Source organism: Uloborus diversus, chromosome 9 (genome assembly GCF_026930045.1).
Source record: "Uloborus diversus isolate 005 chromosome 9, Udiv.v.3.1, whole genome shotgun sequence".
Lineage (NCBI taxonomy): Eukaryota > Metazoa > Arthropoda > Arachnida > Araneae > Uloboridae > Uloborus > Uloborus diversus.
In genome coordinates, this window is record NC_072739.1 from 59,094,531 (window position 1) to 59,198,893 (window position 104,363).

A 104,363-nucleotide genomic window follows, 5' to 3' on the forward strand; every position below is an offset into this window, starting at 1 on the left:
AATCATGAGTTTATTCGAAAATATTTGAGTGTACGAAGACTTTTGTGGCGTATTATTTCTCTGTCTCTTTGTTTTTTGATCCATTTCAAAAAGAAGATCCGACAATATTTTTAAAAAAAACGACAGGGTTTTATTTAGAATGACACAGGAATGATTTGAAAAAATATTGGACTTCATATTCGAATTGAGTTTTGCTTTATTTCGATTTTACTAAAAAATTTCAAAGTTTACGAACACTTTTGGAAGCCACTGTACGTGTCTAAAACTTTAAGCAGTTGGCATTAAAATTTGATCCTTGTTCCTCTAAAGGATTTATGCTTGCTAATTTCATGCTTGCTTCGGAGAAGCCTTGATTCAAAATTTTCATTATGATTGCTTTTAACATTACTCTTGCAAGGCAACAAAATTTGTAACAATGGGTTTTATATTTAAACATTTAATAAGGAAATTACATAAAATTTGCTGTTTTTCATCCTAACTGAAATAATTATTTTATTTTAGAATTTTAATTTTTCAGCGCTAAGTTGTACCTTAACATTAATCAAATCATTTAGTGAAATCCTGAAGTCTCTAAGTGGACTAGTTGCAGAGATATAAGCAAAACCAGGCCTCATATTTCTCCGTGACAATCAGGCCTAGTATAATAAAAGTGCTTAGTAAAAATGCCATTTTCTGCGTTAAAATAAAGCCATGTCTCCAACAGAGGAACTATCAACATATCACACCAGAGGAAAAGGGGCAAGGCCCCAGGTGCCTCAAGCAACGAACTTATATTTCTTTGGCATTTTATGAAATGGAATTTTTTATGTAGGGCGTTAAACATTATTTAAGGCTCCGTTAAAATATAAAATGAGCCGCGAACTCTTTTGTTTACCGTGTCTCTCACCAATTTTACATGATCATAAGAATTCTAACTGGAGCAACGCAAACTAAATTGCACTCCATCCAGCTCTCGACGAAAGGTTTCAAGTCATCAAACATCACCAGGGAAGAGAACAATTTGTAATAATCCATCTTCGTCTTGGTCATATGAGATTCACCCACAAACATCTCTTTTGCCGCGAATCTACTCCAATATGCAACAGGTGCAATGTCAATCAAACAGTGTTGCATATCCTCTCCGTTTGTCAGATTTTCTTTTTCGTTTTAAATTTTTCAGTCGGCTCCATCCATCTCTGAAGGAACTTCTAGAGGACATCCCCCATCCCAATTTGTTCCCCCTTCCTTCAGGAGATTGCCTTTTTTTCTTTGATTTAGTGTTGTTTCTTATGTCCTTGTTTATCTCTTATTTTTGTTTTGTTGACGTTTTTTATCTTACTCTAAATTATTCCTCAGTTATTCTTTTCCTCTCGTCACTCAAAATTTAAAACTTCGTTTATGTGTTTATTTTGACTAATTTTTCAAAATTCTTGAAGTTTATGTCCTTTGCTCCATAATAATAATTACTTTTTTGGCTCCTTTTTCCACTGCTCAACAATCGTTCGGCGCAGTATAGCCTACTAAGGCTCTTGTGCCAAAAAAAAAACTCAATCAAATCAACCAAACAACTGGAAAAAATTTCAACATGAGTAGCGAAAAGTTGACCATTTTCGAAATCGTGCCAAAACACTGATTAGATAAGTTTTCGTCTTATTTTATTTAGTTATCAAATGATTTTTTTACATATGCTATTAAATGTTTTCAGTTTGTTCTGTTGCGACTTACAAAATTGTTGAAACGGGGGTAAAAATCTTAACCAAAATTTTTCCAAAGTGTGTTTAGCAAGTTTGGGAAGTTTGAGAGTCTGGCAGTCTGCAAACTTTGGACAATTATTTTGATTACATCATCAAAACCGTATAATTTAGTACATGGTTTTAGGTGTCAAAAGCTTGGCGACAGTTGGAAAAATGGCCAATTATCTTTGTAATCGAAATCTTCCCACAAGCTTGGCGAAGTTCAGGGTTAATTGAGTAATACACGTGAGGGCCAAGAATTAAAAAGTGTTTATGTGTAAAATGGCTCCGACTAAATTCCAAAAAATATTGCATCGATTGCACGCAGAGTAATAAATTATGTTAAAGTCTAAAAACCCAAAACAAAACAATTTGTATCATACTCATGGCTTCGATTCTAAAATAGTATTTATGCATTTGTTTTCAGCAAAATATATTTTTTGGCGCCGAAATGAGTACTTCTTTTGGCGAAAACACATAAACCTTTGAAAATCAAGAAAAGCCTCGTATTATACTCGTGATATGAAAATACTATTTCCTTTCTTGTCTAAAACGCTTCGCAATATAAGTCTAAAAATCAAGATAACCCTCGTTTCAGACTATGAAATCAACTTAAAATGACGAATTAGGGGTGTTCCAATCATCTCTCGAACTTCGAGAAAAGTTCCCTTGTGCAGCTTTCTGATGGCTTTAACATGACGCAAAAATCGAACAACGACGAACAATCAAACAACTTTTGACGATGAGAAATTTGCAATTTTATGATTTTCTTTAAAACTGGAATAAAAATAATGGAATACTTTCTTTTCTAAACGAAAGATACCCTATGTTCCCCCCGCCACCTCTGAGAACGTGTATACAAAATTTCAGGGTGATCGGTTGGGTAGTTAAGGCGTGAAAAGGTAACAAACAAATAAACAAACAATCAAACAAGGTCACTTTCACATTTGTGAAAATTGTAAGGATTTATTTCAAAATTTTCTCAGCAAAAATATTTGCGAAAGCTTATAAATATTATTCGATTATCCGAGAAAAATATTCGATTAAGCGGGGCCTCTAACATGGCGTCTATGGGAAAATATTCGGGTCCGGAAGGTTTCATTCGTATAAGCGGGATATTCGTTTATTCCGTTAGCCGATTGAGCCGGGCTGACATATTGGAGTTTTAGTCTTGTTTAACGGATTATATTTTGTTCAAGAAGTTAAATTTTAAGTAACAGCGGTTCTGATTTTGGCAGATCAGAAGTAAATACGTGATTTGTTTTCATTAGTTTGGAGGAAAATTTTGAAAATGCGCCAAGTGCTTTATGATTGGTAATTCTAGTGACATATTTAATGATTTGTTACTGTTGAAAATATAATCTAAGTTTATCTACACTAAGAAAATGTCGAGCGTTTACGGATTATTTCCTTGCACTCCATGATTTCGAGTGAAAAATATGGAGTTAGGGGTGAGAAATTTTTTTGACAATGTTTGGTTGTCAAAAAAAAGTACCAAATCGGCGAGGAATAAGGTGCCTAGTCTGGCACAAACTTTTTAAATTAACATCAGAAGAAATTAAAGGAAGCTTTATTTAAAATACTGACTTAAACAAATAATTAATAAATTAAAAAGATTACGAAAAACACTTATTTTTTATTTTCGAGTATTTAAACAAAATGTGTAATAATATATTTCCATGATATTCTACATTTATTCATCCATCTCCATCTCCATCTCATTATCAATTTTTACTTTCTTCGATATCTAATATATAGAAGAAAGTATTATATTCGCGCAATTTTTGAATTTTGACAGAATGGAACGTTTTCAGGTGTGCTGAGTCCATTTCGACCATTTTTGGAAAATATATGTTTGTCTGTGTGTGTGTGTGCTTATGTGTAAGTGTGTCACACATGTGTGTGACCCGTTTTTTGTGGCCGCTCTACAGCAAAAACTACCGTATGAAATCCAACGAAATTTGGTACACATATGTGCCCCTATGTGAACTTGTGCCCATTTGTTTTTGGCGCGAATTCCTCCAAGGGGGGTGGAGCAATGGGACGTGTTATGAGTTATGCTTGCCTGCTATTCCCCATGAAGTAACTGCCGGAATCAAACAAAATTTGATCCATATGTTGCCCTTAACAGGTAAAGGTACTGATTCAATTTTGGTGTCATTAGCTCAAACGGGGGTTGAGCTATTGAACTTTTTTGTCGTCAATTGTGACTGTTGTATCTCAAGAAATAATGAGCGGAATCAAACAAAAATTAATTGACAAGTAGCAGTTAGAGGGCACAAGAGCTGATTCTATTTTGGCGTCAATAGCTTAAAAGGGGGTGGCGCAATCGAACGTTCTTTGTTTTCCATTGTGAGTGCCATATCTCAAGAAGTAATGCTACGTTCTGGATGAAATTTGGAATAAATGTCAATCCATATGTAAACAGGCATTGGTTCAATTTTGGCGCCAATCGCTAAATGGGGAGCTGATTTTTTTGTGTGAATAAAAATAGTTTTATAATTGCACGCGATGATTTAGACTTTTTAACTGTTGCCATCTTGTGTTTGTTAACAAATAAATGTTTGTAATTATTTTAAGCAAGGCTTTTAAAACAATTATTAATTTTCATTCTTTGCTTTACTTTTGAGATAAATCGGAAATTGGGATGATCGTTAAGTTTTGTCGTGTGTAATTTTGTTTTTGCTGAGAATATTGCTACCTTGTCAAGAATGGGGAGGGATCATACTTATACGAAAGATATAGAGGAAAGTTTCGTAATGACCACAACATACTAGTTTATTAAATTATGATCACAAACAATAATGACTGATGGATAATATTGTCCACGGTTTAGAGGGGGGTTCATGACCCCCATAACCTTCCCACTGTACCCACCCCTGGTTCAGATTCTGTAAGTTTTAAGTACCTTTCGTGCATGCGAAATGGTGAAATTTTCAAGAATCAATCTTTATACGTTCAAGGTAAATCACAATACACTTTGAAAAAAAAAAAAATGATAGAATCACCTGTCCCTTTTAGAATGTGGGAATAGTTTTCTGGCAGCTATAATACTGTTATATCAATATTGAAATGATCACATTGACTCTTATTGTTACATGAGTGAGTAAAACAGATAAGACCATTACAATTAACAATTTCTTTTATTGTGTACCAAAACAATCAATTAACAACTTAGGTAAATTCCATTCAAATGCGGATCAAATCCTTTATAAAATCTTCCTTTTAGTTTGGAATTCATTCAATACTTTATACCATCAGTATTTTTCCCTCAACTACAAGCAAGATTGTTTTTGTATTCAATTCTATCCTTTTTTTTTAAATATCAAATTATCATGATCAAATTACGATTATTTCAGGTGCTCAGAACAGCTTTTTAAATCTCGTTTCCATGCAACTCATGGACTTCTACAACGTGCTGGTTGTTCAAAACTAATTCGAATAGTATTGTCATTCGATAGTTACAGAACAGGAACATAATGTCTTCTTAAAGCTAAGGGCATGAGTTAAAAGCGGAAAAGCGACCTTTTTAATCAAATAAAACAACATGATTAGATACACTAAATAAAATACATATTCTAATGTCATTCATTTAGAATTGCGGACCTAATTAAATCTAAAGACAAAATCGGGTTCTGTTTGGCAAACAATATCCATTGGTCTGTCTTTAAAATTTCTTTCATATCTTTACATAAAATGGATTTCACTTCATCCATAAGTAACTGGTCATTGTGCAAATCGGCAACAGTAGATACTTCGAAAAGATTGTCAATAGACAACGAGTTGAGTATAATCTTACGGCAATGGAGCACCAACTCTTGCAAATCGTACCGATCTGCTGCTATATACAAGTTGAGAGATTCTTCGGGAGACAGTTCACGAACTTTGCCGCAGTAGATATAACGAAGCATGTCTTTGACTGTGTCAGGCTCCATATCGAGAAGATCCACAGTGTGTTGTCGATTCTCCAGCATGTCGTGTTCGAACATTGCTTCGAACACCTTGGATCGACTTGCCAGAATCGCCTTATGCGCAGGAAATTCGTGCTTTCCTAGTTTCAGAATGACATCTGCAAATCTCTGGTTACTGTGCAATTCTTCGAAATCTTTCAATATTAAACGTAGATTGTTTTCTTTCTCTGTGGGTGGATCTTTACGCAAAAACACGTTACCGAAGTCTTTGGATGATGTATTCGTACCAGCGTCTTTTTTCTCTGTTGCTTTCTCACCTAAAACAAGTATAACAAAATATTAGTAACAATTAGGACTCGGCCGATGCATCGGCCTGGCCAATGCATCGGTGCAGATGGTTCAACAATTTAGCCATCGGCATCTTCGGCCGATGCTAACTTGCAGGAAACATCGGCTCATCGGCCTTAAAAACATCGAAAAACCGATGGAATTGGCCGATGTTTTCGAAAAAAAAAAGACCTTTGCTGTTTTACTTTTTTATGCACAGTAAAGGGAGTTGTTGTTTTTATATAAAATTGTTTACTTAAACTTCAGTATGAATTTCTATTTTAGTCACCTCTGAAAGAGTTTTTAGTACTGCATTCAGGTACCAAATAAATTAATTATTGCGTTGTTTCTTGCGGCTGGATGTACGTATGTATCTCTCATAAGCCATAACTCAAAAATGGTAAGCTGTAGAAGGTTAAAATTTCGCATGTGGGGTGTGCGTACGTTCCAGTTGTGCACTTCCCTTTTTGTTTTCGATCGGGTGTTCTAAAAAGCCTATTTACTCGTTTTGTTTGTGGCTATTAATTACTTATTTCAATACAAAACTAATATAGTCTCTCAGACTGACGATCATTTGGTGATACACTCTATACAAAAAAAATCGACGCACGAAGAAGGAGTGATCCGATTGAGACGTAAATTGGTTGATAGGAAGATAATGCACAGAATAGTAAGTGATTAAATACTTAGAACAATTGAATAATTTATGCCAGAGTTACAGTAACAAGTTCAATAAGGTATTGACCCGCCTCTAGCCTAGATACAAGCTGAAGCACGACGTGGGAAACACCGATAAAGCTCCCGGAAGTTGCCCTGCGGTATTTCCGGCCAAATTCGCTCCAATTGTCGGACGAGATTATCAACATTCCTTGCCAGATGCAATCGCCATCCCATCATATCCCAGACATGCTCGATGGGAGAGAGATCTGACGATCTGGCAGGCTACGGAAGAGTTTGACAAGCTTGCAGAGAGTTCATAGCAACACATGCTGTGTGTTATCTGGCATTGTCCTGCTGAAAACCAGCCGAGGGTACTGCAAAGGAACGGTAGTAAAATATGTCCTTGGATGTCGTCGACGTTCCGCTATGCAGTAAGTGTACCTCTAGTTACGACCAAAGGGGTCTGGCTATCAAAAGAAATGGCATCTCTGACTATAATGCCTTGTTGAGGGCCTGCGTGGTGTGCAGTAGTGAAAGCAGAATCCCTCCTCTCCCCAGGGTGTCTCCAAACACGTCTTCGATGATCATCAGGACAGAGTTGGAAGCGGGATTCGTCGCTAAAGACTATACGTTCCCAGTCAGCATCATTCCAACCTGATCGAGCTATGCACCACTGTAATCTGGCTCGGCAGTGTGTAGGCGTCAGTGGCAGGTAGCGTAACGGTCGGCGCGAGTGTAGATTTCGTTGTTCCAACCGTCTGTAAATGGTCAGGATGGACACTGGTGTTTAGGTTGAACGTCTGATGGTTCATAGAAATGAAGAAAGCGTTGTGACAGCTGATCGGACAACCACTCTGTCATCACGATTTGTTGTGACCCTAGGTATCACTCTGCCATTTTCCACCCATCCTTGCCAACATCTTCGAATCGCCGCATCGCTTCGACTCAAATTACGAACGATTCTCCGATTTGACCAACCGGCCTCTTTCAATCCAATTATATGACCTCGTTTAAACTCTGACAGTTGCTCGTAATGAGCACGAACCATGCGGCGAGGCATTTTTAAGTTGTTGAAAGGTAATCTGAATCGCAATCAAACCAAAAGTTTTAATAACTGTTGAAGAACTGCTCTTTTTATACATCTGCTGGATGCGCCGTTTCGATGCGCTGGAGATCAAACTATTCATTCATTGGATTGGACACCAAATTTTAATCATTTGCACATCTGGTCAAAACAATCATGCATAAAAAATTTCAAAGCAATCGGATTATTACTTCTTGATGCATCGATTTTTTTGTTACAGAGTGTATATTGCCGAATTGCAGACCATGGAAACAAATATGAGATGACGAAACCGGTTTTTGTGTCATTTTGATAGGTTCCCGTTGAACCGAAGGTAATTTTTAGAACACTTACGTGCATCCCCTCTCCCTGCCTGTTGTTTGAAACTAACACCATTCATAAAATTGGAGTATTATTATTTTTTTTTTCAAACTTAATCTATTGTTTAGGAAGAATTTAGAGCATTAATGTAAGAAATTGATTAAAGACGTTTTGAATGGTGACATAATTCGGAAATCAAAGGGTCTTTTGAATTTTTTCTTCAGAAGTGCTGAGGTCGACTCAGAAACTCTTCTGAGGCGTTGGTGGTAGTGGTTCTGTACTAAACAAATGAGGCCGAAGTTGGAAACGAAGTTTAATGTTGTGAGTTACTCCAAAATCAGCGAGTGACACACGCCCGCCGCCCCTCCCTCGTCGTTTTAAGCATTTCTTAAATATTTAGCAATTATTTATTTTACTCAAGAAATGTCATTTTGCGTATTTCTCATTCTTGTTTTATCTTTATTTCGTAATGCTCCATTTTTACTTCCTTTAAAAAAAAAAAAAAAGAAGTATTCGCGAAAAAATTTTCACTCAAAAATCGGCCTTAATTTCTATTTTTCTCGCCCCCGGATGAATGTTGAGTTTTTTTTTTTTTTCGACCCGACCACACGTGGATATATGCCTAGCAACCTACAGACACCCGAAATATCCAATTTGACGACCCCCGGGTTAATTACACTGAATTTTCTCGTGACGTCCGTATGTATGTGCGTATGTGTGTATGTATCTCGCATAACTCAAAAACGGTATGTCCTAGAAAGTTGAAATTTGGTACATAGACTCCTAATGGGGTTTACTTGTGCACCTTCTCTTTTGGTTGCATTCGGATGTTCCCAATTGGGTCTTCTGCCCCCTTTTGGGGGGAAATCATTGTTAATTTCGATGTAAACTCAAGTGGTGTAATAATTTGTCGGACACTGGGCTGGGCAATATATTTCCTGCCTTTTGGTCGTCAAGTTTTGTCACCAACTTGGCGACAGATTTTTTTTTTTTTTTTTAATTTGGTTTCAATTTGGCTACTGTTGGTGATATTTAGAGAGTAAACAATTGAATCACATTAAAATTGCCAATCATGAGGAAATGACATTAAATTGGAGTAAAAGGAAGTCATGTGATGCACACATTAGCTCGTTTTTGCATCATTTATAGCGATCGATTTTTACTTCCTTTTACAAAAAAGGAAGTATTCTATTCGCAAAAACATTTTCACTCAAATATCGGCCTTAATTTCCATTTTGCTCACCCCCGAATAAATGTTGAGGTTTTTTTTTTTTTTTCGATCCGACCACACTTACATATGTACCTAAGAACGTATACACGCCCGAAATATCCATTTTGAAGTTTCCCGAGTTAATTACAACGAGTTTTCTCGTGACATCTGTATGTACGTATGTATGTGCGTATGTGTGCATGTATGTCGCACAGCTCAAGAACGGCATGTCCTAGAAAGTTGAAATTTGGTACGTAGACTCCTAGTGGGGTCTAGTTGTGCACCTCCCTTTTTTGGTTGCATTCGGGTGTTTCTAAAGGGGTCTTTTGCCCCTTTTTGGATGGAATTCATTGTTAATTTCGATGCAAACTCAAGTGGTGTTATAATTTGGCGGACACTTGGCGATATATCGCCAGTCTTTTGGTCACCAAGTTTTTTCGCCAACTTGGCGACAAATTTGGCGATTTTTTTAGTATTTTTTTTATTCTGGTTTTAATGTGGCGATTGTTGGTGATATTTAGAGAGTTAGAGAGAGAATCACATTAAAATTGCAATAATAGGGAAATAACATTAAATTGGTGTAAAAGGAAGTGATGTGATGCACACATCATCTCGTTTTCTATTGTAAGTAACTATTTTCATGCATTTTTATAAAATCAATGAACGAGTTATTTTCGTTTTCATCATATTTTTAATAGTATGTTATAGAAAAATATCAAGGATTTTCTATTAAGCATTTTTTTTTAATTTCAGCAAATTATTGTCAAATTGAAAAATTTTATTTGAACTTGTTTGTAGTGCTTCATAAAAGATTTTAAACAATCAAATTGTTCAATATTATGTGTACAAACATCAGATCAAGAAGTATGTGTATTCAGTTATTATTAACTTGGAGTAAATATCGAGTTTGTTTATTGTAGCTGCGTTTTAAGAACCTCACTCTTTTCATAGCTATTTCTTTTTTTTTTCAGAAAAATTTATGTCGCTGTTATAGCTTTTATGAAAAATGCAAATTTTTCTATTCATAAATTTTAAATAAGTATAAAAATATTCCTATTATGATTTAATATTGTAATTTATCTGTTACGCTTTTGGTTTAATTTCATAACTAAAAAATGTCTACGTGCAATCTTTCCACTTTAATTGTGTAATTTGTTGACGGTTTCATATTTTTCTTCTTAAATTTTCTTTTGAGTGATTAAACAACATAATTTAAAGTTTTTTAACTTTATATGGTGCACATAATTCATACATTATTACAATATTGCTGAAATCTTAGTTATATGTTTAATTTAAAAAAAAAAACAGATCAGTTAGTTACTAAACAGTGTCTTTTTTTTTTTTTTTTGACTGTTTTTCTTTTTCTATCATCATGCAACTGTCAAAAAAGAGAACCATAACTACATCCTATATAGATAGTACGTAGTACGATCCAAAATTTCGGGGACAAGCTGTATAAAACTTTACCCAGAATAGTTCACATTACCGAAGCACATAAGCACATCCACCTTCAAAGGGTCACCTTGAAGGACTATGTACTTCTGCCAGTATTCATATAACTTTTGGAAACACTCCTGGAAGCCTTTTTCACAACCTACTATGATGCAGCTTTATCTTCTTCTGACGGAAGAAAGCGGCGTCCATGCGAATGTTTTTTTGCTGGGAACAGGTAAGAGTCACACGGAGCTAAGTCCGAAGAAACGTTATGTTATTTGTTTGTCATATCAGAGCATTGATCAATAAGCCGTGCATCCTTAACGTGAAAGTCGCAGTGCAAGAGATCTTACAGGAGGTTACGAAAAATGGCTGCCAGGAGTGCTTCTAAAAGCTATACGAACGTTGGCAGAAGTGCATAGTCGTTCAAAGTGATTATTTTGTAGATAGATGTGCTGCGGTAATGTGAACTATTCAGGTAAGGTTTTATACTGCGTGTCCTCGAACTTTTAGATCATACTACGTACGTATGAGTTTTCAACTAACTATTTCATAACGTTTCTGAGTGACGCAAGTTTACGCGTATGAAGACATCACAACCACAAGAAAACGTGCGATAGTTAACTGAGGAGGTGTTCAAGACGGATATTTTGGTCATCTATATGTTCTTAGGTACATATGCGTGTACAGATGTGCCGAAAAAACTAGTGAAGTTTAAATTGGGTGATCGTAAAATAGAAATTAGGTCGAAATTTGTTTTGTTTTTTTTTTTTTTTTTGATTACAAGTCCTTATTCGTAGAAAGGAAGTAAAGTGAAATGAATAAATGATCCTTTAAATCCCTGACAATCTTATCAATTTATTTCCGGTTTTTTTTTTTTTTTTTTTTTTTGCCATCGGCCATCGGCCATTTGGAAGAAAACAATCGGCCATCGGTCATCTTTGAACAATCGGCATCGGTCGAGCCCTAGTAACAATACGGTCGAACTCGCTTATAACGAGCGCCAAGAGACGGCGATGTTTGCTAGTTATAACCGAATGCTCGTAAAAAGCGAGTTCGTGAAAAAAATCCTAAAAATTCATCATAGTTGCTTTTTTTTCTTCTTTTTAATCACTGCAGTTCCAAACAAGTTGATTAATTTTCTATGTCATTGTTTTTGAGTAATACACATATGCATACACACATTTATTACTTTTAAATGTTTTCTACTCCGCAAATGAAAAAAGTTCTGTCATCGCTTGTTCTCAGAATTTATGACATATTACTAACCTTGATTGACTTTGGAATGGTAAAGAAAGTTTATCAAAAAAGGATAAGCTGAGCTGGAAGTCAATAGAAATTTGACGAATCACAAAAGTATTTCTTGCTTTAAGCGGGATTTGTTTGTTAAAAGCGAGTTATGTTAATACAGAGGTATTATTAGACCAACCAAGTATTTTTGATTTCCTCGCTAAACCTAGGTTCTCGTAAAACCAGGACTCGTTATAAACCAGTTCGACTGTACTATATGCGTCAAATTCATTTGCAGAAAACTCAAATTTAAAAAGTTCTTTAGCAGTTGTAACTATGCTTCCTGTACATAGCTGTAAATAAATCTCCTGTGTTTTCTCAAGAACTGTCGGCATTCAAAAAAAGTTTGAAGTTGTATCACAAACTCTTAACAATTGGCACCCAACGTGGGGCTTCTTCAGGATTTTCCTGGAATAACTGTGACCTCTAACATTTTTTTCATAAAGACTTTGAATTTGGACTTCATTTTTATGGTGATTACTCGCGCAATGGATAATCAATTAAAACAACTTCTTGACGAAATCAGCTCTGTGAAGAGTAACATAGCGGCTAATCAACAACAATTAAAAAGTGATCTGACTGCAAGTGTGTCGTCAAATCAAGACCAATTGAAAAGTGATTTAACGGTGCTGAAAAAGGACTTAACTTCTAACCAAGAAGAAATTAAAAGCAACCTTATTTCGGTAAAGACTGTGATGAAAAATAAATTTAATGATTTAGAGCATCGAGTTGATGCTATAGAAGAAAAATTTGGTGCCGTTGAAGGCCGATTCAATGCTGTAGAAAATAAATTGGAAGAAGAGGATAGAAAATTTCATCTACTTAAAGAGATCTTTAAAGATCTCGAAAGGAAACTAGCGGTCTCTGGAAACGGTGCTGGTGACTTTGTACCTTCAGCTACATGACTTTCAATTAAGCTTGCCATATTTGACGGCAAATCCTCGTGGCAAGTGTACAAAACACAGTTCCTGATAGTTTCCGAAGCAAATGGATGGGACTCGGTTACCAAGGCCTGTCATCTTGCAGCATCCCTGAGAGGTGACGCAGCGGACATTCTTCAGATCTTTCCGGACAGCCAGCGCCTGGATTTCACCACCCTCACATCTGCGTTGGAGCTTCGCTTCGGTGAGAAGTGCCATAAAGATTTCAGCCGACTCCAGTTGAAGTCCCGTTTCCAGAAAACCGGGGAAACCCTGCAAGAGCTAGTGGCGGGCGGACGTCGAGAGACTGTCTCATGTTTCTTTTGCGACTGTCCTGCAGATGTTCGAGACAACCTGGCGCTCAACGACTACAGCGACATGGTTCGAGATCCAGAAATCGGGAAAGCTCTACGGATGGCGAATGTAAACGACCTGACATCCTCTTTGGTGTATGCGATGAGATACGAGGCCGCCCAAGAAGAAACCCATGTGGATCGCCATCTAATCCGGACTCAGGAAGCTGATGAGTCTGATTCCAGGTCGTCCCACCTCGCTGAACTTGAGAGACAACTCGGTGGCTTAGCAAGGCATCTGAACAGCATAACAGCCCAAAAGAAGCAAGAGCATAAGTGCTGGAAATGTGGTAGTGAAGGGCACCTGCGAAGGAGTTGTCCGACTCGCCAAGCTACGCGAGGGAAGGAAATCACCACCACATGAGCTCTGCAGATTTCCTCTTCTAGAAGTGGCAGTAATGGACTTTTCATTTACGCACATGTAAATGGGAATCCCTGCAAACTGATTGTCAACACTGGAGCCAATGTGACAATCATTAGGACAGATGTGGCTCGTGAATTTGGATGGAAACTTTTGTGGGCATCGCCTCGCGTAAGTCTCCAGACTGTGAAAGATGACAAAATCGAGATTGAAGGTAAAGTGGACTTGGAAATAGTGTTTGGGAGTGCCACTTACCATCATACGGCATTCGTTGCTAATATCACGGACCCCCTCATTCTCGGATTGGACTTTTTAAAGAAATATGACTTCACCTTGGACTTCAATACTAATGAACTGCACTCGATGATGGAAGACATAACCATCTTCAACGCAGAGAGTGATGTAAAATCCGCTCATCAAATAATAGCCTAAACAGATTTATCGATTTCCTCAAGATCAGAATCATTAATACCTGGCTCTATTGAAGAAAGCAATAGTTTTCGATTTGACCTCATCGAATGCCCTAACCTAAGCGATAACCCAAAAGGACGCTTGTTGACATTTCTAAGGATGTAATTCCAGTGAGAGTCGTCAACGTGAATGAAAGGCTGAAGAATATCCGGATAGGTGAAGTGTTGGCAACTTGTATTCCAGTAAATTGCATCATTAGAAGAATCAATTCCCCCGAGACTGTGTGTTCTGAGTCTTTGACATCGAAGTTAATTGGGAGTGCGCCATTATCGAAAGATCAAGGAATTGCTGCGGAGCAACTGCTGGACGACTTCAAGCATCTGTTTTCATCAACATCGGAGGACGTCGGCCGTACAAATTTAACGCAGCATAGGATCGACACTAGAGAACATCCCCCTATTAAGCAGCATCCAAGACGACTACCATTTGCCAAGAAGGAAGAGGTTGAGACCCTCCTGGAAGAGATGCAGGAGAATGACGTCATCGAACCCTCGTCCAGTCCTTGGGCCTCTCCCATCGTCTTGGTTCGAAAGAAAGATGGCTTCACCAGTTTTTGTGTTGATTATCGGCGCTTGAACGACATCACCAAGAAAGACAGTTATCCTCTTCCCCGCATCGATGACACTTTGGACACCCTGTCTGGACACAAGTGGTTTTCGACCCTGGACTTGAAGAGCGGATACTGGCAGGTACCAGTACGTCGAGTATCATCGCTACTCAAGCTTGGGTATACGAATGGTGCAAGATCTATCGAGAAAAGGTCGTCCAGGGAGCATGACAGTCAGAGAAGATTGACATTTGCAGGGGGGTGTTCATCCCTCCAAAAGCCAAAGACCCCTTAATACCACGAAGACCCGTCCGAGATTGAGAGCCCTTCAAAAAAGAGAAAAATGCCCTTGAAAACCACCCTCCGTAAATATTTCAATGGCGCAGTCTGCGATATGACCACTGACATTTGTCTATGATAGCGAGGCGTAGCAGGGGTTCTTGCAGCCTCTCAGCTTTCACGTTTCTAGGCTGTCAGCGTTCTCAGTTCTCACGTTCAACCCAAGTTTGTAGGTCAACCGTTTCCAGAACACGTTATGAGAGATCCAGAAGAGTTTCAGTTTGAATTCCGCTCAATTCTTTTAGCGCTCAACTCTTTTAGAATAGTGCAAAGAGCATAGAGATTGGAGTATGGACACTGGACGACCGTTCTCTTCACAAACGTTTCCTGGTTCTCAGCTTAACCTACGATTCTCGTAGGACTTTCGCGTGGAGAAAACCAAGGACCCACTACCTGTCCTCCAATGTCCCTGAAATCGCAGTTGTGCAGGCGGAGGTTTGATGTTGAAACATTGGCATAAGTTTTCATTTTACCCCAACTCACCCTAAAGGATTTCTTGATAACAAATACTCAAAAGGTGCAGTTAGTCTTAATATCTTAAAACATAGTTTAATTCTAATGCAGCCAGTTTTTTAAAAGTACCTCAATAGTCTTAATTATTTCTCTTAGTTACGTTCGTTTTGTAAAAGGAAGAAAAGGTAATAAAAAGTTACTTTTTAAAGGTACAGCAGTATTTCTCATTCTTGTTTCAGAGAAACTAGAGTTCGTTATGGAGGTTCAACATCAAGAAGTTTCACTTTCCAAGCTGGATTACCCCAGGGGAGTGGCAGTCTCTAGCCGTCCCTTACTCAATATAAATATATTAATGTCCTGATTCTATCATTCAGAACAGCTGGCATAGAGTGTCTTCTTTTTGCGAACGACCTTGTATTTTGGACCTCAGTTTGGAAAAAGAATGCTGCAACAGAAATTGAAAATCTTTAAACAATGCCCTTGAGGTTTTCTCTCATTGCTGTGAAGTTAATGACATGAAGGTGAACATCGGAAAGCCTGCAGTCCAGACTCGTTGATCCGCAAACGAATTGACCACTTTTTCCGTTCTTTATGATCATTTGAAATTTTAGACCCTAGACTTTAATGGAGCCTATCTCCTTCGGAAGACGTTTGGGACCCTTATTTTTGCTATTACATTATTTGTCTTGATGTGTACTATCACCGCTTGAAGTTTTTCACAAGAGTTCAGAAACATTCTGTATAGCGGCTCTAGCTTTATCTGTTGAGATCTCTCGCAGTTAAGAGAGACGTGAACATTTGGCATTTTATGTTTTTATTTATTTATAGGAGTTATGGTGTTTTAAATCCAATTGTAAGTCATAATATAGCGTATAGAGAAAGACAGCAGGGAATAAAAACTAGTATGTTGTGGCCATCACTAAACTTTCTTCTATATTTTTCTTTTTCTTTTTTTCTTTTTGATCCCTACTTGCCGATAATTTTTTCTTTCATTCCGTTCATTTTGAGATACAGCAGTCGCAACTGACGACAAAAAAAAACGTTCTATAGCTCAACCCCCGTTTGAGTTATTGCCACCAAAATTGAATCAGCACCTGTTCCTGTTAATGGCAACATATGGACCAAATTTTGTTTCATTCCGCCAGTTACTTCCTGAGGAATAGCAAGCACGCGTAACTCAAAAAACGTCCCATTGCTCCACCCCCCTTGGAGGAATTCATGCCAAAAACCAATGGGCACAAGTTCGCATAGGGGCACATATGTGTACCAAATTTCGTTCGATGTCATGCGGTAGTTTTTGCTGTAGAGCGGCCATCACACACAGACGTGACACACACACATACACACAGACAGACAGACATTTTCCATAAATAGTCGAAATGGACTCAGCACACCTCAAAACGTTCGAATCCGTCAAAATTCGAAATTCGAAAATTTGCACGAATCCAATACTTTCTTCTATATATTAGATATAGAAGAAAGTAAAAAGGAAATTTTCAACTTACCTTTAGGGTTTTCCGCTATTTCTATGGAAGGGAGTTCGGGAATTTCTTCCCCCATTACAAAAAGATCGCAGATAATAGTTAAAGTATCATTTTTTAAATATACGTTATTTTTTCGCAGCACATTACTTCTTGGCAATATAGTTGGCCAAGTACTGTTGTGGAGTTCATTGAGTGTAATTTGGCCTTTAAAGACAAATGCTCTTGTATTGTCATTCAGTACTATCGAAATTTCAGAAAAAGCGGTGACCTTGCCGGTTGACATTTTCTTTAAAACGATATTGACGTTGCCGACTGAACCGTTCAATTTGTTTCCGTTCGGAAACACATACATTATCCAAGAAGCATCAGGACAATTAAAGCGAGGACTCATTATTGCCTCATCCGCTCTCCATGCTCTTTGCGAAAACTTTCGTATGTCCCACTTAGCGGAAGCAAAATATAACATCCTCCTCCCGACATCTATTTCAGTTGAAGGCTTCACATAAAACCAATCATCACCAGAATCATTCATGCTTCTGCCAAAATAACATCAACAATAGTCAACATTAACTTTCAATAAAATATTCTAAGCAAAAAGCAGGCATACTCCAAAAGCATTTCGTTTGTGAAAACAATAAAAACGATAAATTGAGCGAAATGATGATAACTACTGAATGAAGAATCACGTATCTCTGAAAAGATAAAATATTGATGATAAGAAGAAAGGGGAAATCGCTCAACAAATATAGCACATCAGTTTTATTTACATGTTAAAATGATAATGCGTTCAATAGCAGTAATAAACGAAAAGTCATTTTTTGGTTTGAAATACGATTAATTAATCTGCCATGCTTGTTCGAGATATATAGCAAATTTTGTAACTGTAGAACATCAATGACATGAGATATGAGAAAGGAATGCAGTAGAACATGCCAAATTGGCGAAAATGTTTCCCCCATAGCTTAGAGCTGTTGCCTCTTTCCCTCGTCATGCTTTAGCTTTAGCATCTCTACATAGTATAAAATGAAGTCTCCAAAAACCGTCTGTTTGTGTGAACGCGCAAAACTCGAGAACTATCCGGCCGATTTCGCTGTAATTTTCACCGTATCTTTCTTTTGGCACCGGAAAGGTTTGCAGACCGGTTCGAAAAAAATTCGATGAGTAGTTCTTTTTTTATTCCAATTTAGGGCCAATTTTCACATAAATTCCCAAATATGGCGGTTAAAAATTACTTGCACATATTAATATTACATATCGTTGGAAAGGGTAGAATTTTCCGCGTTCTACGCAATTTGTTTCAACGTTCTAACTTAATTTTTTACGCGGCATTGTTCCCAAATGAGAACATCAATTTTAAAAAATAGATAAAAAATAAATTTTTGCTTTTGAGGACTTAATTTCTTTTTCTATTTGTTGCCAAAAATAGACCTGAATTTTTGAAAAAAAAATTAGTTCTATTTTGCAATTACTGATTTCAACAAAAATTAGCAAAAAATTTGCTTTTTTTACCGATTTTCAGGGAGACAGATAAAAAAATTTATAATGTTTTCAAAAAAGTGTTTAACTGTTTTGATATTCTAGAGTAACTATGCATAGGGATCCTTTTGGAGAACAAACATGACAGATAATGATTTCGAAAAAAAATGTAGGGTCATTCCATAGAAATGTCAACCTCATCCTCAGAATTTTTTTTCCACAAAGCGTTAATTGTGACCTATCATTTCATTCAGAATACTTTCTAGTACATAAACCCAGTAGAAGTTTGCAAAAATTTCATTCGGTGTATTTCTTCTGGCTCTAAACGTGTGAGGTTATAGAAAAGGCTTAGTATGTGCAAAAAACATGCGTCTACGTTTTCTTGTCTAATGTAAAAAAATTTGCAAATTTTTAAAAGAACTATGTTTATTCTAAATAATTAGATGTTGGCCCAATATAATTGACTGTACTTTTTGCATACATTATAAGATAAGTATTTTAATTAATTTGGTTATTTCACTGAAAATATTTACGTTACGTTAGTCACGAAAATGTACTATTTTCTGCTTAAAAACTAAACCAGATGATTGAACCAAACAGCACTTTTTATTTTCTCATATCTGTGTCATATCTAATTAAAAAGTGCAAAATATTTGTTTTAGTATCAGTAGATGTAAAATAATTAGTGTGACTAACGTAACATTTGAGCTGTGACTAACGTAACATTTTAAAAATGACTGCTAATATTTAAAACTTATTTAATTTAATGTACATTTTCATGAACAATTTTGAATATGTAGGCATTCTGTATTGATTACAAAACATAAAGGGTGAAAAATACCAGTAATATTACATTGTAGACTTTCTGTTTACTTAGAAAAATCCTTTTCTAAAGGTCTTTATAAAGATACTTCCAATTTAAAGAATTATTAAAAAAAGAAAAAAAGGTGAGTAAAGCAAAATGAGTACTCTGCTGAATGTGCATTCAACACAAGAATCCAAGCTTAAGAATTAAGATAATAGAAATACAGTGTTAACAAAGGACAACATCTCTATTTTTTAGAAAATACATCTCCACCAATTATTAAAATGAAGTAATGGCTGCTCGTTGGAAAACATTTGAAGATGTTACATCATGATACAGTGACAAAAAGCGCTGTGGCCATATATTTCAGAAAATGCAAGAATGATCATTTAGAAATTCAAACATTTGCGGTGATATCTGGAATTAAAATGCATTCTCCAAAAACGTTCGAATATTTTTTTTTTTTTCAATATTACATTTTAATTCAAAAGCATGCGCTACACTATTCGTTCGATGAATCAGTAAACCTTAAAAAATAATATGCCATTGAAAAGTACAACGGAGTTTCTTATAACGATAACTAGTATATCGGCAGAATACTAGAATTCGGTGAAACTATCAACTTGCATAAAGTTAATTTTTTAAAAGAGAGATATTTAGGATTTAATAACCCAAGAATAATGTCATTCAGTTTGTAAAAGCAGATTTTTTTATTTGTTTATTTTTTCTTCGCACATTCAAATTGAGTTAATTAAACTGAATCTTTCCATTAAATTTTTTACACTAATATAGAAAAAAAGTAAGGAAATAACCATAATGCAACGCAAAGAAAGTTCCAAAAAAGTGTAAAAGTAATATCAGTGCAAGATATTAATTATAAAAAGTGTTTTTATATGCATTCCTTGCTTGTTATTCGATGGTTACGTTAGTCACGTTACGTTAGTCACACACAGTTTTTCGTAAAAGTACCATTAACGGCCAAAAAAGATTCATCTGTAACAAATCTGTAGTACATTTTAAAAAATAGATTGTTTACCTCTTACAAATATATCGGCCAATTTTAAATGCCTGCGTAAGTTTCAGAAAAAATTGCCTCTTAACATAAGCATTGTTTCTCATGGTTGCAAAAATGTTACGTTAGTCACGATGCCTTTTTTTGTGAAAAAACACCTGTCAGCGCTTATTTTGCTTCAAATTCTTGGTAGAAATGAAAAATAGTGACCTTGTACATTTTAAATCTGCATATTAAACCAAAACACATTTATTTTTACTCCCGGTGTAAGTAAAAGGAGTTTGAAAATCAGCTGCGAATGTTACGTTAGTCACTATGGAATGACCCTGTAGACCCTATAAGCGAATAAACTTCGTTGTTCCTGATCGGGAACATTGGCGTAATCCAGTATACAAAACTGGGTAATTCACGCCGTAGCGTAAGTTCTGTTATGCAATTAGTGAAAGCCCCAGAATTGAAAACGACGTCTATTGACGCATTCAAAAGCAGGTGGAGGACATTTCAGCCCTTCACTGTTCCCTTTTCCATCCCCTCCTCTCCCCTTCGTCCCCAGTTTTAGGGCGGGAGTGATGTCGAAATTTCGCTTTGTACGTCGAAATGAAGATGTTTACAGCTCATCTCTAGTACTCCGCTTAGACTGCAATCTGTTAGCAAGCCCTAAGTTCCAATCCCGGTCACATGAGACTTTCTAGACATCCGGCCCCTAAATCAATGATTTCATTTTTTGGCCTATTTTCCCAGTAAAAGTCAGATAAAGAAGAAGAAAAAATGTATGAAGGAAGGCTTAATGCATCTTAAAAGTATCGCTAACAACGAAAAAAAGTCAAAAATAAATAAAATAATAAAATACATTTTGAAAAATTAAAAATTGGAAAATAGGGTATTGAGATGCGTAAAATGTGTCTGTCGGTCGTCTGTTTGCCCCCCCCCCCCCAATAACTTTTGTGTTAATAGTTCGATTCAACTCTTTTTTGATGTTCGAAAGATCTCGGCAAGGACACCTTATTACCATGTTTCATTTTTTGATTTTAACAATTTTTCGTTCAATTTGAAACAGTTCAGAAAAAGTTAACATTAGTGACTACGGGAAATTCAAGGTAAATATAGATCCCGAACTTAGAGGCGAATTTCCAGCAAACAAATTTTGTAGAAAAAAGCTATTGAAGAAGAACATGTATAGGAAATATCTTTTTGATTTGAACAATTTTCCGATTAGTTTTAATCAGTTCAAATGCCTTACCATTAGCACCTACGAGGAAACTAAAAACTATCCTAAACTAAAATGTGGATTTACTTCAAATAAGTTTTGTTGAAAATAGCTCTTGTTGACCATTTTTCAGCTCCGATCCCTAGAATTTTAGACAGTTGACTCGAACTCTTGCACTCGAAAATTAGTCGGACACCGACCCCGTAGCTTCGGAAAAAAATTAGACATGGAGAAAAATAATGACTGACTCCGATTTTTGGATTTCATGTAATCAGTATCAAATTTTGAATAAATTTGTTTATAAATTCGTACTGATTTTTTTTTCTATTTTTATATATTTTGAAATGTTTAACATTTGAAATTGAAATGAATGTGACAAATTGTATCATGTATATCAAGCGTTTCTGCATAAATACAAAACTGAAGCTATAGCGAGCGTGAAGCATAATTGATTAAAATCCTTAGTGAAAAAACTTAACGTAACACGCCAATGTTCCCACACGGGAACATGCCCAAAATAGTAGATAAAAAAATTTTCTTCGAAAACTTCTTCTTGCATTGTTTAAAGGGACACCTAAGAGTCCTATTTTTATGAAGCAATTCAATATTTTATACTTGGGACATAGAGCGACGTTTAAAGGGTTAATTACGGCAGGAGTTATTTGTGTTTTTAGCTCGAATTTTTTTAGGCTTAGCTGAAATTTATGCACTACTTTCTTCATTAAATCTATCAATGAAAAGTGAAGGAATTGTCCCAGATTTCTTTTTGACACCATTGTCAAAAGCGGCATTTTTTACTCCAGATCCATCTTGACCTATGGTCGAAAAATTGAGCTTCTATCTCCAAAGAAAAAAAAAAGTTACAACCCTTTTTATATCAAGTTCAAAAATCTTATGTCCATTCAAATTGTTAACCATTTTCTTTCGTATTTTAATTCCTTAAGCTTATTTTATTTTGTGTTTCCATGGTACGCTTTTTGAATCCATCTTTCTCGGTTTTATTTCTTAAAAGTATTTTGATATCTGTCGTCATTGTTTGAGACGGAAATTTTGCATGATGTTTTTTTTTTCTTTTAATTTATTTATTTTAGCCTGATTGTTGAATATACGTCTCTTGACACATTTTTTATTTTCAAGGTGGACCGGGCAAAGCCAGGCAACGCAGCTAATCATATTTAAAATCAACTTCTCATGATAGTAAAAAGCCTTTAACGCGAAAGTTACATCAGAATAACATATAGGCTATAGTGAAAGATATTATGTGAACTGCCCAAAATATATAATGATAAGTGAAAAAAAAAAAATTAATAAGTAAGTAGAAAAAATTCAGCCATCTGCGAGCTATTCCGGCGTGCGCGTTCCTCATCCTTATATATATATAATAGCCAATGATCGAATAACCCACGAGTTTCAACAATGAAACTCGCGCCACGGCATGATAATTTGAAAATATGTTTTGCTAATGTTTAACATGCAGGGCGATGAACAATGGCGTTGGTGGATTATTTGGCATTGTAAAGTAATTGTTAATGTAATTTATTGCTTTTTATTTCTTTGGAGAAATATTTCAAATTGCAAAGGAATTCAAATTTTTTACCTCCTATTACATAGTAAAGGAAGTATTGTATTCTTGAAAAAAATTTCACTCAAAAATCGTCCTTAATTTCCATTTTGCTCGCCCCCGAATGAATATTGATTTTTTTTTTTTTTTTTTTTTTTTTTCCAACCCGGCCACACGTGGCCTAAGAACGTAAAGACACCCGAAATATACATTTTGACGATCCCCGAGTTAGTTACGAGTTTTCTCGTGATGTACGTATGTATCTCGGATAACTCAAGAACGGTATGTCCTAGAAAGTTGAAATTTGTTACGTAGACTTCTAGTGGGGTCTAGTTGTGCACCTCCCATTTTGGTTGCATTCGAATGCTCCAAAGAGGGTCTTGTACACTTTTTTGCGGGGAAATCATTGTTAACTTCAATTCAAACTCAAGTGGTGTTACAAGTTGGCAAACACTTGGCGATATATCGCCAAGCTTATGGTCGCCAAGTTTTGTCGCCGACTACAAATTCGACGGTTTTTTTTTTTTTTTTTTTTTTTTTTTTTTTTTTTTTAATTGGTTTCAATTTGGCCACTATTGGCGATATTTAGAAAGTTAACCATTGACTCACATTGCCAATATTGAGAAAAAGTGTTTCTTTGCTTACTCCAAGTCCAAGGTACTATTATCATTAAATTAGCGTAAAAGAAAGTCATGTGATGCACGCATCAGCTCGTTTAAAATAGTTAGCGTGGGAGGGGGATTTTCATTCATTCAAAGGAAATCCTTTAAATTTTCCGGACGGGCATCGTGGTGCGAGTACGGTACTTGAAGGGATGCATTTTGGTTTTTTTCTCTGGCGATTATAGATGAGCTTAGCCTTGCACCTTGAGCTCAGATCATAAATGAACACAGGCTCTGTAATTTTGAAGTACATTTCGAGCTTGCGAAATTGCTAAATTTTTAAGCTTCGACCTCTATACAATCAACGTAAATCACAATACACTTTGAAAAAAAAAAATCATTGAATCCTCTGTCGCATTCAGAAAATGGGAAAATTTTTCTAGCTGCTATAATACTGTTGTCACATTGATTAAAATTAAATTAACTCTTGAAATAATCAAATTAACTCGGATTGTTTATGAGTGTGAGTAAAACAAATAAGACCAATACAATTAACAACTTCTTTTATTGTGCACCAAAACAATGCGTTTAACAACCTGGGTAAATTCAATTTAAATTCGGTTTAACCCCTTATGAAACCTTCCTATTAATTCGAATTCATTAAATAATTTACCACCAGTATTTGTCAATATACTGCAAGAGATTTCTATCCTTTCAATTCTATCCTTTTTTTTAAATAAATTCAAATGGTATTGTCATTCGATAATTACAGTACTAGAACGTAATGTTTTTTCAAAATCATGGGCATGAGTTAGAAGCTGAAAAGCGTCTTTTTAATCAAATAGAACACCGTGAGTAGATGCACAAAAGAAAGCACTCATTCTATTATCCTTCATTTAGAATTGCGGACCTAATCAAATCTAAAGACAAAATCGGGTTCTGTTTGGCAAACATTATCCATTTTTATGTCTTTAAAATTTCTTTCATATTTTTACATAAAATGGATTTCACTTCATCCATAAGTAACTGGTCATTGTGCAGATCGGCAACAGCAGATACTTCGTAAAGATTGTCAATAGTCAACGAGTTGAGTATAATCTTACGGCAATGGAGTACCAACTCTTGCAAATCGTACCGATCTGCTGCTACGTACAAGTTGAGAGATTCTTCGGGAGACAGTTGACGCACTTTGCCGCACTAGATATATAGTCCAGTCAATGAACACATTGTAGCGTGCATGAAATATGCGATAATTTTTGACTTCAGAATATTGTTAGGGGTTGTTAGTAAGTAAACATACTAAAAGTCCCCGACCCTGGGGGGTGAGCTAAAGGTGAGAGGGAGGGGGGAAGAAAATTTTGGGTTTTTCGAGAAAATGTCGGAAACGGTGGAAAAAATGCGTTTAAAATAAAAACTCAAGCTAAATAAATTTACTATGAAACTGTTTCTACACACATGTGTAAAATTTCCAATAATTTTTCGGGTACACGTTATGAAAAATCGATGATTTTCGGAAAAATTCTCTCTTTTTGTCAAACATTTGCTCCCAGTGCTCCCCAGGATCAGTATTCATGAAAATTGTTAAAAATAAAGTTGTAGAGCTTTAAATTTCCTTCAATTTGATATGCTACTTTATTATACTGTATCCAACCAGTGAAAAGTTACAGAGCTTAAAACACGCACTTTCACGGCAAAAAATGGAACATTTGCCATTTACAAATTTCAAACCGACTCGAAAGGATCGCGCACTTGCTCTTTCTTCAATGAATTCGACAATCCAGATGGACAATAAAGAAGTATTTGTGGATTACTGGAAGACAAATGATGTTTAAGGTGTGAATTGGGGGGGGGGTCGTGAAATTGCGACTTAGTGACAAGGAGGAAGAAAAGAGTAAGAAGTGTGACATCAAGCATTTTGTGATACGAATATGTTTATGAAAATTAAATTGTAAAACGAAACGCCTTGTGGCAGAGGGGGGAGGGGGGGGGGAAATGTTGAAAAAAAGTGTTGGCATTATTTATGGACAGCCCTTTACCAAGGAATCGGACGAAGATTTGCAAGGCAAAATGTTAGGCAAAGAGAGACGACTGTATAAACCATATGGGCTTCAGCATCAGTTAGAAAATTGAAACAACGGTCAAACTGTCCAACTTTCATAATAACATTCAGCTGACAAATCCGCTAATAATGAAGCTGCTGAAAAACGAGACAGATACGCTCCGAGCTTTAGGTGATGTTGACGTTGATATTGCGAGGACGGCTATCATCAGATGGCAAAATTCTTCGGTAGCTCTCATTTGAGAGGAAGTCCTCCTGGTTGTCCTCTTGATAGCCAAATCCTCAACTGATCGCAACATTCTGCCAAAAATCTTAAATCATACAACATGTATCTAAGGAACATATAAATAGTTCTTCTTCCCCTGAATCTATTGAGGCTGCTGGGGCGAGACCCACGTGATAACAGGCCAGACAACTCCCCTCCCCCCCGCTTCGTTACGCCACCAGTAGTCGATCTTTGAACTTGGCGCGAAACTTAAAAACAGTGCAGTTTACCAGTAGTGTTGCTTGCTCTGGTTGATATAGATGAAATAGGAAATATGTAACTTCGGATGCACATTTTTGAATACAATTCTGTTGGATTTATCTCTTCCTTCCCACGTACCGGAATGTAGAGGCAATTAAAAAATATATGTATAATATAAGTCTTAAGTATCTGCTGAGTGAAAAGTGAGTCAGCGAGTTCCGCTGCCGAACAACCTGCATGTAAAGCAAAAAGCTGGACGCCTCATGGAATAAATTTTAAAGTTCGGAGGTAAGTACTCTTTTCTCAGATAAACAAATTTACATTTTATGCAGTTAAGATTTCTTAAGTTTTCCTCCATTACACAAACAATTGTCAGTTTCCTTTCCGATATCTTTGTCTGTAATTTGTAATTTCAGCATACTGCTTTAATATTTGAAACGGTTAACTTGCAACTTTTTATTTCTTTATTTTTTCAACTTTGAACACGCATTTATTCGAAATGGATTTTCCAAACTAACAATATACATATGTCAAAATTTTCTGCGAATATACTTGTTGCTATCAGAAGCGTAACTTGGTGTTGATATTCAGTAAAAATGTAAACAAGTTTATTGAAACAGGCTTTTAACTGAACTAATCTTATATTTTCGGTTTCGATTAAATTGTTTTATACGCTAGCATGTGTTACTTTGATCAAAAAACATTCCTTGATGGGTTTCCGTAGTTCTGAGATAAAAGATTAGATTTGAACGCCGGAGGTCGTGGGTTCGATACTTAAACATTTCCCCCCAACTACGCCCCTGCAATGTTATTCAAACAAGCTGGTTCTGTGCGTAAATTAAAAAATATATATATGGTTTTTTTTTCACTGTTGTCTTTAGGTTTTATGATATTTATGCACACATTGTGGTTAAGTTAACGGTATTCATAATTTCTGGGCTTGCGAAAGATTAATTTTGAGCAGTGGATACACAACGTGTTTTTGCCAAATGCTCTATGCTTGTTTGTTTATGCTTAAAAAGGGCAAAATGTCTTGAACTACATATTTTTTGAACTCCTCGGGTTTTCTGTTAATAAGCTTTCAGGAACTCTGAAACTGTAACATAAATTGAATTAAAGGGCTGTCTATAAAGTATGTTACAAACTTTTGAACAAATCCCCCCCCCTCCTCCTTGTTACATGTAACGCTGTTCAACATGAGCATATTGTTATAAACAACGCGTGATGTCACACTTCTTGTTATCCCCTCCCTTCCCCCTGTCACAAAACTGTCACATTGATTTCCTAAAAGAGCATACTTAGCAAAATGTTGATCTAAATTTAACATATATGAGGTTTTAAGTATTAAAGAAAGTTGTTAAAATGGTCATTCTATGAAAAGTTTTTTGAAAAATATTACTTTGTCATCAATTAATGCTTTTTAAAATAATTTTTCAAAAGCCTAAAATGATGAACAATTAAAGCCCCCCCCCCACACACACAAGAATCATTAGCAGCAGAAAAAGCTAAAAATGGGAAAGTAGCCGAATTCCAAAAAAAGGCTGTTTAGATATTGAATACATTTTTTGATATACAACATACAGTTTTCATGATGTATCATTCATTCTTTAATTAACGTTTTTCAAGTTGAATTCCTGTGTAATTTTTCGAGAGTGCCCACCGAAGGGGGGGGGGGTCGGAATCATAGTCTCATAGTAATGATAGCTTTTCAACGGCTATAGTTATAAATAACTGTGCCCTTGAAATTTTAAGGGAGATGGAGATGTTTTGGTTTTTTTTTTTTTTTTTAAGGTTTCATAATTGAAGGGGGTAGGGCACCGTCTACTTTGGGGATGGCACCCAAGCATTCACGTCTTTTTAAAAGCATAAATTTGCTCAGCTAAGTTAACATTAATAATCTGGTATTATGTACTTTAATTTGATGTTATGTCTTTGAAACATATTGCAGTCCTGTTTCCCGTTTACTTAAGTAAAAATGTTTATTTATTTTTTAAAATTTCATTTAATTCTTATTCAAATACAATAGTAATATTATTTTTTGTTTTGATGTAATTGTAAAATGAAAGTTCATTTATTTATTTGAATACTTCTTAAGACTTAATGTTTCAATACAATATACGAGTACTTAAAATGCGATTAGTTAAAAAACAATTTCTAATGAAAAATAAAACTGTGTTTATTTATCACTTTGTTTTAACATGATTGTAAAATAAAATCGTGTTTAGTTATTTGAATACTTTGTAAGACTATGAATTAAGCTCAGTGTATTTTTTAATGTATGATTATCGGTTCCTTTTTATGTTTTCAAATGAAAAAGTAGAACTTGTAATGCTACTTGAATAACAGAAGACAATAATAAATAAACCAAATAGTTTTATTTAACCAAAATATTAATCGAAGTGCTCCCTTCCCAATATCATTGTGGATCGACAAAACGATGACGTCATTTGCTAGTTGGATGGCCTTTTTATCTCGAAGGCCTCGGCTGGGGTCATATCTATCTCTCATGGTATGGTGCTCTAGCCACAGAAAAGTCCCTCAATGAGTTCCTTTACAGATCATTTATCAAAGTAGCTGCAAACATCAAGACTGATATCTAACTCTGCCATACTAACAAGTTAACCTGTAGCTAGGATCATAATGGTGAAATATCAGATTGTGGGTTTGGGAAAGGAAGAATGACTAACCCGTGCTGAAATTCTCGGAGTCGGATGTTGCTCCTGACGTAATCTTGAAGATGAGTTTGACAGACTGCTTTTCTACAAGTGACCTGGAGGTCACTTGTAGAAAATCATCGTTAGACTACTCTGTCGCAAGCTTACATTGCAAGGGCAGTTGCAACAACGGAATAAATATATTTATCCAGGACGAAGGGGACGACGATGACATCAATACATTACCAATTTCTAAGAACAACTTTTCCACTGCTGGTGACATGACCCTTCCGCCTCAGAATAAGACGAAGTGTCACCTTAAAGATGATTTATTTCATTTTCTAATTACTGTCAGCCCATATTCCATACAAACACTTTCAAAATATGATTAATAATAATGTAATAAAAACTAGAATTACAAAATGGTGCTACGGTCAGCTACATTTACCTAATTTCTATTATTAAAATTTTCATTATCCTGCTACAGCGTCACATTCATTTCAATAAAAGTAACGAAATTGAGTACCGACATTGAGCTAGTACATTGTAGCTAGAACTTTATAGTTTTTTATTGCTTGTCAGCTGGGTGTCGCTGTGATTGGGCATAGGCTTCGTATTTGTTTGGTATCAGGTTTAAATCTGCAGTTCAAGTGTTCAGCCGGTGGATTTTCAAGACACAGAAAACCGTCAGAGTCCTTGTCACATGATTGCTGCACAAGATCCCTTGAGCGCTGGCTTCGCACAGACACTCTGAGACAAAAAGAACGAGATAATTTTTTCCCCCGAAAAATATTGGTTTTCAAGAACGCGCACCTAAAATAACACTGAAAATTTCACACATATATGTATGAAAACAATTGCACAATAAATTTAGTTAATTTTTACTTTTATTCGGAACACATTTTTCCTGTCGATTCCGAGATATAATCGAAAACCACAAAATTTGGCTCCTCCTTTCCCCGGTTAACTCCCCCCCCCCCCCTCCAGCGTCATGGACTTTCAGTCTATTTACTTATTAGTTACTTCTAAGAAATTTCTTACTGAGGAAATGCTGGCTTTCTGCACTTCCTCAGTTCACTTTCGTTAAATAATGCAATCGGTATGGAGCTAATTCATACTGCATAACGTAGTTTCTTTCAAATCTTCTTCTGATTTCTTGGTCGGGGGCCGTTCATAAATGTTTCACTTTTTCTCAACATTTTGACTGGCACCTCATTTGTCAGTTAGTACTTTTCATAACTAATTTTCATAAACATATTCGTATTAAAAAATGCTTGATGTCACAGTTCTCACTGTTTCCCTCCCCCTTGTCACAAAGTCACAATTTTACGACCCCCCCCCCCAAAAAAAAGACCCTTAAACATCATTTGAGTTGTAGTAATCCACAAATACTTCTTTATTGTCCATCTGGATTGTCGAATTCATTGAAGAAAGAGGAAGTGCGCGATCCTTTTGAGTCGGTTTGAAATTTGTGAATGGCAAGTGTTCCATTTTTTGCCATGAAAGTGCGTGTTTGAAACGTTGTAACTTTTTACTGGTTGAATAAAATATAACAAAGTAACATATCAAATTGAAGGAAATTTAAAGTTCTACAACTTTATTGTTGACAATTTTCATGAATACTGATCCTGGGGAGCACTGGGAAAAAATGTTTGAAAAAAAGAGAGAATTTTTCCAAAAATCATTGATTTTTCATAACGTATAACCGAAAAATTATTGGAAATTTGACACATGTGTGTAGAAACAGTTTCATAGTAAATTTATTTGGCTTGAATTTTTATTTTAAACGCATTTTTTTCACTGTTTCCGACATTTTCTCGAAAAACTCAAACTTTTCTTCCCCCCTCCTCCCACCTTTAGCTCACCCCCCCAGAGTTGGGGACTTTTAGTATGTTTACTTACTAACTACCCCCAACAATATTCTGAAGTCAAAAATTATCGCATATTCCATGCACGTTACACCCCTGTTTTGAGCACTCATTGACTGCACTAATAGCGAAGCATGTCTTTGACTGTGTCAGGTTCCATATCGACAAGGTCCACAGTGTGTTGTCGATTCTCCAGCATGTCGTGTTCGAACATTGCTTCGAACATCTTGGATCGACTTCTCAGAATCAACTTGTGTACCGGAAATTCGTGCTTGCCGAGTTTCAGAACGACATCAGCAAATCTTTGAACATTGTACATTGCCTCGAAATCATTTGATATTAAAGTAAGATTGTGATCTTTCTCTGTGGGTGGATCTTTACATAAGAATAAGCTACCGAAGTCTTTGGATGATGTATTCGTACCAGCGTCTTTTTTCCCTGATGCTTTCTCACCTAAAACAAGTAAACAAACATTAGTAACAATACTGTATGTGTCAAATGCTACTACAAAATACATATAAAATATTATTAAGTTTGAATACTCCTTGAGGCTTCTACCAAGGCTAGAATTTTGTCAAAAATTGGAAAAAATGGTCAATTTTCGAAATTTTTATAAAAATGAAAAATGGTTAATATTTTTGTTGTAACACCTTTCACATGCTTCCTTTCAACACTCTTTTCACATATTTTTAGAATTAATTACATTCTTTATAGTTTTTAGTTAGCCAATAAGCTGTAAAGTTTCGCAAAATTAACCAAAAATTGACTTTTCATAGCTTTTTTTTTTTTTTTGCACATTGCATTTTTTTTTTTTTTTTTTTTTTTTTTTTTTTTTTACAGTTCAGTAGTATTTTTTTCAATGAATATGCACAGTGTTGATTTTAGTTGGAAATCCAATTATATTTTATTACAGTAAAAGCCTAGAGCCCACCGCATGGAACTGGCTGCATTTCGTGTTCCTTTCCACCCATCTATCCGTCCACCCAGTCACGTTATTTACATATTTACAATTACTATAAGATTTCTACTTTTGAAACAAGGTTTGAAAGTTATAAATACAAATACAAAAGTGACGACTAGCAACAGGCTCTGGGCCCAGCTAGACTGGTCCTAGTCAATTTACAATCCTCAGTGAAGATCAATGACCCTCTTAAAACTGTCTACTCCTTTGCTCATTACCACCTCTTCCGGTAAGCTGTAGCAAGGTTCCACTACCCTACTAAAATAATAATTTTTCCTAATATCCATGTTAGCCTGAGATTTAAATAGCTTAAAACAATGACCCCTTGTCCTGTTTTCAGTGCTTAACTTCAGCCCCGTAACATCTTTCGTTTTAATAAATTTAAACAGCTGAATCATGTCCCCTCGGTCTCTTCTTTGCTCAAGACTGTACATTTTTAGCCTTCTAAGCCTGGAATCATAATCTAACTACCAAACGGCATGACCTTGAGGGTCACAGATCTCGATGAAATTCTGGATTTAGGTCAGTTCACACTAGATATGAACCTATGTAAAGCGGTTTGACTGCATAGGCCCTAGTACGGCTGCAACGGGGGTCCAAAGTTGCTAGTTGAGTCCAGAAAGTTTTTCCCTTGAAATTAGACTTTCTTTACTCTTTTAATGATTTGCATCGACGTATGAGTCAATTAAATGCATTCACAATATCCCCCCACCCCTCGTTCTACTGACAAGAGACGTTGAATGTCTTCGGAAGGTAAATATTGTCCCAAAGTTTCTTATTCCGTTAAAAACGCCATTGCAATTCTGAAATCCTGCAAATCAGTGTAGTTCAAAAGGCAAAAACATGAGGGTCATGAACTTGGATAAATTTCTGAATTTAGTTCAATTCGTATTAGATATATGAGCCCAGGTAAAATAGTTTGAGTAAATAGCCTTTAGTTCGGCTGCAAGGAGGGTTTAAACTTTGCTGGTTTGGCCTCGGAACTGCAATAGCGTTTTCTTGAAATTTTTGCACAATATTTGCTGTCCTAACATCTGTCGCGTCTCTTGTTAGTACAACGTAGGGGTGGTAGAATTTATTCTATACTGTGAATGCATTCAGATGGGTGATACTGCCATGCAGTATCAAGAAAAAAGTGAAAAAAAAAAGTTAATTTCAATGGAAAAACCATTGCATGCTGGAGCTACACTGGAAATTTTGGACCCCCATTTCGGCCGAACTAAGGCCTATGCAGACAAATCGCTTTACCTAAGCTCATATCTAGTGGGAATAAACCTAAATCCAAAGTTTCGTCCAGATCCGTGACCCTCAAGGTCGTGCCGTTTGGTCGTAAGTGGGAAAGTCCACTTATTAGCCTTGTAGCCCGTCTTTGAACCCTTTCCAATACATTAATGTCTTTCTTAAGATAAGGAGACCAAAACTGAACAGCATACTCCAAATGGGTCTTACCAAACTTCTATATAAGGGCAGAAGAACTTCATTAGATTTATTTGAAATAGATCTATTGATAAACCCAAGCATCTTATTGGCTTTGTTGCTAGCAATGCTGCACTATTGGCTAAACTTTAAATCCTGACTTATTAAGACCCCCAGATCAGTAACTTTGTCTGCCTGACTAATGACTGAACCTCGCAAATAATGACTTGTACACTTGTTTCCATGCCCTAAATGTAGCACTTGACATTTCCCAACATTAACAGCCATACCCCATTTATCAGCCCACTCCGTAATATGATCTAGATCCTCTTGCAGCTGATTTGCTTGTTCATCATTTTCTACAGTCCCCATAACTTTGACATCATCAGCAAAACAATTCATGTTCCCAGAAATATTTTTGTGAATATCGTTCATAAAGACAATGAACAAAACAGGCCCTAACACTGATCCCTGAGGAACCCCGCTTAAGACCTCACTCCAATTAGAATAATTTCCCCTTACAACTACTCTTTGTTTCCTTCCGGTCAGTCAGTTTTTTTCCCAAATGAAAGTTTTCCCTCCTATTCCTATATCAGCTAATTTGCTAAGTAGAGCAACATGCGGTACCTTATCGAAAGCTTTTTGAAAATCAATGTAAACAACATTTACAGGCTTCTTATGGTCCAAAGCCATGGTAACTTTGTCATAGAAATGTAATAAATTAGTTGCACAAGATTTACTTTTCCTGAAACCGTACTGAAAACTAGTCAATAGATTATTAGTCTCTAGAAAATTTACTATCTTAATTTTCATCAATGTTTCAAAAATTTTGCAAACCACCGAAGTTAGACTCACAAGTCTATAATTTCCCGCACTCCCTTTAGACCCTTTCTTGAAGAGCGGTGTAATGTTAGCCAGCTTCCAGTCCTCTGGCACTGTCCCCGAATTATAAGAAGCATTGAAAATGTTTGCGATTACATCTGCTAATTCCCAATAGTTGGACTAAGGATTCAGTTTTGGCATTGATGATCGCGAGTATAAACTTTGATATCAATTCATATCTTGCCTTTTCCCTAAATATTAATGTACCGACTCACTAACCTACCTGATTCATAACCATTTCAACTGCACGCCGTACTGTGGGAGAGGAACATTTAGGTAATTATTGGTAAAGTTTTAACTGTCTTTGAAAAGACAACTGTTATTTACTTTTCCAGAACTCGATCGGAAGATATTGAAATTTTAAAAATTGACTTAAAAAGCGAGAAAAAGTTTTTGATGCATATTGTCAATATCGGAAGGAAAATGTGACCCTGAACTTGCCATTAAAAATTCAAGACCTTTAAGTCATTAGCGTGTGCTAATGGCGTTAAAGAGTTGTAGGTGAAAAGTGGGTACAGTGAGACAGGGAGAATTTATTTTCTGTTTGAATATTTCCAGCTTGAAAAAACTTTTAAAAAGTCAAGTCGACATACTCTGAAGAATATTATTGGAAAAATGCTGCATTCAAATATCTTGTTAGAAAAATAACAATGACATCTTATATTCAGTAAGTTACCGCCCTATAACCAGGGCTAAGGCAGAAATACGTGAAATACGTGGACTGCAGTTTCGTGCTATTTGCACTCATCAGCCCGGCATAGGAGTGACTGAGCTGGAGGTGGAAAACCTCTTAAGGAAGCCCAGGGTGCCAAACAAACTGGTAGTTAATACAGAATTGGCACTGACCAGACGAGTGACCGAAACCATGGTTCGGGAACATACCTGCCTTGCCTTCAGTATTCGAGTTGAACCGATCCATGGTTTCGGTCACTCGTCTGGTCAGTGCTAATTCTGTATTAGCTACCAGTTTGTTTGGCACTCTGGGCTTCCTTAAGAGGTTTTCCACCTCCAGCTCAGTCACTTTCCTATGCCGGGCTGATGAGTGCTAATAAGCACGAAACTGCAATCCTCGGCTGGAATTGACTGAGCTGGCGGTGTATTTCACGAATGACATCTTAGTTTGAACTCATAAAGAAAATGTTCTCCGTTGTTCGTTGCACTACTTCTAAACTGTTGGATAAACTTTACAGACTGATGTTATTAATCTACATTAGCATATTAACTAACATTCATTTCAGCAGTAGAGTGATGATGTTAATTTTCTTCTGAAAATGGCAGCTATTGATTTTATACTTTGCAATGGGGGAACAGTTAGACAAGAATAGTGAGACGCCATTAATTCGTTGCTCACTGCTCCCATGGCACTTTTATACTACAAATGGAGAAATTATACATTGAATTAACAACTAGCCTGTTGATGGAAATAATAAAAAATAAGTTTGAAAGCCCTGCATCAACAAAACAAGGATGCTTGAATGGAATTATGACTTTTATAACTATATAATATCACATAATTATTTGAATTTCGTACTTATTCTGTTTTAGTTATTTTTTATTGTTTCATTGCAATATGCTAAATGCAGTAATATTTTTCCATATTTTAAAATTTCAACATGCAAGAAAAAAGGAACTCAGATAAGCAATTTTGGAGATTTTCTGAAACGTTTTTATTGTTTTTTAGAAGTTGCAATAATACCAGACTGCGCCAGTTTAAAAATATTTCAGGCTGTTCCAATTTTGGTCTCTAGTGAGAAAAAACTGCTATTGCCGTGAGGTTATATAAAGTATTCTAGAATTATTTCTTCGAAAGTTTTGGTGTCTGCTATAGGTAATACGTCGTAAGTAGCACTTATTAATAAAGCAATGTTGCTACATTTTGCGATAAAAATTTAAATATTTGATTTATATTATAATTTGATATTGTCAAAACTGTTTTTTTAGGAATGGGAAAGGTTTCAGATACGTCCCCTAGAAAATGTAGGGAAATCAAAGCATTACTACTCCCCTCTTTACATTACAAGAAAGCTATTGCAAATTTAACACGTGTTTCTAAGTCAGTAGTTGCATGCATCAAAAGCTTAAATTTGACCAAAACAAGTCACTGAAAGCAGATCGCGTAGACAAATGCAACAGAAAGCGCACCACTGCTCCTTGTACCGGCCGTAGAATCAAGGATATATGCTTTTTCGGATATTCAACACCCTCTAAACTAGTATGTTGTGCCGATCACGAAACTTTCTTCTATATCTTTCTTATAATTCTGATCCCTCCCCATGCTTGACGATTAAACAATATTCCCAACAAAAACAAAATTACACGCGCCAAAACTTAACGACCATCCCAATTCGGAACTCCAGCGCTCGAATACGCTACCTTGCGGTGATTTATAAAACTGCGTCTGCACCTAAAACATTGCCACGTTGCGCATCACGTGTGTCTGTTGACGTAAACACAGGCAGTTTGTTCTGAGTATTTATTAACGCAATCGATGTGTCTTAGTTTGCTTTCAGCTGCAGAAATTAATTCGTCCCTTAGTAGTATTCTCGAGCTTCTCAAAATAATGTTAGTTTTCATTATTTCTTTCAAAAAAGTATTAAATAGTGGAAGCGTAAACAAGAAAACTCTGGATTAACAAAATTGGATAACGTTATACCAGGTAAAATTTTTTATTGTTTTGTATGAATTTGTAAGAATATGAGTTTTTTTTAATCTTAAATTAATTTAACTAATCATATTTTACAGCAGCATTTAGTTGGAATGGACAGTATGCAAAATATTTTCTTGAATTTATTATCGTAGAACAAAATGAAAAATGTTTAACCGAGAAAGAATTTACTTTATTCCTTTTATTCTCAGCTGAAAGGTTTCGCCAAATTTGTTTAGGGTTATAGTAGTTTTAGTATTGTGCAAGCAAAGTAGCCTTGGCGAGTTTTCGCGTTTTTAGTTAAACCATTTTTAATTTTTATCATGAGTGGAATAAAATGATAGTAAGATTACAGAATTCGATAAGTAAAAAGAAATGGTCAATCAACTGAAAAGAAAACTACTACCATATATAAACTGTGAGTACACATTTTATTTATTTTGTTCTGAGTGAATTTGAATAAATATCAGTTTTTCAATTCGATGAAAAAAAAAACGAACTTAACAACATTGACTGGACACTTTTCTTTAACCTAATTCCACATAAATGATTTAAATAACCTTTGTTACTAAAGTATCCTACTGAAATAGACAGTATGCAAATAAATTTTCTTGAAAATATTTATCGCAGAACAGATTGAAAAATCCAGAAAGAACGTTAAGAATTTGAACAATAAAAAATAAAAGTTCGCCAAAAATCTGTTTATAGTGTTATGGTTTTAAAATTATGTGAAAGAATAATGTATCTTGACAAGATTTCGCATATCAGGTAAATCATTTCCATGACGAATGAATTAAATGCATGATTTCTTTGGATATCCAATCATATAGTCATAGAAATAAATTATCTAGTGTTAAACGTTACTCTTGACAGTCTGCCACGTATGTGCACTATGTGACAAAAATGTCAACAAATGCTGGAAATGTCACGAAACAACTTAATATGTACTAATGTATAGAAAAAACGGTACAAAATGAAAATGCCGTTCGAAGCGAACCAAAAATTTATGAATTCCGAATTCAACATCGTGAAAATGGCTGCTTCAGAACAACTTACTGTGTGTTCTGCATTAATTGTTTACTTTCGTAATACTTTTTGGTTTCTAATCTCTTTCTATATGGGTCAGAATATCCACAAGACTTTGAAAAATCTTTTCAAACGAATAAAGCGAAAAAATCATACATACGAACAAAAATCACAACACTTTTAGCATTTTCTTCGCTACCACATGCGTTTGTTTTAGTTTTCAATTCCGCCATTAGACAGTGACTGCAGTGCCCCCTATAGTTCGTTGGAGTTGCGAATTCCCGATTTATCTCAAAAGCAAAGCAAAGAATGAAAATTGAAAATTATTTTAAAAGCCTTGCTTAAAATAATTACAAACATTTATTTGTTAACAAACACAAGATGGCAACAGTTAAAAATTTAAATCATCGCGATTTTTTGGTTATTTTCCGACAATTAAAATCACGTGAAATTCGCAGACGACAGTCTATTACGATTTATCTTTGCTATTGTTGCAATGATACAACTATTTTTATTCACAAAAGAAAATTATATTAATTTGAATTTTTGGCATCTTGAATTCAAATTATGTTTTTCGCAATCACGAGCGTGTGTGTGTATGAATGCGCGTGTGTGTTTGTGTAGGAGCATGTGTGTGTGTTTGTGTAGGCGGATGTATGTGAGGGCGTGTGTGTGTATGTATGCATGTGTGTGCGTGTTGTGTATGCAGTACTGTGTGTGTATGCGCGTGTGTGTGTGTAAGTGTTCGTGTGTGTGTGTATGTAGGCATATGTGTTTGTGTCTGTGTGGAGGCATGAGTGTGTATATGTGTGTGTGTGTAGGAGTGTGTGTTTGTGTCTGTGCGCAGGCATGAGTGTGTATGTGTGTGTAGGCGTGTGTGTGTGCGTGTGTGTGTAGGTTATGAACGCAACCTGGAGACGGTTTTCGCAAGAGGAGCAGCATCGTGAAGCCGGTCGACGCGACGGTGGTGCTGGCAGAGGGAGGCGGAGGGAAAATAAAATCATAGGAATTCAAAACCATCAAGTGAAAACAATAAGCAATCGTGATTTCTCAAAAAAAAAAATTAATTTGAATTCTGAAATTTTGAATTCAAATTATGTTTTTCGCAATCACGAACTGCGACAGGACTCTACTCATTGGAGTTATTGTGTCTAGAAACCGCTCCTGTCCCTCCTCCTGGGAGGTTACGTGTGCATAGTTGTTTGTGTGTGTATAACCTTTTTTATTTTACGGTTTTTTTTTTTTTTTTAAATTCAGCAATGGGGTTGTTTCCTTCAGTCAAAAGTACTATTTTTAGTCACTGAAGTTGATATAATAAGCAAAAATAAAATAACATGGACCCAGAAAATACTTTCATTTTCCCAACAGGTATTTTTTAATTAATTTTTTTAAATGTCCGATTTTTCAAACAAGGCGACCTTTATGACGTCACAAATGACTTTGGCACATCTTTCTACCGCGTTTCCACGTTATGATAATCAAGAAGAGAATTAAATATAGCGATCTATGCTTGCCTATCATCCATATCGTTGCCACTATATGTGAGTAAAGATGCGAATTAAATATTGTGGTCTGTGAATGGCAACACTGAATGGCATTTCATCATTTGTGATGTCATCGGCAGAAGCGTAAACAATGAAAGCGAGCCGATTAAAGTATTATTTTAAACAATATTAAACTTACTCAAGATATTTAAAAAAAATGGTCAGATCCTATGTTTTTAAGCATGCTCTTTCAGAAAAAAATTCTTTTAAAATTTTGGATGCGACCCCATTGCGAATTGCTTATTGTTCTCACTTGACCGTTTTAGGCGGCTGTCGGTACTTAGATTTTATTTTTACCATCACCGGTGGATTTGTGGACTCCACCTTGAGCACTCCCTCTCCATGCTGCTCCATCAGCGAGCACCGTCTCCAGGTTGCAATCATATCCCACACACACGCGGATGCCTGCACACACAAACGCCTGCACACACACAGACGCCTGCACACACACAGACGCCTGCACACACATTCACACACCTGCTTACACAAACACACCTGCAGATACTCACACATACACACACAAGCCTTCATACACACATACAAGCCTACACACAATCGTGACTGCGAAATACATAATTGGACTTCAAGTTGTCAAAATTCAAATTATTTTTTATTTATTTATTTTCTAATTTTTAAAAAATTATGTGATTTATTATTTATTCATTTAATTTATCTTAAAGCGACTTCTAAGATGCATTTCTGTTTAATTATTTAGTTTGAAAGTTGAATTTTTCTGATCACCGTATGTTCGCACTTTTGTACTTGCCCTTTGCTTAAAACGCAGTTATTGAACAATCACAATTGCTGGTCGGTGGCGTCCATGTCCTACACACACGCATGCTCATACACGTACACGCTCACACACATACACACCCGCCAACGTCACACACAGGTCTACGCACGCACACATGCCTACACATTCACAACTATACACACGTAATCGCCCAAGAGGAAGGGCAGGCTTAGAGGGAAAGGAGCCGTTTATAGAAACAACTGAGTAGAGTAGTAACCAGTGAGTAGGGTTCTGTCGCAATTCGTGACCTCGAACATATAAACATACAAAAATCCTCTCTCTCTCTTTCTAATATTAGTACTAGCTGCGTCGCCTGGCTTTGCACGGTCCGCCTCGAAAATAAAAGTTATGTCAAGTGACGCAAGTTCAACACTCAGGCTTGAACCAAAAAAAAAAAAGTCAGTGAAATTTTGCGGCAGTTTGCGGAAAACCCCCCAAAAGTAAACATTTTAAATCCCATGATTACAGGAAAAGCCTCAAAACAAAAACAAGAATTTTACCTGTTCATATTCGAGAACAAAAAATAGCAACAAATCTTTTATCTCAATGATTTTCTTCACCGCTATACATTTTAATAAAAGCGTTGTTGCGGAAAGTTGAGATGAAGCACTGAATAATAATTTGAATGGAGGGAAGTCTTCGAAAAATAAGGATTTTATGTCGAAATCTAAGAGTCATAATTAATAGTTTTTGATTGATATCTCCGCTAATTATTATCGGAGGATTATGTTAAATAGGCGAACATGAAGACGGGAAGATTATGAATCCATCGATACCTGGTTCGATGGTCAGTTGACTGTCGTTCGGGAGAAGAAGCTTGGGACATACATAGATACGCTCAGTTTTTAATTATATTAAGAGATGGATTAACCAAAGGACGATTTTATTAATGCAAATTCAGTTTGCGTCAGATTTTTGTCAAATGTGACAGAAAGGTTCCTTGATGCTAAGGAATTCACATAGTGTAGTTTACGTTCGCAATCGGAACAGCCCCGCCCCCTCTCACTGAGAGTTTCCTTTTACGAATCCAGTTTTCGACGGATTTTCGTCAAATTTGGCACAGTGGCTCTTTGATGGTCAGAAATGGGGTCGTTTCCAAAATTTTAAAATTTTTTAAACAGCATGCTTAAAAATATAGGATTTGATCATTTTTTAAATAATTTATTTAAATTTAATATTTTTAAAAAATTACTTTTGTTAGGAAATAAATATGAATTAGAATGTTTCGAAAATTATTTTCTCTTACCTGCTTGTTTGTTGTATTAGTAGAATTCATATGCGGGAAGCCATCTCAATCTTGAAATTTGAAAATCTAATAATTGAAAAGTAAATTGCACTACAATTAGAAAAGACGGCCTCACTCCTTGATATTAGAACTTACACTTTACTTTCTTCTAGAGAGTTACACGCTTGCGCAGCGCCATCTGTGGACTGTATACGAAACATACCGCCCCCCTTGAAACACGGAGGGGTTTCAAAATTAATGAATTAAGTTAAACATACTAAATGAATTTAAATTAACAATAAATCATACTTCTAAATAAATGAAATTAAGTAATTAGCGTTACAGATGAATAGACGACCTTAACCTTCTACAATATTAGAAGAAAAAATTAGGCATAGTTTAAGAATGCTCAAGTGTCTATAGGAAGGGGACACAGTTTTGCAATTGGTCTAACAAGTTCACCAGTGTCAGTTTTTACCTTGACCACACGAACTTTATTGTCTTTACCAGGGAACGTTTCCCTGACCTTCCCTAATTTCCACTGTAGTGGAGGTAAGTTGTCGTGTTTGATTAAAACAAGATCTCCAATGTCAAGGTTCTTTTGAGAATTGCGCCACTTCGCTCTTGATTGTAGCAATGTCAAATACTCGGACGACCATCTATTCCAAAAATGTTGGATCATTCTTATAAGCAATCGCCAACGATCGCAATGACTGATGTCGTCTGGAACCGTAGGTTGAGGAACAGCTGTTAATGCTTTTCCTATTAGAAAATGTCCTGGAGTCAGAACAAACGGATCATCTGGACTGCTAGATAATGCACATAGTGGTCTAGAACTAAGGCATGCCTCAATTTGACTTGATAACGTGGCTAATTCTTCGAATGTGAGGCTGGTGGCTCCAACAACTCTTTTCAAATGAAACTTGAACGATTTCACGGTAGCCTCCCAAATGCTTCCGAAGTGGGGAGCAGATGGAGGATTGAAGTGAAAGGTGATGTTGTCTGTTACCAGAAATTGATGTACGTCGTTTTCCTTCATCAACTGACGAAACTCCTTCCTGAGTTCTCTGCTCGCTCCATAAAAATTACTTCCTTGATCGCAGAAGAGGTCAGATGGCCTACCTCTGCGTGCCACGAATCTTTTTAAACAAGCGATAAAGGCTTTTGATGACAAGTCGCTGACGACTTCAAGATGAACTGCCTTCGTTGCGAGGCAGAAGAAGACGCAGATGTAGCTTTTAGTATTGCGGCTTCCTCTTTCCTTGGAGTTCAGTATTAAGAATGGGCCTGCAAAGTCAATACCAGTTCGTTGGAAGACAGAAGAGGGGCAAACTCTGGACATTGGAAGATCTCCCATGATTTGACCAGCGAGCCTTGGACGATTTCTGAAGCACGGGATACATTTTCTTACAACTCTTCTAACTGCATCACTGGCTGAAAGAATTCAAAAATTTTCTCTGAGAGCTGCTTGGAGAAGTTGTGGACCGGCATGAAGAAGTTTTAGATGATAATCGGCGATAATTAAATTCACAACATGGTCGGTTTTAGGAAGCAAGATGGGATGCTTCTGCGATTCTGAAAGCATTGAATTTTTTAGTCTCCCACCGACAAGAATTATTCCGGAATCATCCTAGAACGGAGTCAAGGGATTAATCTTGTTGTTCGAAGGAAGCTGCTCTCCCGCTGACAGATAGGAGACCTCCGTCAAAAAATGATCCTGCTGGATAAATCTTACAATCCTTTTCTCGGCTTCGTGCAATTCTGTCGTTGTTAAAAAAGACTTATTTCTTTTATCCGCAGCCAGAGAACAGTTCTTCCCAAATCTTAAACAATAGGCTACAACTCTCTTCAACTTGTTCCAAGACGAAAATTTCTGAAAAAACTCTGCCTTGAAAGAAGCATCAACCACTTGCAGCATAACCAGCTTGGATGTTCCTTTAGCTTCTACAGATATGTCTTTTTGCAATTCTGGATTATCCTCAAACCCTCCATTAGGAAAAGTAGAACTCCTTAGCCAATCAGGTCCGTTGAACCACAAGTCGCACTTTTCTAGTTTAGTTGGAGGTATCCCTCTTGTTCCGCAATCAGCAGGATTCTCCAGACCGCTCACATGGTTCCAGTGCACATTAGGAGTCAGCTCTTGAATTTGTGCTACTCGATTAGCTACGAACGGTTGCCATCTTCTTGGTTCAGACTTCAGCCATGCCAGTGTGATCTTGGAATCAGACCACGCAAATGTCTCAGAGATTGGCACAGTTAGCGTTGGCAAGGTAGCTTGCAACAAATTGGCAAGAAGTAAAGCAGAACAGAGTTCCAATCGAGGTAAAGACTGCGGTTTTACTGGAGAGACACGCGTCTTGGATGTTAGCAGTCTGGATGTCACAGCTAGTGTTACATCCTGGGAACGAATGTATATAGCTGCGCAATAGGCCTTCTCTGAAGAGTCGCAGAATCCGTGTACTTGCACGTCTGAAGCCTGGGGAATGAGAATACAGCGTGGAATTTTTATATTTGTAAGTACAGGAAGCTGTTCTTGAAATGTTCTCCACTGCTTTGCCAGAGAATCAGGTAGCTCCTCGTCCCAGCTTAGATGATGACTCCACAGCTCTTGGAGGAAGATTTTGGAAATGATAACTGTAGGTGCCAACCAGCCCAAGGGGTCAAAGATTTTAGCGACTTCAGAAAGTACCTTACGTTTAGTCCATACCTCCATCTCATTGACGGTGATGGTAAAGGTGAACTTGTCAACATCTGGAAGCCAAGCTATTCCCAGAATCTTGACAGGTTGGTCATCGTTGATCGTGTGTTTTGAATCAATTGCCTGTAATTCTTTTGAAATGGTTGCCAGTACGTCGGGATCGTTTGACACCCATTTACGTAAAGAAAAGCCTCCCTTTTTCATCATCTCCTGCAGCGCGGATACCAGTTGAATGGCTTCCTTCTTTGTCGCACTCCCACTCAGCAAATCATCTACATAAAAGTGACAACGGGTAGCTCTTGAAGCGGCTGGAAAATTCTCTTGTTCGTCTATGGCAAGCTGTCGTAAGGTTCTCGTGGGGAGGAATGGTGCTGAGGATGTTCCGTAGGTAACAGTAGTTAGACGATATTCTTTTATTGGTTCGTTTGGAGACTCCCTCCAAGAATTCTTTGCCAGTCTACGTCTTCCTCATGAACTTTAATCTGGCGGAACATCTTTTCCACATCAGCGCAAATGGCTACATTGAAAAGTCGAAACTGAATCAGGATAGGGAAAAGTTCTGGCTGTACTCTTGGTCCAACCATGAGCAAATCGTTTAAAGAAAGTCCAGACGAGGTTTTACTTGAAGCGTCAAAGACGACGCGGAGCTTAGTTGTAGAGCTAGTGTTTCTATTAACTCCGTGATGAGGGAGGTACAAACTATTGATGTTATTAATTTCAGAATCTGGAACCAGCTCCTTGTGCTTTAGATCAAGGTATTCCTTCATGAATTTGCGATAGAGTTCGTATTTTTCTAGATTAGAAATGAGATGGCGTTCCACGCTGATTAGCCTACGAATTGCATTTTGTTTTGAATCACCTAACCGCGTGGGAGGTGTATGAAATGGTAACCTTACTGTATATCTACCATTCTCATCCCTAGAATGTGTCTTTGCGAAATGATCTTCACACGACTTTTCTAAAGAAGTTAACTGTTTAGCACATGGTACAGAATCTAATTCCCAAAATTTATTGATTAGATGATCTAACACTAACTGAATATTATTTACATGAAGAGAATTTTGATCACCAAAATTAGCCTTACCGCCAATTATCCAACCCAGTTCTGAACGAATGGCAAATGGTTTATCCTTACCTAACGATAACGTTTGACCCTTTAGCAATGGCAAAGTAAGGTCAATACCGAGAAGTACATCAATCGGACCACTCTTGTAAAATGTTGGATCAGCCAGAGAAATATCCCCAAATAATTCGCACATTGAGGAATCTAAGTTGTGATGTGGTAGCATACCTACAATTTTGTTAACCACATACACGGGCGCTTCAAACGACTTTTGAGATGGAAAATGTGAGGTGAATTGAATCTCAGCAATCCCATTTGTACGCGTATCAGAAGCACCCAAACACGAAATACGAACATTGGCCTTTTTCCTGTGCAAGCCCAATTTTTCAATACACTCATTTGTAATAAGCGAAGCCTGGCTTCCGCTATCCAAAAGACATCTACAGGTCTGATAGTTACCCCAAATATCTCTTACTTGAATCAGAACCGTGCAGAGGAGAATTTGAACGTCTGGGCCCACATCAGAAAGACAAGATGTAACATCCACCACTCCAGAATTTTCCCTCAATTCATTAGTACCTTGGAACAAGGGCAGGTGAAAACACAGGGGCGTTGATAGAAAGTCCAGTCGAATTTGACACATTTACAGGACCCTGTCTTCCCCTAGCGCTAACATTTTCGATATAAAGTAAACTGTGGTGGGTTTTTTTGCACGTTCTACATCTAAACTTGCTTTTGCAAGTTTTCACACCGTGAAATTGAATTAAGCAGTTAAAACAAACATTATTCGATTTAACGAAATTTGAACGCTCTTGTACTGACAATTTTAAGAATTTATCACACCTCGACAATGCATGCTCTCTATTACAGAGAGGACATTGTGACTGGGCGCTAAACGCGACCAAAGTCACCTTTCTTTGAACGTTTCTCTTGGTAGTTAAACTCGGGATGGATCTCGCTTGTGTTGCAAGAAATTGCAATAGTTCGTCCAACTTTGGAATGACATCAGTTGAAAAGGTTCTCTCAAACCAAGTTCTTGAATTTGTATCAAGCTTGAACAATATCATATGCATCAAAAGGGTATCTGCAGTTGGATCAATCTCATATTCCAAGGACTCTAACATCCTTACAAATTCCTTAGTAGAATCTATCAAATTCAAAATTTGTGTGGAAGATTCTCCACTTAAGGGTGTTATATTGATAAATCTTTTCATTAAGGAGGACACAATTTCTCTTTTATTAAAGTATCTATCCCTTAGCAATCTCCAAGCAATTTCGAAATTATCATTGGTAATCGATAAAGAGTTTACGATTTTTAACGCATCTGACCTTAAACTCCCTTTTAAGTATTGCAATTTTTGTGCTCCCGTCAAATTTTGATTGTTGGAAACTGCAGCTTCAAAAAGATCGGAAAAGGTAAGCCACTCCTCAGTTGCACCGGAAAATACAGGTAGGGATAACGTAGGCAGTTCTACTTCAGCTGACTGAGCTGGGACTGAAGTTTGGCTTGAATCCTGGGTTTTAACCTGAAACTCGGAATTTACCACAGAAGGTACAAGCCGAGTATCTATAGTGACAAGTACTGCCTCTAAAGTGTCTAAAAGATGGTCCTTTTCCGTACAATAAGTTTCCTCATCTTTTTCTTCGCAAATACTTATAATAGGATCCAAAATACCCTTTACCTCAGTTTTAAATTCTATGAATCTTTCCTTCCTAGCTAATAAACCAAACTTATTTAAATTCTCAATTTCCTCTTCTGTTTTCTTTTGGAGTTTTGTAATCGAAGATTTGACGCTCTTTTTTTTCTTTAACAAAGCGTCCATATTCATTTGAATATAGCAAATAAAACAATTTTATTAAAGAAAAACAACGCAGCTGTGCGGGAATGAACGAATGTCTAGTCCAAAGAACGAAAGAAAATGCTACCTTGGCGCGTCACCGAGACGGTGGGGAAGCGAGGGGAGAAATTCGCAACAAGAATTACCAAGGAATAAACAGTCTAAAGGGCAAACCGAAACTGAAACTTTTGTAAATTATTTGAAAAGGAACGACAATGGCAGACTACCAGTAATTTACCAAATAAGAATAATCAACCAATCAAATAAAAAGAAAATAACCACTTATTAAACAGTTTGAAACTTTTTGAATAACCTCTTGAATAATCTCAAATTTGAAATAACGCATTTCGTAAATTTGCATTAAATCCTAGTACGTGCACTTCGTACGCTTTAAAGTTTAACACATTTAAACAATATATACTTTTGAATGTTTCTCGCATTGAATTAAGACAATATAAAGCATTTGTTGAAACAACAAAACAAACAAGAATTTAGAATAGAACGTTTCTCACTGGTCTCCGGTAGCGACCCTTTATACTAAGAGATGCGACACAGGCTGAAATAGCGTTTCTGCGCATACTTCCGAGTCGAAAAAACCGTCCAACTCGAATTGGCGAGGGCATCCGCGCCTGGCGCGTTATCGCTTGTTTGGCGCAGAGCAGCCAGTTTCACGCGGTCAACAATGAATATTCCACGCTTAATTTTGAAGTTTATGTATCATATCGTGTGTTTTTTTTTTTTTTTTTTTTTCAAGGATTGACATATTTGGGACAAATGGTATTTCACAATATTGCTCTTTAGTCCATCGAAATAAATCTTCGGCTGGGCCGGATTTACCTATAAGCTAAACAAGCTATAGCTTAGCCCCCCCCCCCCCTCCATTTTGTTGGGGGCCCCTTACTCCCGACTCCCAATAAATTGCATGATTCGTTCCTTAAAAAATTGAAAAGTACTAGAAAAGCCAGTACTAAGGCATTTAATTACAATAAACAAGCAATCTGCTCAATAAATTTAGTTAAGAGAGTAGTTAAATCTAAAACAGCTGAATTTTGAATTTTTTTTTTTTTTTTTGCCATACATTTTGTTTTGATACAGACTAATGAATGAAATATATTTTAAACACTACGCAAATCAAATCTTGTTAAAGGGTTATAAAAATTTTTAATAATATTGAGGCAAACCTAACACGGCAGCGCTGCGTAGCCTTCACAATGTTGCGAGGTTATGTTTACGACCCCAACCATAGAACTTTTTATACATGTATTAAACACATTTAACATATTAAAAATTCATTAATATCAATGTATGATATTTTAAATAAATTTCAGTGATGAATTAAGTTTCAACTATTTTTTTTTTTTTTTTTTTTTTTTTTTTTACAGGAGCATTTTGAATTCAAGCACATTAGCTTTTAATATCGTATGAGGAAGAAATCCGTAGAACTGAATTACAACGAAAATCGTTTCTTCGCTCAATTAAAATTTCATTCTGTAAAAGAATAATTGAGTGCATTATTTGTGCAAGTCATTTAAAAAATTTTCTATTAAAAAAAAAAAAAAACTCGTCGAACTGAATTACAACGAAAATCGTTTCTTCGCTCAATTAAAATTAAATTCTGTAAAAGAGTAGTTCTGTAAATTGAGTGCATTTTTTGTGCAAGTCATTTCAAAAAATTTCTACTTAAAAAAAAAAAAAAAGATTTTTTTTTATAAATTTATTTTTATTTAGTAAAAAATTATTATAGGATTTTAATTGGTGATAAAACTAATTGTGGCAGTGATAATACTAAAAGTTTAAAATGCGCTGACGAAAACAGTTTGCTTCCACTTATCCACCATGCTACATAGCCTCGAAAACTGAGGAACTAAGTAATGTTCATTTACGATACTGCAAGCATCGTATTTCCAAAAATAAATATCGAAATTACCAGGTATCATGATAATTTTAAAATAAACGTCGGATTTATATGTACTAATATAGCAGCAAACCCTGCGAAAACAGGAGGAAATAAAAAGAACTAAAATGTTTTTAGAATGTAGAAGCCAATTGATTCAAAAGTTCACGCTATCAGATTAAAAAAATTTAAAAAAAAAAGGTCAAACGTACACTTGCTAATGGTTTTAAAACAACAACTTTATTATATAAATCACGTAAAAGAGAATCCTTCAATTATCCAGCTTTGTTTGTTTGAAATACTAACTTTTTAACATTGAGTACAGTAACCTGGTTGGCGCGTGTTTAAATCCCGAATGTCGCCAAAGCATGCTTCTTTCATGAATCGGAAAATCCAGCATTAAAACTAATATTACAGGAAAGAAAACACTATGAATTTAGAAAGAAAGTAAGTTAACACATTAAAGTATATCCTAAATGTATCGGTTTGCCATCAAAGTCGAAAATATCGCTTAGGATACAAGAAACAAAACCTTGAATGTAAGCCTGGCAAAACAAAACAATTTTTCACAAATTCCTGGGGAAATTTTCTCCTTAGTGAAGGCAAGATATAGGTAACCAACACGTCAAAGAATGTAAAACCAAAAATTAAATTGCATAGTTTTCCGTATTTTAAAAGGAATCCACCTTTTTTCTTTAAGCGCGTGTTGCGCGCAATGCAAATCCTATGGACGGGAACTTGAGCGTTGGACGGTTTTTGCCAGTGACCAATCAGCGCGCAGTACGCCTGTGTCGCATCTCTCAGTATAAAGGGTCGCTAGTCTCCGGCGAGCGGACCAAAAATGTTTGGAAATAAATATGAATTAGAATGTTTCGAAAATTATTTTCTCTTACCTGCTTGTTTGTTGTATTAGTAGAATTCATATGCGGGAAGCCATCTTAATCTTGAAATCTGAAAATCTAATAATTGAAAAGTAAATTGCACTACAATTAGAAAAGACAGCCTCACTCCTTGATATTAGAACTTACACTTTACTTTCTTCTAGAGAGTTACACGCTTGCGCAGCGCCATCTGTGGACTGTATACGAAACAACTTTTATCGGTGCGCTTTTATTGTTCACGCTTCTGCCGATGACATCACAAATGATGAAATGCCATTCAGTGTTGCAATTCACAGACCACAATATTTAATTCGCATCTTTACTCATGTGTATTGGCAACGATATGGTTGATAGCAAGCGTAGAGCCGAATATTTAATTCGTTCTTGATTATCATAACGTGGAAACGTGGTAGAAAAATGCGCTAAAGTGCATCATTTGTGGCGTCATAAAGGTCACGCCTTGTTTGAAAAATCGGACATTTAAAAAAAATTATTAAAAAATAACTGTTTTAACTGTTTTAAAAATGAAAGTATCTCTTGGGTCTTTTTTTTTTTTTTACTTATTCTATCAATATCAGTGACTAAACGTAGTATTTTTGACTGAAGGAAACAACTTTATTGTCATAGGGTATTTCACCTACCTATGAGGGACGGGGGGAGGGTTCGAATACACCCCACGGGGGGTTTTCTCAATCAGTTTATTGGCAAATCCAGTTTAGGTCGGATTTTTTTCAAACATGGCACAGCGGTCCTTTGATGCTCAGGAATTCACATAATTTTTTTCGTCCCAATGGAGTGTGGTGATGGACCACCTAGGGGGGTTTCCGCAGACAATCCTTGAAACGGAAGAATTACACAAAAATCCAATTGAATTTTGAGTCATAAAATTGCTCTTTCTACACATTGACGGGAAATGTTTATGCTATTTTTTGAGCAGTCACGATTGCTTTCATTTGACTGTTTTGATCTTTTTATGAGTTTATTTTCCCCCCGCCTCCCTCCGCACCGTCACCGTCGACCTGCTCCTCACGATACTGCTCCTATAGCGAAAGCAGTCTCCAGGTTGCATCCATGTCCTACACGCACGTGCATACATACACAACAACACGCACACATACACAGACACACACAAACACATACACCTACACACACATACACACACGCATACATACTGACACCTACACATACACACACACAAAAACATACACACAACTACCCACACATTCATGCCTGCACACAGACACAAACACATATGCCTACACACACATACACATACCACCCCCACCCCCCCCCCACACACACACACATTCATACACACAACTACCCACTCACTTATGCCAGCACACAGACACAAACACACATGCCTACACACACATACGCATACCCCCTACACACAAACACACATACCCCACACACAAACACACACACGCCTACATACACACACTCGTGATTACGGAAAACATAATTTGAATTCATCAGTACGAGATATAGTTCAAAGTATATTCAAATTAATTAAGACTGCACAAATTAAAAGATTTCAACAAAATATTGAACATAATCCTTAAAACTTTTTCGTTGCGAAACACTTTTGTTATGCATTGAGCAAAATATTTCGTACGCTCCCCCCGCCCTCCATGAAAGTTTTGAATTAGAGAGATAATTGTTTTTATTACACCCAGGAACATTGAAAATAGCACCCCAAGAAGGAAACATTGGATTGAAGTGAAATTGAATATGCCGAATAATATAGGTGAGAGATATACTTGATCCCAAAATCTAGACATGTAAACAAATACAGGTTAAGAAATGAGATTGCTACTTCAATAGCACGTTGGACCCCCTTTTGCTGCAATACAAACAGCAACACCGTCCGGCATTGAGCTAATTATACGTCTGATGTTGTCCTGAGGCAGATGGAACCACAAATTTTAAACTGCCACTTCTAAATCTTGCACAGAGTAGCGCGGCGGCATCCGCCGTTTCAGTTGATCCCATACATGCTCTATAGTGAACAAGTCAGAGTAGCGGACTTTATATGGAAGAGTCTCAAAAGGATCTAAGAAGTCTTAAACAAGTCTAGCTGTATGCGGCCGAGCAATATCTTGTTGGAAAGTTGCCCCTGGGAGACTATTTAGGGACGGTCCTAAATGGGGTTGCAGAATTTCATTAACGTCACGCTGACCCGTTAAAGTTCCACGTACCACAATTAGAGTGGACCGGCTATCATAGGTTATGCCCCCCCCCCCAGACCATTATACCCGCGGTGCAGGAAGTGTGTCGTGCGATAGAATGCAAGGGCGCCCATATGTAAAATTTACGGGAGGTTTAGATATTTTCTCCATGGTTTAGCAGGATATTTCCCCGTAAAAACCGATTTGAGTACAGTTTAGAGTTATTAAAATTTGACATTTTTAATAACTTACTCATTAATTGCTGGAGAAAAAATGTTTTTACATTTTTGCAAAGAAAAAAGTACTAAAAGCAAGAAAGTTCTAATTACAATGGGGGCTTGAGCCCCCCTTGCCCCCCCCCATATGGGCGCCCTTGATAGAATGGCTGGAATGGTACCTTAGGGAGCCTCCACACCCGTGCGCGGTTATCATCTGACCCCAAAACGAACCGGGATTCATCACTGAACCCCACTTTTTGCCAGTCAACGACATCCCACATCGCTCTGGCTTCGCAGCATCGTAGATGGGGTTGCCTATGGTGTTTAAGGGAGTACACGAAAAGGACGCTTGGACTGCAAATTCACTTCCACTAGACGTCTAGAAATATTCGAGGAACTGCTACCCCTACGTCTGCTTGAATGGTGGAACGAGTCACTGTGGGATTCACGAGCGGTTGCCGAACGATCCTTCGATCCTCTCTCCTCGTCGTCTTTCTGGTCGCCCCAGACCCGGTTTTTAGCACGTAAGTACCATTTCGTGTCCACTGCCTCCAACTGTTTCTAACGGAACACTCCGAACGATCCACCTGGGCAGCAACACGGCTCGTTGACCAGCCCACAGTTTTCATGCCGATGATCAAACCTCTCTCAAACTCGCTTAACTGTGGGAAACGTTTTATAACTCGTCTACTGTCTGACCACGGATTGTATAGAAAGACAAACATCCGTTTTACATTACAGCCGGAAATGGACGAATCTATTATTTTTTACCGATGTCAGCTTTTGCAGAAGCAGAGTCTCATTCAAATGAGCGGAATACGAGGATCAAATTTTTACTTTTCCCCCTTATTCACATAGATTCGTCTTATCTGGACATTTGAAAATTCCATGCAATCCGTCGTTGGACAGTACCTGGCATCCTTCACTCATTAAGGTTCTCCAACAATCGGGATGTAATCGTAACATTTAGAAATCTTAAAAGTATGCACTGGTTTATGTAGCACCTTTTTCCCGATTGCACCGATACTGTGGGTAAACCGTCATGAGCATTGACACCAAGCTTGGATCATTTGCATCAGATGTCACTCTTCTTATATGCAAAGTTTCGCGATTGTACTTTTCTTCTTTCTTGGGGCGCTATTTTCAATGTTCCTGAGTGTATATTTGGGTGTATTACTTGACGTTTTATAATATTCACTAGTGATGTGCCGGATCGTTAAAAAAGTAGATCCGCGGATACGGATCCGGATCATTCGTGTCAAGATCTGCGGATACGGATCTCAATTTTTTTTTTTTTTTTTTTTTTTTTGCCCCAATTCAACTATCCAAGTGTAAAATTTATTACGGAAGGTATTCCCATCATAAAAATAACACTGTTTCTTCAAAAAATGTCATCTACGGCGAAAATACTTGTATAATCAAGACTATGGTTCACTCTTTAAAGAAATCTCCGTTTAATTGAGGAAGAGTTGTAAGGAACGGGTCAGAGCTGCATTAATGCTTAAATAGAATTTGAAAAATTATTTGTAGCTTTCTACGTAGATGTAGGATACAGGAGCAAGAGCAAAGCTGCTACTGGATAGGCTAGCAATAATTTTTCGCATTTTATTTCAGCATAAATGCAGCGCTGACCCATTTTCACCCAAATTACTCCGACTGATGGAATAACAGAGCCAGGAACATCTTTACAATCAGTAAAAAGAGAATATTGTCTCACTTTTTTCGAAGGATGCCGAAACAAAAATGAAGAATAGCAGAAACCCCAAATCAATAACAAAAACTAATATTGAACTAAAAATTTAAAAAAAAGCATGTCTCAGAGGGCCGTTGGCTTCTGAAATGATGCCTTATAATTTAAATAGTGAATAAAATCTAATTTAAACGGAATTTAAGTCTTTTATTCAAATACTTAAGAATTTTTAGAATGGAAAAGATCCGTTTAAGATCCGACAAAGAAGTAACGGATGCGGATACAGATCTTTATTTCTCATCGGATATCCGCGGATACGGATATCCGGAACATCACTAATATTCACTAAACTATAACTTTTGCCCACTCCCGCGGAAAATTTTGGTGCATCGAAAACATCGATACCGGTACCCATCGCTCTCCAAGGTCAGTCAAAAAGAATAAGATTCATAGGATTCATAAGAATAAGCATAGGTTTCTCTTTCTGCATCGTCGAGGAAGTCACACATATTTAGATAATTGCCTGTTTTGGGTCCAACAAAATGTCCGGACTTCAAGAAGGGGCCCTTCATACTTGAAATAACTTAAGGCTCTATTAGCTCTAAATCTGGCGCTGCATACCACACTAATAAACTGAAAATCGCAATGTTTGGACCAGTGGCAGCGCTAGGCGTCGGCGACTGCCGACGGCCTCGCGCAGATAGGGCCTCGCAAAATTCTCAGAAGTTTTAAGAAATTTCCATGTTTTCAATTGAAGCTTGTATTAAATACAACAGACACAAAAGTAATCAAAATAGTGCGTGCAGGGGAGACTGCACAGAGCCAGAATTAGCAAATGCAGGGCCCAATGCTGTCGGGACCTGAGTTAAAAATATTCAATAGCTACAGCTTATTGATCAGCCAACTCTATTCCCCACCCCCGTCCTATTTCTTTTCTTTTTTCTATTGTTTCCTACGTTCGTTTAAAAATAAGAAAATAGTCAGAATCCTGCTCTTCCGAACTCCCCCCCCCCCATACACACACACACCGAAAGCATTATGGAGCATCTGAAATTTCGTTTCCAGTTCTTTAATTTCGCGGTATTTCCAGCTTAATGCCCCCAAATACTCAACAACATCGAAATTCGCTTAAAATTGCGTTTTTGTAGCTTGAATTTCAAAAATTACCGAGCCTAATATTACAAAATATGACCTTATAATCGCATTTTGAAGTCTTGAATTTCCGAAAATATTCGAGCAATTGGTCGCCATACCGCCATTTCTTTATATCATAAGCAATTGGGTTTTTTAAACTATATTAACAAAAAGCTTAAGTGGAATGACTCCTAAATATAAAAAATTGCTAAAGTTTTTAAGACCATAATTTTGAAAAATTTTCAAGGGAAGAGCTCCCTTCCTTGTCTAAAATTCTGTTTTTGAAATTTCAATTACGAGAATTTGCAGAGGGTTAATATTTTGACCTTTTTTTTTTTTTTTTTTGTACCTCTTTTCCCCTAACATCAGAAAAGAAAGCTTAAAACGGCGTTTTTAAACTACAAATTTCAAAAATTTTCCCGGGGAGAACCCTCGGACCCTCCTTTCTATCAGGTCATTTTTTAACCTTCAATGTGTTGCCCTTCCCTCCACCACCAAAACAACTTCTTTTTGCGCTACTGGTCATGAAATGTTTTTGTCCTCGCAATTAGTGAATTAGGAGCTCAAGTGTCAATAGTTAGTACAAAAATTAATTCCATGAATTCAATTATTTGTCTGAGAATATTTTATGACTAAAGGGCTTCGCGAAACTGTGCATCGCCGACATCTATTTTTGCTCTCGCGCAGCCACTGATTTGGACGTCAGTTTGGCTCTAAGGTACAGAATTAAACTCATAATTTTTTTTTTTTTTTTTTTTTTTGCAAAAAAATTCTATTTTCTGTTTTCATAGAGATAGCAATCGTGCTAAATTTTTTAGAAAATTGTGCAGAAAATCTCCAATTTCCCGAAAGTTTCCGTTCAACCCCCCCCCCCCCCCCCACCATATTTTTGAGCAATCATGATTGCTTATTGTTTTCATTTGACCATCTTTGATGTCTGTGCCTTTTTCAACCTCCACCTGTAGGTGCGACTCCGTCCCCCGGTAGCCGCTCCAGGTCGGTGGAGTTCATGTCCTACACACACACACGCTCATACACATACGCAATCACACGCGCCTTTACACACATACACACGCCAACGTGCATACACACAGGTATACACACACACACAAGCCTACACATACACATACACAACTGTACACACATAACCGCCCAAGAGGAGGGACAGGAGTCGTTTTTAGAAACAAGTGAGTAGGGTAGTAACCAATAAGTAGGGTCCTGTCTCAACTCGTGATTGCGAAAAACACAATTTGAATTCAAAATTTCAGAATTCAAATTAATTACAAACTTCAAGTTTTTTTTGAGCAATCACGGTTGTTTATTGTTCTCATTTGACTGTTTTGGCGTCCTATCATTTTATTTTCCCACCACCTCCCTCTGCAGCACCACCGTCGCGCGACCGGCCTCCCGATGCTGCTCCTCTTGCGAAAACCGTCTCCAGGTTCCATCCATTACACACACACGCCTATACACACATACACACGCTCATGCCTGCGCACAGACACAAACACAGACTCCTACACACACATGCCTGCATACACCCACGCGAACGCCTACACACACAGCACTGCATACACAACACGCACACACACACATGCATACATACACACACACGCACCCATACACATGCGCCTACACAAACACACACGCTCGTGATTGCGAAAAACATAATTTGAATTCAAGATGCCAAAAATTCAAATTAGTATATATATATATGTATATATCCTTTTCAAAATTTCGTGTTTTTTTTGCGTTTATTTAACGTTACAGCGCAATCTTTTAATATAGACTTGATGTTGGTAGGGACTCTAGTAGATGCTGGCTGTACTGTTGCCATCCCGTGTATTCCTTGTTCAGTGAAAGGGAGTTGAAGTGACGTTAAACGAAAGCAATGGCGGCTTCCATGGATTGTGTCTAAGATTGTTTACTTTGTAATTTTGTATTTACCTGATATAAGTACATTTTATATTTGCTCATAAAATGGAAACCCTTAAGGTTTTAAAAGAAAAATCGCAGAAAAGAAGGCAACTTTTAGCTCAACAGGTATAAATTTGACATTTTATTATTAGAATTTCTTGAAAAGTAGTAGATTAATTCTATTTCTTCAATTTGCTGCAGCTCGGAGCTGGAAGCACGGAGAATTTAAGCTCTATTCTTGGAAGTAAAGATGATCGTATAGCAAGCTCATCTCTTAAAAAGACGAAAACGTAAGTTTTTATGTGATTCAAAAATGTTTGTTTCTCATTTTCAAAGTAGAACGTTTGATGCATTTGATGTATCTTGAAATATACCCCTCTTTATGCACTCTTATAGAGACATTGTATTTTTTTTGGTGGTAATGCACTATTGCATATTTTATTTTAGGCATTCTTAGAAAGTAAATTTTTGTTATTAAAAGAGTTAACAGTGTAAAAAATAACAGGGTGAAATTTCATGTATCTTGCAAGTGTCGATGCAGCCTTAAATTGGGCCTGATTTGTGGCCCCTTCACAAAATTCTATATCGCAACGACGACCACTTTACAAAATTTCTTATCCTAAAATTAGACCTTTCACAAAGTTTCATTCATAAAAACAGTTAATCACTTTTAAGCTCAATCAATTTGTCTGAAAGCAAAACATCAGTAAAAACAAAAACCTCTAGTTACCAATAAAAGAAACCAAAAACAAAAGACCCAATAAATAGTTTTCTATTTATTTCATTTTTTCTACAAGGAAAAGTTTATATATATATATATATATATATATCTTATATATATATATATTTTTTTTTTTCTTGTTTTAATGCAGAACCTAAAAATAAAAATAATAAAAATCTGGATCTGCCCCTGCTTTGGTTCCTAACTTGAAATACATAAAAACTACTTAAGGCTTTCACCACCAGCATCAATATGAAGAAATAATGTTTCTGGGCTTATTGGCTGTGTTCGAAATGGAAAAGAAAATCCAGACGTTTCGTCAAGCTCTGCAGCTGACCCTGTGGCATAATTTTATTTTACTTTCGGCGACAAATTTTCTGGACCTCATTTTTTTCTGCAAGAATGCTCCATGGATGAAAAATGAACTAATGGACAAACTTAAGTGCAATTCATTTCAAAAGTGAAAAATTTATTTAGTTATTAACAAATTTTGCACAACTTCTTATTTAAGTAAATTCATTTATTCAAAAACGAAAAGCATTAAAGCTCAGTATCAAGGCTTTCAACAGATTTTCAGTTTTTGTTAGAGAAGAAAAGGGACCTTGAGCTAAATCTATATGGTTAAAAATATTAACACCATGGTAACAGCAATTGGTAAGTGGAGAAAAAAAATCAAACCTAGCCAAAAGCAATGTAAATTATTATGCTAATTTATGTAATGCTAATGTAAATTATTATGTTATAGTGGGCGTTGATTGCTTCATTCTCATATTTAAGTTTTCAGCCTTGATCTCTTAGCACCCTTCAGTAGTTCTAAAAATACCAGAAAAATACAGGTGCAATATCTATTCAATATTCCAAGAAATAAGATCCGAAGAAAAAATTTTTTAAATTAAAACATGCATTACAATTCGAGGGGGGGACCCTTCCCCAAAGAAAAAAAAACTTAAACATGTATGTGATTTGAAAAAATAAATAAGGAACACCCCTCCTCCTTCCATAAAAAAAACTAAATTGAAATATGCATTGCACAATTATAACAAAGTATCCCCCTTTCCTCAAAAAGAAAAGGAATTTAATTAAAATATGGAGCAAAAATGTATGTTAGTTGCTCAAATGGTATGTTAAATTCAAACTTTATTTTTTTTACATCATATTAGCTGCGGATTATACGAAACTTATTTTTCTTCAGGCCGATTTTAGGATGTGCGGATTATAGGCCGTCCGCGGATAATACGCAAGAAAATACGGTAGTCGAAATTGTGCTCATGGGCCTGTGTTCTGTTACCTGTGCCAGTGTGCGACTGCTACAGTTCTGCTTTTGTGCTATTTTTGCGTAACATGACAGAATACTCAGTTTTGCTTGTAGTATGTTTTGCTGGTTTTTATTTATTTAAAATTTATTTATTTATTTTTTTGTTTTTGTTCATTTATTTGTTTTTTGCAGCTTTATTTAGCCTGAACTACTGTGAGTTATTTGAATTTCGGGGTTTTTTTCCTTTAACAGCTTCTGAATAAATTATTATAGTACTTACCTTGTTATGTTTCTATTCACTAATAAAACTTTTTTTATCACTTAAGGGAATTAGAAGCTGCATACAGTGCAGAACGTATTAAAGAAGAGATCAAAGCGGCAGAATTACCGTTGTGTGGTGTAAGTGAATTTATTTTTTCAAAGAATAGGAAAGGTTTATGAAATGATAATTTTGGTTACTTTTTCAGGGATAAAAATTATTAACATTTATGAATGTACTGAATAATTTGAAACAAATTTCAAAGTATGTACTTGCTTTTGAAGTCATTCTTTTGACAATTAAGGCTTTGTAGAAAATCTGCTAATTTTCCTCTCTGAAAAGTTCTAAATGTAGAAAAAATGCCAAAGTTCATGTTTTTAAATAAGCTTAATTACTGCTAGTGTGCCTGCCAGGGTTGATAAAAATCACAATTTTTTTTTAATCAAAAAAATTGGATTTTTTAAATTTAAATCAGATTTTTTTTATTTAAATATATTTTTTTTCAGTTTAAGATTAATTAAGTATGATTAATACTAACAAATTCCATTTTTCAAGTGACATGTCTAAATCAGATTCTGTTTTATATATAAATTGAAAAATATATAAATAAGTAATTAATAAATTAGTAGAAAATAATTATTTGCAATGTACAGGTTTTTCCTTGTTTCAATTAAACATATCGTATAAAGTATGCTTCATGTTAGTTTAGGAGTTAAATTCAATGACTCTATTGATGAAAAAAAACACTTACATCCTCTGAGTTTTAAATCTGTTATGCAATTCACCAAGGTCTGAAAAGCAGTTTTTTTTTCCCCTGGAATTCTTGTTTTATTAATATGCATATTTTATTTTTTAACACTGTTTTGACTTATTGAATGTTGAAGAGGATGACAAGGTCATTTTTATTTTAATATGCATTATTGTATAAATAACTGCAGCGATCAACCATGTTATTTGCTGAATGTGCAGCTTCAAATTGTGGCACTCTTGAATCGCATGTTGCCAAAAACTATGTGTTAGATAAGATGATAACTTTTTGTGACTACTAAAGGCTCAAACTACAAATCAAACAAGCTTTTGGAAAATATTTCATCGTATATGTATCCTGATTGTGCCATCACTGCAAAATTTTGAATTGAATTTTGTAATTTTTTTAATTATGGTTGTACTACACAAGACTTTTTTTTTAATGTAACACTTTTGCTGTTATGGTCAAAACCTGCATATCTCGAAAAAATTTTAATTTCCAGCAATCTCAATTAATTGCTTTTTTTCCCTGCTTTCCTCGAATACTTTCATACGTAAAATCTCTATTTCTCAAATTTCTAAATTCGTTGCTACGGAAATTTGAAGTACAACTTTGCTTTCTTTCCACTGTTTAACAAACAAAAGTCGGCAGGAGATAAGCCCTAAAATGAGAAATAATGGAGTACAATCCCCAGCCTTGGGTTGGGGAGAGGAGAGACAGAGCGAATAAAAAGGTGAAAACACTGACTGGCTCACAATGCTACGAGGGAGGGAGAGATGAAACGTGTCACTTCAAAGTTGACAAACTGGACACATGGTGCTATTATTTCTCCCCCAAAGCAAAAAAGAGTGAAAGAGTAGGAGGGGGAGGGAATAGAAGGAAGAATCAAAAGTAGTATTTACATCAATTGCGAAATTAAAAAAGAATTGTAGATGAAACAAAAATGTCAATCATCAAACTTTGTTAACAGATTTTTAAATTTGTGTTATGGTTAAATCCAGAGCGGCCAACTTTTGAAAATCTAAAATTGTAGCAGCAGTGGAGGGGGGGGGGGGGAGGGGCGCTGCCGCTGATTTAAACAGAATTGTCAACAGTATAAAGAACAAAAACAATGATACATAACAAATTTCAAATATGATACAGAAAATATTAATACAAAATAAAAAATTTATACTCTTCACAGAATTTTTGGCAGTTTTTCCACTATTTGACAAACATTCAATAACTGGATCAGTGTCGCGATCTAAAAACCGATCCATCCATGCAACTTTCGAAGAGCGATTCTTACTGTGCAGGACCGTTAGTACATGTGCAGAAGTTTGATTTGCTGAATTTATCGGTTTGGTTTTCATGCCGTTCATAGTTTTTTTTGTGTGTGTGTTCTTGGGATTATAAATTTAAAAAAGTAAAACAGAGAATCGTGATTTTTGGACCCGATTTCATAGAGCATAGTTTAAAGCTGTAAATCGTAGAAACTTTTGAAGCAGTTGGCAGCTCTTATTAAATCATTTATTTAATTAATTTATTAATTTATTTTATTGCATTGCTTGAACAACTCATAGTTGCTAGATTTTAACGCAAAAATCAAAACCTCCTTATCTTGAAACCCCTCTTTCTCGAATTTTTTTCCTGAACCCTTGGCATTCGAGATAGACATGTTCAACTGTATTTTTTATCTGGTAGTCAATCTGAACCTTACTATTCATACTAACAAAGATTGATTTCCGAAATTTTTCTTCAATACTATTTATAAATGTAAGCCTTCCCTCTCAGTTAACTCCTTTGACTGAATGGAAAATAATTTTTCGGAAAAATCCTAAAACAAGTCAAGTCCATTAAATGTTTTTATTGCTAATAAAAAATAACAACAATAATAATTAAAAAAGACCACAGTTGAAATATTTTAAGTGTTCTATTGATGTGTGAGATTTTATTCGGATCAGTGATTGACATTTAGCTTGGATTAAGGTAAGGTCATCAGTAACAGACAGTCATAACTTTGGATTTGAATAATAAGTCTTTTAGGCGGGAAAAACTGATGTTGCTGTGTCCCATGAATACAGTGCAACCATCTAGTGTTGCCAGAGTGAATTTTATGAGCCAGTTGATATTTACAAGGCAGTGGTGGAAGTTTATGAACAGCGACCACCAGGTCAGCTGGTGTTTCAGGTTCATTTAAGTTTATTAAGGCTTAAGTTCTAAAAATAAAGAACACATTTTGAAGAGAAAAAGGGAATATTGTCTATTGCTCATCCTTTTCTCATCCTGTCTGTTACTGTGTAACATCAGATTGATGTCTGATCTCCATCTGATTTTTCAGTGTCTGTTACTGGGGGGTCAGACCTTTTTTCAAAATGAAGTTAACTAATTCAGAGGATCCAAAAGCAGTCAAATGTTACATGAAATATAGTTGCATGAGAGAAAAGTAGTTTAAAAAGTCTAAATACATTGAAAGGCTCAGAAAATTGAGTTAACCTGAGAGCAATGTCTTAAGCATGTCTGTGACTGGTGCTATTACCCTACTTGTTGTTTTTTAAAGAATATCTTCCCTTTCTATTTTGATGACCATGTGTTCTATTGTGGTGACTTTCTTTGCATCTAACAAAGGTTTTTTTTTTTTTAATATTCTTATTTTCTGGTTATTTATGTAATGCTCTTTGTTCAAGGAGTTCTTTTTTTTTTTTTTTTTTGACTTTACATATTAATCAACTTTCTTGTTTATTATCTGATTATTTTATTTTTTTATTTATTTTTAGAATCCTCCAAATGAAAGTGATGATGTATCTGAAGTAAGAACTTACACAGACTCGAGTACCTTTTTAAAAGTGAGTGCAATATGTAAGCATCAAGCTGGTGATTCTTTCTTAAACTATTTACCTGCCACCAGTAATAAAAGTAGGATTGATATTAATTTTTTAAAATGTTGTGGTGTTCATTGTAGAAAGTATTAGAAACCACTATGTATTTATTTTCTAATGTGATACTACATTTTCCTAATGTAAAACTTGAAAATATGGATGAGTTATTACAATTTGTGTTTTTATAAGCAAAACTATGAAGAGAAAGTGCTTAAAATCAAAATTAATTAAAGCAGAACCAAATTTAGGAAGTTGAATTGTATAAAAACCAAGCAGACTTCTAGAATTTATTAATGCAGATTTGAACTACAACTACTGTGCCATTTTTATTTATTTATTTATTTATTTATTTATTTTTTTTTTTTTTTTGTATAATATCTTTTGCTTGTATTTTTTGTTTATTTGTACAATTTCCCACATTCATAAAGAAGCAATCCATAACAAATTTATAGCTGTAACATAATAGCTTCACTCCCCTTCATATTTACTGTGTATTATTTAAATTTTTGTAATTAAATGATGACTATAGCAAGATTTTTATTTGATCTCTCATACTTAGCTATAAATGTGTGGTATTAAAATAAAGTTCATTTTTTAATCCCCGACACCCCTGTGGCAGAAAGCTGCCGATACGGCGACATTGTCGCAGAATGAGAGAGAGTTTGTGCAGAAAGGTTTTGCACTAAGGGGGGAAAAAAGTTAGCAATAAAACCATTCTGCAGAAAAATACCTAAAGATAGCTGTTTCGTGGTAAAAAATGTGAACTTGACTACAAATTAATGAAATGGCCTGATTTTCTGCAAAAAAATAAAATAATTGCAATGTTATTTTACGGAAGAAAAAACTTTGACGAGCATAGGCGGATTTAGGACTAAGTTCCTGGGGGGGGCAGGATTTTTGTTTTTTTTTTTTTTGAGCAACATTTTTAATGCCCCCCCCCCCCCACTCCCGTGTTTTTGTCTGTTTCCTGTGATGCATAAGTCCATGCTTGTGTCGTTTTCATTAATGTGTGCTTTCATGCTGTCCTTTTTGAATTGACCTTAAGAGAGGGAGCTGGTATCAAGAGAGTGATGCAAGGCTCCCTTTTAAGTGGGAAATAGAATATCTCCAATTTTAGGGGACCGGGGGTTTCTCCCTCGGAGGGAATTTTGTAAAATGGATATAAAATTCTACATTTTGAAGCCTTATAAAGGTTAATTGGATAGACAAAGAAATTGATAACTAGATTATATAGTTGTACAGTATTGTTCAAACTTTGTAAGAAACAGCCATTTTAAGTTTGAAAGAAAACATAAACTATAGATTTCTCATTACAACAACCTTTTTTTAATTATAAGTAATGCAGAAAACGAAAAGGAATAGAGGTAGTGTATCATCTTTTTCCCTGGGTAAACGGATTAACAATATGCAGTAAAAGTAATTAGAGTCCACTTTGCTTAGGATTTTCAAAGACTTATCTAATTATTTTCAAGGACTCTAGAATAAATAAAATTATTTAAAGCACTTCATTTGTACTTTCCAGTCTCTGATATTTTAGTACTTGATTGTAAATTTTTACAGTCCTGTTCTAACTTTGTAAGAAATAGCTATTTTAAATTTAAAAGAAAAAAGAAACCATAGATTTATCATAACAACAACTTTTCTTCAGTTGCAAGTGGGGCAGAAAACGAAAAGAAATAGAAGTAGTGTGGATTTTTTTTCCGTGCTAAACAGATAGACAATATGCAGAAGAAGTAAGATAAAAGCAATCTATACAAAAGAATTTCCGAAATACTGCATTCGGGATTGAATAAATAGCAATATATGAAACATGCGAGTTACAAAAATCTATTTCAAATAATATGTTACAATCGTGAGAACCATGATTTTTACATTTTTAATACAGGATGTGGCAAGGAGCTGAATTTGACATACTTTGGCATTCCTCCCCCTCTACCATTTGTTAGAAATTTTAAAATTTAAGGTTTGTAGCCACACGTTTCCAAATGTTCAAGGTTTTCAATCTCTTAAAAATGAAATTGGTTTTTTTCAAGCAATTTCCATTTTTTAAGGAACGAATCATGATTTTTTTTGGGGGGGGGGGAGCTAGGGGAGCTAGGGACCTACTTCAAAGCAGGGGCCCTAAGCAATAGCTTGTTCATCTTACAGGCTAGTTCGGCCCTGTTTGTAATTCAGATTTTTGCTTGATTTTTTGTAATTTTTGCAAAAATTCGTCAGTTTTTACGGTTAAAGGATTTTTACGATTTTACCAATCTTTGTTAGGTTTTTATAAGCTGTAAAAAAATTTCAGCAAATTTTTTCAAAACTTTTGATGACTCAATTATTTAGATTTCAATAATGACAAGGACTGACTCACTTAGACTTAGATGATTATGACTTACCTTACTTTTAAAACAGTATTTATAAAGTAAGTAAAAATTGTACTCTCCCTCTAAGTAAAAAGATTCATTTAATCAGAACACTCAGATAATTAAAATTTATTCAATTTGCGATAGTATTTATTTTCTTTTTCTCCCTCTCTTAAAAAAAGAATATTAAAAAGAGAGAGAGAAGGGGGGGGGAACTGTTTTTTAGAATTTCTCAGAAGGCCAATTAATCTACTAAGAACATAAATATTATGCACAAATAAATACTTTAAATGTGGACACAAATCATAACGAGTAGATCGTTCTTTTAGCGCGAATGGGGGGGGGGTTCCCCTTTGCTTTAGGTTCTAATTTGTTAAATTAATCGTCAATTATTATAAGTGTTGCAGTTTAATGTATAGCTTGTTTAGCCTATATTTTCATTCATATACTTGCCCAAATGGTTTTCAGTCCAAAATAGTGAATTTAGACACATTTTCAGCTCCCCAGTGACAGCTGTACTATTTGTATTTAATGTTCGTTTTTTTTTCCTTTTCTTTTCTCCCATCAGAAAAGGACATTTGCTTTTATCTTCATTTTCATTGAACTATTCAAAAAAGAAAAAGTCATGTTTTTTTTTGTTTTAAGATTTTGGAAGATGTGTTGTGTTACTATATGAAGTCCTCCCAAAACTGGGGGGCCTTGCCCCCTATGTCCCCCTATAAATCCACTCATGCCTTTCTGAACTATTCAAAGAAGAAAAAAAAAAAATTTTTTTATTTTAATTTTTGGAAGATGTGTTGTTACTACATATCCTCCCAAAACTGGGGGGCATTGCCCCCCTCTGCCCCCCCCCATAAATCCGCCCATGTTGACGAGCGCCAAATCGAGCAATTATTGATGGCCCTGGTAGTCTGCAACGTCAGAGATGGGGGGAAATGGCATGGATAAAAAGAGGTTCTAACCGGAACTTCTCCCCACGTGGAGTGCTTTTGAAGCAACCTTGTGTTGATCAAAGAACAGTGGTTTTGCATTGGCTTCTCAATGCACATGTTTATGTTTGTTTGTGTGAAAGTCATGTGCCGACTTAATTTTCAAGCCTTTTTCACCTCTGTTGCAAAATTAATTTAAGCCCTTAAAAAATGGCTTATTTGCGGTGTCGTAGATTGCAGCAACAGATGAAATACTTGATAAATTGTATGGTATTTTAGGCTGTTTGGAGGAGCTATAGATTTTTTTCTAAATGCATATTTTAATTATATTTTTCTTCTTCGTATAGAATGGTAACTTTTGTTTGCTTCAGTACTTCATTTTAATTCTTTTTTTCACATGAGGTTAGAGGGCAGGATGGGATTTCTTTTCTGCTTCAAATTCATAATGAGTATTTATTTTAATAAATCTTATTTCCTTATAGGGAGAAGGGGTTGAATTTTCGATTTGTTCTAAGTAAAATGTGTATTTTAATTAAATTTATTTCCCTTTTGGGAGGAGGGGAATACTTTGTTTGTAATATTATGCACTGGGGTGTATATTAAGTTTTTATGGGAGGGTGACCTTTATTCCTTTTTTTCCCCAAGTCACATGCATGTTTTAGTTTCTTTTTTTGTTTCAAACTGTAATGCATATTTTAATTAAATTCATTTTTCTTTTGGAGGGAGGGGGTATTATTTGTGCAATGCATATTTAATTTAGTTTTTAATTGAGGGGTGATCCTTGAAAATTAAATCTGGGATTGAGGGGATGATCCTTATTTATTTTTTCAAATCACATGCATGTTTTAGTTTTTTTTTTCTTTGGTGAAGGGCTTTTTTCCCCCAAACTGTGATGCATTTTTTTTAAATTTCTTTGGATCTTATTTCTTAGAATATTGAATGGATGTTGCATCTGTATTTTTCTGGTTTTAAGAGTGCTAAGAGATTAAGACTGAAAACTTGAATATGAGAGTGGCATCTCTGTTTAAGCAATCGCCCTCTACTATAGCCTAATAATTTACATTAGCATTACATAAATTAGCATAATAATTTACATTGCTTTTGGTTAGATTTGATTTTTTTCTCCACTTACCAATTGCCGTTACTATAGTGGTAATATTTTTAACCATATAGATTTATCTCAAGGTCCTTTTTTTTCTCTAGCTAAAACTGAAAATCCATTGGAAGCCCTGATACTGAGCTTTAATGCTTTTCGTTTTTGTCTTAATGAATTTACTTAAGCAAGAAGTTGTGCAAAATTTGTTATTAAATAAATAAATTTTTCACTTTTGAAATGAATTGTTCTTAAGTTGGTCCATTAGTTTATTTTCCACTTCACGGAGCGTTCTTGCAGAAAGAAATTAGGTCCAAAAAATTTGTCACAGGAAGTAAAATAAAATTCTGCCACAGGGCCCGACACACAAAGGAAGGTGGTTTTAAGTTTTACATGTTTGTGTACCTGTGTATCTGTGTGTCTGTCTCTGGCACTCTAGTGCCTAAACGGATGAATCGATTTTGAAAAACTTTTCTTTGTTCGAAAGGAGAGTTGATTGAGAGTGTCCTTAACCAGGTTGTGTCTTCGGATGATATTAATTAACGAAGATATGAATTAAATACCTCTATATGGTTTTTTGTGATTTTTGCAGTGAAAATATATTTAATTTTTTTAAAATTTAGTACCAAAATAAAGAGTTTTTTTCTGCGTCTGATAGAATGTGTTTGAAACTTCCATGTTATAAAGAATTCAAATTATAATCCTTTTTAAAGCAGATTTTAAATACAGCTAAGCCTTTATTCAGTGATTAATAACCGAATTCATTGTTGACCGATAAGAAAAATAAAAGCAATGATATAAAATTTTTATCTGTTGCCAGTTTCTATTCTCTACAATTAAAATACTTGTAATTGATTTTTAATAGTATAAGGCTTTCAAAAGGTTTTTCAGTTTTCCCTCTTGATTCTACAGTTGCCACCCAGAGGGCGGTTTTTAAAATTTTTAAATTTTCGTTACTTGTTAGGTACAGCAGGGGTTCCCAAGCTTTTCTGATTTGTGGCACCCTTTGAAGAATTAAAATTTTCTCACAACACCCTGTTCTATCCGTTATGTACACATATAGGGAAGAGTGACATACCTTGGGACACTTTTCATATTTTAATTTTTAACATCAATTATTTGAATCAAATTTAAAATCTAAAAGTCACATTAAAATACCTCAACATATTTCTATGCAATATATTTTTTAAAAATTCAGACAATTTAAAAATAATGTATTGCCAGCCATTTAAAGTAAAAGTTCCAAGCTGTTCCAAGGTACAACATCCTATTGTACCTTGGGACACACCCTGTTGTACTATGGGAAAATTTTCATGATTCAGGAAACAGCCATATACTTGAACCAATTTTGCACCAAAAAACAAACAAAAAAAAATGTTTTTTCCCATTGTAGTGAATTAAATCATGAATAATTAATTATAAATTATGAACTATGAATAATGAATTATTACCTAAAATTAAATGTGCTTGAAAGACTACATAAGATTAGAACATTGTTCCATGTTCCTAAACATATCTTAATTATTAAGAACCATGCATATGTTGTACCTTGGAGCTTGTCCTGAGGTACAAAATGTTTGGCTGTCAGGATGCTTTATCATTGTTTTCTCATAAGCAAAATATTTAAAGTACTACTCTTTTATAACAAAATAAAATTCAGTTGATTAAATTTACAAATGCAAAGACAGAAAATGAATTTAAAATGAAGAAAATATTTTCTTTTGAGTCATAAAGTTTTCTTTCTCTCACAAAATCATCAATTTTACTCATTTGATGCTAATTTTTACCATGGCACCATTTAGTGGTGAAGGTTACTAGTAGAGATTACAAAAACAAGGCTGCTTAAAGTAGATTCCTAGAAATTAGCAGTGTCCAAAGGTACAACATTCTCCCCTATTGATGCGATGGACACATCGTGCCACCTTTCTTCTCCTCCTACGGCACCCAGTTTGAGAACCCCCGAGTTTTAGATTAAAAATTCAGAATCTCAAAATTTAGGTACATACCTTGTTTTTAACCAGAAAAACAATGAACTTTTCAAACACTTTTTAAGTATTGAAAATGTTCAAAGTAATTAGTTCAACTTTGGTACATTATGTTCAATTTTGGCAAAAGTATGGAATTTTTTAATAAGGCTTAGCTGTTTATATACTTTTTAGTTATAAATTATCTTATTAAGTCTTTTGCTTCACTTTTGCTACATTATAGTTTTTATTCTGTAATTCTAAAAATGTACTTTTAGAAGGGAGAACTGTACAATCAATATTTTTGCCCAGTAAAATCAAAAAATGTCTTTCCCTCTTTAAATATTTGAGTTTCTTTTTAACAATGGGGGGTCATTTCCAAAATTTTAAAAGTATTTTTTTTTTTTTTTGAAAGAGCATACTTAAAAACTTAGAATCTGACCGTTTTTTAAATAATTTCTTGAAGTTTAATATTTTTAAAAAAATACTTAAATCAGTGCTCTTTTATCGTTTAACGCTTCTGCTGATGACATCACAAATGGTGGAACGCCATTCAGTGTTGCCATTCACGGTCCAAAATATTTAATTCGCATCTTTACTCTCGTGTATTGGCAACAATATGGTTGATAGCAAGTGTAGAGTGCAATTGTAATTCGCTCCTTGATTACCATAATGTGGAAACACGGTAGAAAGATGTGCCATTGTGAATGATTTGTGACTTCATAAAGACCACGCCTTGTTTGAAGAATCGGACATTTTAAAAAATTAATTAAAAAATAACTGTTGGGAAAATGAAAGTATTTTCCGGGTTCATACTATTTGTTTTGCTTATTCTATCAATTTCAGTGACAAAAAGTACTACTTTTGACTGAAGGAAACAACCCTATTGGTAACATTTCTTGTAATTTTTTCCTAGGGAACACAAAGTGCAAATCCTCATAATGATTACTGTCAGCATTTTGTAGATACTGGGCAACGACCACAAAATTTTATTAGAGATGTTGGTAAGTTGGTTTTAGAAACTTGGCAAATTATCATATTGTTCCCTGGTTGAATGAAGATGCTTTTAATTTTACCTTATGCATTTAAAATATTGATTACTTCATATAAGACAGTGAGAAGAAAAGGGATGTAAGTGGACATTTTCAAGTTCTGAGTAAAATGTGTTTTAAAGTTGCAGTCCTTGGTAGGCTTTCATTGAACTTTTTCTCAAAATCATACTGTACAACAGCACGTACTGGGCTACAAGTACTGCCTCTTGTCCTAAAACAGAGTAGAGATTCACCTACCATGTGTACTGGTTATCTCCAAATTTTAAATTTTGGCGTTACATCCGTTTGCTTCTCACTGCCTCATACATTATTCATCAAAGCTTGGAACATAACTTTATTTATTTGTGAACTAATTCAAACAAATACCACGCCTTGCTTTCTTATAATTTTATTTCTTAGATTATCTTGATTACAATTATGAAAACCACTTTTTCCCCTCACTCTTATCAATATTTAAAAAATACTTTTTCTCATATTTTTATGAATAATTTGAATATGTAAAAATGAAGCTTAAAAAGAATATGTGTCTTATTTTTGTTTCTAAGTTTTAAAATTTTATCATTATTAATAAAAAAAAATCATTATTCTCTTTAGTGTACCTAAAATTTATTTTGCATTTAATTAGGACTTGCTGATCGTTTTGAAGAATATCCGAAATTAAAAGAGCTTATTAGGTTAAAAGACGATCTCATAGCTAAAACTGCTACACCACCCATGTAAGTTTATGCTATATTAACATGAAAATTGACAAGTAAAATTTTGTATTTATTCAGTTATGTACGAATTTTTCAAGCTAACCAACAAAAGCCGTTTAAATTTTTTTATTCACATTGAATTTTCATTAGAAAAGTTATTTTCAGGCTCAAAAACTTGCTTTCTGATGCTTAGAGCCAAGGCCCTTGTCAGTTTGGTAGCCTGGACCCTTTCCGCCTTAAAACTTGCTTCTATTACTACATGGGCCTCCCTGAGTGGTGGGCCCTTGGTTGCTGACTTGGCTGAGATACCCTCTCATTGACCCTGTTTTTTTTTTTTATTCAACAGTATTGTATTTATCATTATTGTTTGAAATATAGAATTTATGACATATATTTTTTATAAAAATAAAGGGACAATATTTCATTGTTATTATCAAAATGAGTCAATTGTGAGGTACATTCAGAGATCACATAACCCAAATTTGCCCCCGAGTCTTGAGATCCTTTTGGCTTAGAGGTAAAGTACTGGGTTACCACCATAAAAGTGTGTGGATCAAACCCCGCCATGGACACATCGCTCACTCTGATGTCCACATATTGGTGACAAGGATTTGATGTCCACATCCGTACGTCACATCAATCACCTGCACAAATCCTGATAATTTCGTGACTAACCTTTTTTTTTTTTTTTTTTTCATATTTCAATATTTCCCATTACCACTGAATCTAGAAGAAAAAAAAATCACTTTTGGTTTATTATTATTTATTTATTTTATGATTTTTTTATTTTTCTTTTAAGTTAGGATTTAAACTGAGAAAGAAGCATTCTATGTTGTTGAGATCAAAGAAAAAAAGTTCATTTGATAGCACACTCTGGTGGGTTCTTTCAGATAATATATTCAGTTATTTGTATTTAGTTGTTTTAGCTGTATGGTGGGGAAAAATACTGCAAGATGTCGTTCATTTAATAGAGATAATCACGTGGAAATAACTCACTGCAGTTGTAATTTGTTTGTTTTAGGTAAAATATTTTGCTATCCTCACTTATGTTTGCTTTCAAGACTGATTTTCCAAAATATTTTGGTGTGTTTATTGATGTTCAGCAAATTTTACCAAAAACTGATAGTTACTTATTTTTCTCTCTTTCTAAATTAAATTCTTCTATTTGTTCAAAGCTTTATAACAATGAAGTAACGATATGAAAAAGAAACATGAAATTTGTAATTGGAATTATAAAGGGAAGGGGGGTCATAGCATTCCTTAAAATTTAAAGATGAGGTTCTGTTTGAGAGGGTTTTTGAGCTCTTTGAGTGGGAGGGAGATATAGTGGTTGGCCAGAAGCTTAAATATATTTATTAAAACATTTCGAATTTAATTCAACAAAGGTCTGCTTATATGACAACTTTTGCTGTTACTTGGTTTTTTCTATGTTCTCAGCATAAAGTGTTAATGCTTTTGTTAAATTACTCAAAATGAATAATTCAAAAATTGTCTACTTTAGACTTGCTTTTCTGCAAAACATTTCCTTGTCTTAATTTATTTTCGATAATTATAAATATTTTCCTAAGTAATAATTAATTTCATACATTATTTCAGCTCACATAATTAGGCAAAAACATGCTTATATTTTTGTTGTTATCTTAGGTACTTAAAATGTGACCTTGAAGCTTTTGACTTTCGAGAATTACATTGTAAGTTTGATGTCATACTTGTTGAAGCACCTTTAGAGGAATACCAAAGAACCTACGGTATGACGAACATGAAATTCTGGACTTGGGAAGAGGTAAATAAACTCTTAAAATTCAGCACAATAGTTTCTTTCTAGTCCTGTTTAAGTTTTAAAGATCTTTTTATTTTTGAATAATAGACCTATCAAATGCCAGACTGTAATATCTATTGGCCTGACCTGTGTCATTTATCTTCTATAAAGAGATTTAAAAAATAAAGAGTAAAAGTTGAAAAATTTAAAAAAAAAGGACAAAGATGTAATTGATTATAAATCTTAGTTATTATCATATTGTTAATTTATTGTTTTTGGTCAAATTAATATTGTCAATTAACATTATGCAGTCACGGCACTGAGGGGGGGGGGTCCGCCTCAGATGTCACCAGTCTGGGGTGTGACACCCTAAGTGAAATTGCAAGTTTTTGAAAAATATGAAGCTAAATTGCATTTTTAAGACTACAAATTTGAAAATTTTATCTGGGGGGGGAAGACCCCCGGACCTCCCACTTTTATTTGTTTCTTTTACATTAGCCCACTTTAAATTTCGTTACAACACAAATGTAGCTTTTGATTCTGAAACTTGCATCAATTTCATGTTTTTATGTTTACATATTTTTTTTCCCTTTTGCTTCTGTAGGGGTGGGGGTGGGGGTGACACTACAAATTGCCGTCCCGGGTGTCCCCATTGCTAGGCACGCCACTGCATTATGTAAAGAGGGTTTTTTTTCTGTTTTCATTTCATTGTCGTTATACCTTTGAGCTTTACTAATTTATTTCACTTAGATCCTATTAATATTCATTTAGTTTCTGTTCTTTTGGACAGTTATTTGTTTTATTGTGTGGTTGTTTTGTTTGTGTTAACTTTTACTAAATTATAACAATTTGATATCATCAATAATTGTTTATTTTTTGCTTCACTTTTGTCGATGGAAATGAATTGCGATATTGCTAGCTGTTGCATTGCTAGGCATATCCTATTAATATTTAATTTATTGGAGCTTTGTGTTTTGTTTAGTCTCAGTCATTTACTTTGATTTTATTAGTAGAAACTAAGTGTTTGACCAAGAAATTTTGATTCTCATGCATACTTTATATTCATAGAAATTGAGCTTGAAAGTGATGAATCCATGGATCAAAACGTATAGATGATGGAATCCCATTGTACATTCGATTGGGCCTCCCTGTTGGTGACGAGTCAAGCTATAGTACAAAATATTGACAGTCTAGATTTTTCAAAATAAAGCGAAAATTTATCAATCTTCCAAGCACTTTTGATGGTCAAATACTTTGAGTTGAATATAGACCATTGGCTTAAGTTTGGAGCAATTAACCTAGTTGGCCCTGCCCAGGGGCGGCATTTCAGCATTTCGTTTGGGGGGTCGAGTTTCTTGAACATGAAATTCCTCAGTACGGTATAAAATAAATATTGGTAAACAGGAAGAAATAATAAAATGGTTTTAATGTTAAGAATAATTAAGTTTGTTAAGAACAATCAAAATTTTTGCGACCAAAGCTTTAAATTTATTTTGTAACAAGTTATCTCAAAAATATATCGGTACTAGTTTTTATTTTTTAGTAAAGTTTTAGTCTGCTATTCTTGGGGTCAGGAACAACAGAAAATTTTGTAACTATACTTAATGAATATCCAGTGTTTTGCCTCATTTCCACTATAGCTAAAGATGAAGGTCTTGCTTGCCACATTGCGCTTCGAAAGTAATTCTCTAACCACCTGAGACACAAAAGTCATCTTTAAAATGACTGACCAGATTGAAACAGACAAAAAACAATGGAAGCAAGAAAGTTATGTTAAAAAACACACTTCCGCACTTCCTTCAGATTTCTCTCTTTAAAATAACCAAGAAAGCTTTTTAAATTGGGCTGGTGTTTGTTTTGCTTCATTAAAAAGTATAGTCGTAATTCACAAAACAATTCCTCTTCCCTCATGCTATAAATTTTTCTCATTGGTGCTGTGGCACAGAGAAAGTGGGGGGCGTGAAAACACCCCCCCCCCCAGAGCCATTGGTTTTAACATAAACGCAAATTCTAATGCAGTAGTTTATGCATATGAAAGGGCTGTTTTGATCAAAAAAATCCCCTTCAGAAGGTATTTTTCATCAAAAACTCCCCTTCAGAAGGTAATTTTCATCAAAAACTCCCCTTCAGAAGGTAATTTTCATCAGAAAATCCCCTTCAGAAGGTATTTTTCACCAAATCCCCCCTCCAGAAGGTATTTTTGATCAAAAACCCCTTCCAGAAGGAATTTATGGCTGCGCTAGTGTATAAGTGTAATATTTTCTTTCTCGTTTTCTATAACCAACTTACATAATATTGAACTTAAGACCAAAGATAAATGTATCTCATCAAATCCTGCTTCAATTTCTTGAGAAACTGAATTGATTGTTTTATTCAAAATATTAATTTAATATTTTGACTGCAACTTCATGTGAGTTGTGTCACCTCTTCTGCATTGGCATTCAGTAAAAATTGTTATAGAAAGCTCTGTCACAAAGTTCCACACTTGGTTCAAGTATGCATTAGTGCGAAAATTACTAAGAGTTTCAATTGTCAATCGAATAATTGAGATTGAAATTTTTAAAGAGCTTCAAGATATATTTGTTGATATGAAGCTATTTTTGATGTGGGATGTTTTTCAAAAATAGCATATCTTTACAAAACGTTTCTATGAAAGCATATTATAATATATCAAGTTGCTAAAATGTGTTTCTAGTACAGGGAATTAAAATACTTACTATCTAAACATTAAATTATAATATGAGTATTAAATTTATGTAAAATGACACGGAGTTTAAGTGTAAAAATGGCGCAGTCTCAACACAGTACGGGCATTTCATACAAGATGCACCATCATAACATAGATTACACAATTTTGAAATATTTAATCCGTATGAAGAGATTACTTTAGTTAAGGCAAACCATTATTCTCTATCAGTTTTTTTCTGTTCTAAAAATGCAGGCAAATGATTTTCTAAGTTATCTAAATTGAATTTATCCATTTTTTTATTATTCTCAGTGAAAAATTTTGGGGGTGCAACCGCCCCCTCTTGACCCCCCTATTTACCGCCCCTGGCCCTGCCCCTACATTTTGATCTTTATATTTTTAAGTGCCTTGGAAACAGGCAGAAAATTTTGCAAATCTTTGATGGTGAAACACACCATGCATTTGTTTTGGGAAGGAGAAATTTCTCTTGCAATCTTTATGATCAATCATATTTGATTTCATTCGTGCATTCTACTGATTTTCGCTACAATAGCTTAAATGAGGGCTGAGGGGGCGCTGCTTTAGGGGCATTAACATGAGAAAATGAAAAAGATGATGTATCTGTAAAATGAAGGGGGGAAAAATCTTATGATTACGCTACATAACTTCACATGTGTTCAGTGGCGGATACAGGGGGTTAAGGGGGCTATAGCCCCCCCCCCTGACATCATAACTTACACTAGATAGAATCAAAATTTTAGAGATTTTTAATACTGCAATACATTTGTGAATTTAAGTATGCGTTACATTTAAGTATAATTACTATACATAGTGGCATATTACTAGAAGAGGGGGGAGGGGGCTCGACGACAGTAGTCCCTCCCATTTGGTTAAAACTTAAAACAGATTAAATTGTGATCTTGGAAGAAATAGTTTTGTTCTGCAATCGTTTTTTTTTTTTTTTTTTTTTGTTTTTTTTTTTTTTTTTTTTTTTTTGAAATCTGCAAGTTATTACTTTCAAATTAAACTTGCCATATACATTTAATTTAGTTCCCTGGTTAAAGTGGCTATACCTCCCCCCCTCCCTCCATGAGGTCAGAAATAACTCTAAACAAAATTGAAATTTCAAAGATTTCAAATACTTCAATGCTTTTGCAAATTTAAGTATGCATTATATTTTAAAAAATATATACACTGTGGTATATTAATGGTGGAAGGGAGGGGGTAAAGGAACTGTAGCTCTTTCTTCCATTCGGTCAAAACTTACAACAGATTACAGGGTGATTTGCAATAGCATTCCTGATACTGTCAAGGTTCTTTAATCTGAAGTTATTAGTTTCAAATTAACAGTCATATTTTTTTACTTTGTTCTCAGGCAAACAAGGCTTTAGCCCCCCCTTCCCCTATGAGTCGAAACTTGCACTGGAGGAAATTGAATTTTCAGATTTAAAATACTGCAATACTTTTACAAAGAGAGCCTAAAACTTTTTTTACGCCTCTAATTTCGTAAAATTTTGTTGGGTGAGCCCCTGATTCCCCTCATGTCATCAAAGATTACTTAAAATTAAATTTTTAGTACACTATTTTCGAATATTTCTGGAGAATTTTTTACCCCCAATTTACATAATCTTCAACCCTTTTTTGGACAAACATAGAGTGAAATTTTATTTTGGCGTTTCAATTTCAAACTACTTCTGGTGTGAAACTTCTCCTATTTATATTTATTGTTGCCTAAGTGAGCTTTAAAATATGTTTTTAGGACGGAGAAGGGCTCCCGAATCTCCTTCCCTTAACAATACCATATAAAAAGCTTAATAGTCCTGTTCTAGCTTTATGTATCGTCATATGTGGAAACTTTATTGGGAAAGCTCTCAAACACTCTCTGTTCCTTTAACGTGACTAAAAAAAGATTCATTTTTAGGCCTGCAAGCTTGAAACATTTCCTTTGGAGACAACCCATTCCATCAAAATATGAATTGTGTTTTCAGAGCTTCAATATCAAAAAATTTCAGAAGACAGATTCTATCTTTTATGGTAATATTAGGAAAAGAGTGAGTGGTTGGAGATCTTCTTCAGAACTTTTACGAAATCGAAGTATTTAAAATGCACTTCAGGCTCTTTGGATGATGCTAGAAGATGGGGTGGGGTATATTGTGTCTTTGAAATTTCAATTTCCAAAATTAGCCGAAGAAGATACATAAATTCTTCTCTACCCACTTTATGTCTTTAAACGCAGCCAAAAATTGCGCTTCTAAGACTTCAACTTTGCTAAATTTCTGGAGGGTTCTGCCGAGCACCTCCCATTTATATCAGCACAGATGGATTTAAATTTCGTTTTAAAAATTCCTTAGGAGGATCCCCAAACCTTTTTTTTTTCACATACAACCTAAAAATGACTTCTTGAAAGAGATTTCGGGAGAGAAGGAGGCCCATAGAGTCGAGAGGAGGCAGTGGTCCTATTTCCTCTATCTTTCCCAAACCTAAACCGTAAGTCACGTCTTTGCGACCTCGTTTTCAAAAAATTCCGGAATAAAGACTTGACATCACTTTTGTGGTGTTAGGAGATCCGTTAACGTTGACGAAAAAGAGGTATAGTTGAGTTTTTTTCAAACTTGAGAGTCAAAAAACTTCCAGAGACAGCCCGTAAACTTTTTCTATTTCCCAAACAAAACATCACCAAGGACAGCCTTTTGAAGACTTAGTTGTTAAAATATTTTCATAGAGACCCTCCAAAACTTCCTATTTCGTAAACTTAACCAAACATTGACTAACTTTCATATTGTTTAAACAGTCAGTCCCTCCAAGAGCGATGCTTCTCCCCCCCCCCCCCCCCTCCCCCGCAACATTGAGAGTACCTGTAACAACGACGAAAAAGACCCTCTAAAGCAGTGACTCCCCACTTGGACCGAGGTTAACCCCCCCCCCCCCTTTGCTTGAGTTCCACATTCGTCACTGCACCTGTTGAATATTGGATGTCTTTTTAACAATTCAAAAAAAAAAAATGTGTGCTCACATACGCACATTCAAAGTAATACTTCATAAATTCATATATTTTGACACTTATAAAAATATATTAAACATATAGTTTGGTACTTTCAAATGTGAGGAATGTCGATGCTTTTATTAGCATCATGTGTTCAAAGTCTTAAGGTATATGTTGTACTGTTTTGTTACAAATTATGTTTCAAATACCTACAATAACATTTTGAGAGAAAAAAAAGCTGCAGGTAAGACGCTGAGTTTTTAGGAAACTTCAATAATAATTCTTTTTTTTTTGAAAAATAAGAAGTAATAAATAAGTTTGAAAAATATTATTTTCAGAAAAATAGTATAAAAAGCATTTTTTGTAATAGTTTTTAAAAACTTTGGAGGGATTTGAACCCTGAAAACTCACCCCTTGAATATAGTTATGGTCAAGAATAAAATTTTCTTATTTATTTCCTTGTAAAATATTTAGTAATGAATCTAATGACTTAACTTACTATAGAATGATACAATGAGCTATTTTTTAAAAGTGAGAGCATAACTTTAATAAAATAACCTTTAGTCAGCTGCAATATCCAATTGAAAACTCCAAGCTAAAAATAAGTTCCAGGGTTCTTTTTGCAAAAGTAACTTTCACCATCATAAACAGAATACTCAAGGTATCAACTGTATTGGCACAGCCTTGCAACATTGCAAGTATCCAAAGAACAGAACTGGAAAACAGCAACTGAAAACATATGAATCTGTGCCCTAAGTTATAAATTTCGCCCCCCCCCCCCATCAATGAAATCTGTATCCCCCCTCCCCAGAGAGCAACAGTGCATATTTGTAACGTTATTAAGTATTAGTGCTAGTTTTTTTTTTCTTTTTTCTTCTTCATTTTCTTAGACCAGTGGTTGCCTTAAGGACATGCCCCCCCCTCCCCCCCCCCATCAATGAAATCTGTATCCCCCCTCCCCAGAGAGCAACAGTGCATATTTGTAACGTTATTAAGTATTAGTGCTAGTTTTTTTTTTCTTTTTTCTTCTTCATTTTCTTAGGCCAGTGGTTGCCTTAAGGACATGCCCCCCTGCTTCCCCCCGCACTGCTGGTCTGCGAGTACGCAGTTCCGGGCCTGTATGAATCACTGTTCAAACTTAAATTTCCATAGGTGTTTTTTCAATAAACATAGTTGACCTGTTTTTCAATATAAAGCAGATGTTACTAATAATTATGAGTTACACTGAATCCTATTATTTGGTTATTAAAAAAAATAATAAATAAATGCACAAGTTTCCCATAACGAGGTATCATGGTTCATACACTTAAAAAGCCTTCAAAACTTTGAAATGAAACATTTTATTTTCAAGTGCTTGTAAAAAAACATTAAAATTTCTCTTCAGCCCTTGAATTTATTAAAATGATAAATTTATAATTTGATTTTGTTAGTATTTTCAAAAATGCAATTAAAAAAAAGAAACCTGAATTTTTTTGGAAACTTTTTTTTTTTTTATTTTATTTTTTGAATTATTTGCGTTGAATTTAGTGCTTTTAAGGAATTGATTTATTTAAGACTACCTCTTTCTGAATCTTTACTATTAATAACTCATTTAAGAAAATTATTGTTTTTGAAAACTTGTCAATGTCCTGCTTGTGCTTTGCTAAAACTTGCATGCAGCATTTGAGGATTTAGTCCTTTTGAATTTTTTAAAAAGTTGGAAGCTATTTTGACGTATGCTACCTTAAATCCGCATATTAAAAACAATGCAATAGGTGCCAAACTTTTTGCAGGCGTTAAAGACTGAAAAATCATAGCTTGTATAAAGCAAGCAAACATTGGGGAAATATTTCATATGTTTCCTGATAGCACCATTAGAGCAAAATTTTAAACTGAACTTGGAAATTACTTTTGAGGTATTTTTACTACATTAGTGTTCATTTTTTTAATAGTACACTTTAATTGTTATTTTAGGTCAGTGATAGTGTGTATGAACCATATTGAGCACTGTCAAGGATTGGTTTTGAAGCTTTTATAATGCCGTGTAAAAGGATTTGTTTAATGATAAAACATTAAAGTGAACTGAAACTAAAGCAGCATTATTATTTTACTATTGCAAAAAGAATTATGCTTGTAAATAATCCTAACTTATCCTTAAAAAAGCTCATTTTCTCCTTGAAAAGACCTTAAATACTCCTTGAAAATAATTTTCAATTTTTTGTTAATTAAATGTCTCATTTAATTCACCCATGTTTGCCATTCTAAAGCTGGTGAATCCAAAGGTAAAATTTTTTGGTCTTTTTTTTTTTTTTTTTTAATTTTTTTTTCTTAAATGTGACAGATTACGACACAACTGGATAAAAGCTTAAAAAGATAAAGTGACTGGGAATGAGTCAAATCTGAGTACAGTTCAGATAAATTACCTTTTTAATTTAATTTTTATTAGCCTACTTTCCCAGTAAAAGTCAGAAAAAGAAGAAAAAAGCATGAAAGAAGGCTTAATGCATCTTAAAAATATCGCAAAAAACAAAAAAAGTCAAAAATAAATAAAATAATTAAATAAATATTGAAAAATTAAAAATTGGAAAGTAGGGTATTGAGATGGGGGAAAATGTCTGTCGTCTGTCTGTCCCCCCCCTAATAACTTTTTAATGAATAGTCCGATTCAAACAAACTTTTTTTTGTTCGAAAGATCTCGGCGAGGACACCTCATTCCCATATTTCACTTTTTGATTTGGACTATTTTTTGTTCAATTTTGAACAGTTCAAAAAAACTTAACATTAGCGCCTACAGGGGAATTCAAGGCAATTCCGAACTGTGAGGCGAATTTGCTTCAAACAAACTTTGTAGGAAAAAGCTTTTGATGAAAAACTTGTATATAAAATATCTTTTTGATTTGAACAATTTTCCGTTCAATTTTGAACTGTTCAAATCCCTTAACGTTAGCGCCTACGGGGAAACTGAAAGTCAATGTAGATTCCGTACTTGAAGGCGGATTTTTTTTCAAACAAATTTTGTTGGAAATAGCTCTTGACGCCAAACTCCAGACTTCGACTCCGAGAATTTAGGGGCACTTGACCCGACTCCTATGCCCGACAATTAATTGGACTCCGACTCCCCGACTTGACTCTAAATTCGTAGCTTTGGCAAAAATTTATACACGGAGGACAAATGACTGACTCCGATTCTTAGATATTCGACTCTGACTCCTTTACCCCAAAATGAGATTGACTCCGACTCCACAGCTATGATTTTGACTGTGAAATAATTATTGTTGATCTGACTTGTTTTTATTTTTACACTAAAGTTTTAATTTAGGTATTCAGTTTTCGGCGAATAAACTCGCAGTCATTTATGTTTCTACGTAAAGATATGCGCAGACGATTTTTTTTTTTTTTTTTTGACAATGAAAATTATTTCTTTAAGTTGAAATTTTATTGTTCTTATTTATTTTGGTAAGTGCATTAATTCATTAAAAAAATTGTTTTTGGCAACAGGGGAAAAAGAAACAATTTTTTTTTTTTTGATATGATGTATTTATTTTAATGAGCTTATTAATTTTAAATATTATTTTTTCGTTTTGAAAGCTGTTAAAGATTTTTTTAATATAAAAAAGTGTATTAGCTGCTTTGTTTAAAAGTTGCTGCTATTTTTTTTTTTAAGCATTTAATTTTTTTAGATGAGTGAGGAATATATTTTATTCCTAGAAATCAGCTTAAAGTATTTTTAAAATATGTTTGAAAAAATTTGCGATTTTAGCTATTTTTGAGAATATTGATCAGGTACTAGAAAGTAGTATGGGTATAAGGGAAAGTAGGCTCATCTAGTTCTAGACAGAACTTCTTGTTATTTTTACGCTAAAGTTTTAATTTAGGTATTCAGTTTTCGGCGAAGAAACTCGAAGTCATTTATGTTTCTACATAAGGATATGCGCAGACGATTTTTTTTTTTTTTTTTTTGACAATGAAAATTATTTCTTTAAGTTGACATTTTATTGTTTTTATTTATTTTGGTAAGAGCATGGCAACAGGGGAAAAAGAAACGTTTTTTTTTTTTTTTGACAATATGTATTTATTTTAATGAGCTTATTAATTTTAATTATTATTTTTTCGTTTTGAAGGCTGTTAAATATTTTTAATGGAAAAAAGTGTATTAGCTGCTTTGTTTAAAAGTTGCTGCAATTTTTTTTTTACACATTTAATTTTTTTAGATGAGTGAGGAATATTTTATTCCTAGAAATCAGCTTAAAGTATTTTAAAAATATGTTTGAAAAAATTTGCGATTTTAGCTATTTTTGAGAATATTGATCAGGTACAGTGAAACCTCCCTTAACGGACACTCCCGAATAACGGACACCTCTAATTAACGGACATTTTTGCAAGTCCCAGTCCCTCTATATAGGCCATTCCATGTAATTCACTCTGAATAACGGACACTCCGAATAACGGACAGTTATTTCACAAAAAATTTCCCTTGCGATCGTAGCACTTCCGGTTTTTTATTTTTTTTTTCACAGAATATCTTAGTAACTGCTTGCCTTACAAAGCTTTTCATCCTCCACAACTGATATTCCACCACCCCCCTCCCCCGTCATTTCCTTATCACTGTTTCTTGGAATTAAAAGGGTAACTATTCAAAAGTTAAGATAAAAAGAGGAAACTGGGCACTTTTTCTAACTGGGGCTCTCAGGATAAGCAATTGAGCAGACCCGTGCCGGTAGTAGTCGGCTTTATGGCACCTTGGTTTCGTTGGGTTGTTTAATTTTTAGACATGAAAAAGATTTGCCCATATTCAAGGCCATATTGCCAACTGTCAATCATGCAATAGTGATACTCGAGATAAAATAAATAAATTAACCATAAAAAGTGTGCGGGGGGAGGGGGGGTTGCTCCGCCGAATCGCAGCGGTTGGTAATGCAAAAAAGAGATGTCAAACTGTTTTAATTGATTACTTTAATTGATTAAACACTTTTTAAGACAAGCGTGTGCTGTCAGTATACCTTTATAAAGATAAATCAGACTAATTACACTTGACGTAAAATGTAGTAAACCTTTCTCAATTGTTTCGCTTGTGTTCTACAAAGGGAATAACAGCCCATTTTGAAAAAGATAAATTAAATAGTTCCTCCTAATAGCGGACACCTCCCAATAACGGACAAAACTTCTAGTCCCTTGACTGTCCGCTATTCGGAGGTTTCACTGTACTAGAAAGTAGTATGGGTATACGGGAAAGTAGGCTCGTCTAGTTCTAGACAGAACTTCTTGTTTTTATTATATGATTATGTTGAAGAGAACTACTACTCATTAGTCATTATAGCTGCCAACTAGAGGTGCAACATCGATGGCAAAACATTGATGTTAGAAATCAAAACATCGATGGTATTGATACATTGATGTTTCCAAACATCAATGTTTTAAAACATACATCTTTTTATCAATGTATAACATATATTTTTGAGTATACTACACTAATTTAAACAATACAAAAGAATACGTATTCGACGAATACATTGAATATACTGAATCTCAAACCATGAATATAATTTCATAAGAATAAATTCGCAACATCTTGGTATTATAGTAGGACAAAAATCGATAATTAGACAAGCACTGATTAATACAACCTAGTTATAGTAATACTGAAATATTTTCAAACTGAATGAAACTAAAAGTAAATTTACATCAAAAAAGAATCTAAGAAAAAAATGTATCATAGCACTTACCGTCAGTTGAATGATGAGAAAAAGTTGTGTTAATTATTTTAAAAATATAAAATTAATCCTAACCAGGCCCGACTCTTGGGATTGGGGATCTGTGCCACCGCCTAGGACGACAGAGTTTAGAGGCGGCCAATTTCATAATGGCAAAATGTAAAGTACTCTAATTTCGTACTCTAAAAACCAGCAAGTGTGCATAAGAATATTTTTACATGACTATGTGTTTTTCTTTTTTCAATACAATGCTACAGTACTATATGTAGCTTTATATTTTTTGTTTTAGAAATACAATTTACATAGATAATAAGCTTTGATTTATTATGTATAAACTTCCTTATTCAATCTTTGTTTTTTTTTTTTTTTTCACTTTAACACAAAATTTGGTGCACACCCTTATTTGAGTTTTCTATCTTGAGAATTCTTACAACTTTCACTTCTTAGTGTGTGCCGAAAAAATTCCTTGCACTAAAAACTAGCAAATATGTGCAAGTGTAAGTAATAAATAAATACTTATGTGCCAAGGAATAACAGGAAATATCCAGCGTTGTTTAGCACAAATAAACAGATTACATGTGTTTCGGGGTTTCAAGGAACCCCTTTTTCAGTTCAAAGGTGTGAGCTTCTAGATGTAATGTCTTTACATCTAGAAGCCCACACCTTTGAATTGGAAAAGGGGTTCCTTGAAACCCAGAAACACGTGTATTCTGTAATCTGTTTATTTGTGCTAAACAACGTTGGATATTTCCTGTTATGTGCAAGTGTATTTTTACATAACTATGTTTTTTTTTAAACACAATACTATGTTTTTTTTTAATGCAATACTATAATACGATATGTAGTTTTATTTTTATTATTGTTGTGATTTTTTTAAGATTATGAAGCTTGAAATTGAGGAAGTAGCTGCACCTCGCTCTTTTATTTTTTTATGGTGTGGATCATCAGATGGACTTGATTTAGGACGTCAGGTATAGCACCATTTTCTCGTGCTATCATGTTGCTGAATATGTTATTGTTTTGAATACTTATATTGCTTTCTAATGTTTCATTACTAAGTTTCAATTAAAAATTTTAAATTGCAAATTAATAAAAATAAATGTATTGTTCTTTTTTATTTAAACAAGTCTTAATCTAGAATCTTATAATTTCATTTAGAATTTTTTTATTAGAATTTAATATTAAAAAATATATGGTTATTTTATCTGAAGAAATATTAATATTTGTACACTACAAGTGTTATGAGTTTTTATTGATAAGGATCAACTAAATTGTGGTGTACATCTTTTAAATTTTCATTGTCAATGGCATTTATATCAAGAATCTAAAATATACTTCTGATAGGTAAGCATTATCGGTAAATTTTAACAAAAAAGAGTGTTCTACATCATGGGTGACATGTGCCAAATATAAAACCAAAATTTCATATTTCAAAGCTTTTGGTCTAGCTTTAATACTTGAAAGACTGAAAATTGCCATGCGCTAAAGAAATGGAGAGGGCCACAATGACTCTTTGTATTATTAAATGTAATTCCCTTTTTTAAAAATTCCTGCGTGATACCACATGCTTGATATATTCCCTCTAAAGTTTGAATAAAAATAGACCATGGTAATGTACTGCAATTTCATTTATACACCTAAAAATGTAAAACTTTTCTCTTTCCAGCAGCTATCGTACCTGTTGGATGTTTTTTTTTATTTTTATTTTATTTATTTACTTTTATTTATTTATTATGCCTTACTCTGACAATTAGCTTCTGTGAGAGTCTCATATAAAAATATCATGAGAAATTTTTTCCCTTGTAAATTGCATTAAAATGGTCCAAGTTTTTTCATCAACACAGATTTTTCTGAGGTACATCAACAGACTTTATCTGTTGAAGCAAAGATAGAACTGTTGCCATAATGAACCATTGCTATGACTTTACATGCACTCAGTATTAACGTTAAACTTCCCGGCAACAGAACATTGCTCATTAACTATGACGGTGAAAGAAGTTTTTGCCATTGGAAAAAGTAAAAATTTCCTTTATTAGTGATGTTGAGATAGGATTTTTTTTTTTAACTTATTTACTAGTGTTTTAATTTTTAAATGAAGTAGCACCAAATTTAGATCATAGTTTATAATTTGCATCTCAAAAGATAAATTGTAATCAAATTTTTCTTCTCCAAAAGTAAAATTTGAAATTGATTTAGTGTATGCTCATTGTTGCAGTGCATATCTTAATATATAAAAATCTTCTGTGCGGACGTTTGTCACTATAAGGCTTTTAAACGGATGGACCGATTTTGATCAAATGTTTTGTGTGTAATTAAGTTGTGGCAAGCATGGTTTCGAAGCGCGATGGATCGAATCGGAAACGTTTTTGTTAATTAATTAATTAATTTAAACATTAGATGGTTATATCTCCCAAATGATTAATATTTATTTTAACCTATTGTTGAGCAAGAATTGAAATAAATATTTAATTCGTTGCCAAAGGACAATAAGAAAGCCAGCTCTGCTTTTTGTAATGAAATTTCCTACTGTGATATGTCAATGGATAATAGATAAAACGTAAAGAGAGAGAGTGAAGCCTACATTTCTTGAAAGCAACGATTTTAGGTTCCGTGATATATTTCAAAGTAAAGTACTGGAAGGGTCACGCAAAACGTGTGTTCTGTCATCGTAGTTGAACCATGTGACCGGATCAGTGTTTCAGGTTTTCCTAACCAAATGATCAGAAAGTACCTAGCAACATTTGTTTCTCGACTCAAATCCATCTGAGTTTTGACCCCGATGTCAACAATACTTTAAGGATTATCAAACTAATCAGTACATTATTAAAGGAAAAGATGATGGAATTTAAAGATGAAACAAATTTTATTTTTGTTCAGATAATTTACAACAGGGTAGATCTGTACACAAAAGATCAGTGCAGTGGAAAATCGGGGACATTTCGATAATTGGGAATGTGGCGCGGTTGTCTCATTTTTGGCGTTAATAACTTTATTTTGGTAACCCTGCTGATTTATAGTATCCCTATGTAAATAGATGTTTCCGCTCTCTTTGTTTAGTTTTGCAACGAAAAATACCTCTCGCGCAGGCGCTGGAGCCAAAAATGGACGCCAATGAAAAAAGATCGCCAGATTCCCAATTATCGAAATATCCCCGGAAGATCTTTATCTTTTTAAAGAACAAATTAGGCAATATATGAAGTTTTAAAAGTTTTCGTTCAAAAGATCGGACTGCTAATCGGTCGGAGTTGGCTTAGATCACTGATCGGCTGAATTACAGTAACGTGGTGGCTTGGCGACTTTGGCTATAAACAATAGAGTTGCATGATCATTTGTTTACATTTTAAAGCTACTGTTAATGCAATTTATTGTATTTTTTGTTTATTTGGCAAAATATTTCAAATTGCAAAGAATTGCTTTTCGTTTATTAAAGGTTTTTAGTCATTGTAGTTGAAGAATGTGTTTATTTTACAACGGGAGTGGGGGGAGGGATGAGTGATTTTCGTCCCTTATTCAGAGAACTGTTTTTACCTTTATAATTTTTTTAAACGATATCCTTTCGATTGTTTCATTCTTTTTCATGTGGGGGATGTTGCAGCGGGATTTCCCGTTTGTTCTAGATGGGTAGTTAGTTTTTTACACTTAATTTTTGAGGATGCTTTTTATCATTTGAGTATGGCTGAAGGAACAAACCATCAAGTACGGGGGGAAAATAGTTAATAAAACAACTGCTCAGTGGGCATTAGATAAATCAAGTTGTATTAAATATACGCATTCTGACACAAAGCAGCTTAAATCATTTTCTTCTCATTTATTTTTTTCAAAAAAAAAAATTGTTCAAACACTTGATAGTTTATTGAAATTTTTTAACTTTTCAATTTACAAAGTTTGAACAGAACAACGACTGTCGGGTCCTCTAGTTTAAAATATATTTAGATATTTACACTGCAATCTTAGTATTGAATAACTCAAAGTTTATTTTTATTGCTATCTTTTATTTAGAATTATGAGTAATTAAACATCCGTGTATTTTTTCTCACGTAAATGTATATATTTTTAAAGCTTGATACAGGAAATATATATATATATATATTTTCTTGTTTAAGAATTTGAAACAAGTACTAGAGTAATGGCACCAGTAACAGACATGCTGAGGACATCGCTCTAAGGTTAACTTAATTTTCTGAGCCTTTTAATGTATTTAGAGTTCTGAAACTATTTTTCTCTCATGCAACTACACCTCATCTAACGTTCGGCTGCTTCTGGATCCCCTGAATTAGTTAATTCTATTTTTATTTGCTCTATTTCGAAAAAAGGTCTGAACTCCAGTAACAGACACCGAAAATTCTGATGATACCCAGTGGCAGATAGGATGAGTAATGGGCAGAATTCTCCTTTTCTCTTCAAAATGTGCAAAAGTTCTTTATTTTTAGATCTAAAACCTTTATTAAATTCAAATGACCATGAAACATGGGCAGACCTCGTGTTGGCTGTTCATAACTTTCCACTAGAGACGTACCGAGTAGCACTTTGGCCGAGTACCGAGTACTCGGCCGAGTTACTAAGTACCAATCATGTTTTAAGAAGAGCCACTGACACACACACATGTGATGAATTTTCAACTTATTGCAATAGTGTCCTTGTCCATATAATAGTTTTTAAAACTAAATTCCTGCTCAAATTTAATTAAGCATTATTTAAAAAATTTTGTTTATACGTCAAAAATTTTACAAAAAAATATTTTTTAAATTAAAAGTAAATGAATAAAAGGTATGATTAATCAAGTTGGAATTAAAACGAATTATATTATAGTTCTAGTCCGCCAAACATAAATAATTTTTTAAAGCAAATAAAACAAATGTGCAGGAACACTACAGACATGTGTTTCTGCGTTACAAGGAATGTCTTTTTCAGTGCATAAAATGTGAGCTAAAGAATGTAAAAACATTCAACAAAAAATTCCGACTTTTGTCGGATGCCTTTAAATACAGGAGCTCACATTTTGTGCATCGAAAAAGGAATGTAATGCCAAAACACATGTCTGCACTGTGCTTTTAGTATTGTTTTATTTCCTTTTATTTTTTAAGCAAAGGTATTTTTATATTTCTTATAACTAATTTTTGTTTGTAGCAAAAATCCATTTTTAATATAAAAATTCCATATTTTCTATACTTACCTTTTTTGCACAATTTTTAAAAAAGAAGTTTTATTAACTTTGGGGACATGTAAATGAAGATTTATTTCATTAAAGCATTACAAACTTCATTATTCTCAAAATTTAAATTTGACTTGTAAATTTGAATTGTAAATGATTGCAGAATATTATATATGCTTGCACTTTTTTTATAAATTTTAATATCTGTCTTGGACAATTTTGCAACTACTCAGTATTGGCCGAGTATCTGATAAAAATTTGACCGAACACCGAGTACTCGGCAAATTGGCCGAGTAGGCCGAGTACCGAGTAGTTACCGAGTACTCGGTACGTCTCTACCTTCCACCACTGCCTTGTAAATACCAACTGGCTCATAAAATTCACTGTAATAACACTAGATGGTTGCACCGTATTCATGGGTCGCAGCAGCATCGATTTTACCCGCCAAAATTTCTTATTATTTAAATCCAAACTTACAACTGTCTGGTACTGGACCCTTGTCTGTTACAGGTGCCGTTACCCTATTGCTGCAAGAAATGTTCAGTTATGTTTGATGGGTGATCTGTCAAACTTCGATTAAACTTATGTATTACCCATTAAAGTTAAAAATGTTTTTAATATTTATTCAATTTCTAAGCCATTAGTAATAGTACATGAAAAGAACAAGAATACAGAATGTAATTACAAAATAATTTGGTGTTGTGATTCAAAAATAAAATTTTATGTAATATAAGGTAAAAGAAAATTATAAAAGACAATTTCAAAATAGCTGAATAAAAAAAGTATTACTTAAGTGGTAAAAGATAATAATGTAATGCATATAAAATTATGTATTTTTCCTTGATTTAAGTATTACGATTAAAATAGAAATTATAATCTATACTGTAAACTTTGAAAACAAAATGTTTTATGGAATGAAGTAATTAAGTTATTGAAATATAATCACTTTTAAACTGAAGTATACTACTTTTATTCTTGACTAGAACTTTTCTAATGACATATTTTACTATTTATAGACGGGATAGGACATTATCGTTTTACTAAATAAAGTGTTTTAAAAATAATTAAAATGCTTGCAGTACATCTTTAATGCCGATTAGGTTTAATAAGCAATATATGATGCTTTTAATGTGTGATATTTTGACTTTAATTGGAACTTATAAATCAATATTCAGCAGCCAAATCAATTGAATACTCCGTTATTTTACAAACCACTGCATTGCATCACCAAAAGGCACAATAAAATATGCAATGTCAACTTTTAGTATTTAATACAAAATGAAAATCAGGTAAATTTCTTGGAGTGAACAAAATGTTGATTTCAAATGTGTCTGCCTTATATCTGATAAATATCTTGCTTAATTGAAGAAAATTATTTCATCCATTTTGTTAAACTCAAATGTTTAAATTTTTATGCATTCTTTTTCTAGTGCTTAAGAAAATGGGGTTTTCGGAGATGTGAAGATATTTGTTGGATTAAAACTAACATAAAAAATCCTGGTCATTCAAAAAACTTAGAGCCTAGAGCTATTTGTCAAAGAACAAAGGTAATGTGTCTGTTCCAACAATTTTCTAAATAATTCCTTTTCACATCTTTCAATATATATATATATATATATATATATATATATATATATATATATATATATATATATATATATATATATAGTTTTCTGTTATTCTTTAAGAACTCTCAAGTTAATCGCCTAGCCTAGAGTTTGGCAGCATTTTTTTTTTCTTTTTTTTTGATGCATTCACATGATAAATATTTCATGAAGAAAGGCTGTAACATAAATATTAATAAAACTAAACTATGTTTTCTTGATAATGGCTCTGAATTCAACTAACAAATTGTCCTTTTAACATTTTCAGGGCCAAATCAAACAGTAATAACTTTTTTAAGGGGGTGGGGGGCAGAGGTTAGCATGTGTTTTCATGAAATAAGTTTGTGTTAAGTTTTCATAGAAAACACTTTTCTGGATATTTTGCTTCAATTATAAAAATGATACTACTGTGAAATCCAGTTACAGTGATCTTCAAGGTACCACAAATTGTGTTCACTGTAATGGATTTCAAGCTATTTAATAGAAATTAAATCAGGGCTCAAAATTTATTTTATTGAAACCGATATTTCGTTGTATTGGTATTTATTGTAGTGAGATTTTACTGTAGTAACAATAATAACAGCAAGCTGCAAATGAAACTGAAGGTTTTACAAGAGTTAAACCTCTTTAAAAAAAACACAAATGGGCCTTTTAAATCAATACACCTTAACCGTATTTTGTCTTAACCAAAAAACAATGAGTAGTGTTACTTGTAAATACAGTGGAACGGGGATCGCAAATGTATTTCGTCTTAGATTTAAAGGTTTTAATTTGTTTTAATCGCGTTGGTATTAACAAGGTTTTTCTGCATAACACAGTTTGGATTTCTCATTTGCATGAAAACATGAAAGCTATTTAGAAAAAAAAAGAGTTAACTAAAATATCTGACTAGATTTGTTTGTAAAACTTCTTGCTACACCATCAGCTTTTACTTTAACCGAAAACTTAATAAGCTTGAAGCTCAAGAAGTATGCACTCAAAATAGGGTCATTATTTTATAACATATTATGCATTCAATGTAAAATTTTCAGTGATCCAATTTATTTATATTGTGCAGTCAGTATTTAGGATGGTCATAAAGGCTTTCTTCATTTAAAAAAAATAATTGAACAATAGCTAATAAAATATTTTTAAGTTTACTGATGAAACAATTTTAATTAATACTTTACAAATGTCTTTTATAATATATTCAAACAAGAATATGCTTAAGAAATAGAGAAATATTTTGCAAAAAAAGTTAAAGAAAAAGGATTGATCAATGATCAATCCCACAAATTTGCTTATTACAAAAAACAATATAACTAAGTTTAGCATATGCTTAGCTATTGTTATTTTAATTAAATTGGGTTTTAATATTAGGTTAATTTTTGTATAATGACTAATCCATGAAAAAATTTTATGACTACCTTGTAGCATAACACATGAAATAAAATCATGTTGCTGTGATTCAATAAATAAATTTGAACTTATTTATATTTTTAAAATGTTATTTTACAGGAGCATTGCTTAATGGGCATAAAAGGTACCGTTAGAAGAAGTACTGATGGGGATTTCATTCACGCAAATATTGATATTGATCTTATAATATCAGAAGAACCAGAGTACGGGAGCATTGCCAAGCCAGAAGAAATCTTCCACATCATTGAACACTTTTGTCTTGGTAGACGTCGTTTGCATGTCTTTGGCAGGGATGTCACAGTTCGACCTGGTTGGCTGACCATTGGACCTGCTCTCACAAACAGCAATTTTAACGTTGAAACATATAATTCCTATTTCAATAAGGGTGCTGAAGATTACCTGACGGGCTGTACTGAGCGAATCGAAGCCCTTCGCCCTAAATCTCCTCCATTGAAATCTAAAGGAGGTGGAGGTGTAGGGACTTCTAATCGAGGAGCCAATTCTCGCGGTGGAAGCAATCGTTCGAAGAATTTTGGTGGACGTGGTAGAGGATCACATAGAGGAAGACAATGAAAGAGAAAGACAATTTTAAGTCAGCAAACAAAAAAGTATTTTATGATTTTTAAGTATTTTTGTGCTGTAGTTACTTGAAAAATAAAATTTTTTAATCTTTCACTTGATTTTGTATTTTGTAATTTATATTTAACTAGTGGTTCCCAACTTGGCTCTGCTTATGGTAAAAATTTAAATGAAGTAAAATTTTTATTCTGTTAAGAGGCAGTTTTTAGGCAGGTCAGATACATACCAATATTGATTTTGCAGAAAATTTTACAGTTGTTTCTACAAATGCTTACAGAAGATAGGTATTTTTTCTTTTCATCCAAAAAAAACTTTTATTTTACCCGCCAAAATTCTGGAAGTTGGTCCTGACTAAGTGATTTTCTCAAATCAACAATTTTCATTATTCAATTGTATCAGCACATTGAGCATCAACCTAACCTAAGTTTTTTTTTTTTTTTTTTTTTTTTTTTTTTTTTTTTTTTGTGATTACATCATTACATTTAGAGTCTAAATAGAAAAATAGAAATATATTGTAGATTTTATGGCTGACCCTCAATGCAGCCAGTTACAGGTGGCTAAACTTTGCCGATGGAAGTGAATAAGTGTCACTTTTGAAACCTCCTAGCTCCATGCGTTGAGGGTCGAGGGGTGTGCACTGCACAGAGCTTCAGTAATGGGGGTACCAGTATACCAGGCAGCATGGGAGCTTAGATAACCACCGGAAAAGATGGGCAGGGCCGCGGCGATGTCTAAAAATTAAGTGTGTATGAAATTGGTAACATCTGAATTTTTTCTAAAGCATCCTAAATATAGAAAAAGGATTTAACTTCTGGCTTAAAATGGAGTCAGGAAGTCAAAACTAGATCTAATTGTAAGCATAATTTCAGAAATGGGGTGCCCGAGGATTTCTCCCCCTTGAAGTTTTTGATATTGTAGTCTTGAAAATGCATTTTAGATTATCTTTGATAATGTTAGGGGGGAAAGGTTCAGGAACACTTCCCCTGTCCATTTTTCAAAATTGAAACTTTTAAAAATAGTTTGGATTTCCGATTATGTTGAGAAGGGGGGGTGGGGAGTTAAGAAGCTCTCTCAAGAAATTGCTCAAAATTTAAAATCTGAGGATGCATCTTTAAACGATCTTTGATGATATTGGAAGGAGAGATTCAGTGACTTTCCCTCGGAAAGTTTTCGAAATTGATCAACAAAACTTAAAACGAAGTTTAAAACCCTCAACCCGCTGACGTTCCCAGAAAATTTTTGAAATGAGTTTTTAAAATGCAGTTTTTGAGGATATTTGATAATGTTTCCAGAAAGGCAACTGTAATTTATCTTTAATGATGTTGTCAAGGAGTTCGGGTGCGCTCCCCCGGATTTCTTTTCGAAATTAAAGCTCTAAAATAGAAACTTTAGACAATCTTTGATGACATTAAGCTGAGAGCTGGTTCAGGGATCCCTGGAAAACTTTACAAATTGAGGTCCTAAAAACGAAATTGACAATCATTAATGATGAATAGGGTGCGTTTCTCGCGGCATGAGATTGGGCGTTTCTTGTGGATTTGAGTGGAAGCGCTATCCTTGTAGCTTTTCGGAATTGACGACCTTTCTCTGATAGAATAATAGTGGAAAAGTTGGGACTTGAGAGCTCTGCCACGAAATTCTTTCAAAATCAAAGTTTCAAAAACGCTCTTTTGACCTTTGGTAACATAAAATGATGAGACAAGTTTCAGGGACTTCCCCTTCTTTGCTATGTCCCTATTTTTCCCATTTTGTATTAATTATGGACAAAAATATTGTGGGAAACAATCCGAGTTTTTCTTTTCCAAGACCATTTGAGTACTTTGATTTTATAATAATGAAATTTTCAAATTCCAGCCGATATTTTTTAATTGTTTGAAATACGAGCGTTTGCTGTCTCAGTCATAATACTTTTAACAGTTTAGAGTATGTGGTACCTTTTAGTGATATTGCAGTCAGTGGCGGATCATGTGATTGTGAGGCCCCAGGCGCAGCCTGATCCTGAGGCCCTCACAACAAAAACGATACAGTCTTACTAATATTAACAATGCTGGAAATCATAACTTTTTTATTTTTTGAATAAACGAACAAACTTTTTTTTTGGGGGGGGGGGGGACAGTTACATTTTTATTTAAAAGGGAAAAAAACAACATTTCTGACCCCCTCCCCCCCCAAAAAAAATTACAGTGAAAAATTTTGCCTACTATATTTGTACGTAATTTAGTCAGTACAGGGGGAGAGATCCTCCGAGCCCTGCTTTCTGGCATTTACAGGGGTCGGAGTGGTGATTTCAAAAATTTTAGGATACAATTTTGATAAAATTTTAAGACAACAGATATCAAGTTTTTTTTTAAAACTTAAAACGTAATGTATAAGCTTGATTTTCGCAGTGGATGATAAAACGTTTCAAATTCAATCTTGAAAATTACAATACAATGCATTCAATCTTTTATTCTTTTAACACAGTGATCAGTATGAAATAAAAATAAATGTACATATGTCCGATTGCTTCTTTACTTGCTTTGTTGTTGTTGAAAAAATGTCCTTAATAAGGAGGGTTTAAAAGCAGAGTGCAAGGTGCAAGTCCAAAATTCATTGCATTTTTCTTTTTATCAGATAATCTGATACTTTTTGATACCTCAAAATCATCAAAAATACCCCTGTAAATTCCAGATAAATCATTTAAAGACGCAAATGAATAATTGTTTTTTATGGCCACTAAAACTATAAGAAAACCTCCGCTTACGAAATTTTATCTTGGAGTGAAATTGAAACAAAAACTTTGGATTGCTTCATTATAACCAATATGTTTTCAGTAAAAGACAAAGAACATGGAATTTAAAATACGGCTTGATTTTTCAAGCTACTTGTCAACCTCTTATGTCTCGCCGCATCAGCATGAGACAATATCTGTGAAAATAAAATGCTTTAAATTCATCCCTGTCTGCATGGCACCATGTGCTAATTTTGCACCTATTTCTCTCTGCCTTTTCAACCACAGGGAAGAGAATTTCGTTTCCCATGTCATTTAAATAAAACAAACTGTTATTCACATTTTTAAAACAAAAAGTTAGTGACTAAATTTAAAAATTATATGTGCAAGAAATAATCCAACTTCACTGAACAGAAACACAAATAAAAGCAAACTGAGTCTTTGTATTGGAAGAACAAGCTAATGCTCAAACTATAACGCAAGATAAGCATTATAAAAATAAATATTACTTCCCACCTGGGGACGAACCATTTAACTTTTGTTCTAAATAAGCTTTTTGAACCAAGTGCTTACATTTGGGTTCTTATTTTCTTGTATAGCTTTTTTGTAGAAGAGGAATGACTGCAAGATTTAGAAAGTATAGATAAAACAGTTTTATATTGAGCATTTGTTTTTGTTAACTGCACCCCCCCCCCCCCTTCTCTAGAAAAAAAGTAGCAGCAGCATAAGTTTTTCTCTTTCTTAAAAAAAAAAAAAAAAAAATTAAGGTCTACGAAGTTTATTTTGTCTTAAAATACAGGCATATCAGAATGAAAAGTTTTATTTTTCTACACAAGTAGGGAATATAGTGTGCACATTGTAGAAATTTTAGGAATTTTAGGACAATTCCTAACCCTGGGCATTTAGCAAAATCCGAGTTTTCCTCAGCTTACCAATGCAAGTATAATTCAGTTGTGCAATCAGAAAAAAGTCTAAGGAGGGTGATGCACTTAGCAAAAAGAAGAGAGAGAAAACTTGTAATCTGATAAGGAAAGGGGGGTTCGGGAGTTCTCCCCGGGAAAATTTTTGAAACTTGGAAGGTTTAAAAACGCCATTTTAGACTTTCTTTGCTGATGTTTATGGACAAAAAGGTGAAGTTGTCTCAGCTGAAAGTGGTAGAAATTGAAACCTTAAAAACGCGATTATAGGCCATTTTATTAACGTTAGGGTAAGGGATGGAGCCCAGGGAGTGCCCCCAATATATTTTTTTTAAGTAGATCGAAATAAATTCTCTGCCCCCCCCCCTTTCCAATTTCAAAATTGAACTTTCAAAAACACTATTGCAGACAAAATTTACATGATAAACAATTTTTACGGGAAAGAGATGCTAGGGCTCTTCCATGAAATTTTTTTTTTCAAAATTATGGTCCTAAAAACTTTAGCAACATTTTATATTCAGGGGCTATACCATTTTAATTTTTTCTAAGTGTATTTTAAAAAATTTAATTTTTTATGATATTAAAGAAAGTTTGTTCGGGGACCTTTGCTCGAATATTTTCTGAAATTCAAAGAGTTCATCGGCTTTCGGAGTCCTGGTGGTAATCCTAAGGCGTACGCTAAGAAGTGGGGTGATAAGGAGAAAAGATAATGAGTTCGCGCGCGCGCGCATGCGCAACTATGAACAAATCCAAGTGAAATTCTTACTCTCATATTTTACTTTTCCTGAAATTATTTATATACTTCTGAAATTCAAAATTCGTAATTTAATTTCCTTTAATGTTTGAAAATTCTAATTCTTCAGAAGTTTTCAAGCAAATCTTAAAGCCTATGTTTTTTTTTATATATAATCATTACCATCATTTTTTTTTTTTTTTTTTTGAAGCCGTAAAACATGCTTTTTAGTACATGGCAAATGTTGGTGTACTCCTGAAAATAAAACTGAAACACTTCAATAGTTGGGGAGAAACTAACCTGGCAGCATTAAGAAAGCTACGCAGATTTTAATTATAGCATTACGACGCTGTCAGGTTAGGTTTGCCACAACTACAGTTTTTATATAAAACGTTTGTCTTTAATAAGTAAATCAATCTTAATGAAGTTGAAAATGTAAAATATATTACAACAAATGGCACCAGTGAAAGAAGGAGAACACTCAAGGCATTTAAAATTTTTATAGTAATTTTATAAAGCGTATTTGTAATGAATTGACAAATGGTTCTTTTCTCTGTAATGGAAATATGATTTAAAGAAGAATTAACAGTGTATTCTTTTTTTCAAAAGCAATACCTTTGTACAACTTTAATTGTAGCCTATTATATTTCAAAATTTATCATTTAACACCAAGATTGCAGCATAATTCTAAAAATAAAATAGTTATTAAAACATATTCAACTTATCTCAAAAGGAATGACGGTCTTGTCGTTGATTGGAGACACAGAGCAAAAGCACGAGCACGAGTGAATCAAAACAGCAAATGACATTACTTCTTCGTTCTTCCTCCAAAAAAAAAAAGAAAGAAAGAAAGAAAAAATTCCCGCCTTTTCCAAACTGCTTATTTAGTTAAATACGTCACAAAACTATCTTGTTACGGGTTGGTCACTGATGGGAAAGTGGGAAATTTAGCAAAAAGTAAAGAAAGAAAACACAGGAAAACACAGCTGTGCGCTGTGCCCAGCGTGTGAAAACTACTTCGATCTGGACCCCCCACAGATCTGTCTTTTCTCCCTTCAGCATTCTAGATAAGGAAAGGGAATATAATTGTTAGTCAAGAAGAGTGACCATTCCAAGAGGTCGAGTTTTACAACCCATGTTGTAAATCCTGCTGCCTGCTCCCCTTATTTAGAATAACACCGATTCGGGCGTAATCGCATCGCACAAATGACGATTGGTATATTTTGAGGACTGATATAATACTGACACAAAAATGACGACTGGTTATCAGGCCCAGATGTATAAATTTTGGGGGCCCCCTGCAAAAACTCTGTAGGGCCACTCCCCAGAGGCCAGCAGTGTGTACATTCGTACCGTTAATAAAAACTTAGTGCCAGTTTTTTTATTTTTATTTATTATTATTTTTCAATTTCTTGGGACATTGGGCCCTTTTAGGTCGTGTCCCCCCCCCCCCCGGCACTGCGTGGTTTGCGGGTACGCAGGGCCTGCTGGCAAGACTAACTGTGCATTTTATCAGAATAATTTTGTCAAGTATTTTACGAAGACAATTTTATGCTGAAATTGTGGGAAGAAAAAGGAAAATCCAAACTCTAGGGAAAATCCAAACATAGGTACCTGAAGCCAGGGGCCCCCTAAGACTCAGGGGGGCCCTATTGGAAGAAGTTAGCCCGCGCCTAAAATTCATGATTAAATATCAATTTTCATGAGTTTTGAACATTTTCCACTCAAAATTATAGCTTTCCACGACAAATTCTCAAAACAAAAATTTTAGTTTTGAGGATAGGCCAGTTCGCAGCTCTGAGGCCTCCTGCTTTTCTGGAGGCCCCAGCTAGCGCCTCATGCGCCTATGCGGTGATCCGCCACTGATTGCAGTAGCTCTCGCAAAGGTGCAGCAGAAAGAGAGGCCGTAATTTGCCAAGATTTTTTCAAAAAGATACGAGTATAAAGTTACTTACTTTAATGATATTTTCAAAGAAAATTAGTTGCAATAGAGTTAGAAGGAAATTACAGACAATCTCTAACGCCCCGGCTTCTCCAAAAAAAAAAAAAATACATGCTTGACGCATTTCCTGGGTCTAGCTTAATACTTCAACACTGCAGTGGCATATCTGGGAGGTACTCTGAACGACGGCTTTCCGCCCCGGATAATCCCTCTTTTTCGAAAAGGGAATGGCATTTTAACTCTCAATGGGAAAAGAAATATTTCGGATCATTATTCAAACAGAGTACAATACATTACAAATTAAAATGGAAGCAAACTCCTCCCAGAAATATTATAAAAGATCGAGTAAACCTGCACTTTTGACGCGACAACTACAAAAAATTCCAGAGTAGCTGCTCCCCCCACTCTCACCAAAAACATTCAAGATCGTTAACTTTTGGCTTCAATTCTGTTCAACGTTCCGAATGTCCCCGATTCCCGAAAACTCCTTCTTTAACAATATGGAAGATCGGTTAAAAAAACAACTTTAGAGCTTCAATTCCGAAAAATTTCTAGTGAGTAAGTTTTGAATCTTTCTTTTCTCATAAGACCAAAACCATTTTCGAACTATAATTTTGAAAATTACTGGGGGAGAACTCCGTAGCCCTCTCGCTCTAAAATAGTCGAAGTCGAAGATAATTTGCGTTTTTAGAAATTCAATCGAAAAATTTACCTTGGGGGGGGGGGGAACCCGAACCTTTCTTCCTCCAAAACCTAATCATTATCAAAAAGATCGTCCCTTCTTCTGCGCGAATATTTTGCTTACAATTATGTTTTAATGTTTCGTAATGAATTGCTGATGTCATTTTCATTAATGCAGGGGTAGAAGTTGTCCTAAAAATCCTAAAATTTCAAATTTTTTCCTAAAATTTCGAGTTTTGTCTTAATTTTCCTAAAATTTTCGTTTTATTTTTTATTCCCCACCTGCGCAGAGAAAAATAATATTCAAGCTTAAAACGAAACTTTTCATTATGATATGCCTATATTTTAGAATAACATAAACTTGGTAGACCCTAAGAAATTTTCTCTAAAAAAGAAAGAGAGAAAAACCTTTGCTGCTGCTGCTTTTTTCTGGTGAAGGAAAGAGGTTGGAATGCAGTTAACCAAAACATATACCCAATATAAAGCTATTTGTTTTATCTATGCTTTGTAACTTTCGCATTAATTTTTCTTCGGCAAAAAAGATATAAAATAAAATAGTAAAGAAAATTAGAAGTTCCGTCTAGAACTATACGAGCCTACTTTCCCGTATACCCATACTACTTTCTAGTGCCTGATCAATATTCTCAAAAATAGCTAAAATCGCAAATTGTTTCAAACATATTTTTATTCCTCACACATCTAAAAAAATTAGATGCGTAAAAAAAAAATAAAAGAAAAGGCAGCACCTTTTAAACAAAGCAGCTAATACACTTTTTTCTCTTTAAAAAAATTCTTTAACAGCTTTCAAAACGAAAAAATAATTAAAATTAATTCGGAACTCCAGCGCTCGAATACGCTACCTTGCGGTGATTTACATAACTGCCGATGTAACTAAAACATTGCCACGTTTTAGTTCCATGTGTGTCTGTTGACGTAAACACAGGCAGTTTGTTCTGAATATTTATTAACATTAACGCAATCGATGTGTCTTAGTTTGCTTTCAGCTACAGAAATTAATTCGTCCCCTAAGAGTATTCTCGAGCTTCTCAAAATAATGTTAGTTTTCCTTATTTCTTTCAAAAAAGAAATAAATGGTGGACGCGTAAACAAGAAAACTCTGGATTAACAAAATTGGATAACGTTATACCAGGTAAAATTTTTTATTGTATGAATTTGTAAGAATATGAGTTTTTTTTAATCTTAAATTAATTTAACTAATCATATTTTACAGCAGCATTTAGTTGGAATGGACAGTATGCAAAATATTTTCTTGGATTTATTATCGTAGAATAAAATGAAAAATGTTTAACCTAGAAAGAATTTACTTTATTCCTTTTATTCTCAGCTGAAAGGTTTTGCCAAATTTGTTTTAGGGTTATAGTTTTAGTATTGTGCGAGCAAAGTAGCCTTGGCGAGATTTCGCGTTTTTAGTTAAACCATTTTTAATTTTTATCATGAGTGGAATAAAATGGTAGTAAGATTACAGAATTCGATAAGTGAAAAGAAATAATGGTCAATCAACTGAAAAGAAAACTACCACCATATATCCGTGAGAATTTTGTTGATGATTTGCATAGCATGACACAATTAAATCGTAACTCAGAAATTAGAAAAATCAAAGCAGAAAATTTTTAAATGAAGCGATTCGGGAATTCGAGAGAAATAACTCAGCTACAAATGGAAAAAAAATAAGCGCTAGCCAAGCAAGGCAAAGAAGTATCATCTTCTTTCGATAATAATTTGTAATGTCATATTGAATTTTCTAGCATTAATTGTTGTTCTTGTCAGGCTACAATTATTATTTAGTTTTATCAAGAATTGATAAATATCGAATTCAACATCGTGGAAATAGCTGCTTAGAACTACGAACTACGTAGTTTGCATTAATCTTTGTCGTTTAGTAATGCTTCTTGAATTCTCATTTCTTTCTACGTGGGCCAGAATATCCACAAGACTTTGAAAATTAATTTTAAAAGAATAAAGCGAAAAAATCATACATACGAACAAAAATCACAACACTTTTAGCATTTTTTTCGTTACCATGTGCGTTTGTTTTAGTTTTCAATTCCGCCATTAGACAGTGACTTCAGTGCCCCCTACAGTTCGTTGGAGTTGCGAATAAGCTTATTAAAATAAATGCATCATATCAAAAAAAAAATCGTTTCTTTTTCCCCTGTTGCCAAAAATAATTTTTTTAATGAATTAATGCACTTACCAAAATAAATAAAAACAATAAAATGTCAACTTAAAGAAATAATTTTTATTGTCAAAAAAAAAAAAAAAAATCGTCTGCGCATATTGTTATGTAGAAACATAAATGACTTCGAGTTTATTCGGAACTCCAGCGCTCGAATACGCTACCTTGCGGTGATTTATAAAACTGCCGATAAAACTAAAACATTGCCACGTTGCGTTCCACGTATGTCTGCTGACGTAAACACAGGCAGTTTGTTCTGAGTATTTATTAACGCAATCGATGTGTCTTAGTTTGCTGTCAGCTACAGAAATTAATTCGTCCCTTAATAGTATTCTCGAGCTTCTCAAAATAATGTTAGTTTTCTTTATTTCCTTCTAAAATATGAGTTGATTGAAAATGGTGAAAGCGAAAACTGGATTAACAAACTTGGATAACGTTATACAAGGTAAAAAATTTTATTGTTTTGTATGAATTTGTAAGAATATGAGTTTTTTTTAATCTTAAATTAATTTAACTAACCATCTTTTACAGCAGCATTTAGTTGGAATGGACGGTATGCTAAATATTTTCTTGAATATATTATCGTAGAACAAAATGAAAAATGTTTCACCGAGAAAGAATTTACTTTATTCCTTTTATTCTCAGCTGAAAGGTTTTGCCAAATTTGTTTTAGGGTTATAGTTTTAGTATTGTGCGAGCAAAGTAGCCTTGGCGAGATTTCGCGTTTTTAGTTAAACCATTTTTAATTTTTATCATGAGTAGAATAAAATAGTAGTAAGATTACAGAATTCGATAAGTGAAAAGAAATAATGGTCAATCAACTGAAAAGAAAACTACCACCATATATCCGTGAGAATTTTGTTGATGATTTGCATAACATGACACAATTAAATCGTAACTCAGACATTAGAAAAATCGAAATAGAAAAATTTTAAATTAACCGATTTGGGAATTCGAGAGAAATAACTCAGCTACAAATGCAAAACAATAAGCGCTAGCCAAGCAAGGCAAAAAAGTATCATCTTCTTTCGATAATAATTTGTAATGTCATATTGAATTTTCTAGCATTAATTGTTATTCTTGTCAGGCCACAATTATTATTTAGTTTTATCAAGAATTGATAAATATCGAATTCAACATCGTGGAAATAGCTGCTTAGAACTACGAACTACATAGTTTGCACTAATCTTTGACGTTTAGTAATGCTTCTTGAATTCTCATTTCTTTCTACGTGGGTCAGAATATCCACAAGACTTTGAAAATTAATTTAAAAAGAATAAAGCGAAAAATCATACATACGAACAAAAATCACAACACTTTTAGCATTTTCATCGTTACCACATGCGTTTGTTTTAGTTTTTTCGTCCGCCATTAGACAGTGACTGCAATGCCCCCTATAGTTCGTTGGAGTTGCGAATAGCTGCGGAGTCGGAGTCAATCCCATTTTGGGATAAAGGAGTCGGAGACGAATATCCAAGAATCGGAGTCAGTCATTTGTCCTCCGTGTATAAATTTTTGCCAAAGCTACGAAGTCAAGAGTCGAAGTCGGGGAGTCGGAGTCCGATTAATTGTCTGGCACAGGATTCGGAGTCGGAGTCAATTGCCTCTAAATTCTCGGGGTCGGAGTTTGGAGTTTGGCGTCAAGAGCTATTTTTAACAAAATTTGGTTGAAATAAATCCGCTTTCAAGTACGGAATCTACATTGACTTTCAGTTTCCCCGTAGGCGCTAATAATGTTAAGTTTTTTTGAACTGTTCAAAATTGAACAAAAAATAGTTCAAATCAAAAAGTGAAATATGGGAATGAGGTGTCCTTGCCGAGATCTTTCGAACAAAAAAAAGTTTGCTCGAATCGGACTATATTCATTCAAAAGTTATTAGGGGGGGGGGACAGTCTGACAGACCGACAGACATTTTTCCCCATCTCAATACTCTACTTTCCAATTTTTAATTTTTCGATATTTATTTAATTATTTAATTTATTTTTGATTTTTTTTTTCGCGATATTTTTAAGATGCATTAAAGCCTTCTTTCATGCTTTTTTTCTTCTTTTTCTAACTTTTACTGGGAAAGTAGGCTAATAAAAACGGCTGTGCAGCAAAAGTTGCAAAAAAAGTGTTAGGGGAAAGGAATAGAATAGATATTTTTGGAATTTTCCCTTTTGAAAAGAAATGAAAAATATGTCAACCAGGACGAGTATTCCATCCTTTTCTCAAACTGCAGTGAGGGGTGAAAGGTATCATAGCTTATTGCAATAAAATAAATACAATGTATTGAGTTAGAACACAAATATAAACACTTGGTTTAATATTTAGAGCAAAATTTAAATGGGTTGTCCCCGGGTGGGAAATAATTTAATTTTTATAGTGCTTATCTTGTGTTGTGGTCTGAGCATTACCTTGTTCTTCCAGTACAAAGAGTCAGTTTGCTTTGTGTTTCTGTTCAGTGAAGATGGATTATTTCTTCCACATATAACTTTTTAAATTTAGTCACTAACTTTTTGCTTTAAAAATGTAAACGGACAATTCCACGGGTAACTGACTGACATCTTTAGAGCCAAACAGTGTGTATTTTGCAACGTTCAGAGCAAAATATACTTTGTGCAAACTATCTTTTCTCCTGGATTATTGTATTTTTTAAGTTAAATTTAATGGTCAAATGGAATTCTCGAAATATATTTTGGTTGATTTTAAAAAATTTGTTGAAAACACGGTAATTGACTGACATTTTAAGAAGTACCATGTCAGTCAGTTACCGTGCATTTGATACATTTTTTTTAATCCTCCAAAATTTATTTCAAGAAATCAATTATACCATTAAATTCAGTTTAAAAAAAATAATAATCCAGAA

The 104,363-nt window shown here is 34.6% G+C and overlaps 4 protein-coding genes across 4 annotated transcripts; 1 reads left to right on the plus strand and 3 right to left on the minus strand.

The window, feature by feature from the left end:
* Positions 1–5,296: 5,296 nt before the first annotated feature.
* Positions 5,297–16,932, minus strand: LOC129230248 (TD and POZ domain-containing protein 4-like). Its single transcript, XM_054864649.1, has 2 exons — positions 16,878–16,932; positions 5,297–5,940 (listed from the first exon to the last, which is right to left on the minus strand). The coding sequence occupies exons 1-2, from the start codon at positions 16,930–16,932 to the stop codon at positions 5,297–5,299; spliced, it is 699 nt and encodes a 232-aa protein (XP_054720624.1).
* A 13,755-nt stretch (positions 16,933–30,687) lies between these two features.
* Positions 30,688–43,959, minus strand: LOC129230249 (uncharacterized). Its single transcript, XM_054864650.1, has 2 exons — positions 43,065–43,959; positions 30,688–31,019 (listed from the first exon to the last, which is right to left on the minus strand). The coding sequence occupies exons 1-2, from the start codon at positions 43,957–43,959 to the stop codon at positions 30,688–30,690; spliced, it is 1,227 nt and encodes a 408-aa protein (XP_054720625.1).
* A 209-nt stretch (positions 43,960–44,168) lies between these two features.
* Positions 44,169–49,473, minus strand: LOC129230250 (uncharacterized). Its single transcript, XM_054864651.1, has 3 exons — positions 49,444–49,473; positions 45,687–46,623; positions 44,169–45,397 (listed from the first exon to the last, which is right to left on the minus strand). The coding sequence occupies exons 1-3, from the start codon at positions 49,471–49,473 to the stop codon at positions 44,169–44,171; spliced, it is 2,196 nt and encodes a 731-aa protein (XP_054720626.1).
* Positions 49,474–56,530: 7,057 nt separating this feature from the next.
* Positions 56,531–92,435, plus strand: LOC129229616 (N6-adenosine-methyltransferase non-catalytic subunit-like). The gene is made up of 10 exons (XM_054863962.1): positions 56,531–56,687; positions 56,763–56,851; positions 58,864–58,936; positions 62,301–62,369; positions 69,653–69,740; positions 70,414–70,504; positions 72,128–72,266; positions 84,480–84,572; positions 90,184–90,300; positions 91,855–92,435. The coding sequence occupies exons 1-10, from the start codon at positions 56,625–56,627 to the stop codon at positions 92,326–92,328; spliced, it is 1,296 nt and encodes a 431-aa protein (XP_054719937.1). The 5' UTR covers positions 56,531–56,624; the 3' UTR covers positions 92,329–92,435.
* Positions 92,436–104,363: the final 11,928 nt, after the last annotated feature.

Bases quoted from the DNA above. Each gene is read 5' to 3' on its own strand.
- LOC129230248 (XM_054864649.1), bottom strand. From the start codon at position 16,932: ATGGGGGAAGAAATTCCCGAACTCCCTTCCATAGAAATAGCGGAAAAC. The intron at 5,941-16,877 runs GTAAGTTGAAAA...TACTTGTTTTAG, and splicing joins AATAGCGGAAAACCCTAAAG to GTGAGAAAGCAACAGAGAAA.
- LOC129230249 (XM_054864650.1), bottom strand. From the start codon at position 43,959: ATGAAAAAGGGAGGCTTTTCTTTACGTAAATGGGTGTCAAACGATCCC. The intron at 31,020-43,064 runs GTTCTACTTTTC...TACTTGTTTTAG, and splicing joins CGGACCTGATTGGCTAAGGA to GTGAGAAAGCATCAGGGAAA.
- LOC129230250 (XM_054864651.1), bottom strand. From the start codon at position 49,473: ATGAATTCTACTAATACAACAAACAAGCAG. The intron at 46,624-49,443 runs GTAAGAGAAAAT...GCTTTGTTAAAG, and splicing joins CTAATACAACAAACAAGCAG to AAAAAAAAGAGCGTCAAATC. The intron at 45,398-45,686 runs GTAATAGAGAGC...CCTTGTTCCAAG, and splicing joins CCAGTCACAATGTCCTCTCT to GTACTAATGAATTGAGGGAA.
- LOC129229616 (XM_054863962.1), top strand. From the start codon at position 56,625: ATGGAAACCCTTAAGGTTTTAAAAGAAAAATCGCAGAAAAGAAGGCAA. The intron at 62,370-69,652 runs GTGAGTGCAATA...ATTTTTTCCTAG, and splicing joins ACTCGAGTACCTTTTTAAAA to GGAACACAAAGTGCAAATCC. The intron at 90,301-91,854 runs GTAATGTGTCTG...GTTATTTTACAG, and splicing joins CTATTTGTCAAAGAACAAAG to GAGCATTGCTTAATGGGCAT.